We start from the raw sequence: 144,179 nt of genomic DNA on the forward strand, positions 1-144,179 counted from the left end.
CTCTTTACTGGTTGGGGTGGTAGTTTCTCCCATTCATCCGTTGATTGGAGTACAGGGCCAATGCCTAATTGTGACTATAGGAACATTGACTGGAGCATGAATGCATCACCAACTACCTTGCGGGGGGTTTCAAGCAGATTGAACTCTCTAGCGTTGCAAGAGAAAGGCAGCTACTTTTGGAACACGGATGATGAGAGGGGCTACCATACTGGATTGGGTTCTGCGAGCTACACATTGGATTCAACACAAGGGCACGCGACTTGGAAGGTAGGCAATTCTGGACCTGTACCGCAAGAAAGTATTTCATTGGAGTCAGGAAGCACAACAGCACATGAATGGACGTCACCGTTTGCTGGCAAGGATCTGTTTAATCTTCCCCAAGCAGTTCCTTCGCCTTCATTGTAAGAAGGTTCATTGGCTGGTTCAGGCCCTCTGTTTTAGTGGGAGCACTCTGCAATGTAAACATTTCACCCTTGCATCTGGCATTTATTGGTGGTTATAGAAATAAGCAGTGTTTCTGATGTTTTCAGTGCGGGCCTTCAATGTTAAGTGTGTTTGCTTGTGTGGATGTTGCGTAGGGTGTTTTGTTGGTTAATTTGTGCATCTAGTCGTAAATAACACGAGCTTTTAACTTTGAAGATGACACTGTGATGGTTGAACTTGTGTGCTTGAGCTCATTCAAAACCAGCTGATTGGTTTCAACATAACATATGAAATGTGCAGATGAGCAGAGGACTAGAGGCTATTAAGGACATTAGTTTCCGGTGCAGTAGTCTTCGAGAAACTATCATGTTGATTCTGTTGTAAAATTGTCAGCGCTGTAATGTCGGACGTCTTTGCATGTGGAGTTTTTTCATGGACTCATTGGTCTTGGTCGGTGAAGCTATCACTTCTACTGATTGGTTCCAGTTTGTCAATGTGTTGCATGTAGTAGTTGGTGCAAGTGCTCTCCTTTTGTGTGAATGCAGTATATTTGGCGCTTCTATTGTGAGGGATTGTTTCTCCTTTTTAGTTAAAAAGATGGTTGACGATGGCATTGGCCGCGACAGTGTTTCTAACTTTTTGTAATAGCATTGTTGCAATGCTGGATTGGAAGGATTAGAAATCTGTTATAGCCAAGTGAACAAGAGAGATTTTGTTGTGGCATGGACATGTAGAATGGGATGGGTGTCAAATGCGTGTGTTAACTATCAAGCTTAAATATTTTTGGCATGCCTAGCCCCTCCTCTTCTTTTCTCTAAATGCTCTCCCTCTCTCTTGCATACACTTGCACACAACAGGCACCAGGCGCACCCTTCTAGTTTCATAAGTTCTTGACCTTGTTCAAAACGTGAGTGGGATGCATGTTTCTATTACATTTCTAGGCTCCTGTGTTTTTCTACCTCTCTGCAAGCAGCCGGGTTGGTTCTTTATAGAAAGAGCAAGGTACACAGATACTTTGCATTCAAGAACCTATGCTTAGGGGCAAACTTTTCAATCTTGTACTCTCCTTTTACTGAGCTTAATGTCTACATTAATTGTTACTTCTCAACTTTGTCTTCGTGAACTGTGGAAACTGATTGTAGTAGTCAAGTACTGAGGTAGTCTTTACCTTTTAGAAATGGAAACACAGATATTCATTACTGTATTGTAGTTTCGTGGCAGAAATTGATAGTGTGTTGTTGGTAACCAAAGTGTTCGTTCCTTTAGGCTGGGTTCAGACGAGGAGCTACCTCCTGTGGACAGTTTTTATTGGTTGCACTAAAACCATCCATTGCCAGGGCCAGGTCCACCACTTCTTTGGAGACCCCCTCCCGAAGAGAATTTCCTGTGCAAAAGGAGGTTTATCGTGCCTGTAGATGCAGCATCGAAGTTGGAACTTATAATGCGATGGTGTTGAGCTGTTGATTCCATTGCTAGCGGTGTCAGTTCTAGCAGCTTTTACAAGCCACATAAACAAGTTGGTGCATAACTAGGGGATGGAAAAGGCCTTGATGAGAAGCAATGTTCCATAGCCATGCTGTCTGAACCCGGCCTTAGAAAACAAGTAGCTATCCACTTAGTCGCACAACGTGATCCTTAACAAAATAAATTTTGACTTGTCTTAGGCTAAAAGCTCATAGGCTAAAAGCACATTGACCTTGCATGTTACTTATGCTTGTTATTAGTTTTATGCTTACGAATTGGGCACACGCTAAACTTTTTGCAAATCAAATTGAAGCTTTTAGATCCATGTTCCTTGCTTCGAGAGCTTCCAAGTCATATACAGATTCTAATATGATAAAAGACATATTTACAATACATCCCATCGTCAAACCCAATTAGCATCTCTCAATTATATGTTGACTTAACATTGTCCATGGACATGCTTTCACCCAATAAGATGCTTGGGCAATGCTGATAGATTCCTTTTGGTGAATTAAGGAATAGGAATTTTCTTCCAAGAAATTAATCACCAATGCTATGTATGCAAGTAGGGTCTTTCTATCTATGCCTAGTAAAGACTGCTTAAAGGCAAGGTGAATATTCTATGTAGAAATTGATAGCCATAACCAAGGTTGTAACCTAAGCCGTATGTATTTTACACTTCATACCATAGGATCCAAGAGTCCGAGTCCATGCCTTCAAATCAAAGCCTAACTTTTGAACATAATATTTAAAGGCAATAGCTACACATTCAAGGAATGTCTACTAAGCTTATAACGTATCTCCAACTTTTATCCAAAATATACTCGCAAGTTAGAAGGCATACATCACAAAAGAAACCTTAGCAAAGAAAAGTCACACAAAATAACATACAGCATTGTCATACACTATTTGTTGGCAAGGGGGAATCCTATTTAAATAGGGCTCTACTGCCAACTCTGTGAGTAAAATGAGTTTGCATGCCTGGTTTGTGACAATAGAGCGAAAAAAGCATCATTTCCACCAAAATCTGATGCCTCTCCAGACTGAGAAAAATTTGCGGTGTAAGATTCGGCCTCGAGTTTCACTAAACTTCACAATCTGTAGAAAGCAACTTGCCCACGGCATATTGTGTGTGTGTGAGAGAGAGAGAGAGAGAGAGAGAGAGAGAGCTTCATTAGCATCTTCTAGAGGGCTGAACTACACCTATAAGGCAAACGATGTACATGGGTGTCTATAAAATAAAGCAAGCTGAGAGGGGGTGTAGTACATATATGTGTGCAGGTGTTGAATCGATGGATGTGAAGCTGTATGCTTAGGAGGACAATCTTCATATGCCTATATCTAGCTAGCTCCATCTAGTATCGAATTGAGGGTGTAGTGAGTAGGTAAGGAGTGAATCCAATGAAGAGGGGTACACAAATTCCTAATCCCTGATTGGATTGCGCACGCAACCAAACAAGATTTTCTTAAATTACCAGTTTAAAGAACTCTGAAATTAGCAGCGTGTCTGCATGTTCAGTACTTTCATAGTCCATCTAGGGCACAAGACTATTGTTACTTAGATATGCGGACAAAATTTTCCGTAGATTACCTTCTGGAGAACTCTCTCAAGTTAGCAGCATGTTTGCATCTGCAATGCTTTCTTACTTTAATGAAGCTTTTTGCCAGAATGCATGCTCATGGGTCAACAAGGGTGCATTTATAAGAAGAAAATATGCCACATTTGAATGGACAGTAGAGAAGGCAGTAGAGCTTCACTTCAACAAAAAAAAAAGGGTTTAGAATGCGTTCAGAAACTTCAAAAACACTGCAACTACGTGGAATGCTATCAGAAACTTCGAAAACACTGCAACCACGTGGAATGCGTTCAGAAACTTCAAAAACACTGCAACTACGTGGAAGCCTCGTTCCATTATTGAGATAATTTCCTCACTGCCCCCTCAACAGAAAAAAAACGAAATATGGGTGCCACATATCCATGTGTCGATATACACTTAATGCTCTAGAAGTGCTCAAGACATTTACCAGAACTTGCCAAAGCTTCTCAAAAGAGGTCACAAAAGGGGACACAATATTGCACAATGAACAATATATGTTGTCTCCCAACTAAGACTCTAACCGATTCTCCTAGAATCAATTTTGCAGACCCGCAATGTGACCGCACTGCAGTGATGTTGTTGGATTTTGAAGGTAATAATCCGGTGATGTAATGGGAACTCTGGTGTATGACCAGTCCACTAAGGTATACCAATGCCAATACTCGATGTCGAATGAATTTGCAAAGCTTGCTCTGGGTAATAAACATCTGAAAAGCCAAACGGATATGGGGAATTATCAGAATTCAAAAACTTTGTACCAAGATTGCAACAATCAATAATTGAGGCAATCACAATACCTAACGTGATTGGCTACACAAACCCACAGATCTCCATAGAGCTAGACATACTGATAAAGTGCTATGGCCACCCAAGTCAAAAGTTTAAAATAACATAACTAGAATGACCTACAGCTAAATGGGACTCAAGGGGTAGAAATACAAGACTTGATGCACCGATGTGACAACCCTCCAAAGAGACTAACAAAAAGACAAGACATACAAACCTAAACCTAACTGGCAAAATCAAAGGAGGTGTTAGGCATAAAGAGAGATGCATGGACCCAGGCTGTTATAGTGTCTTCTTTGGTTACTACTGGCTGATTGTGTGTAAGATGATACTATGTTTCTATCAATCCAAGAAACTCCAGCGTACCTCGGTCTTTTGTCGAAATGTGCAGTGTATCTAGTGTGATAATACCATCTGTTAGTGGCAGGAGTTCACATCTGATAGCTGTTGTTGATTGAGGAGGTACATAACTGCAAAATCACATAACAATTGGAGCTATGGTTGCAAAATATGCCCAATGTTTGAAAAATGCAGTTGCAAACACCATACCCTAAAGGAATGATGCTCTGAAGCCATAAATGTGTTCGAGCCGAGCTGTTTTCTGCAGCAATGTCGGCTGCAGATATTGCTCTTTCCTTGACCACCCTGGGAGTAATTCCCATAATGCTTTCGATGGGTTTTGCTGGGGGTAAAGACAATGAACGTTGCAATGAACTTGGACGCCCACTAGGTGAGACTTCTGAATTTCCTTTGTCCTGGTCCAAAACATTCTCTTTATTCTTGGCAATCGGCCACTCTTTCTTCTCATGGAAACTCATAAAACTGCTTATGCGTGGTAACCCTGAGATGTTGGCGGCAGGGAGCGGTAGGGAAGACCCAGAGTATTTTGAGCTTGGAGCCAGTAACGTGAGGTGCAAAGAATCTGAGGTTAGGTTGGTTGCTTGAATTGTTACCACCTGTTTAGCATGGATTACCATTTTAGTACTGAACAAACCATAGCTGTGTCAAATAAACATGTCGTCACAGTGGTTTACCTTGGGCACGAAGGTAGGCAATGAGCCAGTTGTTGATAGCTCAGGTTTAGATACCGATTCCAAAGAAACTGACAGTAGAAGATCTCGAGGAGTGCGTGGCTGCCACTTTATAGGATGTTTGAAATGTAGTCTTGACTCTGCAAAAAGTGTATGTTCTCAGCCAAGGGAAAGCGTTGTTGATACAAGCACTCAAAGGAGAGTGGACTACCTGTATGACTGCATCTACAGGATACCACAACAACGTAATTGCCAGCATCCTGAAAAGATCCCAATCCGTGGTCCTTGCCCTTCTGCTTTACACTCCCTTGGAATGAAGTGGTTGATGGCTGCACGTCATGCAAAGAACTTATTGAAGCTGCTTTAACCTTGTCCTTGGCTGATGGACGTGATGAAGAGTTTGAAGGCTTCAAAATAAATGAGTGCTGCTCTCCAGGCCTGTTTAAAACTTAACTTAATCAAATTCATAGAGACCAAACCTCCAGAATCAGATTTTGAATGATAAAGACCATGAAAAATCAAGGAAATTTTTCCATTAAATTTTCACAAAAAAAAACCCAGCAAAGAAACGCTGCATAACTGAAGTAATAAAATTCTCTGCATTCTAATTGAAGAACCTTTCTAATTTCTTTCTTTTTACTCTCACAAGGCAGAGTTTACTTATTGTGAAATCTGCAGGCAAGGCGCCCCCCTCCCAGCCTCGCCGCTTAAAGAGCATCTATAATTTTTGGGGAGAAGTCTATACAAGCATATGAACCAAGAGGTGAGGCACGATTCCCATGCTCTATTCTGATATCATATCTCGATGGCGTCTGAAGCCTTTGCTACCATATCTCAAGGTAAAACCCTAACCTCAGAACGTCTGTTCCTCGACAGCCAATGTTCTATAACTCTAGAGAGCAATGTCCAATCTTAGAGCACCACAACCCTATAGTTCTACCATTCTACCTTGGACATGAAATCCCTCCTTGGAAATCTCTATTCCTTGATCTCAATGTATGGAACCCAACCTCCCAATCTCAATGTATGGAACCCTTTGGGCTGATCATGCTCTGTTCCTTATAGCAGTTTTCTTGAGTAGAGGCCCTCCCCTTCCCCTGGTCCTGCTCCCTCTTGCACTTTAAAACCCTGCAAAAATTTAATACGGAACAAATCCTTAGCGATACTCTGTTTAGTCACCCATCCCATGACGCATCAGAATTGTTCGTTCTGGATGGTTGGATACCCCTTCTCGATACTCTTATGTCACCCTTCCGACGTGACGTATCAAAGTACTCATCTCAGGTGGTCCAGCAGATATTCCTTTTCCTAGTGCTCTAGCCATTCCGCTGGAATGACGCACTAAGAATATCCGTTCTATGATGGTCCTAGGGTTATTACGTCTCCGATGCTCTGGTCACCCTCTTATGATGCATTCAAAATATACCCTCTCACTATGAATCCAGTTATTCCGAAATTTTTTAGTTCTTAAGCTATGAATGATTACCAACACTCACTTCGTGTGCTTTTGGCCTTAATGTCGTCACTTTCAAGGTGAGCACATTCCTATGACTTACAGAGATTGTCCTTTGCTTATACTTTGTGAGCATATTTGTTTGAACTCATCTTATTCTGCCTTATATCGAGGAGTATCTGCCTGCAAGTGCAGCATTCAGCGTACTTTGAACATGCCATTCTTGAAAAGTCTGCAAATCTTGACCTTAAATGACTTTTGTAATTGTAGAATAAAAACTGATGAGAGAAAGTTGATTTAGAGGTAGGAAGCTACGCGTTCAACTTATCCTTATTGTTGCTTCATGGAACCATGGCCTCAAACACAGAATGCAAAGCCTGACTTTCCATAACTTGCCTTTCTATAGGAGGGTATTGAGTGTGAGTCTCTAAAATAATGATGTGGACCCCTTGATTATTGGCTTACCAACAAGAAATCGCACCTCGATACAAAATTAACCATTGCACATCAAGTCAACAAAAGAGGAAAAAAAGATTTACTCTTCAAGCTGAATAAAGCACAAGTCACAACCTGAGGGACAGCCCTGGAAGTTTATGATCTTCTCCCACTTCCACACAAGCAAGAGGTACCGCTGATGCAATACTGCTCGACCGAGGAGTTTGACAGACAATGCTAATTGAATCAATGACTACAGAAATTTCTGGAAAATGATTTGGAACAATGTTCTGTTTTAAAAACAAAAACTGTCAATCAGCATGTGCATTTAGGAATGGAAAGAAACCTGCGTGTGATAAACAGCTTACCAAGTAGCAATAACAGAAAACAAAGCAAGTGCACAATAGGTCTCAGGCAAAAATTGCACCGCAATATTACCCACCTCAACAGTCACACATATTAGGTCTTTTGTATTGCAATCAGCAATATAGGATTCGATCGCAACTGGCTCCACAATATCAAGCTTTCTCCTCCATCGCCATCCTGGAACGTAAAGACCTTCCAGACCAAAATGTACAGAAAATCTCTGAGGCTCTAGCTGAGCACCCCTGAAAGACAAAAGACCCTCCTTCCCCATTGAATGTCCCTTTGCAGACCTTTGCGAGGCAGGGCGGTCCCATTCCTCTAGCCCATATGTTGAAGTCAGCTGTGATGTAGCCATGCTTGATAACTGGGCACTGTGCGAAGATGAACCTGAAGAGTAGGTGCGTATATTTGCGAAGGAAAAGAGAGAGGATCCAGATGAACCTGTTAGAGAGGGCCTTTGTGGTGAGCTATTTACAAATGAGGTCGATGTAGCGGCCACGCCAGACAAAGGTGGTGATGGAGGGTTATCCAATGGAAGAAGCCACTGTAGAAGTTGGTCTGATGAGTTACTGAAGCCTTGATGAGCTTGAGTCCTTTCCATCTGATTTCCATGATGAGAAACTGTTCCAACTTGTCCTGGCTGCTGAAACTGAAGTACCTCGAGAACAACCTCACCCTTCAGATCAGTTGCGACAGAGATTTGAAGCACCACCTGCGCTCTGTCATTTACACATCAGAAGACGAATATAGCACTACTTGAGGCACAATTGCGGGCTGGAATTAATACTAACCAAGCACACCTTGTACGAAAGAAATATCATGCCAAGAATGTTGCTGCCGATGCTTGTCTATAATCCTTGACAATGACAACTAACAGCAGACATGAACTGACAATGAATACATGGACGACGTGGGCCCACAGAGACATGCACATGGATATAGGGACAGACATGTGACATGGACAGATTGTCCACGTTTAGCCCATATGTCTATGCTTGATTTTGTTTGAGGAACATTAAATATGGGGGGGGGGGGGGGGGGGGGGGGGGGGGGAGAGAGAGAGAGAGAGAGAGAGAGAGAGAGAGAGAGAAATGAAATGAAATGAAATGTTATATTAACGTCTTCAAAAGGCCATAATGACCTATGAGACCCGAAAGTTACAAAGTGGTGGATTTGATACAAAGTCAGAGTAACAAAAGAACCTAACAACAGTACAAAACAAAGATATATACTATGGGGTCCTAAGTTGATCGATGTGAACCAAGCAAAAGACTAAGCAAAAAATGGGCGGCTTGTTGGGATAGCTGAATCACAAGAGATCTAGCATCGTTCGTTGGCGAATCTCATCAATTTCCTCCATGGTTAGTAGTTTGACCGGGCGTTGTGCATGCCTGGCCAGCGTGCTCCGAATTTTCTGTCGTAGCCTCCGTCGATGCTGTGTAGTTCTTCGCAGTCGCGGGCGCCTAGATTTCCCCAGTTCAATCGCTCGGTCAATCAGTGTGCCTCTGGTGTGAGACGAGGGGGAGCTCTACTGTGGGAGTGGCTCTTGCGGCTGTCTCGTGTCTGCTCTGAAGAAGTCTGTGATCTGTCTTTGAGACTGGCTAGCCTCGCCATTCATTAGGCTATCTCTGTGTCTGCGCAGCTCGAGCAAGAACAAACCCAGACATCTCTGATCTTCGTATCCCATGACTCTTGAGAGTGGTCCAAAACCTTCTCTGAACAAGCAATGGAAGCGGCCTCGTATCTCGTAGTAGACGGGGCAGCGACATGTATAGTGTAGCTCTGTCTCAAGTTCCATGTTACACAAGGGGCATGTCCTGTCCTCTGCTGGTACTCCGCTGTATCTCCTAGTCTCAATCCGCAACTGGTGAGAAGATGTGTGTAATTGGCCAATAGCACATCGTATCCCATGAGACAAGTGAGTATCCATGTATCTGGGTCTCGCCACAAAACCATCTTCCGTAAGCTGGAGAAGGTGGTCTTTGTAAAAAGCCATCTTCGTGCCCAATTCCTGTGCTGGTTGTATCCATGTCCTTCTGGTGTCTAGCTGGGTCAGGTCTTGGCATATGCGCTTGGTGATCTCTGACTGTGTAAGGGTGAGAGATGGTGCATCCAATGAGTAATGGAATGGTGGCAGCCGGTCTATGCTGAACCCATGTGCCTGAAACCATGATGTCATCTCCCCATACCAGCATGTTGTATCTCCTCGTATGGCTAACTGTCGAGAGGATTCAAGTGCTATGCAAGCATATCTGTCTCTAGGAAGTGCCCATGTGCGGTTTATGAAGGAGACCGATCTGGTGAGCGCCAACGACTGATGCCACAAAACCATCTTCCGTAAGCTGGAGAAGGTGGTCTTTGTAAAAAGCCATCTTCATGCCCAATTCCTGTGCTGGTTGTATCCATGTCCTTCTGGTGTCTAGCTGGGTCAGGTCTTGGCGTATGAGCTTGGTGATCTCTGACTGTGTAAGGGTGAGAGATGGTGCATCCAATGAGTAATGGAATGGTGGCAGTCGGTCTATGCTGAACCCATGTGCCTGAAACCATGATGTCATCTCCCCATACCAGCATGTTGTATCTCCTTGTATGGCTAACTGTCGGGAGGGCTCAAGTGCAATGCGGGCATATCTGTCTCTGGGAAGTTCCCATGTGCGGGTTATGAAGGAGACTGATCTGGTGAGCGCCTCCACCACTAGTGGGGGGGCCGCTAGCTCTGCTCGGATAATGGCCCGTGGTACTGATGCCTTGGCCCTAATGAGCCGCGAGATCATAGAGACGAGAGGTTTCTCCATGTTCCCCCATACGTCTGAGCGACCCGTCCTCCCGTGGTGATCCAGTGAAGGTCCCCATATCTCGGTTCCATAGAGCAATGCTGAAGCCACCAAGGTGTCAAAGAGCCAAAGCTTCGTACGGGGCTCCTGAAACTGAACCTGCGAACACATCCTCTCCAATCTACCCAATGCTGCGTGGGCTCTAGTAAGTCTGGTTTCTACTGCTCTTCTAAGTGAGAATGTAGGTCCGCTAAAAACCACTCCAAGGTAAGTGTAAGCGTCTGTGTACTCCACAGTCTCCTGGCTGTATGTGAGTGTAGGTGCTGACCTCTTGATCCACTGTGGGGTGGTATTAAACACCATAACCTTGGTTTTACCCAGGTTGATAGACAAACCACTTTCGTAGGCAAACGTATGCAAAGCATCCAATTGACGTTGCATTCCCTCTGGGGATTCGGAGATCAACACTATGTCATCAGCATATAACAAAAGTGGAATCCATGTCCCTGCCAACTGAGCACCTTTATCCCCATCGCTGTCAATGTAGTCAAAAATCTCATCCACATACATACCGAAAAGAGTGGGAGAGAGCGGGCAGCCCTACTTCACCCCAATAGTGGAGTGAACTGGTGTAGAAAGTCCCTCCGGGGTGCGTACATGCCCTACTACTGATCTGTACAATGCCATGATCCCCGAAATGAGTTCTGTGGGTACTCCCATTTCCTATAATCTACGCATCAGTCTAGCTCTGGGTACCGTGTCGAAAGCTTTGCGGAAGTCCACAAAGCTACAATAGATCCGTCTCCCATGAGATCTGCCTTCCTCGATGATGGCCCTGAGTGTTAGGATATGGTCAACAGTAGAGAAGCCTCTCATGAATCCTGCCTGCCCAGTTGCACGTATTCCTTCCCTCTCTGCCCATCTACTCAGTTGTTGCTCAAGAATGGATGCATACAACCGTGCCAGTGTGTGCCCAATCATAATAGTGCGATAATTCCCAGGCTCCATGGGGTCTCCTTATTTGAAGATAGGTACGATTGTAGATAGGCTCCAAGTGTCCGGTAGGCCCTCACACATGGCACGGTTAAACATAACTGCTAGAAGCTCTGCTAGTAGGTCTTTGGCATGCATGAAATGCTCAGCTACTAGGCCCTCATGATCATATGCTCTCCCAGTCTTCATCCTGTCAATGGCTTTCTTCACCATCTCAGCAGTGAAAAAGACACATGTATGTGGGCATGGGTCGGGGGGGTTGGGGAGGGGCCGCTGTCCAAGTACCGTGTACAAAGATGATGCGTACTGACCCCAGGTCTCTGTGGAGGAAATAGAAGGGGGGGGGGGGGACTGCTCATGAAAGAGCCGCCACGCCTCACGTGAGTCTTGACTCAAGAATAGCTGATATAGATCCTGCTCGAGTCTAGCCAAAAATGCCCTCTTCTTTCGCCGCACCAGGCGTCGGAAGTCCATCTGTGACTGTCTGTGAGTGACGTCCCCCAACAGCACCTCCCTCTGAAGTCTGGTTCTAGTCTGGCGGCACTCCTCATCGTACCAGCTGTTCTGAGGCATTTTCCCAAATCGGCGGCTCTGCTCAGGCTGGGTGGGTGGGTATGCTTCTGCTGCTGCCTCATGTAATGTCTGTGTCAGTATAGTAGTTAGCTCCTCCAGAGGTCGCCCCAGGTCCTCAGTGCATAGGCGTCTGTAGATTCCGTCCATGTATACAGAGTCCGTCTCCCTTGTGAATGTGTAGCGAGTAGGGGCTGCTACTCGTGGCCTGTGTGCTGCACTGAACTGGAAGGAGATGGTCATTGACACCAGAGCATGATCCACTGCCACCTCGACCGGTCTGGGCCCAACTGTGAGATCCTCGATACTAGAGATGAGATTCGGTTCTGCCATGACATAGTCCACCGTGCTGGCTCCATGTCTGTGTGGGAAGCATGTAAAGCCTCCCGCAGCAGGAAATCTCTGTAGGCCGTTCAAGATGGCCAACCTATGTGCAGTGCCCATGTCTATTAGGTGTCGCCCATACTCAGTATATTCCATATCGTGTGATAGTCTGGAAAGGCCCGTCTCTGCCACATCTATCTCTCTTAGCATCTCCTCTGAAGTATCATAAAACACTGCCTAGTGATGGGCAATCCTAGCATTGAAGTCCCCGAGGATGATAATGTCACCGTCCCTAGAGAACTCCCATATGTCATCATCCAAAATAGAGAAGGGGGACTGTCCTCTGGGTGGTGCATAAACTGATGTACTCGGGGGAAAGTAGCAAATAGCAATGTAGAGATATCTGCCTGTCTCTCCTTTCAATCTCACCCACATGTACCTAACCTGCTCATCACCGGGGCTATATGTATCAATGGCTGCAAATCCTCTCTAAATAACACTGCCACTCTTCTTGAGCCCCGTCCTCTGTGCTCTGAGCGCGTCTCCTGTTTGTAAGCTGTCTCCCATCTATCCATTGATGTGAGGCATGGATTGTCGAGGGTCCTGATGTGTCTCAGAGTAAAAGAGAGATGTCTCTTCCAATAAAACTATCCTCAAAAGCACCCACATCAAGACGCATAGATCCATTACAGTTCCAGGCCGCCACTTTGAGTGTGGTCCCATAAGTCTCGCACCGTCATGTGGAGCGTCGCTCCAGTATTAGCACTCTTCCATCTCGGTAAAAGGCAATCTTGCCTTTTCCCCTTGCCGCTCTAATCTCCGGCATTACCTCTTGCATATGAGCGATCTGCGAGAGGGTAAGATCATCCCCGAGAAAGATGCCCGTCTCTTTAAGAGTTAACCTTTTCTTCAAGAAGCACTTCTTCGCTTCCATGGAGGGAAAACGGAGGATGAGTGCCCTTTCTTTTCAGGTTTCCCCACTGCTACCATTTTTCTTTATGTTGCCCACTCTCCAGGCTCTTGTGAGCATCGGCTCATGAACCCCCATCAAGGCCATGAGTTCTTTTACCTCTTCGTCCACATTGTCTTTGTCTTTAAGACCGCAAATTCTCACATGTAAAGCGCGCACCCTTCTCCTCTGCTTCTCCTCTAGTGTCTGGTTAATGATGTTGTTGGGTGTGGATGTGGGCGTTATCTCCTTGTCTTTTCCTTTCTTGGCCACCTTGATCCATTTCTCGGCTTTGTCCGCCGTCTGTTGGGTTTTGGTAAGAACATCCACCCAAGAAGTCGTCATTTCTTTGTGTTGTTCTTCTCCCTCTTTGATGGCCCGTACTTGTTCCTTGATCGTGTTGATTTCTTCAATTACTGAGGGTTGCAATTCTCCCTCTTCCAATGTGTTTCTTGATCGGGCTTCAGCGAGTTCTTTCTTGAGTGACGTGATCTCTTCCTCTTGGGTCGTCACTCGGTCTTCCAGCGTGCTTATCTTGCTCTCTTGGATCAGCACACGTCCTTCGAGAATGTTTATTGTGCCCCAGAGACTGCGGTTCATCTTGGTGATGGTCTCCGTCATTTCCTCTTTGCATTTTCGAATGGCATCCTCTAGGGGGTTGGCTTTTTCGTTCGTCTTCCTCATGTTTGATCGCCGTCCGCAAGGGGGTTAGATGCGCGTGTGCACCCACCCTAGTAGCGGGCGCGGCACTGGATGTACGTGTCCACCCACACTAGCGGCGATTGCGATGAGTGACGGAGCGCGAGGCGGTGTGGCCAGGTGCCCTCAATATGTTCAGCTGTGTGTGTGTGCGCGCGCGCGTCTCGAAAACAAAGGTGAAGGAGGGGGGGGGGGGTAAAGGTTGGTAGAAATGAAATGAAATGTTTTATTAAAGTCCTCAAAAGGCCATAATGACCTATGGGGCCCGAGAGTTACAAAGTGGTGGGGGCGGGGGCGAGGTTCAAAAAATAATAAAAAAATTAAAATAAAATAAAATAAATAAAATTTACTTCCTACGCGGAGAAGAAGGGGGGGACATCCTACGCGTTAAATTTTGGGGGGGGGGGGGGGGGGGGGGGGGGGAACGCGTAGAGGAAGGGGGGGGGGTCATCCTACCCGTAGCATGTGGGGAGGGGGGGGGGGGGGGGGGGGGGAACGCGTAGAGGAAGGGTGGGGGGTCATCCTACCCGTAGCATGTGGGGAGGGGGGGGGGGGGCGGGTTTGCAGAGGCAACGCGAGGAGGGGGAGGCAGTAGGAGTTCCACTGCGCGCGGGGCTGCAGGCGGGCAGGGTTTGCAAGCGGGCACAACAGCGAGCGGGGTCAGCGAGCAAGGCGAGGGGTCAGCGAGGGAGCAGAGCGAGCGAGCAGGGCAGCGGGGGGGCACAGAGAGAGAGAGAGAGAGAGAGAGAGAGAGAGAGAGAGAGAGAGAGAGAGAGAGAGAGAGAGAAATGAACTGAAATGAACTGAAATGAAATGTTATATTAACGTCTTCAAAAGGCCAAAATGACCGATGAGACCAAACTGATACAAAAGTGGTGAATCTGTTACAATGTCTCAGTACCTTAATACTAAAGTACTAAGTGTGAAAAGTGTGAAAGTGTGAAAATAAATGTGAATGTGAAAAACTAAATACAAAGTATTGAATAAACTTCTTAGGAGCATTCTGCGTGTCAGGCTAGAATGCTTCTAATCCTTTGTTGTAGTCTCCTCCGGTGAAGTGTGCTTCTGCATCTCGGTCGTGGTCGTCTCGATTTCCTAAGCTCAATCGCCCTGTCATCAATGAGGGTGCCTTTGGTATGAATGTGGGTACGCCTTTGTGTTGGCTGCTGGCCTCTTCCTTCTCCTTCCACTCCTGCTTCTCTCGATCCGAAGAAATCTATGATCTGCCTCTGAGGCTGTAGTGCTCTTTGTCTTCTCATTAGATTATCCCTGTGCCGATGTAGTTCCAGTAGGTACAAGCCTAAGCATCTTTGATCTTGGTATTGCATGACTCTATCTAGAGGTCCAAAGCCTTCTTTAAATAGGCAATGGAAACGCCCACGTATCTCATAGTATACGGTGCAATGGCATATGTAGTGTAATTCTGTCTCCGGCTCCATTCCGCATAACTTGCAAATTCTGCTCTCAGGTGGGATTCCCCTAAATCTGCCAAATTCAATTTCCAGCTGGTGTGAGGATGTACGAATCTGACCAATAGCACATCTCAAACCATGAGATAGGTGGGTATCCATGTAGCTCGGGCGAATCACAAATCCATCTTCAGATAGCTGTAGGAAGTTTTCTTTGTAGTCCGCCATCTTCGTGCCCAATTCTTGTGTAGGGTCTACCCATTTCCTCTTAGTATCCAACTGTATAAGATCCTGACAGATGATTTTATTAATCTCCGTTCGTGTAATTGCCAGTGATGGAGCCTCAAGAGAGTATTGGAAGGGGGGTAATCTTTCCATACTGAACCCGTGTCTCTGAAACCACGAGGACAGTTGCGCATACCAGCATGATGTATCCCCTTTCATTGCTAATTGTCGAGAGGATTCAAGGGCCAGTCTAGTATATCGGCAATTATTTGTATCCCACAAACCATGTATAAAGGACACTGATCTGGGAAGAGCTTCAATTTCTATCGGATCTGATACAAAGTCAAGAGTAATAAAATAACAACATAACGAAACAAAAAATACTGTGGGATCCTAGACTAAGCAAAATGGGCAGCTTGCTGGGATAGCTAAATAACAAGAGATCTAGCATCGATCGTTGGCGGATCTCATCAATCTCCTCCATAATCAGTAGTCTGACCGGGCGTCATGCATGCCTGGCAAAGTGCTCCGAATCTTCTGATGTAGCCTCCGTCGATGCTGTGTAGTCCTCCGCAGTCGTGGGCGCCTGGATTTCCCCAGCTCGATCGCTCGATCGATCAGCGTGCCTCTGTTGTGAGACGAAAGGGAGCTCTGCTATGGGGGTGGCTCCTGCGGCTGCTGTCCCGTGTTTGCTCTAAAAAAATCTGTGATCCATCTCTGAGACTGGCTAGCCTCTCCACTCATCAGGCTATCTTTGTGTCTGCGCAGCTCGAGCAAGAACAAACCCAGGCATCTCTGATCCTCCTATCCCATGACTCTGGCGAGTCGTCCAAAACCCTCTCTGAACAAGCAATGGAAGCGGCCTCGTATCTTGTAGTAGACGGGGCAGTAGCATGTGTAGTGCAACTCTGTCTCAGGCTCCATGTCACACAAGGGGCATGTCCTAGCCTCTGCTGGTACTCCGCTGTATCTCCCAGTCTCAATCCGTAGCTGGTGAGAAGATGTGTGTAATTGGCCAATAGCACATCTTATCCCATGAGACAAGTGGGTGTCCATGTATCTGGGTCTCGTCACAAAACCATCCTCCATAAGCTGGAGAAGATGCTCTCGTAGAAAGCCATCTTCGTGCCCAGCTCTTGCGCTGGCTGTATCCATGTCCTCCTGGTGTCTAGCTAGGTCAGGTCTTGGCGGATGAGCCTGGTGATCTCGGACTGTGTAAGAGTGGGAGATGGTGCATCCAATGAGTATTGGAAGGGTGGCAACCTGTCTATGCTGAACCCATGCGCCTGAAACCATGATGTCATCTCCCCATACCAGCATGCTGTATCTCCCTGCATGGCTAACTGTCAAGAGGACTCAAGTGCAATGCGAGCATATGTCTCTAGGAAGTTCCCACATGCCGTGTATGAAGGAGACTGATCTGGTGAGCGCCTCAACCACTAGTGGGGGGGCCGCTAGCTCTACTCGGATAATGGCACGTGGTACTGATGCCTTGGCTCTAATGAGCCGCAAGATCATAGAGACGAGAGGTTTCTCCATGTTCCCCCATCCATCAGTGCGACCCGACCTTCCGTGGTGATCCAGTGAAGGTCCCCGTATCTTAGCTCCATAGAGCAATGCAGAAGCCACCAAAGTGTCAAAGAGCCAGAGCTTCGTCTGAGGCTCCTGAAACTGAACCTGCGAACACATCCTCTCCAATCTACCCAATGCTGCATGGGCTCTAGTCAATCTGGCCTCTGCTGCTCTCCTGAGTGAGAATGCAGGTCCGCTAAAAACCACTCCAAGGTAAGTGTAAGCATCTGTGTATTCCACAGTCTCCTGGCCGTATGTGAATGTAGGTGCTGACCTCCTGATCCACTGTGGGGTGGTATTAAACACCATAACCTTGGTTTTACCAAGGTTAACAGACAGACCACTTTCGTGGGCAAATCTATGCAAAGCATCCAAGTGACGTTGCATCCCCTCCGGAGATTTGGAGATCAACACAATATCATCAGCATATAACAAAAGTGGAATCCATGTCCGTGCTAGCTGCGCACTTCTATCACCATCGCTCTCAATGTAGTCAGAAACCTCATCCACATACATACCGAATAGAGTAGGAGAGAGCGGGCAGCCCTGCTTCACCCCAATAGTGGAGTGAACCGGTGTAGAAAGTCCCTCCGGGGTGCGTACATGCCCTACTACTGATCTGTACAATGCCATGATCCCCCAAATGAGCTCTGTAGGTACTCCCATCTCCTGTAATCTGCGCATCAATCTAGCTCTGGGTACTGTGTCAAAGGCTTTGCGGAAGTCCATAAAGCTACAATAGATCCATCTCCCATGAGATCTACCCTCCTCGATGATGGCCCTGAGTGTCAAGATATGGTCAAGAGTAGAGAAGCCTCTCCTGAACCCAGCCTGCCCAGCTGCACGCATTCCTTCCCTCTCTGCCCATCTACTCAACTGCTGCTCAAGAATGGATGCATACAACTGTCATAGGACGGGCACCACGTGCCAATAGAAAAGAACAGACTGAACAAACTTTTAGCACTTCAATAAGAACTGAACCGAGAGAGAGAGCGACGACACGCGACACGGAGTGGCGGAATTCCACCCCAGAGAGTATTGGCCCCAAACCTTGGCGCCCCTTTCGGTATTTCTTTATATTACTGCTGATTCACAAAGTACAACAGCCGAGGAGCACCTGCTCTGCAATCTGTGCGCTAAAAAGTGCCAGAGAGGCCCCCAAGGCTCATATTTAAAGGCCCAAAGCCTAAAAGCATCAAATATGAAAAGCTGACCCCAAAAAATCACTTTCCTAAAATTTCGGGATTTCCCTAAAAATCCGCCGCGAATTCCGGGACGTCCGTACATGTGCCACATCATCATATTTTGATGTGCAAAGTCTTTTGACTGTGTTTTGCTTTATTTTTAATGCCTTTATGTCACTTGTAGCCCCATCGGACGGGGTCCCCATAAGTTGGTAGGACTTCTTCTTCTGTTGCTTGTTCTTCTTAGGGTTTCTAGAATTAGGGTTTGCAGGTTTTAGGGTTAGGGTTTCCAGAATTAGGGTTTCAACAGTTAGGGTTTTTGCTCTCGGGCAGCCACATCATCTGTAAGTTGGCTCCATTCTTTAGGCTTTGACTCGTCAACAGTTTGTTACAACAACCGTGCCAGTGTGTGTCCAATCATGATAGTGCGATAATTCCCAGGCTCCATAGGGTCTCCTGACTTGAAGATAGGTACAATCGTAGATAGGCTCCAAGTATCCAGCAGGCCCTCACACATGGCACGGTTAAACATAACTGCTAGAAGCTCTGCTAGTAGATCTTTGGCATGCATGAAATGCTCAGCCACTAAGCCATCATGATCATGCTCTCCCAGTCCTCATCCTGTCAATGGCTTTCTTCACCATCTCAGCGGTGAAGAAAGTACACGTGTGTGGGCATGGATTGGGGGGGTCGGGAAGGGGCGGCTGTCCAGGTACTGTGTACAAAGATGATGCGTACTGACCCCAGGTCTCTGTGGAGGTAACGGCAGAGGGGGGGGGGGGGGGGGGATTGCTCATGAAAGAGCCGCCACGCCTCACGCGAGTCCTGACTCAAGAATAGCTGGTATAGATCCTGTTGTAGTCCACCCAAAAATGCCCTCTTCTTCCGCCGCACCAGGCGTTGAAAGTCAATCTGTGTCTGTCTGTGAGTGACGTCCCCCAAAAGCACAAGTCTAGCTCTAGTCTGGCGGCACTCCTCATCATACCAACTGTTCTGAGGCATGCTCCCTGATCGGCGTATCTGCTCAGGTTGGGTGTGTGGGTATGACTCTACTGCTACATCATGTAATGTCTGTGTCAGTATAGTAGTAAGCTCCTCCAGAGGTCGCCCTGGTTCCTCAGTGCATAGGCGTCTGTAGATCCCGTCTATGTATACAGAATCCGTCTCCCGTGTGAAGGTGTAGCGAGTAGGGGCTGCTAACCGTGGCCTGTGTGCTACACTGAATTGGAAGGAGATGTCATCGACACAAGAGCATGATCCGCTGCCACCCCAACCGATCTTGGCCCAACTGTGAGATCCTGGATACTAGAGATGAGATTCGGCTGTGCCATGACATAGTCCACTGTGCTGGCTCCATGTCTGTGTGGGAAGCATGTGAAACCTCCCGCAACAGGAAGCCTCTGTAGGCCATTCAAGATGGCCAGTCCATGTGCAGTGCCCATGTCTATCAGGTGTCGGCCATACTCAGTATATTCCACATCGTGTGATAGTCTAGACAGGCCCGTCTTTACAACATCTAGCTCTCTCAGCATCTCCTCTGAAGTATCATAAAACACTGTCTGGTGATGGGCAATCCGAGCATTGAAGTCCCCTAGAATGATAATGTCACCATCTCTAGAGAACTCCCATATGTCATCATCCAAAATAGAAAAGGGGGACTGTCCTCTGGGTGGCGCATAGACTGACGTACTCGGGGGAAAGTAGCAAATAGCAATGTAGAGATATCTGCCCGTCTCTCCTTTCAATCTCACCCACATGTACCTAACCTGCTCATCACCGCGGGCTATATGTATCAATGGCTGCAAATCCTCTCTAAATAACACTGCCACTCTTCTTGAGCCCCGTCCTCTGTGCTCTGAGAGCGTCTCCTGTCTGTAAGCTGTCTCCCATCTATATCCATTGATGTGAGGCATGGATTGTCGAGGGTCCTGATGTGTCTCAGAGTAAAAGAGAGATGTCTCTTCCAATAAAACTATCCTCAAAAGCACCCACATCAAGACGCATAGATCCATTACAGTTCCAGGCCGCCACTTTGAGTGTGGTCCCATAAGTCTCGCACCGTCATGTGGAGCGTCGCTCCAGTATTAGCACTCTTCCATCTCGGTAAAAGGCAATCTTGCCTTTTCCCCTTGCCGCTCTAATCTCCGGCATTACCTCTTGCATATGAGCGATCTGCGAGAGGGTAAGATCATCCCCGAGAAAGATGCCCGTCTCTTTAAGAGTTAGCCTTTTCTTCAAGAAGCACTTCTTCGCTTCCATGGAGGGAAAACGGAGGATGAGTGCCCTTTCTTTTCAAGTTTCCCCACTGCTACCATTTTTCTTTATGTTGCCCACTCTCCAGGCTCTTGTGAGCATCGGCTCATGAACCCCCATCAAGGCCATGAGTTCTTTTACCTCTTCGTCCACATTGTCTTTGTCTTTAAGACCGCAAATTCTCACATGTAAAGCGTGCACACGTCTTCTTTGCTCCTCCTCTAGTGTTAGATTAATGATAATGGGCGTGGACCTGGACGTTATTTCCTTGCCTTTTCCTTTCTTGGCCACCTCGATCCATTTCTCGGCTTCATCCGCCTTCTGTTGAGGTTTTGTAAGAACATCCACCCAATAAGTCGTCATCTCTTTGTGTTGCTCTTCTCCCTCTTTGATGGCCCGTACTTGCTCCTTGATCGTGTTGATTTCTTTGATTACTGAGGGTTGCAATTCGCCCTCTTCCAGTGTGTTTCTTCATCATGCTTTGGCGAGATCTTTCTTGAGTGACGCAATCTCTTCATCCTGAGTCGTCACCCGATCTTCCAATGCATTGATCTTGCTTTGTTGGATCAACACGCGTCCTTCAAGCATTTTTATTGTGCCCAATAGATTGCGGTTCATCTTGGTAATAGTCTCCGTCATTTCCTCTTTGCACTTTTGAATGGCATCCTATAGGGGGTCGGCTTTATCATTCAGCTTCCTCATGCTTAATCGCCGTCCGGAGAACGAGAGCCACTAAGTGCACATATGCATCCACACTATGCATACATTGTCCCCCGCATCAAGCATACATTTTGTGTACCCTTGCAATTTTTGCAGAATTTGCCAAAAAAATCCCTTGGGTTTTTTGTATTTTTGAAATTCTTCTGCAGATTTCTGAAAATTTCCTAAAAATCCCTACAAGTTCTCTGCTGCTGGTGGAAAATTGTTGGACCTGTACCAGAAAAATTCCCTGCTGTTGGAATGCAAGGCAAAAACAGGAAATGAAGATTCAACGGGACTGGCTGCAGAAAAGGCAGGTCGTAGTGGGGGAGCGCGAGGATGGTATGGCAGGGGAGGGGCAGCGTGTGGGGCGAGGCTGGGCAAGCGGGACAGTGCGAGGGGCATGGGCAGCTGGGAGAGCGCGAGCAGAGGGCAGCGCGTGGGGCGGGGCTGAGAGAGAGAGAGAGAGAGAGAGAGAGAGAGAGAGAGAGAGAGAGATGAAATGAAATGTTATATTAACGTCTTTAATAGGCTAAAATGACCTATGAGACCAATCTGTTACAAAATAGTGAATCTGATACCATGTCTGGGTACAAAAGAGCTAGAACAAAGATACTATTACTAGAATCCATCCTCAATAGCACTCTCGATGTTGAGAGAGTATGGCCCGAATCCTCTGCTGTAGTCTCTGTCCATGGTGTGTAGTCCCTCTCCTCAATCGTGGCCGTCTGGATCTCCGTAGCTCCAGTGCTCGGTTGATGAGAGTGTCGGTAGTGGTCGAACGAGTGTGGGCCAAGCTCTGCAGTGATGGCTGCTCCTCTGGCTGTCCCATATCTATTGAAAAGAAACCTGTAATTTGTCTCTGGGACTGTCTCTCTCTATCTCTCCCAAGTTAAGTGCCTCTATATCTGTGTAACTCAAGTAGATATAGCCCAAGACATCTCCGATCCTCATACTCATGACCCTTAAGAAAGGACCGAAACCCTCTCTAAATAAGCAATGGAAACGGCCCCGTATCTCATAGTACATTGTGCAATGACATATGTAACGTAGCTCTGTCTTTGGCTCTAGCTGGCATAAGCGGCATATCCTGCTGTCTGCTGGTTTCCCTCTGAATATACCAATCTCAATCTCCAGCTGATGTGAGGATGTGCGTATCTGACCAATGACACACCGCAAACCATGAGACATGTGTGTCCATGTAGCTGGGTGGAATCACAAACCCATCTTCTGTGAGGTGGAGAAGATGCTCTCTATAGAAAGCCATCTTCGTGCCCAACTCCTGTGGTGGCTCTATCCATGTCCTCCTGGTATCCAACTGGATCAGGTCTTGACGAATGAGTCTAGTAACCTCCACCTGTGTAAGAGACATCGAGGGTGCCTGAAAAGAGTATCGGAAAGGGGGCAGCCTTCCATGGTGAAGCCATGCGTCTGAAACCATGATGTCACCTGTGCATACCAGCATGAAGTGTCCCCTTGAAGAGCTAACTGTCTGGAAAGACTCGAGGGCTAGTTTAGCATATTTGTCTCTAGTAGTATCCCACAAGCTGTGCACAAAGGAGGCTCATATGGTAAGCGCCTCAATCTCCATAAGAGGGACAACTAGCTCTGCTCGAATGGTAGCGTGGAGTATGGAGGCCTTGGCTCTGATCAGTTGAGTGATCATAGATACCAAGGGCCTCTCCATATGTCTCCAACCATCTTGGCCTACAGAAGGTCCCCATATCTGCACCCCATACAACATATCTGAGGCTACCAAAGTATCAAAGAGCCATAACTTTGTCCGAGGTTCTTGGAACTGAACCTGCGAACACATCCTCTCCAAGCCTCCCAAGGCCGCAAAAGCTCTAGTCAGTCTAGTCTCTGCTGCTCTCCCCAAAGAAAACCTCGGCCTAGTGAAAACAACCCCAAGGTAAGTGTATGCATCTGTATACTCTACAATCTCCTGACCATATGTGAAAGTTGGTGCTTATCTCCTGATTCCACTAAGGTGTGGTGTTAAACACCATATTCTTGGTTTTACCAAGGTTTACAGACAATCCACTATCCTCTACAAAACTCTGTAATGCATCCAAATGTCACTGCATACCCTCTGGTGTGTCAGAGATCAACACAATATTATCAGCATATAACAACAATGGGATCCACGTCCTTGCCAGCTGGGAACCTCTATCACCCTCTCTATCAATGTAATCAAACACCTCATCAACATCCATACCAAATATAGTAGGAGACAATGGGCAACCCTGTTTCACCCCAATGGTGGAGTGAACTAAATCAGATATCCCCTCTGGGGTGCATACATGTCCCATCATTGATGTGTATAGAGCCATAATCCCCCAAATCAACACTATGGACACTCCCATCTCCTGCAGTCTACGCATCAATCGAGCTTTCGGTACCATGACAAATGCTTTGCGGAAATCCACAAAGCTACAATAAATCCGTCTCCCATGTGACCTGCCCTCCTCAATGATGGCTCTGAGAGAGAGCATGCGTGCGCGTGTCCTGTTAACTAAAGTTGTCTAAGTGTGTAGGAGCTCTTGAACTTGCTTCTTCAAAAGATGAAATGCTCCCAAATTTCTTAGACAAAAAAAATTGAAGGAGCCATCTTCACTCCATCATCCATGCATCTTTTGTCTTCCTATATTGTTAGGTTGTGTCCACTCTGGCAACGATAGCCATTGTCCATGTACATGATGAGGAGTACACCGAGTACGGGAGATATTTGATGGAAATGGCGGCCTCGCATGGATTGGCAATACTTAATGGTCTACAATAATTTCCCACAGCAGCTGGGTTTACTTGCTTCCCACATAGGCATGGGGCCAACATAGTGGACTATGTCATGGCACAGCCGAGCTTCATCCCCTGCATTCATGTTTTCACAGTAGGACCCAGACCAATGGGTGTAGAAGTGGATCATGCTCTTTTGACACTTTTAGTCTCCTTTCAGTATAGTAAAGCTCAGGTGTTAGGAAGGACACATACCCGCTATACATTACACCAGAGACTGACCCTGTCTATCATAATAGAAACTACCATACTATTATGATGGGACACACATTGGCACGGTTGTATGCATCTATCCTCTAGCAACAGTTGAGCAGATGGGCAGAGAGTGGGGGCGTATGGGCAACAAGACAAGCCGGTTTCAAAAGAGGCTTCTCCACTCTTGACCACATTCTGACACTTAGAGCCATCATCGAGGAGGGTAGGGCACATGGGTCTCCTCTGTATAGATATTGGGTTAAAGGCCTGAATAACCCCTTTTGTACATTTGTTATACTTTGTCCAGGTTCACATTTGTGAACCTTGACACATTTTTTAAAGTCACTTATATTAAAAGTAGGAAAGCCCACAAACTCATTAAGTGAGTTTTTCCCAAATCGTGCGAGCTCTTTCCCTCTCTCTGCTTTCGATCCCTAACGCTTCTACTCTGCTGCACTTGTGCCTCGTTCTACCCCGCCCAATCCTGCACTCCTTCACCTCGTGCATCCACCTGTAGCCTCTCCTTTGCGCTTTCAACTGGTATCAGAGCCCTAGGGTCCAAAAAAGGCCCTGCGCATGTTATTGGACAGTAAGATATATTGCTCTCCCACGACCAATTTCGCTTCCATCGCAAAGCCCCTTGCTTCCGGGGTCAAGAAGGTCACCGAAACTGCCAAAACATGCTGTCTTTAGGTCAAAACAGGTGATTTTACAAGTTAAAACAGCAATACGCAGGTGTACCAAATTTGTGGGATCACATGTATTGATGTTTTGTGTAAGAATTTGAGTAAAAAACTGAGTACAGGTGATTTAAATCACATATTTAGCTGAAAATTCAGATGTGGACAGTTTCATGTAAAGAAATTGTGGTCTATCATATGCAAAGTCTTGTGGGATCACATGTATTGATGTTTTGTGTAAGAATTTGAGTAAAAAACTGAGTACAGGTGATTTAAATCACATATTTAGCTGAAAATTCAGATGTGGACAGTTTCATGTAAAGAAATTGTGGTCTATCATATGCAAAGTCTTGTGGTTGCTCCTATTTGTTGAAATTTTCATCCTATTGCATCTCTCTTGTATACACACTTGTGGTTGAGTTAAGATGGCTTCTACCTCTTCCGCATCTAACACTAAAAGTTTGATGGAAATCAAACGGTTCGATGGTCAAGGCTTCAACCTTTGGCAAGAACGCATGCAAGGTATCCTTTTCTTAAAGGTTTGTGAAGATGCATTGGAAGAGAATAAGCCGCAAGGTTTGTCTAACTTAGAGTGGGCCAGGTTGAATAAGAAGGCCATGGCCTACATCAAAATGGCTATAAATGATGACATTTTGACGGACATCAAGTGTTTGGACTCTACTGATGCAATATGGCAAAAGCTAAAGTCCAATTATGAGAACACCACGCCTGTGAACCAGGTGCATTTGATGCGAAAGTTGGTGAATATGCAGCTTGATGACTCGAAGTCAGCTTCTGAGCATTTGAGTGCTTTTACAGGTGTGTTGAGTCAGTTGCAGGACAATGGGCTTCAGCAATTTGATGATAAGCTGAAAGCTATTTTCTTGCTTATGACATTGCCAGATACTTGGGAAACATTGGTTGTCTCCTTAAGTAACAGTCCCAGTCTCATGTATGACGGTGTGAGAGGGTCTATTCTCAATGAAGAGATTAGACGTAAGTCTAGTGAAGAAGGTGGCAGCTCTGCCTACAATGCAAGAGGTAGAAATCAAAAGCGTGATGTGGGCAACAGGACTCAAAATAGAAGTAAGAACAAGACAAAGGATAAGGATGTCACTTGCTATCAATGTGGCAGAAAGGGTCACAAGAAACCCGATTGCCGTATTTCAAGAAAGAGCAGGATAGGAAGAAGGAAGCGCAAGAGAAGAAGAAGAAAGATAAGAAGAAAGGGAAAAAATTAGCAGGTGATTCCTCCAAGGATGTTGAAAATGCAAATGTATCCTCTAGTGTAGGTATTGAGGAGTTGTCAGACATTGAGGAAATTTTGGTGGCGGCTTCATACCCCTCAAATTTGGTGATAGCTAATGCAAAAGACATGCTCATCTCGAAGAAAGATGTCATTGATGCATTGCTTAGTGCTAATGATGGCCTATCCCATCTGGATAGTAGACTTTGGTGCTTCTTTCCATGTGACTCCATCTTTGGAGTGTTTTGCTACATATGCTGCAGGCAATTATGACAAGGTGTACCTTGGTGATAATTTTGCTTGCAATATTGAGGGAATGGGTACCATGCGTTTGGCTCTTAACAATGGTCAAGAGCTTCTATTGAATGATGTCAGGTTTGTACCAGGCATTAAGAAAAGTTTGCTATCTGTTGGCCAGTTAGATGCATAGGGTTTAACCACCATCTTTGCTGGGGATTCATGGAAGTTGCTTAAGGGCTCTATGCTTGTTGCAAAAGGGTTTAAAAGAGATACTTTGTACTATCTTCGATGTAAAGCTTTGCCTGGTAAGTTTCTTGCTGTTGCTGAAGTTGCTTCACATACAGAATTGTGGCATAAGAGACTTGGCCATATGAGCCAAAGGGGTATTGATGTGCTTTCCTCTTTGAAGAGAGTTGATGTAAAAGGCACAAACTTGGATTTTTGTAACGATTGTCTTTATGGAAAGCAAAAGAAATCTTCTTATTACTCTAGTGTCTCTCGCAAAGCTAATCCTCTTGATCTTATTCACTCCGATGTATGCACTATGCCTGTTAAGTCTTTTGGTGGTGCATTGTATTTTGTTACATTCATTGATGACTGTACTAGGAAAGGATGGGTGCATTTGTTGAAAAATAAGAGTGAGGCTTTTAATGCTTTTAAGAAGTTTCATGCTTTTGTCACTACTCAAAAGAGTGCTAAGCTTAAATGTCTCATGTCAGACAATGGAGGAAAATGAAACCGGCCCGTGGGGCGGTAGGCTTTGGCTTTCACGCGAAATTCTTTACTTTAGACACACACAAAGAGAACGGACAAAGGAAATCTGTGACGGGAATCAACACTTAAGTACACACACGGCTCGGAAGCTAGAATGCTCCGAGCAGACGCCGACAACCTGTAGATCCCAAAATTGGCGCCCCTTTCAGTATTTCTTTATTCTTTAACAGAGGGAATAAAACCTGTGATTTCCTACGAGCTGCCCCACATAATCCGGGCTAAAATCCACCTGTTCTGGCCCGATTTCGGCAACATAATTGTAGTAGGACGCTTCACAGTCAGTATCCCCATGCAATAGATGACTTTCCCGACGCATACGGACACTTTGCAAAACCTGGCGAGAATCTGCAGCACGCTGAATTCTCTGTTTTCTACCCCGAAAATGCGCCAGATCACCTCTACGGCCGTCCCCTCGCGTCCCCGAACCTCCTGGGGGTATTAGGGACCGTTTAGGGCTGAAACCCTACACCTGCAAAAATACACAGCAGGCTGTAATTCCCTGTTTTGGGCTCCGATTCGCATGCCGGTCACATCCGTAGCAAGTCCTCGAGCTCCCGCACCTGTAGGGCTACTTGCCCTTTGAATCGGACGAGATTTCTCACGTGAAACCTCTCCGAATTCACCTGTACCTGCGGGGGATTAGCCACTAGCTAATCCAGTACCTGTGCAACAGGCTCTTGCCTCGGCAATTGCGCATGAACCCACACAACTGTACATCAGTCAAATGAAAAGCCCTCTTGTTGGGCATCACATAACTGCACGTAGGAGAGAGGGAGAGAGAGAGAGAGAGAGAGAGAGAGAGAGAGCAGTGCGTAGTGTGCAGGTCATCACTCCTAGCACCACACTGTACATAGAGGGAAAGGAAGCATTCCATAGCTCTTAACCTGTGACAAGAAACTCAAAAATGAACCTCCCAGCTATATATTCAGCACTACCTCTTTGCATTGGAAAGTTCACTAAAATGCGCCACTTGGCACGATTACATGCATTTTCCCATTTCGGGGTTGCCGCCTAAAAATCTCCCAACAGGTTGCTCAGTTGACTTCGCGGCAGAGTTGTAAAATGTTCCCCTAATCATACCGGAGGTAATGACGCGAACACATTTCACGGCCCAAAATAGCAGTTCCCTAAATTTTAGGAGATGCTTCCGTTGGGCTCCCATTGGTCTTCTCACCATCTATCCTCATTGGAACTGCATCAAAAAGTGCCAGGTGGCCCAACTGTCAGATACTTTCTGTTAGTAGTCCCAAAATCAAGCATAGACGTATGGGCTAAACATAGACAATGCACACACACACGCTGTCTATTCCTGTACCTTTAAAATCGTAACAGCTAATTGCACAAAGAACTGTCATATGATGACTCTGGAGGTAATTTTTGTCTCTTGTGATAGAGTTAATCCTTTTGATCCTACAATGGATAACTGGTGTTGACAAGTGGACACTCACTAGAAGAAACATGACTAGATGAGTAGACTAGTTAATTGAATCTTGTGACTTTTTTCTTCTCTGATTTCAGGCAGTAACCTGTAGAAACAGGTCTGCTTACTTTGTCATGATGTACTACATGCAGAAACGAAATGTGGTACACAGTCTGCCTGAGAAATACACCCTCAGGCTTATGCGTTACCTTGTGTTGCTATAGCAAGAGATGAACTCACTTTTTCTTGGCAGGTGTTACTGTGTGTTTGTTTTGCATCTCATTTCTAAACACAAGCACACAACAACTAGCAATACAGAAAAAACAAAGAAACACCTGCCAAGAAAACAAGACCAGCGAACAAGAAGACAAAAAGAAAAATGCCCCAAGAAACAACAAAGAAAATCAAGCTCCACACACACACAACTCAAACACACAAGAGCAGGTCACAACCAAGCACTCACGCAAAAACAAACATGCACACGCAGAGTGCGCAAAGTTAATGTGTGTGTGTGTGTGTGAGAGAGAGAGAGAGAGAGAGAGAGAGAGAGAGAGAGAGAGAGAGAGAGAGAGAGAGAGATGATGAAATGAAATGTTATATTAACGTCACCTATGAAACCACAAAGTTACAATGTGGTGGATCTAATACAAAGTCTGAGTAACAAAATAAAAATACTATGGAATCCTAAGCTGCTAGATGTGAACTAAGCAACTAGCTGAGATTGTGTAGGATATGAACCATGATGTCATCTCCCCATACTAGCATGCTGTATCTCCCTGCATGGCTAACTGTCGAGAGGACTCAAGTGCTAGGCGGGCATATCTGTCTCTAGGAAGTTGCGATAGGCGGTGTATGAAGGAGACTGATCTGGTGAGCGCCTCAACCACTGATGGGGGGGCAGCTAGCTCTGCTTGGATAATGTCACGTGGTACTGAAGCCTTGGCTCTAATAAGCCGCAAGATCATAGAGACTAGAGACTTCTCCATGTCCCCCCATCCATCAGTGCAACCCGACCTCCCATGATGATCCAATGAGGGTCCCCAAATCTCAGCTGCATAGAGCAATGCAGAAGCCACCAGAGTGTCGAGCTAGAGCTTCATCCGAGGCTCCTGAAACTGAACCTATGAACACATCCTCTCCAATCTACCCAATGCTGCATGGGCTTTGGTGAGTCTAGTCTCTACTTCTCTCCTCAATGAAAATACTGATCCACTAAAGACCGCCCCAAGGTAAGTGTAAGCATCTGTATACTCCACTGTCTCCTGTATACTCCACTGTCTCCTGGCCGTATGGTATTAAACACCATCACCTTGGTTTTACCAAGGTTGACAGACAAACCACTCTCATAGGCAAACCTATGCAAAGCATCCAAGTGGCGTTGCATCCCCTCCGGAGAGTCGGAGATCAACACAACATCAGCAGCATATAACAATAGTGGAATCCATGTCCCTGCTAGCTGTGCACCTCTATCACAATCTCTTCCAATATAGTCAGAAACCTCATCCACATACATACCATATAGAGTAGGAGAGAGCGGGCGGCCCTGCTTCACCCCAATAGTGGGGTGAACCAGTGTAGAGAGACCCACTGAGGTGCGTACATGCCCCACTACTGACCTGTATAATGCCATGATCCCCCCAAATGAGCTTTGTGGGTACTCCCATCTCGTGTAGTCTGCGCATCAGTCTAGCTCTGGATACTGTGTCAAATGCTTTGCAGAAGTCCACAAAGCTACAATAGATCCGTCTCCCATGTGATTTGCCCTCCTCAATAATGGCTCTGAGTGTCATGATATGGTCAAGAGTAGAAAAACCTCTGCTAAACCCTGCCTGCGCGGCTGCGCGTATCCCCTTCCTCTCTGCCCATCTACTCAATTGCAGCTCAAGAATGGATGCATACAACCATGCCAATGTGCGTCCAATCATGATAGTGCGATGATTCCCAGGCTCCATAGGGTCTCCTGACTTGAAGATAGGTACGATAGTAGATAAGCTCCAAATATCAGGCAAGCCCTCACACATGGCATGGTTGAACATAACTGCTAGAAGCTCTGCTAGTAGATCTCTGGCATGCATAAAATGCTCAGCCACTAAGCCATCATGATCATATGCTCTCCCAGTCCTCATCCCGTCAATGGCCCTCTCTCCACCCCCCGATCCATGCTCCCACACGTGATTTTTTCACCATTGAGATGGTAAAAGAGAGAGAGAGAGAGAGAGAGAGAGAGAGAGAGAGAGAGAGAGAGAGAGAGAGAGAGAGAGAGAGAGAGAGAGATGAAATGCTATATTAACGTCTTCAAAAGGCCAAAATGACCTATGAGATCAAAAAGTTACGTGGTGAATCTGATACAATGTCTGAGTACCAAAAATAAAAAGGTACTAAAAAAAGGGGTACTATAGAATCCTAACTGCTAGATGTGAACTAAGCACCTAGCTAGAATTGTGTAGGATATGAGTAGGGGGATGAAAGTAGTGAATGAGGGTTAATACAACACATTGTGAGAGCTGATACAAAGACTGACACAAAGGTTGGTACAAGCTGAGAAGGGTGTACAATCCTCAAAAGAGCTACATCACAGGAGATCCATCATCAGTCACTGCCGGATCTCATCAATATTCTCCATGGGGTCAGTAGTTTGACCGAGCGTCGTGCATGTTGGGCCAAAGTGATCCAAATCCTCTGATGCAGCCTTCGTCGATGTTGTGTAGTCCTCCGCAATCATGGGCATCCCACAATCGTGGGCATCTGCATCGCCCTAGCTCGGTCGCTCGATCAATCAGCATGCCTCTAGTGTGAGGAGAATGTGAGTTCTGTTGTGATAGTTGCTCCTCCAACTGCCTAGTGTCCGCTCTAAGGAAGTCTATGATCCGTCTCTAAGACGCCCTAGACTCTCCTCTTATCAGGCTCTCTCTGTGACTGTGCAGCTCGAGCAAAAAAAGTAGCAAACATCTTTGGTCCTCATACCCATGACTCTAGAAACAAGTCCAAAGCCCTCTCTGAACAGGGACTGAAAGCGGTCTCGAATCTCATAGTAAATTGGGCAATGGCATGTGTACTACAACTCTGTCTTAGGCTCCATGTGACATAGGGGACATGCCTGGCCTCTGCCGGTACTCCGCTGTATCTACTAGTCTCAACCCAAAGCTAGTGTGAAGATGTGCGTATTTGGCCAATAGCACATCGTATCCCATGAGATAAGTGGGTGTCCATGTATCAGGGCCTCGTCACAAAACCATCCTCAGTAAGCTGGAGTTGATGCTCTCTATAGAAAGCCATCTTTGTGCCAGCTCCATGTGCCGGTTGTATCCAAGTCCTCCTGGTATATAGCTAAGTCAGGTCCTGACGAATGAGCCTGGTGATCTCGGACTGTGTAAGAGTAAGAGAGGATGCATCCAACGAGTACTAGAAGGGGGGAAATCTGTCCATGCTGAACCCATGTACCTGAAACCATGATGTCATCTCCCCATACCAGCATGCTGTATCTCCCTGCATAGCGAACTGTCGAGAGGACTCAAGTGCTAGGCAGGCATATCTATCTCTGGGGAGGTCCCATAAGCGGTGTAACAAGGAGACTGATCTAGTGAGTGCCTCAACCACTAGTGGGGGGGCAGTAGCTCTTTTCGAATAATGTCATGTGATACTGAAGCCTTGGCTCTAATAAGCCGCGAGATCATAGAGACCACAAGCTTCTCCATGTCTCCCCATCCATAAGTGCGACCCGACCTCCCATGATGGTCCAATGAAGGCCCCCATATATGAACTCCATAGAGCAATGCAGAAGCCAAAAAGCTAGAGCTTCGTACGAGGCTCCTAAAACTGAATCTGTGAACACATCCTCTCCAATCCACCCAATGCTGCATAAGCTTTGATCGGTCTAGTCTCTCTTGTTCTCCTCAATGCAAAAGCCGGTCCACTAAAGACCAAGGTGTAAACATCTATATATCTCACTGTCCCATGGCCATGTGTGAATGCAGGTGTTGATCTCCTGATCCACTGTGGGGTAGTGTTAAACACCATAACCTGACAAACCATTGTCATGGGCAAACCTATGTAAAGCATCCAAGTGACGGTGCATCCCCTCTGGAGACTCGGAGATAAACACAATATCATCAGCATATAACAATAGTGGAATCCATGTCCCTGCCAGCTGTGCACCTCTATCACCATCTCTCTCTATATAGTCAGAAACCTCATCCACATACATACCAAATAGAGTAGGAGAGAGCGGGCAGCCTTGCCTGCTTCACCCCAATAGCGGAGTGAACTAATGTAGATAGCCCCACTAGAGTGCGTACATGCCCCACTACTGACCTGTATAATGTCATGATCCCCAAAATCAGCTCTGTGGGTACTCCCATCTCCTGTAGTCTGCGCATCAATCTAGCTCTGGGCACTGTGTCAAATGCTTTGGGGAAGCCCACGAAGCTACAACAGATCCGTCTGCGATCTGCCCTCCTCAATAATGACTCTCAGTGTCAGAATGCGGTCAAGAGTAGAAAAAACTCTCCTGAACCCTACCTACCCAAATGCGCATATACCCTCCCTCTCTGCCCATCTACTCAGCTGCTGCTCAAGACTGGATGCGTTATAAAATATTTTGAACATGGCTTTTAACTGCACACACACAAAAACTCACACGCAGCAAGAGACCCATAGCATTCACGATACTAATTGAGGTGAAGTAGACCATAAAGAGAAATATATGCTCCTACAGCCAAACCCTATTGCATACTCATAACATAAACCAACAAATGTATGAGCCTTGAATGATTAGCGTCTTACCGCGATATCACCATTGTCAAAAGAATAGCATCTTGCATTGCGAGCAACTCCACCTGCATATCTTGGATCAAAGTCTGCCCCTTCGAGGACAATCGGAACAGGTTCAGCTACTTCTGCAAGCTTCTTGTGTTCTGATGAGCTCGTTGAAACTGTCCCATCATCCAGCTCTTCAGCCGACTGTCCAAAGAACTTCTCTCCTTTTGAAACTTGCTCTTCTGCTCCTACTAATCTTGTAAAAAAGTGACAGTTTTGAAACATATGCAACAATGCTGCACTTCTATTTTTGTGCTCCTCAATCATTAAGACCTTTTCTGCAGCTGATGACCTGTCCTTGAGTGAAGATAACGCCACCTTTCCAGCTGCTAGTTGCTCTTTGTCTTCATCTAAGCTTGCCTCCGAGCTATCTCCAGAGACAGATAAACTGCCTTTTTCAGTGCTCTCCTTTTCCTTCAAATTTACTTTCTCCAACATAGCAGCAACTCGAAAAGGTGATATAATTTGCGGCATTGACAGATCATGAGAAGATACATAAACTACAATGCTCACACATTCACCTGAAGGTTCAGACACAGACAAAGGCTCCTTTTAATCATTCATCAGCTCTACTCTATGACGAACTTTCCGAGGATGCATTGAGCTTTCAGGTTTGAACCACCTATCTCTGGAAAATGATGTTGAAACCTCATGCTTACCTGGAAAGACAAAGTCACGGCCCATACTCAAAATTGAATTCATATCTGCATGCACATGCCAAGAAGTTGGAAGCTGTCCTGAAGCCCAAATCAAACAAAAGAAATGTTAATGATTGCACTTTTAAGTACGGAATCATAAAGTGTGTGCTACTGCTTTTTTTTTTTGAAAAACATGGTCTTTTTCAAACTGAATCCTCTAGATACTGCTACACATTAAGAATCATCTACAACCAGGCAAGGTACCCCGAATCACTTCTAGAATGCCACTCTATGAAACACTTAACCAATCACATTCCCACTCACTTAGCGAAAGACCAAATAAATTCAAGCAATGCAAGACAAAAGCAAGATTAATAGACCAAGTGACTTACAGAGGGGATTTTGTTGCATGTTAATACTGCCAATCTGTATGATGTTACCATATGCCGTGAGAATGGCCATATCTCTCGTAAAGTCCACTCGAAATGATATTTACCACTCAAACCACGTTGTACCCCTCCTCGAGTCACAGCCATCGATGTCAAACTGGAATGAAAGGTACCCCATAAATCTCATACCCAAAAGAAATGATCAAGCCAAAGTCGAGGATACCACAAGCTGTAACAGTCACCAATAGACTGCACGGACCACTATCGGATAATTCCTGTCAACGGGTAACCGAAGAAGCAAAAGAAGCAAACTTTGAGCCTGTTGTCCCCCCAAAACACGCCTACAAGGGGCTGAAACTGCAGCTGTCAAGCCAAAATCAGTGCACTCGCTCGCTCCTAAACCATACTGAAGCGTAGAAAAGGTCCCAATAGAGGAGATCTATGTGTGCACAACTGTGTGAAGACTGAAAACAGAGAGAAATAATACAAAGCTTGAAAGCAATCACCGATATACCGGCTTTGTCATTGAACCGAATGTAGATGTGGTGTACACGGATGTCCAAAGGCTAGATCCAATGCTGATCTGCCACAAAAAAATGGATCCAAAAGAGACTCCAAACCTGCAAAGGGTTGACCCATACCTCGCACGAGGTGGTCGCTCCGGACATCACAACACTAGGGATTGACTGACCGCATGGGGAATCTAGAATCTGGAAGTCGAATTTGATGTAGCAGATGCCAATGGCAATGGCCAAGGCGCCCCGAAGGAGGGCTGCCAGCATCAAAAGACACTGCCCACATGAAAGAAAAAACGCAGCCCAAGGTCTCACCTGCTTTTTTTGTTTAAAAAAAACGATGGCTATTAGGTGGGAGCCCAAGCATTTTCACAAAATGTTGGTGCAGAGGTGGAATCAGAGGGGATGCCAACTTGCCAAGATCTGAATCTGGAAGGGGAGAAGAGGTTGCCAAGGCTGGGCTCTAATACCATGCCGGAGTGGTTTACTACTGCCGCCGAGGAGGTTGAAGCTTCTCCAACTCGCTTTGGGCACTTCCTCCAATAATGTCCTTTCTCACCACAATTATTGCAATGCCGCTCCGCCTTCAAGGCGTCACCCTTGGCATCACTCTTCTTGTCTTTGGTGTTGGTGCTTTTCTTCTTACCCTTCTGCTTCTTGTTGTTGTTGTTGGAAGAGCCGGCCAAGGCTTCGGAGCTTGACTTATTCCCCTTTAGGGACCGCTCCTCTTGGTTTAAAACAATTGGAACTAGCTCCTCCCTTGTGATAGTATTCAGACGTCCATTGGTACTCAAGGAAGAGTAGAAGTTGGTGTACCCGGGAGGCAATTGAGCCAAAAGCTGAATGGTCATGTCCTTCGAACTGATAAGCTTTCCCATATGAAGTATCTCCTCCTGAAGTTCTTGCATCTTGTTGATATGATCCTGCATGGAAGTGTTCTTCGCATCCAAGGTTCTCAACTGCACCTCGAGGGCTATCCGCTTCATTGGAGAGACTCGATCATATAGAGAAGAAAGCCGATCCCACATCAACTTCGCATCTTGCATTAGCTTGATGTGGCCAATCACTGCGGGTGGACTATTGAGGATAATAAAAGACCAGATCCGGGCATTTACTCGTTCCCATAACTTCGCTCCCTTAGAGTCCTTTGGCTTTTGAAAGTTGCTTGAGAGTCAAAGACCGCCTTCATGATTGCTTTCCAAATGGCATAATTGTCTCCACTCCATCGCCGATCCGAGGGAAAGGTAGAAAGTGTAGGTATCTTGATTGGTTGATCACCTACTCCGGAATAGAACTGGGAACAATCTCCCCATTCGTCATTGACGGTGTGGTCACCGCCGCCGATCCCATCCTCTTGGTGTCCGTCATCACCATGGGCTGAAAATGTGTCAGAATCACTGATCCAATTCAATAGCACGTGGTGGCTCTGATACCGTGTCAAAGGTGCAACAAAAAGAAGGTGAATCGGATGAGGAAATGTTTGCAACTACGATCAAGACACCTCTTTGTGACGGGCAGCCAATAGATCTCGAATCTATCGTGATGGATCTCCTCGTCGTGTAGGCACAAGCGCGCGTACCGTCCACCGAACGGGCACTGGATCTTGCCGAGGATGCACAACCTCTAAGGAGCGGTGGTAACAGGCCAGAAAGGGAAGCGCTAGGGCTAGAGATATGGCTGATATCGCCTCCTGCAGAAAACGCTAGAGAGAGAGAGAGTGTGTGTGCAAAATGCTAGAGAGAGAGTGAGCCCAAACGCTGGTAATCTACATTCAACAACTTGCCAAAAGTACAAGGGGGGGAGTTGCTTATATAGTACAAGCTCCAGTTTGCCCTACTCAGCTAGAAAACCCCACGATTCTGAAAATTGGCTACAATGGCTAATAAATATGTAAACTCATTGAAAGTGACCTGGAACACATATTTAATGGCCTAAGTGCAGATGACTAGAGACTTTGACCCCGGGAAACCCTAGCAACAGGGGTCCTGCCTCATGCCAACCTATCGAGTGAGCAATACCATGGTGTGCACTGCCGAGAATAGGTACGTATACCTCTAGTACGGCCGGGCACAGCCACAAAACAGCCCTCACTCCCTAATCTACTCCTAGGAGATATCAGAGCTACCACCCGACAGGAAGATGAACTCTAACAGGAAGGGGGGGATGTTGGTGACATCCATCATTCGCTTGCTTCTTCCTAAACCTTCCTCTCTGACCTCTTAACCTCCTAATCTTAGGGAATGTAGATATATATAGCCCTATTCCAAAACCACAAAAAAAAGAGTAAAAGAGCATAGCTACCAAACAAAGAGCTTGCAACCAACAAAATCTCGTCCAGAACCGAAAACTCTTAATGACAATTCAACAGTGACACAACCCTAATGATCTTTGCAAACTGACCAAGATCTATCTGTATGTACAGATATGGCTAGTACGCTAGAGTTATCCACTCCTACCTTGAGTGAGAGGTGTCCTCTTTACTTTTCTTAAGTGTTTCACATGGTCTACCTTGTGCTTACTTCTGAATGGGATTTGGTAGATACACTAACGGGTGAGAAAAATTTTGAATGGCTAATACGTCTCTTGACCACGATTGATCCCTACTCAATAGAGAACGTCACTCCGATTGCACAAGCTTATCATTTTGAGCAAGATAAATATCCAAGTCTAGTGACCTTCTTAGGAAACCTTTGTGCATCTGATGATGAGGAAGATTTACATGATTTCATGGATGGGACACATGGTTTCACTGAGAATGACTTTATTTATCTTGACGATGATGAGGATAGAGGTTTAAACTTAGGACTATCAGCCCATCTATACAATATCCTATTTCCTTGACCCTATAAGAAGGTGATAGGTTAGGGCTGTTCAATAAGGGTCGGTACCTCTTCCCACTGATGTACCCCTAGAGGTATTTCCTAGTGTTTTCTAGTGTGTACATGAACGCATTACAGTAGCTAGGCTTTCGAATATCAAGCAATCTTTTTTCATCCCACTCATCGAATGGAGCACGATGGCCATTACAAACGGGTGCTTCTTGTCTATTATCATTGCTTGTCGTCTTTTCTAACATCCATTTTGTCTGCTTTAATCGTGATTGGTACCAAAATGTTCAACACATTTGCTTAGTATTAGACATTAGATTCAATAAAGCTTTATGTCATGGTCCCTTGTCTAGGTTTATTAATCAAGAAGTCTAGCTAAGCTAGTTTGACCAAGGTAGGGCGTTCGAGATCTTCTCTTAGTACCATAGAATTGCCTTCCTGATTTTCAATTGTTACCTTAAGCTCTTAATCCGATATTATGAAGCATGGCGTGCGGTGTGTCGGTGCTTTCTAGTGGGCTTAATTCCTCCCGACCTTTAGCTTAAGTATTATAATGGCAGTTTGACTATTGTGATGAGCCTCGGAAGGGTAAGATTGTCAAAATGACTCCCCAAAGTTACAAAATAGAAATGCAATGAAAGAAAAATGACCAAAAAATAAAAGAAAAATGACCAAAAAACAAAAAGCAAAAGTGCCAACAATGTAAAACCTTAAGCTGGAAAAGAAATCCCGGTTTAATTTGATACTTCACTCACATGTATTGCCTATGGTACTAGAGCCCTAGAGGTTCCCAATGTGGACGCTTTTCCTTGAGAAGCAAAACATACAAAATAAGCACTTACGTCAAAATGACTTTGAATCAATGTGAACCAAAGAGAGCCCCAAAGATCAATTAAGGCTCTATGTGGAAACAAAAGATCTATCATAAACACTTTGGGGGGTCAAACAAAGGGAACCATTCAGACGATGATTTCATGTGCAATTTTCTTTATTGTATCTTAACTAGACGGTCTTCTAGGTATAGCCTCTCGTCAGCCCTAGGCCATGAAACACTCTACCCTCGCGATTAAACAACTTAATTGACCATAGAGAATCGAGAAGCTTTCCCATGGCGTTAATAGTTGACCTTTAGTGCCTATTGGCAGTTAAACTAGCGACCCTAGACCCTTTGATTCGTTGACCTTTACAAGTACTTATGTGTTTGATTCTATTGCATTTCTGCTCAACAAATTGTTTAATATTATGTTACCAATCACTCTATGTGTTTGTTCACTGCATATGATTTTAAATATCTGTGTTCTTATGAGAATGCAGTTACGGTGCCATTTTTGGTTGATTTTGCAGTATTCGAATGAAGCCAAAAAGTCGAGCTCTTACACAGTGCACCCTCTTGTCGTATTAAACTTCTTGATTGAGAGCACGTCCATGGGCCACTACTCTCATCAAGATGTTTAACTACTACGAGACCCATCCGCGTGGACCCACCAAGTTCCTACTTTTGAACACACCTTCCTAAATTCTGAGATCAGAATTTACATCAGGAAGGGAGGCATGTTAACTTTGGTCATCCTCGTTATTATTATTGAGCTATGGGCCGAGCTTGTTGGCTCCACACACTCTATTCATGGGTGATCGCCAATGATAGGCGTACGCTAGATTTAGGGGGGAGAGAGAGAGAGAGAGAGAGAGAGAGAGAGAGAGAGAGAGAGAGAGAGAGAGAGAGAGAGAGAGAGAGAGAGAGCATACTAACTGTCAGCCAAGTGTGGTTGGGACGACTCACATAAGGAATTGTAACCCTAACTCTTATCTCATTCTTGAATGTATGGTTTGCTTGTTGCCACGTGCCAATAAAAAAGAACAAACTGAAAAACTTTAAGCACTTCAAATAACAACTGAACTGAAAAAGATGCATGATACGAGACGGGGAGTGGCGAAGTTCTACTCCAAGAGAGCACTGGCTCCAAATGCTGGCGTCCTGATGCACTAAAATTACATACCCAAAAAATCTCATCCAATTAGGAATATTCAATGGTTGGCACATCACAATGCAACACAAATACTCACATATACATGTTACAAGACACAAAGAACAGCGCCAATCTTCCACGGGTGTCTTGATACACTAAAATTACAGACCCAAGCAATCTCATCCAATTAGGAATATTCAGTGGTCGGCACATCACAATGCAACACAAATGCTCACATATGCATGTTACAAGACACAACGAACAGCGCCGTTGAGCACTTCCCCGAGACAAACGGTCTGCGTGTGAAGCTACTCAACGACTACCTCGTCACTCCCCCCGCAAATAACCTAAAAAGGTCCGGGCCATGAGCTCAGAGGACTGTACAACCAAATGCTCCCCAGACCGCAGTCTGCGTCGCTTGGAGGTTCAAGCATACAACCAAACGCTCCCTGGACATCGGTCTGCGTCGCTCAGAGGTTTTCTAGCATACAACGGAACACTCCCCAAACATCGGTCTGCGTCGTTCCGAGGTTTTTAAACATAAAACGAAATGCTCCCCAGGCATCAGCCTGCGTCGTTCTAAGGCTTACAAACATACAACGAAACGCTCCCCAAATATCGGCCAGCATCGTTTCGAGGTTCAAACAATACCAAAAGTTCTAGAGTTACCCCAAACGCGGAATAGGAATGGCGACAGGGACCCTCGTGGAACGGGGGAACGGCCAGGGGTCCGGAACAGGAACGGCGTGGAACGAGAGGCATAAAAAACACCCAAATGATGCAATTTTTAGCTCTACATATTTGAAATTTGAATACAAGTAGTATCAGAGTCTTTGACTCTAATACTCACAGAAAACTCGATTTGAAGACCCTTGGGCCATGGATGATGCAAGAGGGAAAGAGGGAGGGAGAGGGAGAGAGAGAGAGAGGGAGAGAGCTTAAGAGAGAGAGAGAGAGAGAGAGAGAGAGAGAGGGAGAGAGATTGTCACAAAGTGATGACGTGTCTGCCCGAGAGCATGCGAGAAACCCTAGCCCTGACTGCTGCTGAAAACCCTAATTCTGCAAACTCTAACCCTAAAACCTGCAAACCCTAAAATCTGTCAAAAACCCTAACCCTAACCCTAAAACCTGTCCTAAACCCTAACCCTAAAAGCAGCAGATGATTTCCGGATAATGCGCTAGAATGTTGACGTGGCACCGTATGGAAAATGCAGGATTTACGGCGCTGAAAAATCAGCTTTTGTTGATGCAATTTGCCAATGAGAGAGAGAGAGAGAGAGAGAGAGAGAGTTCCATTGCTTTATTTTAATGGAAAGCCCTCAAGAGGGCTTGTGAGAGAAACACTTTGCTTTTGATTTGGAAGCTTTTGGGGCTCTGCTTTTGGGCATCCCTTGTAAACTTTAAATTAGCGGTTTGGGCTCACTCTGGAGAGCATCTGGACGCAGAGTCTGAGAGTGAAACCCTAACCGCTCTCTAGTACTTTGAACATTGATTAATACATAAAGAAATACCGAAAGGGGCGCCAGTCTTTGGGGCCAATATCTCTAGGCACGTAACTCCGCCGGGCCAATGCAAATCTATTGTGATCTGTGAATTGTTTTGAAGTGGTTATTTGGTGCTGTCGTGATTGATTCTTGACTTGGAGTGTTCAAGTCTGTTACAGTGGTATCAAAGCACGGCCGTGTCACGTGACACATCCAACCCTATGTGTCCGTGGACAAGCTACAGCATGATCAAGGTTCGGTCAGTCCATTCAAGTCTAGATTAGAAGTGATCTGGCACTTTTGTGAGTCTATTCGTCGACCGTGCATGCTCAGTCACTTAGCATAGATGTATATCCTCTGGTTGCACACAGCTTGATCATCAGTATTCCCATCAAAATCCATTAGAATCAAGTCGGGGAATTTTCCAGTGATTTTAGCCTATTTTCCCTATTTTTGATATTTTTCACTTATTATTTTTAAGTGACTTCCCAACAAAAAGTAGGTAGGGCAATTTTGCTAAGTTAATATATAAGCAAACCCAAGTTAGCACTAAATGGAAGAAGAGGCAACAGGAGCTCCCACTCAACAGGCACCTTCTCAGCAAGAACCCCATCAGAACCCTGGTGTTTTGGTTTTCCCTCATCGCCCACACCCTCATTTGCCTAGCGTTTTCTGTCCCTAGCAGATCTCCACCGCAAGCCGACATCAAGCCTAGCGTTTTGCTTCATTTGCATCACCCCTAGCCCCGGCGTGTCAGTCCCTTCATCGCCAGCACCCCCAAGAAGGCCAGCGTTTTACTAACGCTACAACAGCCCTCAGCGTTTTTGGTTTTCAGCCCTTGTTGCAACAGATGCAGCAGCGTTTTCAGCTATGAAGACGATAGCAGATTCAGCCCTAGCCACATGAAGAAGATCCCCATTTTCAGCCTCTAGAAACGCAGCCAAAACAGTCATTTTCAGCCACCCAAAACAGCCCCAAGATTTTTGCAGATTTCAGCAGATAGAAGACTACAGATTTCAGCCCTAAAGTCGTCGTCGTCACCGACATAGTCCCAGGTTGCATCAGTCCATTGCATCGTCATTGTACCACTTTGTGCAATCAATAAGTAGACCACTCTCGCCGACGAGAGTGGCGCCTTCGGAGGAGGGTTTTACGTCTCTGGTGTCGTATCTCTCTTCTCTCTCTATCTCTGAGTCTCATACACTTGCACACACAGTGTCCATTCACTTTGTTGTGATCATAGCACCTTCCATTAAGAACGGAAGGCTCTCCCTTCCATAAGAACTAAAAGGAACCTTGAGCATAGTTCGGAGCATTCATCTTGAGCAAAGCGCAAACAATCATTCTGCTGCACCTAACAAGCCGATTTCTCTTCTATGGGAAATCCGATTCCCAATTATTTTTTTCCGCGGCACCTATGGCTTCACACAAGGATCGGTCCACTCCCTCTGCATCTGGAGATGCGGGCAAGGATCACAACGAAGATTCCGGCAGAGAGTATGGCTGCCTCGGCCTACTCATGCGGAGCAACAAGAGATGAAGCGTCGTCAATGGGATCGGCGATGCAACAAAGATGATGGTTAGTTTTGCGAAGGATCCGAAAATGGCAAAATATATGAGCGAGACTTCTTTTCAGGAAGTGCATGCGCAATGGCAAAAAACCACTACACCACCCCCGAAACCTGCTCTCAAGAAACCTTCTGATCACAAGCAATATTCACAGAAGGAATTAGAAGAGGTGGTTGATGCACGGATTGCTCAGCTTTTTGACGCGCAAAAGAAAGCCAAAAAGCACGGCAAAAAGCAGAAGAAAGGCACTGACTTCCCGGGTTATTTGGGTCGTCGGTCGACATTTGACAAAGCAAAGAAACAGAAGAAGCGTGTTCACTTTGAAGGAGTGCCCAGTTCTTCTTCTTCTTCTTCTTCTGACAGTTCTTCTAGCTCTTCAGATTTGAGCGAAGAAAACAGAAAAGGCAAAAAGCGAAGCAATAAACAACGCTTCGGAAAGGGCAAGAAAAAGGCAAAGAAGTCTAAATCTCGCCCAGTGACTGACAGTTCTACAAAGGACTCGTCTACAGACAGTTCAGACTCCGATGACGGAAAATTTTATGCGAACAAGAAGAATTTTTATAAAGCCAACCAGTATGACTTTCTGGAAGATAAAAGCAAGAAAGTCCGAGAGTTTAAGGAAGGTGGACAGTCGATCAAATTTGACACTTTTTCAAGATACTCAAATGATTCGAAGGCTTTGTCTTTTATAAAGCAGTTTGACATCGCTTTCGCGGGAGGACGCTACTCAGAGCACTCCAAGATTCGGAGAGTTGCCTCTTACTTTAAGGGGAATGCTCGAACTTGGTGGTCCACGCTTCTTTTAAACAAGACTGCGCTAGTTAAATGGCTGAAATTTAAGAAGCCTTTTATTTCTTCTTGGTTGACGCAAGAGTATGAACACGATATACGAGCTGCTTGGAACCATCTTCAAATGACCAAGAGAGATACAATAAATGCTTACTATGAGAGACTCTGGAGCTCTTTTCTACCCACCTCTTCATTCAAGAAGATCTCATTCAGAGAACAGATTGAGCGGTTCACCTTGGGTCTACCTACAGAGATCCGAGATCACTGCTTGGAACAGAAGTCAGCTTCTATTTAGAAGTTGATGAGTCATGCGAAGTGGGACTTTGCCATTCATTTTGGCAGTCTGACCTACCCCACCGATGAGGCCATGACACAACGAGCCGAACAGGCTTCAGTGAATGAAGGTAGAAAGAGAAAGAGCAACCCAAAAAAGAAGGATGCACGACCCAAGCTTACTCCTCAGGAGCGAGCTCGCTTCATCAAGGAGGGGAAGTGCTTTGGATGCGGGGAACATCGACATATCTCCGCGAAGTGCCCTAAAAAGGCACAGAAAGAACAGAATGATAAGAACGAGGGCTGAGAGTTCGAGAGCAGCTGAGGAACGTGGTAGAAAAGGCAAGATGAAAACAGGACTGGTTCCACATTGTGTGGGTACCGATCCCAACACCATGGACGAGAGTACAGAACTTTGCCGAGCTTGGGGCAAAGTGAAAGATCAAGAGGCCCTGATCTTCTTTGATAAAGGAGCCAAGGCCAACTTCATTTCACCGGAATTGGCGGCGTGGCTCAAGATCACTCCCGATCGGATGGGACCACTTGCAGAGGCAGTTCTAGCGGCACCCAGCAGGGACGTAGCCATTACAACTGTCATTGGCAAACTTCGGTTGCATTGTCAGGGGTATTTGGGGCATGAGGACTTTTTCATAATGCCTTTGGAGGGTTGTGACGTGTTCTCTTAGGGATTCCCTGGTACCACAAGAACAATGCCGTGGTCGATTATCGGGCGAGGAAAGCGACTTTGACTACAGAGAAGGGCAGAACTATTGTACTTCATATTAGACTGAAGGGCGAGTCTGCCCCTATTGTATCGGCTTCGGCCATTTCTAAATTAATAAAATCCAGTCTGTTTGTTTACTCGATCCTTATGAAAGAATTGAGCGATAAGGATAGGACAAATATGTCTAAACTTGATAAAGAACGCCAAGATTTTCTCCACTCTCACGCCGATTGCTTCTCAGAGGGCCTACCAGGCGAGTTACCACCTGCTCGTCCTGAAGATCATACCATTGATCTGATACCTGGAAGCACACCACCGAACCGGCCACCTTACCGTGTGAGCCGAGCACAAAATGAAGAGATTATGAACCAAGTGAAAGACCTCTTGGAAAAGGGTCTTGTCCAGCCTAGTACTTCACCGTATTGCTCTCCAGTGTTGTTGGTTTTGAAGAAAGACGGATCTTGGAGAATGTGCATGGATTATAGAGCTCTCAACAAAATCACCATCAAGAACAGATTTCTGATTCCTAGGATCGATGATATACTCGACAAATTACAGGGATCCTCGTGCTTCAGCAGGATTGATATGAAGAGTGGATATTATTAGATCAGAATCGCGCCGGGAGACGTCTACAAGACAGCTTTTCGAACGACTTTTGAGTTATTTGAGTTTTTGGTGATGCCTTTTGGCTTAACCAATGCTCCTGCGACATTTAACCGGATGATGGACAGGATTTTTCGAGAATGCAGGCTATTTGTTGGCACTTTCTTTGAAGACATCATTGTTTTCTCCAAGAATGAAGCAGAACACAGAGATCATCTGCTTCAGGTCTTTCAGGCATTATGAGATCACAAGTTAGTGATTAATGCAAAGAATAGTGAATTTTTCCTACCAGAGATACACTTTTTGGGACACATTTTCTCAGCAGCAGGAGTGCAAATGGATCCGGCCAAGATAGAGACTATCCATCATCCGTGATTGGCCTGATTTGAAGAAGATCCATGAAGTTAGAAGCTTCTTGGGACTGTGTTCGTACTACAGGCGGTTCATTCGAAAGTTTGATGAGGTTGCTTTCCCTTTGCATATCTTGGCACAGAAAGGAGTCCCTTTCTCGTGAGGATCCACAGAGGTGACTGCCTTTCAGACCTTGAAAGAGAAATTGACTACAGGACTAGTTTGACTTTGCCGGACTTGCAGAAGTCATTTGAAGTATATTGTGATGCTTGTGGTCGTAGTCTGGGTGTGGTCTTAATGCAAGAAGGCCATGTCATTGCTTACGAGAGCTGATTGTTCTCAAGGCCGGAAATGACAGCACAGATTTATGAGAAAGAGATTTTGGCGGTTATCCATACTCTTACTCAGTGGCGGCATTACCTACTCGGAGCAGATTTTACTGTCTTTACAGACCATCAATGTTTGCGCTACTTCTTGTCACAAAAGCAGCTTTCGGAAAAGCAGATGCGGTGGGCGAACATCTTGTCACAGTTTCACTTCCAGATTGTCCATGTTCAGGGACAGGAGAATGTGGTGGCAGATGCTTTGTCTTGAAGCCGTTGGTTCTACCTATTTCCGCAATACATCATAGGAGCTTCGAGGATATGGTCGACCAGTATGCCACAGATACAAATTTTGTAGACGTTTTCACACGGGTACGGGATGGGGAGACAATAGCGGGATAGTCCATTCGGAAAGGCTACTTGATGAGAAAAACCATGTTGTGCGTTACACAGCTATTGAGGGAAAAGGTTATGACTGAATGCCACTGTCCACCTTTTATGGGTCACCGCAGCATTGCTACCACCATGAAAGGGGTAGAGAGATACTTCTTTTGGCCGAGACTCAAAAAGGATGTGGAAGAGTTTATGCGCAGTTGCTTAGTATGCTAGAAGGTCAAGTTTGACAGGCATAAAGCACAAGGATTGTTACAGCCTTTACCCATACCCACCCGCCCTTGGGAAAGTATTGCAATGGATTTCATTTTCGATCTCCCGAGAACACAGAGTGGTCACGATGGTATCTGGACTATTATTGACAGATTTAGCAAACAGGCTCATTTCATTCCAGTGAAGAAGACAGTCAAGCCGGATCACTTAGCGAGACTGTTTGTGGCCCAGATCTTCAGATCACATGGCATGCCTGAGACGATTGTCTCCGATAGAGACCCAAGATTTACGAGTTTGTTTCGGAAGGCAATTTGGGAGAACATTGATATGCGGTTGAAGTTCTCGTCATCGTTCCACCCGCAGACTGATGGGCAATCTGAGATTGCAAATTCAGTGGTTCTAGATTTATTGAAGTCTTATATCCTCATATCAAAAGACTCAATGGGAAAAGACCTACCGACCTACCTTTGGTGGAATTTGCCTACAATAACACGATACACTCTTCGACGGGGAAGGCGCCATTTGAGATTGTTGAAGGTGCTGCTAAGGTTCCACCCTTCCTAAGCACGAAAGATAAGATTTTTGAAGCCGATGAATATACGCGAGACTTAGATACGGCTATTGCCAAGGTTCGCGAGACTTTGCAAAAGTCTCAAGAACAACAGAAAAAGACAGTGGATCACCATCGTCACGACTTGAAATTGAAGGAGGATGATTGGGTGATCTTACGTTTTGAGAAGGCACGCCTGAGAAAGAAAAAGGGAAAGGAGAGGCTTTTTCCAAAGCTTAGTATGCGATACTATGCACCTTTCCAAATCACTGAAAAGATAAATGATGTCTCCTTCCGACTGAAACTGCCTGATACTTGGAGGATTCACAATGCATTTCATGTGAGTCTCTTGAAACCTTTTAAAGGTGATGTGCCTGATGATGGGGAGCCTGATGAGCAACCCAAAGTGGAAGAAAACGAGGAGATCCTTGTTCCCGAACAGATTTTGGCACATAAGGATACGAAGAATAAAGGTAAAGTCCGAAGGCGGTTCTTGATTAAGTTCAAGAACTATCCTGCATTGGATGCGAAGTGGATGGAGGAGGAGGACCTAACAGATACTCCTCGGATTGTGAAACTTTACCTCGATGCTTTTGGTTTAGCATAGTCTACTCCAAATGGAACCTAGAATTCACCTTGGCCGGAGATCTGGTGCAGTGGAATGCACAAGAGAGGAGTCACTCCGCTCCTTTGTCAACAGATACCTTGATTTAGATACTAGAGTCACTGATGTCTCTTTGAGCTTCAGGGATATTGAAAGCTGACATTATTCTGCTGTATGACTTTATGAAATGGCATTCCTGATTATGATATTGATTTGTTCTTGACTTCTTTTAAGTGCACGAACTGATAGACGAAATGATTGCAGCATTTTGGTCTAATTGATCTCGAATAGACATGGTTGCAATAGGGGTTAGTCAATCGGACATCGATGAGGTCCCGATTGGATCTAGATACGATTGCTAGCTACACTGCCGATAAATCATGGTCTAAGATCCGAATGAATGTTGAATGTCATGTGATGTCATATGATGTGACTGTCAATTAGTACATGTGCTAGATATGTGTTCCTGATACGTAGGTACTAACAGTCAGTGCCTGCTAAGACGGTTTATGGCTTCTGTCTGTTTTGCAGGCGTAATCGAGGGCGATTACAATGTTTTCAAGAGGGGGGTATGTCACAAAGTGATGACGTGTGCCCGAGAGCATGCGGGAAACCCTAGCCCTGACTGCTGCTGAAAACCCTAATTCTGCAAACCTTAACCCTAAAATCTGCAAATCCTAAAATCTGCCAAAAAACCCTAAACCTAACCCTAAAACCTGCTAAACCCTAACCCTAAAAGCAGCAGATGATTTCCGGATAATGCGCTAGAATGCTGACGTAGCACCGTACGGAAAAAGCGGGATTTACGGCGCTGAAAAATCAGCTTTTGGAGATGCAATTTGCCAATGAGAGAGAGAGAGAGAGAGAGAGAGAGAGAGAGAGAGAGAGAGAGAGAGAGTTCCATTGCTTTATTTTAATGGAAAGCCCTCAAGAGGGCTTGTGAGAGAAACACTTTGCTTTTGATTTGGAAGCTTTTGGGGCTCTGATTTTGGGCATCCCTTGTAAACTTTAAATTAGCGGTGTGGGCTCACTCTGGAGAGCATATGGACGCAGAGCCTAATAGTGAAACCCTAACCGCTCTCTTGTACTTTGAACATTGATTAATACATAAAGAAATACCAAAAGGGGCGCCAGCCTTTGGGGCCAATATCTCTAGGCACGGAACTCCGCCGGGCCAATGCAAATCTATTGTGATCTGTGAATTGTTTTGAAGTGGTTATTTGGTGCTGTCGTGATTGATTCTTGACTTGGAGTGTCCAGGAGCTTGAGAGGGTGAGAGGGAGAGACCTTGAGACTTGAGAGTCGAGAGAGCTTAAGGCTTAAGCCTTAGACCTTCAGGGCATGTGGATTTGCTTCAGAAGGGAATGGGTGTGAGGGGATGCATTTTGAGTCCTTGCATACTTTAAAAAACTCCTAATGTTCACTACAAATTTGCAAAAAACTGCCCATCTCCCCATTTTCGAGAGCTGGCTTCCGAGCCGTTCCGGTATTAGGTGGTCACTCGGAACAACAAAACGTTCCGAGATGTTCCGGCCTGGTAGGGGTGGAGGGAGCGGCGTTCCGACGTTCCAGGGCCTAGGGAACACGTTCCCCGGTAACTATGACCAACACAACATTTCTCACTTCTCCACCCAGGAGTACAATCACCAATCAATGAAACCAGTATTAAACAAGAGTCAAACAATTCGAATCGGCACCAAGACAGGCTCAAAACAAATACCGTCCATTTCAAACAAATTTCAAACACGATCACCAAACAAGTTCTCGAACAGAACTCAAACCTAAAAAGCAATCTCGACATAAGTCAAGCTCAAAAAGTCGACTAACTTTCCATCCAGAAACCTGCACCAAAAATTAGGGTTAGGTTTCTTAAATAAAGTCGTAGCCGACCACAACATGGTCCATCAGCTCTTGGACAGATAGAGTTCCTTTAACGGCGATGGTAGTCCAAAGACATAGCAATCACACCGGACCTCCAAGGTTATCAGCTTGAGAAGAGACACTTGGTGAGAGATGTCAAAAAACTTCAAGTCGTATTCTGCTAGGGTTTCCGTGGCAAGCATTTCAAGATACCCCACTCTGCCAAAAGTTGCACTCCAAAGGAAAATGTCAGCAACCATATAACTTTGGGCAAAAAAATTTCTTAAAAGCTTGCCAAGTCCTTGGAGTGTTCGGCTTGGTAGCTATAGACATCAACATCTGCATGGCACTGCTTTTGAGAAAATAGTGAGTCAAAAAAAATTTTGGATCCCTCTCTTGTAAGTGATCTTTTTGGCTTATGCCCTGTAAGACATGAGCGATAAAGACGGGAGCACACCCGATTGCGCGATGAAATAAGGGTGGGAGTGCCTAATATGTAAGGAGCAGTGGAAGTGAATGTTGAACTTTGCTAAAGATGAATGCTCCGAACTGTGCTCAAGGGTTCCTTTTACTTACGGAAGGGAGAGCCTTCCGTGCCTTTAGTGAGAGAGTGCAATGGACACAAACAAAGTGGTGAACACAGTGAATGAAGGTGCTGAGACTGAGAGATAGAGAGAGAAGAATACGACACCACAATGTTGTCAAACCCTCCTCCGAAGGCCCCACTCTCTGTCACAAAAAATACGGAAGCGTAAACTGACGTTTAATTGCACTTCAAATACTCAAGAGAATTAGAGGGAGCGAGAAAACTTGACACTTCATTGGGGACCAGAAGATGGGTTGGTTCCCCCCCCCCCATAAAGAGAATATCTTTATTACTAAGGGAGAATCTTTACAAGCACAGGAACGGGGCATACGCCCGTCCTCTATTCTTTCTTCTGTTCTATTCCGACTACTGACTGAGAAAGTGTTTCCACTTTCTTACTGCTTAGGGGATTTCCCCTCTTCTGTGAGACTGGTTGGAAGCTCTCGAAAAGAGAGTATCTTCCGAAACAGCTCATCGGAAGCTCTCACAGAGGAGAGGCCATCTTCCGTTATGTGTTGCCTTCATGCTCATTCATTCATGCATCGAACACAAAAGAGAAACAAGCAAAATGCACACGCACATGCTTGCTGTAATTTTCTGCACATAACCTGAAATTCTTACTTGTGCACACCCCTACGCCGAAACAGAGGTCTTCTTCGCGATGGAATCGCGCCAAACTTTATGTAGACTTAGGATAAGGAGAGAGAAGAGAATTTCTATGGCTGATCTGCTGAAAACAGCCCTAACCGAGGTGATTAGGGGCTGAAAACAGAGAATTACAGCAGCCGCACTCTGCTAAGAGAGCGTCTACGGCAGCTTCTCGCGATGAAACGTCACAAGAAGGTGTCTATGACTGTGAGATCCCTTGTTCTTGACAATGGGAGCACAAGGCTACCACATATGTCGCAAGGGGCTGCTCTCAAGCTTCAATGCAGGGCTCCACCGCGTAGAGCACACTCACATTAGGGGGGGTAGGTACACTGCCAGCCCTGAAAATGGGGGAGGGGGGCTCCTAAATAGCCATCAGGGAGAGGGGGCGCTAGGAAGAGAGAGAGGGTGAGAGTGAGAGTGAGAGAGAGTTAGTTTGCATTGGTAAGTGTGCCACTTGGCACACTTACTTTAAAAACTTAAAAACCATTCAACTTTTGACTTTAAAAACTTCTAGCTCATTAATTAAAAAAATGTACAACTACCTAACAACTGCTACCAATGATTCTTTTATGAGAACACCAAAGGTCTGCCGGCACAATGCTGCACTGGCACTGCACCGCCTTTACCTGTTCACACTTGTCCGGCCGCCTGCCCGGGCACGGACCGTTAAATTTAATTTAACGAAACTTACCCTAAGGCTTTATTAACTTTATTAGCCTTAGGGTCACTGTTCTAAGGACCCCATCTCATTCATGTGCTTGTACTGACGCGCGTATTTTTCCTGAGCCTAAAATCTGAGGCTACTGCTTACCCCTTTCTGAAGACCCGATTTCCCAATCACTAGGGCTTCAGGGTAATTTCTACTAAGGTCCCTCTGAGGTGTTGTGGCCCGCATTTAGGCTCACCTAAGGCCTTAGAACTGCTAGGTCTATTCTGGTGTGCACACAACTAATTAGATAATTCTTTTCTCGTAAATAAATTAATTATTTACAAAGTCTGACTTAGTTACATCCCTCTTGGTTCTAAACAGTTGACCTCAACTGTAGAGCGTCAACATAACTGTGCAAGATGTCAGGGTAGTCCTTGAGATCGGACTCAGTCATCCACTTTGCATCTAAAGGAGTGTAATTCTTGAACTTGACTAAATACTTTCGATGTAGACTCCCCGACTTGAGTTGTCTCTCCGAGTGGTGGATTATTTGTTCAGGTTGAAGGATTTCCTCAGTCTCTTCGAGGATCTTCTTGTACGGGCGCCACTGGAGGAGGTCCAACATAGGGTCGGAGGAGACTGACATGAAAAGCATTATGGATTCGCCAATTATAAGGTAAATCCAATCTGAAAGTCACATCATTGACTTTATCTGTAATTTCGAAAGGGCCGTAGAATCTATGGGAAAGTTTGACAACTTTCCCTTTGCCGACCCGCTTTTTCAATCTAGCTTTCTCAAACCGAAGCAGGACATATTGTCCTTTTTCAAGATTGAGATTCCTTCTGTGCTTGTCTGCTTTTCTCTTCTGTTGCTCTTGAGTACGAAGAATCGCTTGCTTTACTTGTTGATGGGCAATATCAATATTGCGCACAAATTCATCTGCGGCGAAGATGTTTTCTTTGGTCACCATAATAGGAAGTAAGAGTGGCTTCCCGTAAATAATTTCGAAGGGGGCTTTACCAGTTGAGGAATGTATGGTATTATTATACGCAAACTCAACTATTGGTAAGTACTGTTCCCATTCAGATTGTCGTTCCGAAACATAGCACTTGAGGAGATCTAAAACAGTGGCATTAGCGATTTCGCTTTGACCATCTGTTTGAGGATGATAAGCTGATGAAAAATCAAGCTTAGTTCCCAAGTTTTCAAACAATGCCTGCCAAAATAGACTAGTCATGCGGGGATCTCTATCGCTGACAATAGTCTTTGGCAATCCATGGTGTTTAAAAATCTGAGCTAGAAATATTCTAGCCAGGTGATCAGCTTTGATCGTCTTTTTTACTGGAAGAAAATGTGCTTGCTTACTGAACCTGTCTACTATAGTCCAGATTGCATCATTTCCATTCTTGGATCTAGGAAGATCCGTAATAAAATCCATGGCAATACTTTCCCATGGCGTGTTAGGCACAGGGAGCGGTTGAAGCTTGCCATAAACTTTATGTCTGTCATATTTCACTTTTTGGCATACTAAACACTCACGTACATGTTTTTCAATGTCCGCACGGAGTGTTGGCCAAAAGAAATACCTTTCGAGGGCACTAGTGGTGGAAGCAATTCCCCGATGCCCGGCATAAGGAGAATTATGTGCTTCATCCATCACCTTTTGTCGTAAGGGCTGAGCTATGCATATTGCTTGTTGACGATAGAGTGTATTATCCCTGATACAATAAGGTGGCTTTGAATGACCAGCTTGAAGATCTGCCCAAATTGTGGCGAAGTCTGGATCTTGAGGATACATCTCGCTGAGAGATTCTAGTTCCTCATGATAAATTGTTGTTAGTGCATTGATCTTTGGACGCCTGGAGAGAGCATCTGCAACTGCATTCTTCGTTCCAGAAGTGTGTAAAATCTGAAAATGAAACATTGAAAGAAAGTTGGCCCATCTCATCTGCTTTTCTGATAACTTTCTTTGTGTTAGGAAGTAGCGAAGACTTTGATGATCTGTCTTGATAATAAAATCAGCTCCTAATAGATAGTGTTTCCAAATGGAAAGAGCATGAATTACTGCCATTAGCTCTTTCTCGTATATAGAGACATGCAACTCTGCATCTTTAAGGCGCCGACTTTCATAGGCTATCGCGTGACCCTCTTGGTTCAAAACTGCTCCTACACAATCTCCAGATGCATCGCAGTATACCTCGAAAGGTTTGCGAAGATCAGGGACGGTGAGAACAGATCCGTGACTGAGTAGATACTTAAGCTTTTCGAAAGCTTGTTTTTGTCCAGACCCCCAATGGAATGGAATCCGCTTCTTTGTCAGGTCATGGAGGGGACCTGCTATCGCGGCAAAAGCTCGAATGAAACGCCGATAATAAGAACAGAGGCCGAGGAAACTTTGTACATCATGTACTGTAGTTGGCGTAGGCCATTCTACAACTGCTTGAATCTTATCAGGGTCCATTCTCACCTGATTGTGAGACACTATATGGCCCAAATAGTGGATTTCTTTTAAAAAGAATTCACTCTTCTTAGCATTCACAAATAATTTGTGTTTGCGTAATTCTTCAAACACTAAGGCGAGATGCTTATAGTGTTCGTCTTCCGACTCTGAGAAGATTAAGACGTCATCAAAGAAAACGCCTGTAAAACTTCTATATGAGTGGAAGATTCTATCCATCATTCTGTTGAATGTAGCTGGTGCATTAGTGAGTCCAAAAGGCATCACTAAGAATTCATACAACCCGAAGGTTGTTCTAAATGAAGTCTTATGCACATCCTGAGGAGCTATGCGGATTTGATGATAACCGCTCTTCAAGTCTATACGACTAAAGACACTGGCTCCTTGTAACTTATCAAGAATGTCGTCAATCCGAGGGATTGGAAATCGATTCTTGATTGTGATCTTGTTTAGAGATCTATAGTCTATGCACATGCGGAATGTGCCATCCTTTTTCTGTACTAGCAAGACGGGTGAACAATATGGAGAAGTACCAGGCCTTATTAAGCCCTTCTCCAAAAGTTCGTTAACCTGCTTGAGAATTTCCTCTTGCTGCATTAGACTAACTCGATACGGGGGCTGATTTGGAGGAGAACTTCCTGGGATCAAATCAATTGTATGATCCTCAGGTCGCGAAGGTGGGAGATCATTTGGAAGTTCATCTGCAAGGCAATCTTTATAACTTTCTAATAACTTAAGTCTTTTTTGCTCTAAAGAGGAAGAAAGTTGAGAAACAGACACATCTCTCTCTCTCTTGCAAAAATCAAGTACGCTGAAACACACTTTTTCATTTCTTTCTTGATGGCAATGTGATTGGCGATAGGAATACGCCAATCACCTGCATCTGCAAGTACAAGATACTCCTTTCCTTTATGAGCAAAAGATAAGGTTTTCTGAACATAGTCAGGAATGGGATGCATCTTGTAGTGCCAAGGCATTCCCAAGATAACATCGCATCCTTCAAGTGAAGCTAGTAAGAAAGACTCTTGATCCTTGTAGTCGTCGACCTTTAGATTCAACTTTCCTATGATTAGAGTAGAGTTTGAGTTCTGCCCTTTGAAAGCAGATTGCGCTTGAATAGAGACTCCAAAACGATTGGGCTGCAAGTTCAGGTCGTCAGCTAGCTTGGTAGAGATGAAGTTGTCTGTACTACCAGGGTCAAACAAAATAAGAGCCCGCTGGTTGTTGATACTACCCCATGCTTTGAGAAGAGCTCTTTCTTTTCCATCCTTGGTTGTATTTCCCTGTACATCTGGGACTGCATTGGAAGAGGGTGGTTGTGGAGGTTTGGTTGGACAGTCACCCTTCATATGACCAACTTGTCCGCACTTGAAGCATCTTCCTTCACTAATGTAGGTTCGCAACTCAGCAGGAGAGAGATATCTCCCTTTCTTGGGCTGATTTGGCTTTGCTTCTGCTTCGGAGGCGGTTCTCTTCTTCTCTTGAGAAGAAGTAGAAGAGGTAGGTTGCTCATGGAGAGCCTTCTGCTTGGCATGGTAAGTGCCTTGCTCCATCTTCCTGGGAGTACCCTTGTCATGTATTCCATCAGCTATGCGGGCTGATTCCATAAGTATCTGCAAGTTACCTCGAGGGTAAAGCTTCATAGCCTTTTGCAAGGCTTCATGCAAACCTGCTTCAAACTTGCGCATCTTCTCCGAATCGTCAATCTTCTTGAAAGGAGTGACTTTCAAGAGAACGTCCCAAAACCTATCCACATAGAGTGGAACAGTTTCGTTCTCTGACTGTGAAAGTCGATCCCATAGTTTCTTTACCTCTTCCTCATAGTCTGGAGGAAGGAACTGTGCGTAGAACTCCTTCTTGAAAGCGGTCCAATCTTGGGGTTTGCGATCTTCCAGGATAAGGGTTAACCACCAATTGCTGGCGGTGCCTTTCAGGTACAAACTAACATGGCGAAGCTTGGATCTTTCTTTAAAATTCCCTTCAGCAAATGCAACTTCAAATTGGCAGATGAAAGCCAAAGCTTTGTCATTATCACGCCGTCCATTGTAGGTGTCGAATTTCACATCTTTATCTCCCGACTTGAATGTTTTCTGCCTGTGGTGCTTCTTCTTATGGTGCTCCTTCTTTCGATGCTTAGACTCCATGGGGACAGGAGTCCTTTCCCTTGAATGTACTTCTTGCTATGACGGATCGTCGAGAAACATGTCTTCCGGAGAAACTATGTCTTCCAGATCCTTCATGAAAGAGAACTGAGGGGAATCAGGGGGATCCTGCTCTTGAACTTTTGGATTAAACCGCACATGACGTTCTGGAGGTTTCTTCTGCCTCTCGTGCATGCAGGAGGTTCCAATCAAAGGATCTTTCCTTGGTTGTGGAGCCTTTGGGTTCTGCGGGATTTCTCCCGACCCCATCGGCATTTTCTCCTTCCCTTTTTCAAGAGTATGGAGAATCTTTTGGACTTCTGGATGGGAGAGAGCTTTCTCCAACTCTTCCACCTGCTGTTGAAGGAGAGAGAACTCTATCTCGCGTCCTCCCATTTCTGCAGTCTGCCAAGAGTCGTCAATCCCTTCAGGAAGAGAGAGAGGACCTTGCTCTGATACCACTGTCACAAAAAATACGGAAGCGTAAACTGACGTTTAATTGCACTTCAAATACTCAAGAGAATTAGAGGGAGCGAGAAAACTTGACACTTCATTGGGGACCAGAAGATGGGCTGGTTCCCCCCCCCCCCATAAAGAGGATATCTTTATTACTAAGGGAGAATCTTTACAAGCACAGGAACGGGGCATACGCCCGTCCTCTATTCTTTCTTCTGTTCTATTCTGACTACTGACTGAGAAAGTGTTTCCACTTTCTTACTGCTTAGGGGATTTCCCCTCTTCTGCGAGACTGGTTGGAAGCTCTCGAAAAGAGAGTCTATCTTCCGAAACAGCTCATCGGAAGCTCTCACAGAGGAGAGTCCATCTTCCGTTATGTGTTGCCTTCATGCTCATTCATTCATGCATCGAACACAAAAGAGAAACAAGCAAAATGCACACGCACATGCTTGCTGTAATTTTCTGCACATAACCTGAAATTCTTACCTGTGCACACCCCTACGCCAAAACAGAGGTCTTCTTCGCGATGGAATCGCGCCAAACTTTATGTAGACTTAGGATAAGGAGAGAGAAGAGAATTTCTATGGCTGATCTGCTGAAAACAGCCCTAATCGAGGTGATTAGGGGCTGAAAACAGAGAATTACAAAAGCCGCACTCTGCTAAGAGAGCGTCTACGGTAGCTTCTCGCGATGAAACTTCACCAGAAGGTGTCTATGACTGAGATCCCTTGTTCTTGACAATGGGAGCACAAGGCTACCACATATGTCGCAAGGGGCTGCTCTCAAGCTTCAATGGAGGGCTCCACCGCGTAGAGCACGCTCACATTAGGGGGGTAGGTACACTGCCAGCCCTAAAAATGGGGGAGAGGGGCTCCTAAATAGCCATCAGGGAGAGGGGGCGCTAGGAAGAGAGAGAGGGTGAGAGTGAGAGTGAGAGAGTTAGTTTGCATTGGTAAGTGTGCCACTTGGCACACTTACTTTAAAAACTTAAAAACCATTCAACTTTTGACTTTAAAAACTTCTAGCTCATTAATTAAAAAAATGTGCAACTAACTAACAACTGCTACCAATGATTCTTTTATGAGAACACCAAAGGTCTGCCGGCGCAATGCCGCACTGGCACTGCAACGCCTTTACCTGTTCACACTTGTCCGCCGCCTGCCCGGGCACGGACCGTTAAATTTAATTTAACGAAACTTACCCTAAGACTTTATTAACTTTATTAGCCTTAGGGTCACTGTTCTAAGGACCCCATCTCATTCATGTGCTTGTACTGACGCGCGTATTTTTCCTGAGCCTAAAATCTGAGGCTACTGCTTACCCCTTCCTGAAGACCCGATTTCCCAATCACTAGGGCTTCAGGGTAATTTCTGCTAAGGTCCCTCTGAGGTGTTGTGGCCCGCATTTAGGCTCACCTGAGGCCTTAGAACTGCTAGGTCTATTCTGGTGTGCACACAACTAATTAGATAATTCTTTTCTCGTAAATAAATTAATTATTTACAAAGTCTGACTTAGTTACACTCTCTATGGCAAGAGCGGTCTACTTATGATTGCACAAATCTCTACAATGCTTGGACTTGCCGACGATGTCGACGACGATGAGGACGATGACGAGACGGGCTGAAAACTGAAATCGCTAAGGGCTGAAATCTGCAAATCTTTATCTGCTGAATTTTGACTCTATATGGGTGATGATGTCGATGGCGACGATGCGACGACGACGTGCGGAAAACGCAGATGCTGAAATCTGTGTTTTCCGGGCTGAATCTGTAAACCTCGCAAAATCTGACCATGCGACGAGGAACTGCTGCGGGAAGGTGAGATCAGCGAGGTTTGGGGGTTCTACTCTGGAGTCTGACTGCTGAAAACTGAAAACGCTGATCTCGTGGAGGTTCCGTCGCGAAGATCTGCAAAAACGCTGAAGTGCCTTGCAGATGCAAAAACGCTAGGGCTGAAAATGGTTAGGCTGTGGAGAAGCAGGCATTGCAGACCTTTATGAAGTTCAAGTATCGCACGACCCACTGGAATCTGATGGTCATGTTGTGTGCAACCAAAGGATATGCATCTAATCTAAGTGTCTGGTCATGCACGGTCTGCGAACAAACTCACAAAAGTGCTAGATCACTTCCTATTCTAGACTGACTTGACTGAACTGAACCCTGGTCATGTTGTAGCTTGTCCACGGACACATAGGGTTGGATGTGTCACGTGACATCCCCTCCTTTTCAAAGTGAGGTACTGGTACCAAACTGTATGGTGTCGAGGGAGATCGCCAATAGCATCCGGAATCCTGGAAAGGATCCTTTGCCGGCCTACTCTGATGTGTGGGTCGTGCGATACTTGAACTTCATAAAGGTCTGCAATGCCTGCTTCTTTGGGCCGCGCCGAAAGCGACACAAAGTCAGTTGTGGTTCCTTCAATGCTTCAGCTTCGTCTAGAGTCATGCGCCTACCTTCTTCAAGAATCTCCGAGGCTGAAAATTCTTGAAACCACTTCCAGTAGAAAAACATGAACATACCTATTCCATGTAAAGTGACTGGAAAAAATTTTGTCTTCCTCAAAGACTGTGCATGCAATGTAGATGAACAAAGAATCGGAGTGCCAAACCGTTCACCACACACACGCAAACAATGAGATTGAATCTTGTCTTGGTGATCTAAATCAATCAATTGTGGCAAATCACAACGGAAATGCCCATGCTTGGTGCTCATATCTTTCTACAACTGTCATGCCAAGGGAGAGACATGGAATGTGACTTCCTTGAATGCATACTTTTCAGCTTTTCATGAATAATCCGCATACATCCGTGCTCATTCATGAGTGAAACGTGCTCAACGTACAATATGTCATGCCTAGGAAAAGGGATCACATAAAGACGCTGACTAAAATACAGGAAACGATCACGAATGAAACACTCGTATAATGCGAGCTGACTAATCATACGAACACATAATACTTCCTGTGAGGGTTCTTTGGACCTAAGCTCGAGAGCCAAGATCGGTTCTTCCTGAGAGGGTTCTATGGACCTTGACTCGAGAGCCAAGATCGGTTCTTCGTGATTGATCGAATCTACAATGAGGTTAGCTTCACTAGAGAAAGCATCAACTAAACCATCATCCTTGTGAACAATCACGTCTTGATCATACAAATGAGCATGCTTGTGAGTAATCACATCTTGATCATGCAAATCATCATGCTTGTCATTGTCATTCAAATCATCAGGCTTATTATCATGTAAATCATGTGTATCATGCTTTGGAGAAGACAAGACCGAGAGAGTCTCCTTCTCCTGAATCCGTTTAATCTTCGCCTGCACATTAGAAATGAGAGATGGAGAAACTTGCTCTCCACAAATAACAATGGGAGAGTCACTTTTGGCATTGAAAGTCACCGTATTTTCCGCCCAATCAATGAGAGAGTTATGCTTACGAAACCATCGAATGCCCAAAATCATATCACATCCGGAAAGAGGAGAGACTAAAAAATTTCTACGGAAAGCAGCTTGTCGAACTGTAAACAACACATCAAAACACTCCTTCGTGATGAGAGAATCCATACCGGGAGCGAAGCCAGAGACCTCAACAAGAGATTTCTGACTAACCTCTAGGCGAGCTCTCTCAACAAGAGAGGAACTAATCACATCGTGCATAACTGGCATATGATTTTGCTTAAGACCGCGCCAATCGTCCTTTAATCGTGCGAGGTACTGAGGTGGCATAAACCGCGCCTTGAGCTTGTTTTGGAAATCAGCCCAATTGAAGGAAAGGGGCGTGAATTCGTCGGCTTCCACTAGGTGCACGGCTAGCTGTGCCTCTTGCCATGCGTGGTACCAATTTATGGCATCACCAGCAAGGTACATGGCTGCCGTCAAAACTTTGCTACTGCATGTCTTCTTAGTTGTCGCAAAATAAGCATTAAATTGATGTAACCAAGAATGAATAACCGTAGCATGTCACAAAGTGATGACGTGGCGGACAGCAGAAACCCTAAAATTCCTGCAAACCCTAATTTCTGCCAAAAACCCTAATTTCCGAAAATCGCGGAGGTTGAAAAAAAATAAATAATTAAAAAAATTAAAAAAATTGAATGATGAGCGACGCGAATTTCGCTTTTGAAGAGAATGTTTTTTTTTAACAAAAAAAAAGGAGAACTTGAGAGAGAAGAGCTTTTGAACTCTTATGCTTTTTATTTTAAAAGCTTTTGGGGCTCTGCTTTTGGGCATCCCTTGTACCTTTAAATATGTGGAGAGGGCATCACTTCTCAGAGCATCTGGACGCAGAGTCTGAGAGTGAAACCCTAGGCACTCTCTTGTACTTTGATTTGATTAATATAAAAAGAAATACCGAAAGGGGCGCCAGTCTTTGGGGCCAATATCTCTAGGCACGGAACTCCGCCAGGCCAGTGCAAATCTATTGTGATCTGTGAATTGTTTTGAAGTGATTATTTGGTGCTATCGCGGTTGATTCTTGACTTGGAGTGTCCAAGTCTGTTACAATGGTATCAGAGCACGGCCGATTTCTCTTCTACGGGAAATCCGATCCCCGAATTTTTTTTCCGCGGCACCTATGGCTTCACGCAAGGATTAGTCGACTCCCTCTGCATCTGGAGATGCGGGCTGGGATCACAACGAAGATTCTGGGAGAGAGTATGGCCCGCCTTGGCCTACTCAGGCGGAGCAAAGAGAGATGACGCGTCGTCAATTGATCGGCGATGCAACAAAGATGATGCTCAATTTTGCCAAGGACCCGAAGATGGCAAAATATGTGACCCAGACCTCTTTGGAAGAGGTACAGATGGAGTGGCAGAGAACCACAACACTCCCGAAACCCGCTCTCAAGAAACCTTTTGCCTCCAAGGAATATACGGAGAAGGAACTGGAGAACGTGGTTGATGCACGGAGTGCTCAGCTTTTCGACGTGCAAAAGAAGGACAAAAAGCACGGCAAAAAGCAGAAGAAAGGCACTGACTGCCCGGGATATTTGGGTCGTCGGTCGACATTTGACAAGACAAAGAAACAGAAGAAGCATGTTCGATTTGAAGGAGTACCCAATTCTTCTTCTTCTTCTTCTTCTGACAGTTCTTCTAGCTCTTCAGATTCGAGCGAAGAAGTCAGAAAAGGTAAAAAGCGAAGCAAGAAACAAAGCTTCGGAAAGGGCAAGAAGAAGGCTACATCTCGCCCAGAGACTGACAGTTCTACTGAGGACTCGTCTACAGACAGCTCAAATTCCGATGACGGAAAGTTTTATGCAAACAAGAAGAATTTTTACAAAGACAACCAGTATGACTTTCTCGAAGATAAAAGCAAGAAAGTCCGAGAGTTTAAGGAAGGTGGCCACTCAATCAAGTTTGATACTTTTCAGGATACTCAGATGCTTCAAAGGCTTTGTCTTTTATACAGCAGTTTGACATCGCTTTCGCGGGAGGACGCTATTCAGAGCACTCCAAGATTCGGAGAGCTACCTCTTACCTTAAGGGGAATGCTCGTACTTGGTGGTCCACGCTTCTTTAAACAAGAGTGCGCCAGTTAAATGGCTGAAATTTAAGAAGCTTCTTTATTTCTTCTTGGTTGACTCAAGAGTTTGAGCGAGATATATGAGCTGCTTGGAACCATCTCCGGATGACCAAGAGCGATACAGTGAATTCTTATTGTGAAAGATTCTGGAGCTCTTTTCTACCCGCCTCTTCATTCAAGAAGATCTCGTTCAGAGAACAGATTGAGCGGTTTACCTTGGGTCTACCTACAGAGATCCGAGATCACTGCTTGGAACAGAAGTCAGCTTCTATTCAGGAGTTGATGAGTCATGCGAAGCGGGGCTTTGCCATTCACTCTGGCAGTCAGACCTACCCCACAGATGAGGCCATGACACAACGAGCCGAACAGACTTTTGGGAATGAAAGTAGAAAGAAAAAGAGCAACCCAGAGAAAAAGGATGCACGACCCAAGCTTACTCCTGGAAGAGAGCTCGCTTCATCAGAGAGGGGAAGTGCTTTGGATGCGGGGAACATGGACATATCTCCGCGAAGTGTCCTAAAAAGGCACAGAATGAACAGAATGATAAAGACGACGACAGGCCTGAGAGTTCGAGAGCAGCTGAGGAATGTGGCAGAAAAGGCAGATAGAAAAGCAGAACTGGTACCACATGGCGTGGGACTTGCACCGAATCAAATGAATGAAGTACAAACTTTGCCGCTTTTTGGGGCAAAGTGAAGGATCAGGAAGCTCTTTTGAAGGAGCCAAGGCCAACTTCTTTTCACTTGGAATTGGCAGCTCGATTTGGAAATTACGCCCAACAGACTGACGCCACAGGCGGAGGTAGTTCGACTGGCACCCGGATGAGATGTTGCCATTACACCGAGCATTGGCAAACTTTGTTTGCAATGATAGGGGTGTTCAAGGCACGCGAGTGACGTTCTACTCAGGATCCCTTGGTACCACAAGAACTACGCCGTGGTTGACTACCGGGCCGAGAAAGCGACTTTGATAAATGAAGGGCTTAGAGATTGTACTTGATGAACTTCAGTTTCTTACTCATTCTTTTGGGAGAGAACTGAACGCTGGAAAAAGGTTGAATATGTTTTGACCTGATCAAAAGAACGCCAAGATTTTTTATCCACACTCATGCCGATTGCTTTTAAGAGGGCCTGAAGATCAAACCATTGGTCTGGTACCTGGAAGCACGCCACCGAATCGGCCACCTTATCGTGTGAGCCGAGTACAGAATGAAAAGATTATGAACCCAGTGAAAGACCTCTTGGAAAAGGGTCTTGTCCAGCCTAGTACTTCACCGTATTGCTCTCCAGTGTTGTTTGGTTTTTGAAGAAAGACGGATCTTGGAGAATGTGCATCGATTATAGCGCTCTCAACAAAATCACCATCAAGAACACATTTCCGATTCCTAGGATCGATGATATAGTTGACAGGTTACAGGGATCCTCGTGCTTTAGCAAGATTGACTTGAAGAGTGGATATCATCAGATCAGGATAGCGCCAGGAGATGTCTACAAGACAGCTTTTCGGACGACTTTTGGGTTATTTGAGTTTTTGGTGATACCTTTTGGCTTAACCAATGCTCCTGCGACATTTAACCGGATGATGGACAAGATTTTTCGAGAGTACAGGCTATTTGTTGGCACTTTCTTTGACGACATCATTGTTTTCTCCAAGAATGAGGCAGAAAACAGAGATCATCTGCTTCAAGTCTTCCAGGCATTACGAGATCACAAGTTAGTGATTAATGCAAAGAAAAGTGAATTTTTCCTACCAAAGATACACTTTTTGGGACACAGTTGTGTCAGCAGCAGGAGTGCAAATGGACCCGGCCAAGATAGAGACTATCCATGATTGGCCCGATTTGAGGAATGTCCATGAAGTTAGAAGCTTCTTGGGACTGTGTTCGTACTATAGGCGGTTCATACGAAAGTTTGCAGAGGTTGCTTCCCCTTTGCATATCTTGACACAGAAAGGAGTACCTTTTTCGTGGGGACCCACAGAGGTGACTGCCTTTCAGACATTGAAAGAGAAATTGACTACAGGACCTATTTTGACTTTGCCGAACTTGCAAAAGTCATTCGAAGTATATTGTGATGCTTGTGGTCGTAGTCTGGGTGCAGTCTTGATGCAAGAAGGCCATGTCATAGCTTACGAGAGCCGTTTGTTCTCTAGGCCGGAGATGACAGCACAGATTTATGAGAAAGAGCTTTTGGCGGTTATCCATGCTCTTACTCACTGGCGGCATTACCTACTCGGAGCGGATTTCACTGTCTTTACAAACCATCAGAGTTTGCGCTACTTCTTGTCACAGAAGCAGCTTTCGGAAAAGCAGATGCGGTGGGCAAACATCTTGTCACAGTTCCACTTCCAGATTGTCCATGTGCAGGGACAGAAGAATGTGGTGGCAAATGCTTTGTCTCGGAAACCGTTGGTTCTGGCTATTTCCGCGATACATCATAGGAGCTTCGAGGATATGGTCGATCAGTATGCCACAGATACAGATTTTGCAGATTTTTTCCCACGCCTACGGGATGGGGAGACAGTAGCTCGATACTCCGTTCGGGAAGGCTACTTGATGAAAAAGACTATGTTGTGCGTTACACAGCCGTTGAGGGATAAGGTTATGACTAAATGCCACTGTCCACCTTTTACGGGTCACCGCGGCATTGCTACCACCATGAAAGGGGTAGAGAGATATTTCTTTTGGCTGAGACTCAAGAAAGATGTGGAAGAGTTTGTGCGCAGTTGCTTGGTATGCCAGAAGGTCAAGTTTGACAGGCATAAAGCATAGGGATTGTTACAGCCTTTACCCATATCCACCCGCCCCTGGAAAAGTATTGAAATGCATTTCATTTTGATCTCCCGAGAACACAGAATGATCACGATGATTTTCCGATTACATGGCAGTCTGAGACGATTGTCTCTGACAGAGACCCCAGATTTATGAGTTTGTTTTGGAAGGCAATTTGGGAGAACATTGGCACGCGGTTGCAGTTCTCGTCATCGTTCCACTTGCAGACTGACTGGCAATTTGAGATTGCCAATTCAATGATTTTAGATTTATTGAAGTCTTCTATCTCGGATCAGAAGACTCAATGGGAAAAGAACCTATCTTTGGTGGAATTTGCCTACAGTAACACGATACACTCTTCGACGGGGAAGACGCCATGTGAGATTGTTGAAAGTGCTGCGAAGGTTCCATCCTTCCTGAGCACGAAAGATTAGATATTGGAAGCGGATGAATATTCGCGAGATTTGGATACGGCTTTTGCCGAGGTTCGCGAGACTTTGCAGGAGTCTCAAGAACGACAGAAAAAGGCAGCGGATCGCCATCGTCGCGACTTGAAATTGAAGGAGGATGATTGGGTGCTCTTACTTTTGAGAAGGCACGCCTACGAAAGAAAAAGGGAAAGGAGAGGCTTTTTCCAAAGCTTAGTATGCGATACTACGGACCTTTCCAGATTACTGAAAAGATAAATGATGTCTCCTTCCCATTGAAACTGCCAGATACTTGGAGGATTCATAATGCATTGCATGTGAGTCTCTTGAAACCTGTTAAGGGTGATGTGCCTGATGATGGGGAGCCTGATGAGCAACCCGAAGTGAAAGAAAACGAGGAGACCCTTGTTCCTGAACAGATTTTGGCACATACTGATACGAAGAAAGGTAAAGTTCGAAGGCGGTTCTTGGTTTAGTTCAAGAACTTTCCTACATTGGATGCGAAGTGGATGGAGGAGGAGGACCTAGCAGATACTCCTCGGATTGTGAAACTTTACCTCGATGTTTTGGTTTAGCATAGTCTACTCCAAACGGAACCCAGAATTCAGCTTGGCCGAAGATCTGGTGCAGTGGGATGCACAAGAGGGGAGTCGCTCCACTCCTTTGTCAACAGATGCCTTGATTTTGATACTAAAGTCATTGATGTCTCTTTGAGCTTCAGGGATACTGAGAGCTGACAGTATTCTGCTGGATGACTTTATGAAATGGGATTCCTGATAACGATACTGATTTGTTCTTGACTTCTTGTGAGTGCAGGAACTGATAGACGAAATGACTACAGCATTTTGGTCTACTTGATCTCGAATAGACATGGTTGCAATAGGGGTTCATCAATCGGACATCGATGAGGTCCCGATTGGACCTAGATGTGATTGCTAGCTACATTGCCGATAAATCATGGTCTAAGATCCGAATGAATGTTGAATGTCATGTGATGTCCTGTGATGTCGTGTGATGTGACTGTCGATTTTATACATGTGCTAGATGTGTGTTCCTGGTACGTAGGTACTAATAGTCAGTGTCTGCTAAGACGGTTTATGGCTTTTGTCGGTTTTGCAGGCGTAATCGCGGTCGATTACAATGCTTTCAAGAGGGGGGAATGTCACAAAGTGATGACGTGGCGGATAGCAGAAACCCTAATTTCTGCCAAAAACCCTAATTTTCGAAAATCGCGGAGGTTGGAAAAAAAAAATAAAAAATGAATGATGAGCGACGCGAATTTCGCTTTTGAAGAGAATGCTTTTTTTTAACAAAAAAAAAGGAGAACTTGAGAGAGAAGAGCTTTTGAACTCTTATGCTTTTTATTTTAAAAGCTTTTGGGGCTCTGCTTTTGGGCATCCCTTGTACCTTTAAATATGTGGAGAGGGCTTCACTTCTCAGAGCATCTGGACGCAGAGTCTAAGAGTGAAACCCTAGCCACTCTCTTGTACTTTGATTTGATTAATATAAAAAGAAATACCAAAAGGGGCACCAGTCTTTGGGGCCAATATCTCTAGACACAGAACTCCGCCGGGCCAGTGCAAATCTATTGTGATCTGTGAATTGTTTTGAAGTGGTTATTTGGTGCTGTCGCAGTTGATTCTTGACTTGGAGTGTCCAAGTCTGTTACATAGCATCCATCGTACCATCAAACTTACTGAATTGGATCTTCTCTGCGAGACAGGGTTGTTGGAGTCCGAATCTCGGCTTGCGCCACTTGATGAACTACCAACATCTTTGGCTGGCTCGGACTTCGAGGTGAGAACATGTTGGACCAACTCTTGCATGCTTCGTTCGCTCTGTGCCGCACGCTCTGCCTGTCTTTCCTTGGCCGCCAAACGATTCACTTCTTGTTGTGCCATCATGTCCAACATTGTCTTGACCAAAGCCTCCATAGGATTTGGTACAATCCGTGGCGTAGATGGAAAAGGGGGAGGGTCGGAAAAACCTCTTGGTGGGGAAACCTCTTCTTCGCCAATCCCATGCTCACCACCTCCATGCGAAATATCCATTCCGCTTTGGGTGATGACCGTACACTGTGATCTTGGTTCTTAAGTTCTCGAGGAACTTGGGTTCTTGTGGGTCTTGGGTTCTTGGGGGTCTTGAGTTCTTGAGGTTCTTGAGGTTCTTCTTTCGCTTGCAATCTTTGTTAGAGAAGGATCTTCTCTTCACCCGAGTTCTGCTCTTTTCCGCCGGCGCACCCCTTGGCGGACTTGCGCTCACACCAAGGTTGCTTTTCCCACCTCACGTCGATTGGCCGGCCGCTAAGTACACGGTCCGCTCTCAATAAGTGAAAAAAGGCACAAGGGGAGGCTGGACAAGCCCTTCTTTCTTGGGTTTCCTGTCACTCTTCAAAACACAATTAGAAATCGACACGTCCAAGTGGACTTGGGTTACGTGCGACCGCAACAAGCAAAAAAAATTCTCTGGTTCTTGTGGTTCTTTCCTTGAGTGATATAGAACACTGCCAAAGCTCTGATACCAATGTAAGGTGCAACGGAAGTGAATGTTGAACTTTGCTAAAGATAAGTGCTCCGAACTGTGCTCAAGGGTTCCTTTTACTTATGGAAGGGAGAGCCTTCCGTGCCTTTAGTAAGAGAGTGCAATGGACACAAACAAAGTGGTGAACACTGTGAATGAAGGTGCTGAGACAGAGATAGATAGAGAAGAAGACGACACCAGAATGTTGTCAAACCCTCCTCCGAAGGCCCCACTCTCTATGGCGAGAGCAGTCTACTTATGATTGCACAAATCTCTACAATACTTGGACTTGCCGACAATGAGGACGACGATGAGATGGGCTAAAAACTGAAATCGCTAAGGGCTGAAATCTGCAAATCTTTATCTGCTGAATTCTGACTCTATGTCGGTGACGATGTCGATGGTGACGATGCGACGACGACGCACTGAAAACGCAGATGCTAAAATCTGTGTTTTCCGGGCTGAATCTGTAAACCTCGCGGAATCTGACTGTGCGACGAGGAACTGCCGCGGGAAGGTGAGATCTGCTAGGTTTGGGGGTTCTACTGTGGAGTCTAACTGCTGAAAACTGAAAACGCTGATGCTTGTGGAGGTTCCGTCGCGAAGATCTGCAAAAACGCTGAAGTGCCTTGCAGATGCAAAAATGCTAGGGCTGAAAATGGTCAAGCTGTGGAGAATATGCTAACACTGGGGTTTCTGCTTGGTCTGCTATCGCCAAGAATCTGCAAGAGCAAAAACGCTGGCTGATCTGGTCCAAAAACGCTAGCCTTCTGCTGTGATGCAAAAACGCTAGGCCTCTTGGGGGTTCTGTTGAGAAGTTGCCCGTTGAGCGAGTGCTCTTGCTGCCTCTTCTGCCAGAAAGTGCTAGCGCTAGGTTTGCTTATATAGAAACTTAGCAAAATTGCCCTACCTACTTTCCAACAAAAATCACTTAAAAATAATAAGTGAAAAATGTCAAAAATAGGGAAAATAGGTCTATGCACTGTAAAAATGCTACTGATGGGATCTGACTGGAATCTGATGGTCATGATGTGTGCAACCAGAGGATATACATCTAATCTAAGTGTCTGGTCATGCACGGTCTGCGAACAGACTCACAAAAGTGCCAGATCACTTCCTATTCTAGACTGACTTGACTAAACTGAACCCTGGTCATGCTGTAGCTTGTCCACGGACACATAGGGTTGGATGTGTCACGTGACATAATAAGTTCGGGGTTGAAACACTAAGATTCTTCAATACAATTTCTACAAGCACCACCTTGCTCTATCTACTCTTTGGTAGGACCGGTATGCTTTCAAAAAAGCACACGCCTGATGCTCTGATACCACTGTCACAAGACGGGCACCACGTGCCAATAGAAAAGAGCAGACTCAACAACTTTAAGCACTTCAAATAACAACTGAACTAAAAAAGATGCATGATACAAGACGGGGAGTGGCGAAGTTCCACCCCAAGAGAGCACTGGCCCCAAATGTTGGTGTCCCTTTCGGTATTTCTTTATTAGTGCTGAGTCACAAAGTACAACACCCGGGGAGCACCTCCTCTACAATCTGCGCGCTGAAAGAGTGCCAGAGAAGGCCCCCAAGGCTCATATTTAAAGGCCCAAAGCCTGAAAGCATCAAATATGAAAAGCTGACCCCCAAAAAACACTTGCCTAAATTTGGAGATTTTCTTTAAAATCCACCGCGAATTGCGAAACGTCCGTACAGGTGCCACATCATCATATTTTGTAGTGCATAGTCTTCTGAGTGTGTTTTGCTTTATTTTTAATGTCTTTATGTCACTTCGACCCCATCGGATGGAATCCCGTAAGTTCATGGAAACTCTTCTTTAAAAATAGGCCACTCCTCAAGACTTTGTAAGTCTATAAAACTTCTTCTTCTTCTTTTGCTGCTTTTTGGGGTTTTGGCCCCTTGGCCGGGATCTGGAGTTGGCTCCATTCTTCAGTGGCTTGACACATAGCAGTTTGTGACATCCCTCCTTCTTGAAAGAAAGTAATCGTCCGCGATTACAGCATATCTGCAAAACAACTCAAGTTAGCTCAAAAATTTCCGAAGGACATTCCGAGGGACAATCAGTTTGCTCTTTTTTTTTAAAGGAGTTGGCCTCTCCTTTCAGCTCTTTTGATCAAGGAGTTGGCTTCTCCTTTCGGCTCTTTTGATCAAGGAGTTAGCTTCTCCTTTCATCGAGATCGAAACTCTTAATATTTCGGCGTAGTAAAATTAGCTATTATACCCACAACGCGCTGATCTTCCACGGATATCTTGATGCACTAAAATTACATACCCATGCAATCTCATCCAATTAGTAATATTCAGTGGTTGGCACATCACAATGCAACACAAATGCTCACATATGCATGTTACAAGACACAACGAACAGCACCGCTAGGCACTCGCCCGAGACAAACGGTCTGCGGTATGAAGCTACTCAACGACAACCTCGTCACTCCCCCCGCAAATAACCTAAAAAGGTCCAAGCCATGAGCCCAGAGGACTGTACAACCAAACGCTCCCCAGACCGCAGTATGCGTCACTTGGAGGTTCAAGCATACAACCAAACGCTCCCCAGACATCGGTATGCTTCGCTCAGAGTTTTCTAGCATACAACGGAACGCTCCCGAGACATCGGTCTACGTTGTTCCGAGGTTTTCAAACATACAACAAAACGCTCCCCAGACATCGGCCTGCGTCGTTATGAGGTTTTCAAACATACAACGAAACACTCTCCAGATATCGACCTGCGGCGTTTCAAGGTTCAAACAATACCAAAACAGTATTTCTCACTTCTCCACCCGGGAGTACAATTACCAATCAATGAAACCAGTCTTAAAACCAAGACAAACTCAAAACAGATACCATCCATTTCAAACAGGATCACCAAACAAGTTCTCAAACAGAACTCAAACTTAAAAAGCAATCTCAACATCAGTCGAGCTCGAAAAGTCGACTAACTTTCTATCCACAAACCTGTACCAAAAATTAGGGTTAGGTTCCTTCCATAAGGTCATAACCGACCACAACATGGTCATCAGTGTAAGGTGCAGCGGATGTGAACGTTGAACTTTGCTCAAGATGAGTGCTCTGAACTGTGCTCAAGGTTTCCTTTTACTTACGGAAGGGAGAGCCTTCCGCTCTTTTAGTGAGAGAGTGCAAATGGTCACAAACAAAGTGGTGAACACTGTGAATGAAGGTGTTGAGACTAAGAGATAGAGAGAGAAGAATACGACACCAAAATGTTGTCAAACCCTCCTCCGAAGGCCCCACTCTCTATGGCGAGAGCGGTCCGAGAGCGGTCTATGCTATTGATTGCACAAATCTCGTACGGAGGTCTAAATGCAATGGACTTGCCGATGATGTTGACGACGATGAGGACGGCGACGAGACGGGCTGAAATCTGAAAACGCTAAGGGCTGAAATCTGCAAATCTTGTATCTGCTGAATTTTCACTCTATGTTGTCACACGGTCGTGATGACGACGCAACGACGATGCATTGAAAACGCAAATGCTGAAATCTGCGAATAGCGGGCTGAATCTGCAAACTCTGGCTGATCCGACCGTGCGGCGACGATCTGCTGCGGGAAGGGGAGATCTGCGAAGTTTGGGGGTTGCGGTACGGAGGCTAACTGCTAAAAATGCAAAACGCTGGTGCAATGATGCTAAACTGTCGCCGGAAATTGCAAATGCTAGGGCTGGTCTACTGTTCCCAAAACGCTAGGGCTGAAAATGTATCTACTGTAGAAAACTCTAGGAGATCTACTGTCGCCAGGCTGTTCTGCAAGTTGCAAACGTTGGGGCTGATTTGCACTCGAAGAAAAACGCTCGTCCTTGGTGGCTGAAAACGCTAGGTTGCCTGCCAGGGGGTCTTGCTGAGAAGGTGCACTGTCAGACTTGTGGTCTCTGCTGCTGCCTCTTCTGCCAAAAAGTGCTAGCGCTAGGTTTTCTTATATATGTCCTTGGCCAATTTGCCCTACCCAGTTTCCCAACAAAGTCACTTATTAATAATAAGTGAAAAATGGCTAAAATAGGGAAAATAGGTATGTGCACTGTAAAAATGCTCGTGATGGGTTCTGATGGTAATCTGATGATCATGCTGTGTGCAACCAGAGGATATGCATCTACTCTAAGTGCCTGGACATGCACGGTCTGCGAACAGACTCACAAAAGTGCCAGAACACTTCCTAAGCTAACTGAACCCTTGTTATGAAGTAGCTTGTCCACGTACACATAGGGTTAGATGTGCACGTGACATCCCCTCCTTTTTGAAGTGAGGTATTGGTACCGAACTGTATGGCATCGAGGGAGATCGCCAACAATGTCTGGAATCCTATGAAGGACTCTCCGCCGGCCCACACTGATGCGTGGGTCATACGATACTTAAACTTCATAAAGGTGTGCAACGCTTGCTTCTTTGGGCCGCGCCGAAAGCGACACAAAATCATCTAAGACTCCTTCAATGCTTCAACTTCGTCTATAGTCATGCGTCTACCTTCTTCAAGAATCTTCGAGGATGAAGATTCCTGAAACCACTTCCAACACAAAAACATGAGCGTCCTCATTCCATGTAAAGTGACTGGAAAAATTTTAGTCTTCTTTAAAGACTATGCATGCAATGTAGATGAACATATAGACGGAGTGCCAAACCGTTCATCAAACACACGCAAACAATGGAATCGAAACTTGTCTTCCTGATCTAAATCTATCAACTGTGGCAAATCACAATGGAAATGCCGATGCTTGATGCTCAATCCTTCTTGTGCTCTTTTGGATACTGTGTCATGCCAAGGAAGAGACACGGAATGTGAATTCCTTGGGTGCAAACATTTCATCTTTTCATGAGAAATCCGCATACAAAAGCCATCACGAATGAAACACTCGAATAATGCGTGCCTAATCATACGAACACAGAATACTTCCTGAGACGGTTCTTTGGACCTTGATGCGAGAGCCAAGATCGGTTCTGCGTGATTGATCGAATCTGCAATGAGATTAGCTTCACTAGAAAAAGCATCAACTAAACCATCATCCTTGTGAACAATCACATCTTTATCATGCAAATCATCATGTTTGTAAATAATCACATCTTGATCATGCAAATCATGTGTGTCGTGCTTTGGAGAAGACAAGACTGAGAGAGTCTCCTTCTCCTGATTCTTTTCAATCTTCGCCTGTACATTAGAAAGGAGAGATGAAGAATGAACAACTTGCTCCCCACAAATGACAATGGGAGAGTCACTTTTAGCATTGAAAGTAAAAGTATTAGCTGCCTAATCAATGAGAGGGTTATGCTCACTAAACCATCGAATGCCTAAAAGCATATCACATCCTGAAAGAGGAGAGACTAATAAATTTTGTGTGGAAGGAAGCTTGTTGAACAGTGAACAAAACATCAAGGCACTCTTGCATTATGAGAGAGTCCATACCGGGAGCGAAACATGACACCTTGAAAGGAGATATCTTGCTAACCTCCAAGCGGGCTCTTTTGACAAGAGAGTCACTTATCACATCATGCATACTACCAGAATCAAGCAAGACCACCATGTGTTGACCATTCACATGACCATAACACTTCATGAGAGACTCATCAATGGGAGGATCGTGAGAAACTTGGGACACACAAATGTTCTTATTTATGGCATTAACAGAGCATGTGGGTTCTGGGGTTCTTTAGATTCCTTAGATTCAATCTTAGGACATGTTTTCTTTATATGACCCTTGATGTGACAATGATAACATCGACCTTTCTTAGAATAAATGCTTTGTTCTTCCGATGTGATGTATCCTCCTAAAATTCCTTGTTCTGCCTTTTCATATGGAGTGAGCTTAGGTTTAGCAATTGTCTTTGCTTTACCCTTGGGTTCATTTAGAGAGTTCTTTTTTGAGAGACTAGAGGAAGATTGGTTGGAAGAGTTACCATTCTTACCATTCTGAGGGTTCTGAGAAGGCTGAGTGGTACCTTGAGAAGTCTTGTTCTCCTGGGCTTTCCCTTATTGTGTTTCATCTCCTGTGCGAAAGCAATCGCTACCACCTTGTTGAGATCGATTGGATCGAGTACCTCGACATCAAACTTGATATACTCGTCCAATCCATAAAGGAATGCCTCCTTGCGCTCATCATCCGATTTGCGTAATTGGGTGCCGAGCTGCAAAACACGATTAGAGAAAGACATAACTAGCATACCATTTTGCTTGAGACCGCACCAATGGTCTTTCAACCGTGGTAGATATTGTGGTGGCATAAACCGTGCCTTGATCTTGTCTTGGAAGTCGGCCCAACTCAAGGAAAGGGGTACGTCTTCGTCGGCTTCCTCTAGGTGCGCAACCAACTGTGTCTCTTGCCATGTGTGGTACCAATTAATGGCATCATCGGCAAGGTACATGGCTGCCGTTAAAACCTTGCTATTTCCTCTCTTCTTAGTTGTCGCAAAAGAAGCATTAAATTGATGCAACCAAGAATGAATAACACTAGCATCCATCTTACCGTCATACTTATTGAACGTGATCTTCTCTGTGACAAGGTTGTTGGAGTCCGAATCTCGGCTTGCGCCACTTGATGAAGCACCAACATCTTTGGCTGGCTCTGGTTTCAAGGTGAGTACCTGTAGAACCAACTCTTGCATGCGTTGGTCTCTCTGCACCTCCCGCTCTAACTCCAAGGCCGCTCGTCTATCTTCGGCCGTTAAGCGCGCTTGCTCGCGCTCACGCTCCAAGGCTAACCATCGTTCTTCGCGCTGGCAATCCAATTCTGCCTTTCTTTCTTTGCGCTCGTGATCCAATTCTGCTTTTCTTTCGTCGCGCTCGCGATCCAAAATTGCCTTTCTTTCTTCGCGCTCGCACTCCAAGGTGGCGCATTGCGCTTCTTGTTGTAACACCATGTCCATCATCGTCTTGACCAAAGCCTCCATAGGATTTGGTACAATCCTTGGCATAGATGGGGAAGGGGAAGGGTCGAAAAAACCTCCTGGTGGGGAAAATTCTTCTTCGCCACTTCCATGCTCATCACCTCCATGCGAAGTATCCATTCCGCTTCGGGTGACGACCATACACTGAAGTCTTGGGTTCTTAAGTTCACGAGAAACTTGGGTTCTTGTGGTTCTTGGGTTCTTGAGGTTTTTTCTTTAGCTTGCAATCTGTGTTAGAGAAGGATCTTCTCTTACCCGAGCTCTTCTCTTTCTCGTGGGCGCACCCTCTGGCGGCCTTGGGCTCACACCAAGGTTGCTTTTTCCCACCTCACGTCAACTGGCCGGCGGCTAAGTGCACGGTCCGCTCTCAATGAGTGAAAAGAGAAACAAGGGGAGGCTGGACAAGCCCTTCTTTCTTGGGTTTCCTGTCACTCTTCAAAAACACGAATAGGAATCGACACGCCCAAGTGGACTTGGGTTACGTGCGATCGCAACAAGCATTAAAAATTCTTGTGGTTCTTTCCTTGAGTTATACAGAACACTGCCAAAGCTCTGATACCAAATTCCAATGTAAGGTGCAGCGGATGTGAATGTTGAACTTTGCTCAAGATGAGTGCTCTGAACTGCGCTCAAGGGTTCCTTTTACTTACGGAAGGGAGAGCCTTCTATTCTTTTAGTGAGAGAGTGCAAATGGTCACAAACAAAGTGGTAAACACTGTGAAAGAAGGTGTTGAGACTGAGAGATAGAGAGAGAAGAATACGACACCAAAATGTTGTCAAACCCTCCTCCAAAGGCCCCACTCTCTATGGCAAGAGCGGTCTATGCTATTGATTGCACAAATCACGTACAATGGACTTGCCGACAATGAGGATGGCGACCAGACGGGCTGAAATCTGAAAACGCTACGGGCTGAAATCTGCAAATCTTGTATTTGCTGAATTTTGACTCTATGTCGGTGACGACGGCGATGATGACGACGCGACGACGATGTGCTGAAAACGCAGATGCTGAAATCTGCAAATAGCAGGCTGAATCTGCAAACTCTGGCTGATCTAACTGTGCGGCGAGGATCCACTGCGGGAAGGGGAGATCTGCAAGGTTTGGGGGTTGCGGTACAGAGGCTAACTGCTGAAAATGCAAAACGCTGGTGCAATGATGCTGAACTGTCGCCGGAAACTGCAAACGCTAGGGCTGGTCTGCTATTCCCAAAACGCTAGGGCTGAAAATGTGTCTGCTGCAGAAAACGCTAGGAGATCTGCTGTCACCAGGCTGATCTGCAAGTTACGAACGTTGGGGCTGATTTGCACTTGAAGAAAAACGCTCATCCTTGGTGGCTGAAAATGCTAGGTTGCCTGCCGGGGGGGTCTTGCTGAGAAGGTGCACTGTCAGACTTGTGGTCTCTGTTGCCTCTTCTGCCAGAAAGTGCTAGCGCTAGGTTTTCTTACATATATCCTTGGCCAATTTGCCCTACCCAGTTTCCCAACAAAGTCACTTATTAATAAAAAGTGAAAAATGGCTAAAATAGGGAACATATGTTTGTGCACTGTAAAAATGCTCCTGATGGGTTCTGATGGTAATCTAACGATCATGCTATGTGCAACCAGAGGATATGCATCTACTCTAAGTGCCTGGGCATGCACGGTCTGCGAACAAACTCACAAAAGTGCCAGAACACTTCCTAAGCTAACTGAACCCTTGTTATGAAGTAGCTTGTCCACGTACACAGAGTTAAATGTGCACGTGACAATCAGCTCTTGGACAAATAGTGTTCCTTTGGCGGCGATGGTAGTCCGAAGACATAGCAATCACACCGGACCTCCAAGGTTATCAGCTTGAGAAGAGACACCTGGTGAGAGATGTCCAAAAACTTCAAGTCGTATTCTACTAAGGTTTTCGTGGCACTCATTTCAAGATACCCCACTCTGCCGGAAGTTGCACTCCGAAGGAGGATGTCAAAAACCATATAACTTCGGGCAAAAAAAAAATTCTTGAAAGCTTGCCAAGTCCTTGGATTGTTTGGCTTGGTAGCTATAGACATCAACATCTGCATGGCACTGCTTTTGAGAAAAACAGTGACTCAAAACAAATCTTGGATCCTTCGCTCGCAAGTGATCTTTTTGGCTTATGCCCTGTAAGACATGAGCGATGAAGATGGGAGGGCGCCCGATGCGCGATGAAGTAAGGGTGGGAGTGCCTAATAAGTCCGGGGTCGGAAAACTAAGATTCTTCAATACAATTTTTGGAAGCGCCACCTTGCTTTGTCTGCTCTTTGGTAGGACCGGTATGCTTTCAGAAAAGCACACGCCTGATGCTCTGATACCGCTGTCACAAGACGGGCACCATGTGTCAATAGAAAAGGCCAGACTGAACAACTTTAAGCACTTCAAATAACAATTGAACTGAAAAAGAGGCATGTTACGAGATGGGGAATGGTGAAGTTCCACTTCAAGAGAGCACTCGCCCCAAATGCTGGCGCCCCTTTCGGTATTTCTTTATTATTATTGATTCGCGCAGTATAACAGCCGGGGAGCACCTCCTCTGCAATCTAGGCGTTGAAGAGTGCAAGAGAGGACCCCCGAGGCTCATATTTAAAGGCCCAAAGCCTAAAATCATCAAATATGAAAAGTTGGTCCGAAAAACACACTTTCCTAAAATTTTGGGATTTTCCTAAAAATCCATCGCGAATTGTGGAACGTCCGTACAGGTGTCACGTCATCATATTTTGTTGTGCAAAGTCTTCTGAGTGTGTTTTGCTTTATTTTTAATGCCTTTATGTCACTTGGGCCCCATCGGACAAGGTCCTGTAAGTTGGTGAGAACTCTTCTTTAAAAATAGGCCACTCCTCAAGACTTTGTAAGTCTGTGAAACTTCTTCTTCTTCTTCTGCTGCTTCTACTTAGGGTTTTGGCCCCTTGGCCGCGATCTGAAGGTTGGCTCCGTTCTTCAGTGGCTTGATACGACAGCAGTTTGTGACATCCCCCCTTCTTGAAAGAAAGTAATCATCCGCGATTACAGCATTATCTGCAAAACAACTCAAGTTAGCTCAAAAATTTCTGAGGGACAATCAGTTTGCTCTTTTTTTGGTTAAGGAGTTGGCTTCTCCTCTCAGCTCTTTTGATCAAGGAGTTGGCTTCTCCTTTCGGCTCTTTTGATCAAGGAGTTGGCTTCTCCTTTCGTCCACATCGAAACTCTTGATATTATGGCGTAGTAAAATTAGCCATTATACCCAGAACACACTGATCTTCCATGGGTGTCTTGATGCACTAAAATTACGTACCCAAGCAATCTCATCCAATTAGGAATATTCAGTGGTTGGCACATCACAATGCAGCACAAATGCCCACATATGCATGTTACAGAGCACTCCCCCGAGACAAACGGTCTGCGGTATGAAGCTACTCAACGACTACCTCGTCACCCCCCCCACAAATAACCTAAAAAGGTCCAGGCCATGAGCTCAAAGGACTGTACAATCAAACGCTCCCTAGACCGCAGTCTGCGTCGCTTGGAGGTTCAAGCATACAACCAAACGCTCCCTAGACATCGGTCTACGTCGCTCGCAGGTTTTCTAGCATACAACGGAACGCTCCCCAGACATTGGTCTACATCGTTCTGAGGATTTCAAACATACAACGAAACGCTGCCAAGACATCGGTCTGCATCATTCCGAGGTTTTCAAACATGCAACGAAACGCTCCCTAGACATCGGCCTGCGTCGTTTCGAGGTTCAAACAATACCAAAACAGTATTTCTCACTTCTCCAACCGGGAGTGCAATCACCAATCAATGAAACCGGTAATAAAACCACAGTCAAGCAATTCAAATCGGCACCAAGACAAGCTCAAAACAAATACCATCCATTTCAAACAAATTTCAAACACGATCACCAAACAAGTTCTCAAACAGAACTCAAACTTAAAAAGTAATCTCGACATCAGTCCAGCTCAAAAAATCGACTGACTTTCCATCTTGAAACCTGTACCAAAAATTAGGGTTAGGTTCCGTCCATAAGGTCGTAGCCGACCACAACATGGTCCATCAGCTCTAGGACAAACAGTGTTCCTTTGGCGGCGATGGTAGTCGGAAGACATAGCAATCACATTGGACCTCCAAGGTTATCAGCTTGAGAAGAGACACCTGGTGAGAGATGTCCAAAAACTTCAAGTCGTATTCTACTAAGGTTTTCGTGGCACTCATTTCAAGATACCCCACTCTGCCGGAAGTTGCACTCCGAAGGAAGATGTCAGAAACCATATAACTTTGGGCAAAAAAATTTCTTGAAAGCTTGCCAAGTCCTTGGAGTGTTCGGCTTTGTAGCTATAGACATCAACATCTACATGGCACAGCTTTTGAGAAATACAGTGACTTGAAACAAATCTTGGATCCTTCTCTTGCAAGTGATCTTTTTGGCTTATGCCCTGTAAGACATGAGCGATGAAGACGGAAGCGCGCCCGATGCGCGATGAAGTAAGGGTGGGAGTGCCTAATAAGTCCAGGGTCGGGACACTAAGATTCTTCAGTACAATTTCTGGAAGCACCACCTTGATCTGTCTCCTCTTTGGTAGGACCGGTATGCTTTCAGAATAGCACGCCCGATGCTCTTATACCACTATCACAAGACGGGCACCACGTGCCAATAGAAAAGAACACACTCAACAACTTTAAGCACTACAAATAACAACTGAACTGAAAAAAATGCATGATACGAGACATGGAGCGGCGAAGTTCCACCCCAAGAGAGCACTGGCCCAAAATGTTGGCGTCCCTTTCGGTATTTCTTTATTATTGCTGATTCGCAAAGTGCAACAGTCGAGGAGCACCTCCTCTGCAATTTGCGCGTTGAAGTGTGCCAGAGAGGGTCTTCAAGGCTCATATTTAAAGGCCCCAAGCCTAAAAGCATCAAATATGAAAAGCTGGCCCCAAAAAAACGCTTTCCTAAAATTTTGAGATTTTCCTGAAAATCCACCGCGAATTGCGAAACGTCCGTACAGGTGTCACATCATCATATTTTGTTGTGCACAGTCTTCTAAGTGTGTTTTGATTTATCTTTGATGCCTTTATGTCGCTTGGGCCCCATCGGATGGGATCCCATAAGTTGGTGGGAACTCTTCTTTAAAAATAGGCGACTCGTCAAGACTTTGTAAGTCTGTAAAACTTCTTCTTCTTCTTTTGATGCTCCTTTTTAGGGTTTTGGCCCCTTGGCCGGGATCTGAAGGTTAGCTCCGTTCTTCAGTGGCTTGACACGTCAGCAGTTTGACACTTGCTCTCTTTCTCTGCAGCTTGAACTCCTGTTGGGTGTGAGTGTTGAGAGTGTGTGTGTGTGTGTGTGTGAGCGAGGGACCTTACGGCAACGGCCAGGCGGTTGAGCAGCGGCGACGGCGGGCTCCCTCTTCACGGTGGCACGAGATTCCTGCAACGACAAAAAAACAGAGGTGAGTGACACACTGTTTGCGTTCGTGGGCTTCCCCGCACACGGGTTGTGTGTTTGTAGCTTTAGTGGCTTACATAGCGCAAAGCAAGTCCCTTGCGACACGACAGCTTCACATATTTCGGCTTTAGGGAGTAATGCATTGATCTTTTCACACACGTGTCAATCTACAATTGACGTTTGTACTCCACTCTATCAAACTTCCTTTCCGAAAATTTGCCAATTCTTCATTCTTTTCTTCAGTTCCCCTGCCGGGTTTCAACTTTTCTTCACCTAAAGGCCGAGAGGTGTTATCTTTGTCAGATTCTCTTCGAGAACCCAATGCCCATGTGTGGTCTTGGGTTCTTTATGGCTTATGCCCTTTAAGACAGAGCGATGAAGACGGGAGAGCCCCCGATGCGCGATGGACTCAAGGTGGGAGTGGCTAGTAAGTCTGGGGCAAGGACACGAAGATTCTTTGACAAATAAAAGTTCGAGGCAAGGTCACGAAGATTCTTTGACAAACAAAATCTTAACTGTTCTGTCATATTCTCGTCGAGAACCTATGTGTGTTGCAGAAGGGATCGGATCTGCACTAGCCCAGAGACTTGCGCCGCTTTCAGTATTTCTTTATTGTTATGTTCGCAACAAAGGGTCCTTTGCTCTCAGACTCTGCGTCCAGATGCTCTACAAAGTGAGGCCCCAAGGGCTCCTTATAAACACTAAAAGGGTTGCCTAAAAGCATAGCCCCAAAAGCACTTCACCCAAAAGCATCTAATCCCAAAAGCTCCCAAGACAGCCAGTAAAAATCGTGAAAATTTGTACGGACTTCCACGTGGCACAGCCAGTGCAAAACGCGAAAAAATCCGTACAGCCATGCGACGTCAGCATCCGTACAATTTGCTACGTCAACATGTCAACGCGTTTTACAAAAATCAACTTCAGGGGCCTGCTCATAAGTTCTTTCAATCGTTAGCCATCTTCTAGGTTCAATTCCTCTTGTCCACTCGGCCATTCCCCTTCTAGTAGGGCATGCCATGTCACTAGGTACACAAAGGCCGGCATGAAACAATTCCAAAACCATAGTAGCTCGATGTGTAAGAGTGCTTTGGAATCGCCTCTCTATGTTGCTTCCCACAAATGCACGAAGTGCATTGTCCTTGCTTACATCCAACATCGCGTAAGCCTATCATTTAACATGTCAAAACAACTTGGAACTACCTACAAGGACGAATTTAATAAATGGGCACAAACTTGGGCATTCACTTGAGATGCATAACCTTTAAAACAACAAAAGTTTTAAGATTTCCATTAAAGCATGCCTCTAGATCTATAGCATTTGCATTATAACGTAGCATGAGGGACAGATCTTAAAAGTTGTTGTGTCCCTGTACTGCTGCAATTAGCATCACATACTCTTACGTCCTATTACAGGTTGTGCTGGTCAGTAGTATCACTTCCATGAAATTCAGCCGAAAAAATGTATAATGATCGATCTCTCTCTCTCTCTCTCTCTCTCTCTCTCTCTCTCTCTCATATGCAGTGTGCACACAAACAATAGGAACACGTACTGGAGGGGATCAAAATGCCGCCACCATCCTTTGGCACATCCATGTGACCCTCGATAGCTATGCGATTCCTTGTGCGAAGAGAATCAACAGCAGATGCTGAAGGAATGGGAGCAGCGCGTCCATCCTCTCCATCGGAATCAAAGGAGGAAGTGGGCTGGGCAGCATGTGCAGGTGGGAGAGCAGCAGCTGCTGCTTGCAGCGAAGCATCCCGATCTCGTTCTGAATGGGTCGCAGTGAAGTGTTGCTGAGGTGGGTTGCTGTTGGGCTCCGATATGCTCGAGAAAGATTGCCTCAGAAAATTCATTCCAGCGACCCTGACTCCAAGCAGTTCAACTTAGCCGTAGCCAGCGTGAGAGAGAGAGAGAGTCGCGACTCGCAAGCTTCAAGACTTGGCTGCATTAACGAGACACAAACACTTCAGCCAACCAGAGCTGCTGCTATGTACCCAATGCCCATGTCTTCCGCTCTTAAATTGTTGCATCTAAAACATGGCCTCAATGTGTGTTTTTTACCTAGCGTGAATCACATCAGTCCTGCTCCTGCTCTTTATTTACTAAGGCACCGTCTGGGGGGCAGGGGGGAATTGGATAGGACAATTTTAACAAAGTGGCATTTATCCCCGCAATGGAAGCATACGTTAGGGGGATACTATCACCCATTGGAGGAGTCAGATGTAATAGAGGTGTCACTTGTAATTTTGCCTTCCTTCTCATGTTAATATAAAATTCTCTGCTTTGCTAAAAAATGTGTGTGTGTGTGTTTTACTACATGAGGTTGTAGTAAAGCGATTCGGACCATCGGATAAAACTAGTTGAGTGAAGCATGGTTGAGTACAACATGGCAAAGCTAATGATAAAACATTTTCTTCTTCTTTTCTTTTCATGGCCACCATTTTGAATAATAAATTGACACTTGTGTCATGGTGGGTATAGGTAAAATCTCTCTCTTTGGTTGTGAATGTAGTTGTCATCTTGATGATGCCTTTGAATAGCCTCCTGGTAGCAAGCTAGATCTCCGCAGTCAATGACTAATATGAGACTAATATATAGTCTAACCCTAGCTGAAAACGCTCAGGTGCATGAGAGTCTCGTAGATCTCTTCACTGGTTGGTGACTACTGTAATCCGCTCTCTCTGGAGCACTACTAGTGGTAGGAACTTCACTAATAGAATGACTTGTCGGTCTAATCGCAATTGAGTCTACATCTTCGAATCTAACTTTTTTATATTCCACCTCTTTGATAGGTTTCATGTGCATCTTTGAATCATTGAAGATAACATGCATGCTCTGAAATACTTGTCGAAATTTTGGATGCCACAGACGGTATCCCCTTTTTCCATTAACACCATAACCAATGAAGATGCATTTGTGTGATTTTGGGGTCTAGCTTTCTGTGTAATCTTTAGGCACATGTGAGAATGTGTCACACCTAAATATACAAAAGCTATCATAGTTTGGCTTCTGGCCAATCCACATCTCCTCTGAAATCTTGATATTCAATGTTGTCCTATGGTGAGATCTATTGATAATGTAAACCGTTGTAAGAATAGTCTCTCCTCCCTAAAACTTTGTGGGTAATTTTTCCATAGATAGCATTTTTGTGACTCTTTCTTGTATGTTTTTGTTCGTAGCTCTACTTCACCATTTTAAACAGGTGTTTATGTTGCAATATACTATTGCCTAATGCCTCATTTTCTATAGAAATCCTTAAACTTTGAGTCTGTGGAAACATATTCTCCTCCATTGTCAGTGCGCAAAGCCTTAACCTTCTTGCCTAATCGGTTCTCAACCAACGCAAGGAATTTTGGAACGTAACAAAGACTTTGTCTTGCCTCGTCAAGAGATAGACCCACACCTTCCTAGTAGAATCATCTATAAAGTTATGAAATATAGTGCTCCCCCTAGAAACTTATGCGGCATAGGCACACATAGATCACTATGTACCAAGTCTATAGGGTGGTTCCCTAACCCTTTATTTATTAATGGCAAAGAAGTTAGCCTAGTTTATTGCCATATATACAATGCTCACATAAGATAAAATCAAAATAACTTAACACAAATAAGTAGCCCAAACGTTAAATTTGTTTCTTTTTTTTTTTACTCATATGACCAAGCCAGCTATGTAACAACTCGGTAGAAGAAAACTCGGCAACATAAATGGAATTCTCTTTCATGGAAGAGATATACAAAGAATACAATGAGCTACACTTTTGGCCTTTCAAGATAACCAGGTTCCCTTTGCAAATTAGCCAAGATCCATTTCCAAAGACATTGTGTAGCCCAAGTCATCAAGTTGTCCGGTTGACACCAAACTTTTAGTCAATTTTGGCATATGTCTGCTGACACCTCAAAGCATAAACTCAATGTCGTTATGTATATACATAGTTTTACATCTCCAATGGCACAAATTTCAAGTTGATAGGAATCACCAAGCTTGACCAAACCATGTGTAGGAGCATAACTCAAGAACCTCTCTCTATGCGGAGTAACATGAAAACAAACACTTGAGTCAATGATCAGGTTTTGTGCATAACACTCATCTATAGCCAGCAATGGATTTGGACTCAAATCAGTAGTAAAAATCATCACATATGATGGTTGTGGCATGTCACGAACAACCTCAACTCTAGTGAAGACTCAACTACATCGAGTTTCTCAATCTTCACATTGCTCTTTGGAGGATCATACTTCACAATGGATTTCCCTTTCTAACGCATTAAAGTACGACAATAATTTTAAAAAAAAATTGGCCTACTTGTGGCAATGTTAGCATTCCCCATTATGCATGTCACGTCCACGGCTCTTGCTACGACCATTCTTGCAATCTTTAGGATGACCATGGCTATGACTACGACCCCTTTGTTTGTGATAACCACCACTAGCCATACACGCATCTCCATGCCCACTAGAATCAAGAGATTGACGTCATATCTCTTTGGTGAGCATGCCCACTAGAATCAAGAGATTGACGTCATATCTCTTTGGTGAGCAAAGTGCTAGTAACATCACTGAACGTAAGTTTCTCATTAGTTGCAGAGTTACTAATGGTTGTGTTAAATGTATCCCATGACAATGGCAAAGAAAATAGCAACAATATGGATTTCATTTCATCATTGAGTGCCTTTGAAGTAAGTTGTGTAAACAAGCTTGAGCTCATTCAAATGTGAACTACCACTGCTACCCTCTTTCATGTTTAAATACGTAAGTTTCTTCTAAAAAAACACTTTGTTTGAAGCACTTTTACCATCCCATGTTGAGCATAAAGACACCCATAAATCCTTTGCATTGGTCTTGTCCATAATAGTAAAGAAGTTAGATTCACCAAGCTGCAAGCAAATAGTCAGCCTAGCACGAGCATCAAGCTCCTCCCACTGATTATCAATGTATGCATTCTCTTTGTGCACTTTCAACGACACTACAAGAGCCTTATTGATCAACACATCTAACATGCATTGTTTCCAAAGCGTAAAGTTTGTGCCATCAAACGTCTTGATATAATCATCATCTTTCTCAAAAGAGCCAGCCATAGCTGCCAAGAGCATTTAGAGGATCAAACTTTGGATTTATGAAAAAAAATGTGCAGTGTCTCCTTTGCACGAAGAACAGAATATCTAAAAAAACTCAGCAATATATCAAGCAAAACAACGTGAACTGGGCATAAACTATCAAATCGCATTGACAAGTGACTGCCAACATGGCATCAAAGCACCTATAATCCTCTATACATAGCTTACGGTGATGATACTAAAATAGGGAACTCCAACAACTTATATCATCGAAGGTATCTCAACATTTGAGAGTACCCCAACTCAATAAAACCTCAAGCAAGACCCTCCAAAAGGCTAAGCAGACACGAGACACTAGTCACAATCTCAAAAAGGGCTTTTCTGGTTTGATTCTAAAAAACGGTTAGGAAACTGCATCAAAACGCCAAAAAATGGCTCCATGTGGTATACAATAGCAGTGTCCGCAACTCAACGTACATAAGAAAAATAATTGTGAGCACAAATAGCAATGAATTTTACAAAGTAACTAGTCCCCCCCTAAATAGTTACTTGGCATAGAACCACATGTCATTGTGAACAAGTTTGAGAGACTCCAATATCCACCCCACAAATTTTATTTTATTTTTTTCTCACACTAGATGTTTTTGAGATAGATTTTGAGGAACTATTCTATTTTCTAGGTGAACAAAGAGAGCACAAAATCCCAAAGAAAATTTTCTACTCTTTGCATTTTTAGGTAGGTATTGAGAGATTGAGAGGTTGATGGATGAGGCAATATGTTTTGTTTGAAAAAAAAAGTTTTGAGTATAAATAACAATTATTTTAAATATTTTAGGCTAGATACCTAAGTGGGAATTCCTTTTAGCCTATTGACAACAAAAACAATATCATTCGAGAAAAATAATCCATCAAGACAAATCATCGATATTGAGATTTGATTACGAACACAAATGATCAAATCAATTGTTTTGATAATTCAAGTTTGCAATTTTGTTATCTTTTTTAAAAACTTCTTGCTTAAGAGCATCATTAACTTCACGACAATAAAAGCTCAACTTAAATTTGAACATGAGAACATTCCTTCACTAGCGATGGCTTTTCTTCTTATAGCTAGCTGATCTTAAAAACTTCTTCATTTGTTGCAAGCATACTCAACTACCACTATTTCTACAACTCTAAGGAGAGCTACTCTTAGCTAGAAAAATAGCTTGGCTTTGAAGCCCCTTTAGATGAGACAAAGAGTTTCCTTACAACATAGAAAGTTGCAATTCGAGTATGTGGAGCTTAGAACTCCGATCGGATGGGATGTTTTTTTGTTGTTGAAGCTTGTAAGAAGAGCTTCTAAGACCTTCAAAATAAAATAAAACACACGGGGAGAGGCCTAGAACTCTTGCAAATACTCTTTGACAATTGGATCATTGCTCAAAATTCCACTTATTACTCAAGGTTTGGTTGTGTTAGTGTCCTTGTATAAGCTTGGGGCATGGTGGTTGTAGATGATGGCACACGAGTGGTAGTTGAAGTACTTGTTGTCTCCACCACGACTTGATGTCTTGTTGCTTGTTGTTGTATCCTTAAAGCTTTGTGTGCCCTAAAGTGGGGCTAGTAATTGTGCAATGTTGATGTGGATTTCTTGATAGCACATCAACAATCTTGATGGTGATCTTAACAAAACATTGGAGCTTCACATTGCGTGCAAGTTTGCTAAATGTGACGAGTAACATTTGAGGTGGAAGATGAGCGCAAACTCATAATAAGCACACACGTATTTGTGTGTAAGATAAAACTCATATTTTGGTAATGCTCACAATACAAAAAGGAAAAGTGGATGAGATATAGGAAATGGGGAGAGAAAAAAATAAAGAGGGGGGGGTATCAGGCACAAACTGCCATACAACATCAAGACTATGAGAGTGGTATGACCAAAGATGCCAATACGGCAATAAGTCCATGTTCTTACACATGGTAGTGTAAGGTTGCAGTCTGTTACATAGTTGTGTGTGCATGTTTGTATGTGTGTGTGCATATAAAAGATAAATAAATATTTATGTGTGTGTGCATATATGTATACACACATATGTGTGTGTTTGTGTGCTTAATGTATGTGAGATTTATTTTGATAGAATTTTGGTCTTCTCGAAGATATTTCCTTTTGAATTTTAGGACCATTATTAAGTGCATTAATGATTGGGGCTCTCTCCAAAACAAATGGTTTTGAAATTGGACATTGTATGTAAGAGCTATGTTACTTTTATCTTTTAGTCTTTGGGAGCCCCCGCTTTTAGGAAAGTGAGCATTGAATATTTTTTGTGGCCTTTGAAATACCATAATAAAAGAACTCAAAAAATAAAGGTAAGCTAGACAAAGAGCCAAATGTATAAGCCAAGAATAACACACCTCAAAGGTCTATATAAAAGGGTAGAGGATGAGTGCAAAAGAGAAAATGAGAGAACCTTGTAATAAAGCTTCACTGCCATGACGATGAGAGCACCTCGAGGTTGCAATTGTCCCACCATCTCCTCAATGACTCCCTCCGAGAATAACACACCTCAAAGGTCTATATAAAAGGGTAGAGGATGAGTGGAAAAGAGAAAATGAGAGAACCTTGTAATAAAGCTTCACCGCAGTGACAATGAGAGCACATCGAGGTTGCAATTGTGCCACCATCTCCCCAATGACTCCCTCTAAGGCAACCAACCAATGCATAGTCCTTGGTAGTATGGCTATATCCATTCACTCAAATTCAAAACTTCTGAAGACACGCGTAGTGTTTTGGTTTGAGCATGCTTAACTATAACCGCAATGTAGCTGAGTATTGTGTTAAACCTCTTTGTTGTAAAAGTAGTTAAGTACACATGTAGGTGGGTGTGTTAGGATGCATGCATTAGCAATTGGAAGATAGAAATCCTTTACTTTTTTGTGATTTTATCTTAATTGCCTCTCCATGTTTTTATTATTCCTTCCTCATTTCGCCTTTCTTAATCACATGCAAGTGGTGTGTGAAGGGTGATTTTTTTCCACTAACACATTGCGCATGCAATGGGAGGTATTCATACATGGATAGATGCATAATCCCATACATTAGGATCATATCCTTACCTCTTTTCCTATTCGTTAATTTGTATGCTCCGTGTCTTGTGACTATCATCCAAGTGATTTTGATTGATTCTAGTTACCATTGACTATCCTCAATCACAAGCCGTTGCTACACCCGCACTTGTCTCAAAAAATTAGATTATCACTTTATGCATTTTTAATACACAAAGACTTTAGAATGAGAAACATAGGATGTCCCAAAAACAATCAAGAAATATGATTCTCATTATGAGAGACAAGCATGTGTATTCTAATTCAAGTTGAAAGGTTTGTTTGATGAAAGCATTGTTTGATTTTCAAGTAGACTTGTCCGAACAATTGAAAGACATCTCTTAAGAACAAAGTGGATGATAAGGCATCTTCTTTCCAGATGGAGCTCGCAGTTGGAGAAATAATCCTGTTGCTAACAAGGAAGTATTCTCGCTAGTAGAGATTAAGCAGTGTTGGTAGCTCTTATATCTTATCCCTAGCGTTTGGCAAAAGGGGAATATCTTTTTGGCTTCATAGTCAACAAATAAGAGAACCTTTGTGAAGGCTCCATTGGTTAGCCAAAGAAAGTTCGTATGTAAGAGCAAACTTATAATAGTGGATATTCATTTTGTTAAAAAGGCCCCATTGGAGAAAGAATTTTTTGAGTGATGTTTAAAGGGTTGTATGAATGAAATTGTGGCAAAAATTAAAAATGAAATGTGACTATGTATGAAAAAAATGTGGTAGTAATTAAATAACTAGAGGAATAGGTGAGTGCAGCGCAAAATGTGGGAGAGTAGTACCCAATTGGAGCTATGTCAACAAACAGGCAAACCCATTTGTCAAGTGCTTTTTACAAGACTAGTCATTAGTTGAGGATAGGTCTCTTACCATCCCTAGGGATTTATAGTTGGCAGTCGTGTCTTTTGATTGTGGGTAAAAGCCATCATCTATAGACCCTAGGCATGTTTAGTTTATATGTTGTGAGATATTAGCTCCCACATACCCTTGGTTATCGACTTGGTTTGTGGTGCAAGACTCTTACATCCACGTCCACGAAGGATAGAGGCCTTCCTTACTTTGTTACTTGTATCCCTACTTCTCTAAGTAAGGTGTCATCAATGGAGCTCAATAACTAAGGAAAGTGCATTTGTAAGCGTGCACACACACACACACACACACACACACACACACACACACACACACACACACACATGTATGAAACCTCAATTAGATTTAGCTTGCTTTAGGCGTAGACTCACCTTAGCATAGGTTACATTTTTGGGTGCATAACCAAGTATCATTTTCGCATACATATTCAAACTAACACGCTTATAACAAAATGAAAGAGAAAATTATTAACTTGAGACGACACAAGATTGAGGGCCGGATTTTATAAGGCCAACCCTCTCTTAAAAGGATTTTCATTACTCATGCTCTTGGAGCTCTTTGCAACAAAGAGAAGCTTGAGTATACATAGGACGATGGAGGCTAAGATCTCCATGACCCAAGTAACTTAGTGTCTTTTTTGTGTTGGGGTAAAGGCCCATGGCCACCCGACTTCACTAATCTTAACCCGAGCCACTCGCTCCGAACATGGAGCTAGCGATGTAAATGAAGGGGGTGGGGAAGTAAATTCACCATTCATGACCAATGTAGACCCCATGCTCCTGGAGAGTGTGCATGTGAATACTCCATTCACTACACTCCTTGACTCTTCAGAGCTATTCCCCTACAAAGTTATATTACCTAATGGTAGAAGCCTTGCCGAAGTGCAAGAGGTTGAGAAATATATCCTTGCAGCTAGGGAAAAGGAAATCAAAAGCTTACGCAAGGTAGAGCAACGGAGAGAGCTAAAGGCGAAGGCCCCTATGTAAACATCCATGCTAGTCAAGCAATCAAGTGCTCCTCAAACCATAGAGATCCACATTGCATCTAGTTCAATGGACATCCCTAGCACCTCAATCTTAGATGGAGTCTTTCTAGATAAAAATTGGGAGTATGAAATACAAACGGAGACTTTAACCGACCTATACACAGGTCACACCTATCAAGTGGGTTGGTTAGATGTCCTACAATCTACATCGGGTTCTATTAGTGTAGAGGAGCAACTATAAAGAGTTTGTGATGTCATACATGGGGTTATTGAGCTGGAGAGGGAGAATAGAGGGATCCACATGCCTTCAATAGGTTTCATGAGATTCTTGGATACAGGGAAGTCTAAGCAACCAACTTTATCACAAATGGAGACTCCCTCGATAAGCCTGATGGATCCTCTATATGTTGTTTCGCCAAGAGCCTCAGTACAATCTGAGCCCACAAACAATAACTTTACCTTTCCAAGTTTAAGCTCATCTTTCTCTTGATGACACCACGGCTACCATGCCTACCCCAGTGATGGGCATCACAAAAAACACTCCATGGACATTGTAATGAAAATGGCCTATGAAATTTGAGAGTAGTGGAATTAGGAAAATTAGAGAAATAATTTGTGAGATTACTTTGTGAGCATATAGGTGAACTTAAGTGATGGTAGCAACATAAACATAGGACTTAGTTAACTTGACATGAACAATACTTTTGCAAGAGAGAGAGTTTAGAGAACAATAGGTGAGGACCGGATTTATGTGGAGCCGGTCCCCCCTCCAATAGGCATTTGTATTATAGATTCTCCCATCAAGAGAGACTTGGTACAATACAATATTTGTGTTCCTTGTGACTTAGGTGATGCAATGAAGATGGAAAGCTTCATGCATCACGAGCATAACATAAACTTTGCAAAAGTCATTAACTATCCCAAGCCTCAGTCCCAAGGCCTCAAATACCTTTGAAGGTGGAGAGAGCTAGCGGGGAATGAGGGTAGGAAAGAGGGAGAAGAAACATTCCATAGGAGAAAGAAATAGTTCCTCACTTATCATCACTCTTCGTGCTAGCATACCTAATAGTATAGTAATGAAGACGGAGACGATGGCAAGCTTAAGCATTGAAGCATGGCTCTTGGTTGGATTTGCATTCCATAGCCAAGAGTGTTGGTGTAGGCTCTCAACTTCCCTACTAGCTTGGAGAAGGAGATGGAGCTCTTGCACTTTGCACTTCACACAATGAGAGTGTATGTGAGTGTGTAGAGGAGAGTATACCCCCCAAGCAGCCCCCCTTCTTGCTTTGGTCGACCCCCCCTTGTAGCTCATGCTTGAAGCTCATTGGACCCTTCCAAGCCTAGCCAATCACATGCGAGAGGCATATCAAGCAACAAGGGTAGCCTTCGGACAAGTGTCCCCCTTTCCCCTTCGAGATAGAGGACTTGATAAATGAAAAAACAATTAATTAAATTAACTAATTTATCATTGGACCCCTTGGGAGGCCAACCAATAGGCTTTAGTTACACCATGAGGGCAACATGGGTAGGGGCTTGACATGTGTCCTTGATGCCTCTTGGCCATCCTTGTGTGCGTGTGTGTGTGTGTGTGTTCTCTCTCATCCCCCTAGCTTTAGGGCTCGCTCCCTCTTGAGTAGGTATTGTATTTGACTTTTTGAACACCTTACCCTCAAGCACCTTAGTCAACAAGCATGACAAATCACCTGAAGCTTGGGTAGTGTTCTCACAAGCACCTCAAGCTCCCTAGTCGGCAAGCACGACAAGCACCTCAAGCATCTTAGTTAGCAAGCATGACAAGCACCTCAAGCACCTTAGTCAGCAAGCATGACAAATGACCTCAAGCTTGGGTAGTGTTCCCCCAAGCACCTCAAGCTCCCTAGTTGGCAAGCACGACAAGCACCTTAAGCATCTTAGTTAGCAAGAACGACAAGCAACTCAAGCACCTTAGTCAGCAAGCATGACAAATCACCTCAAGCTTGGGTAGTGTTCCCACAAGCTCCCTAGTCGGAAACCATGACAACACCTCAAGCTCCCTAGTCGGCAACCATGACAACACCTCAAGCATCTTAGTCAGCACGACAAGCACCTCAAGAACCTTAGTCATCAAGCACGACAAGCACCTCACGCTGGGGCTGGGTTTGCAACTCAAGCTCAGCCCTAGCTTACCTAAGGTCAAAAGAATTTTAATACTAACCTTTAGAGTTCTTTAATGAAGCTAACCCTAAGGTCTTTTAAGCTCCATTGGCTAGCCTTGCTCTTTGATAGACCATCTCTCATTTGGTCCCCTTTACCATTGGTCGTGTCTTGAGATAGATCTGTAAGCACATGTCTATATTCTAACCCTTGTTCTCGTTTATTCTCCCACATTAAATGATCAGTTTAATATGAGAAAATCATTTGGGTTAGTTAGATATTAGATGTTATGACATTACCTCTCTCTTGAAATCATAGTCGTCCTCAACTAGGAGGTAGAAGAGATAAAGCCTTAGTCATTAGTCAATTTTGCTTAACGGGTAGAGGATCCCTTTTTACCCTATGACATCTTTCCAAGATGGATGACTAATCCATTTGGTGCTTGGGAGACATAGCTGCCATAAGCATGTATGCTCTTTAGTCCATTTCATTCTCCCAAGTAGAGTGACAAATTCTACTTGGTGTTTAAGAGACTCGTCATCACAAACATGATTCTAAGTATGCATACAACTTAAATTTGTGTACAATAAAAAGAGAACTAGTCTTATGAGACAAAAACATTGGTCATTCAAAAGAAATTTGTACATTTGCTTACTCTAATGTAGCATTGTAAGCATTGACAAGGTTCATATTATCCTTAATCTGTATTCGTTGCATCCATCTAGCATCTTCAAAATGATAATTTTTGAACTTGATAAAATACCATCGGATAATCTTACCATGTCGTAGTACCTTATCTTCATGCCGAAGGATAGCTTCGGGTTGTAGCACCTCTTCTTGGTCTTCGATTTTGATAGGGTCTTCAATAATTGGTTCACTTGGTGGCTTTCCTTTGTAGGGCTTAAGTAGGCTCACATGAAAAGCAATGTGTATGAGCCAATGGTTGGGCAACTTGAGTTTATAAGTCATCTCATTGATTGGCCTCAAGATTTGAAAAGGACCATAGTATTTTTTTGCTAATTTAGCATAATACTTTTGATAGCCCGTAGGATTTTTGCCTGTCGTTTGCCTCAATCAAGCCTTGGGAAACTTAAGTAAGACCCAATCATTTTCTTTGAATGTTAAGGCCCTGATGTGCTTGTCAGCAGCAGCTTTTTGCCTTTGCTGAGAGCTGGATATAGCCTCCTTGATCTTTTGAAATGATTCTTGTAGGTCACGACTATACTCATCGGCAGAGAAGATCTTCCCATGTACTTTAAGTAGCAAGGAACTTTTAGGTCTTTCCTCAATGATTTCAAAAGTTGCTTTTCCCGCAGAAGTATGTACATTATCATTGTATGCATACTCTCCAAGAAGTAAGTACTTTCCGCATTGTGAGTGTTGATCTACTTTTGTGACAGAAGTCTTTAGAAGATCGAGTATCGTAAGATTGGATATCTCACTTTGGCCATCCGTTTATGGGTGATAGGCCGAAGAGAAATTCAATCTTGTACCTAGATTTTCAAAGAGACCTTTCCAAAAATTATTGGCCATTTTAGAATCTCTATCTGACACGATGGATGTTGGCAATCCACCGTGTCAGATGGATTGCAATCCATGGTGTTTGAAAATCTGAGACATAATAGAGCTGCCATTTGGTGTGCCTTAATAGTATTTTTGACAAGAATAAAGTGTGCTTGCTTGCTAAACTTGTCGATTATTGTCCATATTCCCATATTCCCATGGATAGACTTGGGTAATCCAAAGATAAAATCCATCGATATACTCTTCCATGGTGAATTTGGGATAGGCAATGGCTAGAGTAATCCAGGTTGCTTCCCTTTATCATACTTGGTCTTTTGGCATACCACACATTTTGAAACATATTCTTGTATGTCCACTTTCATGGTAGGCCAATAGAAGTACATCTCTACTTCTCGGAGAGTAGGTTGAATGCCTCTATGCCCCGCATAGGGAGGAGCATGAGATTCATACATAACTTTCTCACGAAAGGAGTGGGTAACACATAGCCTATTGCCATGGATAATATAACCATCCTGCAAGGTGAATGGTCCCTCTTTCTTTCCCAAAGCAAGGGTTGACATTATGTCTTTAATATTGTGGTCAATAGCATACTCATCTATCATAGAAGATATATCATTGTGAGTTGCTATAGACACCGCATTAACTTTTGGTCATCGTGAAGTGCATCGGCGACTTGAGACTTTGGTGGTCGGTTTGTAGAATAAATGGAGTCCCCAATAGTGCTTCCATGTTCTCAGGGCATGTAGAACATCTAAAATCTCTTTCTCATAAATGCCTAAGACCCGTTCATCCGTATTGAGCCTTCGGCTCTCATATACTATGGCATGGCCTTCTTGAAGTAAAACTGCTCCAAGGCAATCACCACAAGCATCACATTGGACCTCAAATGGCTTTTAGAGATCCGGAAGCATGAGAACTAGTTAGGAGGCAAGCTTCTCTTTCAGCTTGTCAAAAGTATTTTTCTCCTTAGCAGTCCATGAATACTTAACGTTCTTCTTTGTTAAGTCATGTAATGGTCTTGCTATTTGAGAAAATTTTGCTATGAAGCATCTATAGTATGCACACATACAAATAAAGCTTCATAGCTCGTGCAGATTCCTTGGATTAGGCCATGCTTTTATTACCTCCAATTTTGATGGATCCATTTGGATACCATCTTGGGAGATAATATGACCTAAGTATTGAATCTCTTGAAGGAAAAATTCGCTTCTCTTTTGATTGAGAAAAAGCTTGTTCTCCCTTAGTGCTTGAAAAATCTCTTGGATATGTTGCTTGTGTTCCTCCAAGGACTCGGAGTAGATGATGATATCATCAAAGAACACTCCAGTGAATTTACGGTATGGTCCAAAGATTTTCTCCATTAATCAATTGAACGTGGCTGGTGCATTAGTCAAGCCAAAAGGCATGACTAGATATTCATAAAGGCCAAACGTTGTACGAAACACGGTCTTAAGGATATCTTCATCCACTATCCTTATTTGATGATAGTCACTTTTAAGGCCATTCCTAATGAAGTAGCTAGAGCCTTGTAGTTTATCAAACAGATATTCTATTGGAGGCACAGGAAATCTGTTTTTGATGGTGATATGGCTTAGTGCTTGATAATCCACACACATAGAGTATGTACCATCTTTCTTTTGCACTAAAAGGACTGGAAAACAAAAGGGAGAGGAGCTAGGTCTCACCATCCCTTTGTCTACCAATTCTTGTACTTGCCTCGTGATCTCCTCTTGTTGAGCTTGGGAAACTCGATAAGGAGGCTTGTTAGGCGGTGAGCTTCCTGGTAGGGGCTCAATTCAATGGTCATTATCCCCTCGTTTTGGAGGTAAGTCCATAGGGATATCATCAATCAACACATCTTGGGATCCTTTTAATAAATTAGACAAGTCTAGCTCCTTTTTATTCCTAGCATTTACATTTGATGAAACATTAGGACCTTTTAGGGACTCTTTGACAAAAATCATGTACGCAAAAATTGAGCTCTTCATTGATTTATCAAAAGCAGGTGAAGTTACAAGGTATAGTACGACCAGACTAACTAGCATCTATATACATGCTCTTTCCCCGGTAGGTGAAATAGATTCTCCTTTAAGGGAACTTCATGTTGGAAGCCATGCGGTTGAACCATGGTGCCCCTAGGATAGCATCCTCATGTTGGAGAGGATATATGAAAAGTCTTCTTTGTCAACATAGCTTTGGACATGAAGCCTCAACTTCCCAATCAAGGGAGTAACGGAAGCTTGTTGTCCCTTGAAAGCTGTGTCAACTGTTACAATATCTCCCATCTTGAAAGCTTGAATGCCCAACTTGGTGGCCAACTTCATTGATATGAAGTTGTGAGTAGTCAAACAAGATGAAGGCATCATGCTCCCTTACCTTTCCCCAAGCATGAGAGAGAGGTGATCCTTTGCAATGAGCATCCTCTTTTGTAGCTTCGATGGTGGAAGCTCGAGGAGTCTCATTGCGAGCATTTCTCTTGGAGCAAGAACGATAGCTATGTCCTTGCTCTCCACACTTAAAAACACATATGGTCCTTGTGAAGAGCTTCAAGCTCTTTAGGAGAGAGTTTGTTTCTACCTTTGTAAACTCCCTTCTCCTTGGACCGATTGTTGTTGTTATTGGAATTGCCTTGGGAAGAGTTATGGGCATTGATTTTACCCTTTGCATCACTCATCTTTTTTTTCCATGGGCTTGACCTTCCGTATAGCCCCTTGTTGGAAATCGATGCGCGAAGCAACCATGGTGTGGTGGATTACTTCGGTGATAGAACCAGGCCGTTGAGAGTTGACGTACTCGGCCATCTGTTTAGGCAATCCCGCACAAAATTGTTGCTTTTGCTCAGCGAAGTCTATCTTTTGAAAGAAAGTAGCCTTGAGCTATAAATCCCAAAACTTGTCTACATATTTGTGGATAGACTCATGAGAGAGAAGCTTCAAACTACGCCATCCGGTAAGCGCTTTGTCCTTTGCATTGCTTGCAAGGAATTGCTTCATGATGGAAACTCGCAGAGTTTTCCATGTCTTTGGGGTTTCGCCGTTGCCACAGAGGCTAGCCCACCATTGATGAGCTAATTTCTGGAAGTGCATACCTACATGGCATAGCTTGGAGGACTTTGTGAAGCCCTCTCCTCCAAAGTCCGCATCAAATTTCTGGATGAAGGCCAATACTTTGTCGGTAGCACCAACGGTGCCATCATAGGTGAGAAAAGAGATACTCTTTCCTCCCGCTTTGAACTTCTTGAGTTTTTGTGACCTTCACCATGCATGGTATGATTTGTGATGTCCTCCCCTCTTGTATTCTCTAGGAGAATAGCCATAGCTTTTTCGTCAAAACAGGAGGAATGTGAAGATGAAGGAGAAGAGGGTGACCTCTTTCTTGCCTTTTCTTCCTTTGTTCCTCTCTTCCCTTTTGGAGTGACGAGGAGAAGGACTGTGAGTTGATCGTTTCCTCTTGGGAGGAGCTGGAGATCTTCTAAACCGCCGTCTTTGTGGAGCCACATCTTTAGGGGAACTTAAAGATTCATTACTTTCTTGCTCTTTGGATTCCTCCTCTTGTATGGGAAAGAGTCTTCTTTTGGGGGTCTCTTCAAGAGGCCTCCTAAGCTCTCTCTCCTCTTGGAAAGGAAGGGAAACCCCATAAGCAGTAACTTTGGCTTGCAAAGTAGGGTTTCCCATAGCTTGCTGCAACCTAGTAACAAGATAATTGACATACATGGGGGCATCATCATTAGCACCTTCATGTGCAAAATCAAAGTTATCATTGTTCATTCTACTCTCTTGGTTATTGTTAGCCATGTTAACACGATTTGTGTACTTACTTAGTGTATTCTTTGGAAATTCAAAACCTTAGTTGCTACTCCTCTTAGCCTTTGAAAATCAACACTTAAGTATCTACACCCACGGCTTGAATTTGTTAATTATAGAGAGTAGTGGAGTGGGTCTAATATTGCAGATTTGCCAACGGATAGCTCCTTTCAGACTTCTAATGGCTCAATAATGGTAAAGCCGTAGGCAAGTCTAAAAAGACTCCATTATTAAGACCAAAGCTCCGAAGGTGTGCACCATATCCCACATAGTGGGCTCAACAAAACCAATAATAGATCCGAGTCCCACTTACCCTAATATAATTAACAAAATCAACCATTAATAGGCTACTTAAGGACCTCTCTTCTTAAGCAAGAAAAGAGAAACCAAATGCTCTGATACCAATCCAATGGAAATGGCCTATAAACTTTGAGAGTAGCGAAATTAGGAAAATTAGAGAAAGCATTTTTGTGAGATTACTTTGTGAGCATAGAGGTGAACTTAATTGATGGTAGCAACATAAACATAGAGATTAGTTAACTTGGCATGAACAATACTTTTTAAAAAGAGAGAGAGTTTAGAGAACATGACAATAGGTGAGGACCGGATTAACATGGAGCCGGTCCCCCCTCCAATAGGCATTTGTATTATAGATTCTCCCATCAAGAGAGACTTGGTACAATATAATCTTTGTGTTCCTTGTGACCTAGGTGATGCAATGAAGATGGAAAGCTTCATGCATCACGAGCATAACATAAACTTTGCAAAAATCATTAACTATCTCAAGCCTCATTCCCAAGGCCTCAAACACCTTCGAAGGTGGAGAGAGCTAGCGGGGAATGAGGGTAGGGAAGAGGAAGAAGAAACATTCCATAGGAAAAAGAAATAGTTCCTCACTTATCATTACTCTTCTTGCTAGCATACATAATAGCATAGTAATGAAGATGAAGAAGATGGCAAGCTTAAGCATTGAAGCATGGCTCTTGGTTGGATTGGCATTCCATAGCCAAGAGCGTTGGTGTAGGCTCTCAACTTCCCTACTAGCTTGGAGAAGGAGATGGAGCTCTTGCACTTTGCATTTCACACAATGAGAGTGTGTGTGAGTGTGTGTGGGAGAGTATACCCCCTAAGTAGCCCCCCTTCTTGCTTTGGTAGACCCCCCCTTGTAGCTCATGCTTGAAGCTCATTGGACCCTTCCAAGCCTAGCCAATCACATGTGAGAGGCATATCTAGCCCTTGTTTCTATTTATTCTCCCACATTAAATGATCAGTTTAATATGAGAAAATCATTTGGATTAGTTAGATATTAGATTTTATGACAAACCTCATTTATTAGTAAAGCATCACCACATTGTCGCCCAATGCCTACAACAGTACCTACAAGTTCATATCAATCATATGCACCTATGGGCCCTCATGCTCATGTAGCTCCTACCCCTCCCATTGTTTCAACAACTTATGCTCCATAACCACAACATCCAAGCCCTTGTTTCAATGGGACCATACCAACTAGCATGAGCATGTCACATCCCATGTCTGCTATGCCTAGGGCCACATATATGAACTTTGGGCCACCACATGGCACAACGTCGTACCCAGCTGGGGACCCGAGGATCACTCGTATGCCTAACCCGATGCCAACCCACATTCCAGATGCAGCCCCGAGAGCGCTTTTCCCCACTATACCTACTCACTTGGATGACGTTGTGAGCGGGATGGAAACACACAGAACGCCTCTATAACTACCCGACACACACTCTTGGGAAGATACACACACACACACTAGGGGCACCACTCGGCTTACACAACACACCTGGCCGAGACAGGGAACACACCGATGGAGTGCGAGGAGAGAGACTATCCACTTGCCCACTCCACACAGACAGACACACACACACACACACACACACACACACACACACACACACACACACACACACACACCCAAAAAACTCAGCTCAAAAGAGGAGAACTTCTGATAATTAGATACAACCGAGCTTGGGCCAACACCAATGGGGCAAATAGCTCACACAATATGGGTAAAATAAGCCAGATACAATCACAAACTAGAGCAGAAACTTCGCTCATAGGAGAGACTTACACAGAAAAACAATGAGTAATTTGGCAAAATGGACATCGCCATTGCGTCCGGAACGGCCCAAAACCCTAGTCTGCAATGTCAAAGTGCTCAAATCCGACCTCGGATTAGCAGTTTACGGCCAAAACAGGCTCCAAAAATCCCAAAAACACATCTGCGGCTGTTCCTCCTCTCTTCTCCACGTTTTTTCTGATCTTCTCTCTGTTTTTTCAGTTCCCACAATTAGCTTTATTAGTTGGGCACCCTTGGCCTTTTAGATGACCTAAAACGGACCCCGAACACGCCAAAAACTGACCTCGCAGTGCATAGTTGTCACCTTTTTGCATCCATACGCACACTTGGCACTCGACTTGTTTCAATAATGCATCCCGCCACCACGTGAAGTGGCTCCAAAATATGGTCCTCATGATGACCTTTTTGCATAATTATCACAAGAAAACATCCACGTCGTGTCTGTACTCATCCATGTGCAAATATTGACCCCATTCGACCTCCTAACGCCACTAGATGCCATCTGACGCACCTGCTTACCTCATGTCGTCGGCCCGCGGATAGCTTCCTCGAGAAGTTTTAAGCACTACCAACTCCTCATTATTGTAGAAAAAACACACTGGTACTGGTAACGATGAAAATTGATGCACTATGTACACCCTGTCCTACTTGTACACATGTGGGCCCCACGTAACCACCTGGCTATGGAAAATGGGCAATCCTTTATTCAATGCACCATGCATGGATATGTACATATGTGCAATTCCTTGCTCCAAAAAAATCCTGACATAATTTGCCCACCCCCTAGCCTGCTAGAGCATTTATGCTCAGCAGCAGCACTAGTAGATGCTCATTCCACCTGGATCAAAAGGCCAAAGGCATATCGCCTGATTCACAAGAAGCATCATAACACCACACCTACATTTGTCAACAATCAACCAAAATGCACCATAGGCATATCCAACTAACACATCCGCCCTGTCTAGAGTTCCAAAAGCATAAATATTGCATGCCACATTCAACCCAACCGATAGAGACAACTCAAGTGACTCATCACCTGGCATCTTGGCTTCACTAGCCATAGCAACAACCTGCAAATCATGCACCCAAGTAGCTAAAAGCATTGTGTGAAGGTAAAGTTGTTGATATCCAAAGCACAAAAGTATCCCCGCGGCACACATATCCCTAGCATAGGCATCCACATAGTTGAGATTGGACTCATATATGCCAAACCCCTTCTCATCATCATAAGCATACTCATCATCACACATAACTTTATCCACATCATAATCATGGCTAGCACCACTATCCATATCTTCTAGCATGGGTTCATCAGTTTCCAAGGATACAGATCCCTGCTCTAAACCACAATCATGCTCACAAATCGGTTCAATCACTGCACATGCATCAAAATATGGCTTCAAAACAGGCTCCACATCCAACAAATCCACAGAATGGCTCTCAACCTTGCCCTCTTCCCTAACTTCCAAGGAACTAGTATCCAAAGATACGTGCTCATCATCAATAACCTCAACCTCACACTCACACCCAGAATCACAAGGTACACAAGTAGCCAATGCATCCTCTTCAAGACTTTTCAATCCTGTATCCAAAGCATTACTCACCTCTTTAGGCTCTTCCATAAACCTGTCAACCTGCAAGACCTCTTTACGCTTCACAATAGACCTTGGGAAGAAACGAGAAACATCATAGGATAGGCTACTTTTCACCTGCTTAGGCTTAACTTCATCTTCCATGCCAAATCCATCTTGCACATGCATACCTGTACTGATACCATGTTCCTCAAGACGCTTAAATTTCCATTCCTTGTGCTTTGCAATGCATACCGCATCTTCAAAAGACTCGGGCCTCTTCAACTCAACTTCGAACCGCAACCAAGGTGACAAACCATCAACAAAAGAACTTTTCTTCAATGAACAAGGGGGGGTCTCATCCTGAAGAGCAACACACCAACGAGTCCATAAATCTGTAAAACCTTGTACATAGGCATCAACACCTTGACAAGAACCTTGCTTAAGAGCATTGAGCTCATTCCATACTGCATTTGCATCTTCAAAAACCTGGAAACGCTCTAAAAAAGCTTCTATAAACTTGTCAAGACTCAAACCATAAGAAGAAGCCACTGCTTCTTTAGCTTCCAAATCCATGAACCAAACACGGGCCTCATCTTTCAAAAGCAATCCAAATAGCCTCAAAATCTTGTCCTCATCACACATATTGTTGCTTATGCATGCCACCTCAACTTGTTCCAGAAAGTCTTTCGCATCTTCACCACTTCTTCCATGAAATTCCGGATAAGAGAAAGCCATGGCTACCCAAGTTACAATGCTTTGAGAACCCCTTCGAACACACGTGCAAGAACCCAAGACTTTTGACTACCCAATCCCTAGAAACTTCAATGGATCTCAGCTTTAGATAAGGACAAACACATGCACATCAAATGAGTTTTCATAGTTGATCATCGGAATTACAACAGGCAAAGGACATTCCAGGATCTCTCGTAATCTTCTTGGCCCGAACATAAAGACTATGCGCTACTGGAAAAAAATCTTCCTGGACACATGAACATTTATCTGGATTCTCTGAGTTAAATGAAAAGGAGTGAATTGAGGTCCATTTTGATCATCCATTAAAGCCAACCATGAAGATCCCAAGAAAGCACACCTGTCTTATCCTCTGATTTTGCCAGAATTTCAGTAGCATAACAACATAAATGGCTCAAAAGACCAAAAAATCAGCCATCATAACTTGGAAAAATTTTGGCAGAGTTTCCCTAGAAGTAGAGCAGTAGGAACCCAAAATATAGACTGTATATGTATGCATCAACTGTCAACAATAGAACCCGAGCATCAAATAGGACTCACTAGTACATAGCCTATGGCGAGGTCACGAAAAGGGTGCTCCAGCTACCTGTATCGCCGAAAGGATCTCCACATTTGAGAATCCCCCAGCTCAATAAAACCTCACACTATCGACCCTCACACGAAGGCTAATGCAAATCGCGTATAGTCAAGTCTCAGAAATGACTATCTTCCAGACCAAGTCTCAGAAATGGCTGGGACTGCCAAATAAAACCAAATATGGCTCCACAAAGGCGTACAATGGTAGTTTCCACAAGTAACATACAATCCAACAGACAATGCGCTCAAACAGGCGCCAAGTGATGCATACCCACAACAACTGCAAGTGACATCACTGCTAGTATATCACTGTACTCCAGCTACCTGTACCTGTGTGAATCACCTGTACCTGTACCTGTAACCTGTAACCTGTAATCTGCAACCTGCAACCTGCAACCTGTAATCCCGAAGCTCGAAGCTCGAAGCTCGAAGCAGAAGGTACTCGAAGAAGATCCTCCGTGGGGACGCCAAAAGAATGTGAGCGGGATGGAAACACACACAACACCTCTATAACGACCCGACACACACTCTTGGGAAGATACACACACACACTATGGGGCACCACTCGGCTTACACAACACACCTGGCCGAGACAGGGAACACACCAATGGAGTGCGAGGAGAGAGACTCTCCACTTGCCCACTCCACACAGAGACACACACACACACACACACACACACACACACCCCCAAAAAACTCAGCTCAAAAGAGGAGAAATTCTGATAATTAGATACAACTGAGCTTGGGCCAACACCAATGGGGCAAATAGCTCACACAATATGGGTAAAATAAGCCAGATACAATCACAAACTAGAGAAGAAACTTCGCTCATAGGAGAGACTTACACAGAAAAACAACAGAAAAAAAGTGAGGAATTTGGCAAAATGGACATCGCCATCGCGTCCGGAACGGCCCAAAACCCTAGTCTACAATGTCAAAGTACTCAAATCCGACCTCGAATGAGCAGTTTACGGCCAAAACAGGCTCCAAAAATCCCAAAAACACACCTGCGGCTGTTCCTCCTCTCTTCTCCATGGTTTTTCTGGTCTTCTCTCTGTTTTTTCAGTTCCCACAATTAGCTTTGTTAGTTGGGCACCCTTGGCCTTTTAGATGACCTAAAATGGACCCCGAACACGCCAAAAACTGACCTCGCAGTGCATAGTTGTCACCTTTTTGCATCCATACGCACACCTGGCACTCGACTTGTTTCAATAATGCATCCCGCCACCACGTGAAGTGGCCCCAAAATATGGTCCTCATGATGACCTTTTTGCATAATTATCACAAGAAAACATCCACGTCGTGTCTGTACTCATCCATGTGCAAATATTGACCCCATTCGATGTCCTGACGCCACTAGATGCCATCTGACGCACCTGCTTACCTCATGTCGTCGGCCCGCGGATAGCTTCCTCGAGAAGTTTTAAGCACTACCAACTCCTCATTATTGTAGAAAAAACACACTGGTACTGGTAACGATGAAAATCGATGCACTATGTATACCCTGTCCTACCTGTACACATGTGGGCCCCACGTAACCACCTGGCTATGGAAAATGGGCAATCCTTTATTCGATGCACCATGCATGGATATGTATATATGCGCAATTCCTTGCTCCAAAAAACTCCTGACAACGTGGCAACATTTTCTCAAGCTACTGGCCGATCTATTGCTGAAAATATACGTAACACGCCTAATAGAGAGCCTAGAAGTAAGGCATTATGAATAGCCAAGCTCACACAAAAATTTAGTGGAGACGGGGATGTGAGAAATCATATCAAAATATTTGCACAAATATACGATTCCCTATGAGAACACAATGATCTGCATAAGAGTAATGCTTTAAGCCTAACCTTGAGTGGGAAGGCTGGGGATTGGTATATGACCCTAAGGGTGGAAGAGAAAACGATTTACCCTACTCTCAGGAGACTGTTCTTGAAAGATACATACGAGAGGGAGTGCTTTGGGTGTAGCCTCTCAGCTCCAAAAAGCCCAACAAGAGGAAGGGGAGTCCGTGAGAGACTTTATTAAGCGCTTGAAGCATTTGAATTCTCGTTGTAATCCAAATGAGTGCTTCAATAATAACCAATTGCTCGATAGATTCATTAGGGGACTACGACATGAGGATAACTACAATGGCCTAGTCATTAGAGATATGACCACATGGGAAGCAGTCACCAGCAATGCAATCCAATTGGAGGACAATTTAATGATTCAAGGAGAAAGAGTGTCTGTTGAGCCTAAATCTACTAGCTCGCAAGCATCGGGGCATGAGCCAATGACCATAAAACCTATTGTAAAGAGCCAAAGATATTTGAGATGACTTTAGAAGATCTCACCAAGGCCATTCAAGAAAGTCTTAGAGACAATCATGCTCCACAAAACAATCATATGTATCCCAAAAGGGAGCAACAATGGTGCTCTGTTTGATTTGGTCCACATAGTACCAGTGAATGCCCTACGTTTAGAGTAAAATTTAATGGGAATTGCAATGCATGTGGGAGGTATGGTCATCAAGCCAAGGATTTCATAATATTTAGACATGCTATGGCCAATAGACCAACCTTAGAATGGACAGACACACCTCAAGTCCCTGCTTTGATGCCAGCCCTTCCTCTTGAACAACCGTCACAACACATGGTCCCTAGGGCCCAAAATGTTGTTCAACCAACACCATTACCACCTCGAGTGTTAGTACCGCAACCCCCACATTCGAGAATCACTTCTGTGAATCAAGTGGGTTGTGAGTCCTCTATTATTTGTGTGGATTGCGAGGATGAGTTAGACCCTAATATTGCCTATGGGATTGATGCACTTGAAGAAAGTCCACAATACTACATAAAGGACTATTGGAGAAAAGTCAAACATGTCTATCAAGTAGCTGCTCTTGCGGCAAGAGGCCAAAATATCAATTTCACTGCCAAGAGACCACCTCTTCAATGCTACAAGTGTGGGGGTCCACTTCGTGTAGCCCAGTGTCCTATTATACTACAAAATAATGCCACACTAATGCAAACCAATCAAGCGAGTACAACTACAATGCCAATACTCATGTGTAATCGATCTGGCATAGATCGCTTGATTGCCCAATGTTCTAATAATCCAAATGCACCAAAGATCATGCCATTGAACGTAATTGAGATTACTGAGGAGCCATCACAAAGTACACATGTGGTACTAGTAAATGTATACACACGATTGATGCTCCAAAACCAAAATTATATTCTTGAAGAAAGAGACACAACATCAATTCCCAATCTTAGAAGAAGAAGAAAACATGAAGGAAGAGATTGCAAAAAGGAACAAAGTCAGGCCCCAGTTCAAAGACCAACATAGGGACTGGTGATGACCCCGTGTATATGAACAATGCTGAAGAGGATTTTGATTCCAATGAGCCACAATGGCCAGGACCCAAGGAACCCAAGAAGAAGATAAGAACTTACCCAAACCCTATAGAGGAGATCGAGAGAATCAAGCAATTAATGAGTTTGCTAGAAGAAACCCAAAGGGATCTAGAGCCAACACCTAGGCAGATCCAGACTACAGACACAATGTTCCCTACACAAAATCAACCTCACAAAGACCATAGACCACTAGCCATACCTAGTGTCATCCAAGAAGAAAGCGACTTTAAGTCATTGGGAAGTGGGCGTACTCCCTTCTTCTTGGAGAGAATGTTTACATAGCGATTGCCTGACCCTATCAAAGAAATGGAGATCCCGTCTTCTCCATGTCAAGGGACTGAAGGCCAAAAGGTGCCGTTAGATATTGCCAAATTGATGGATTTCATGGTTTCAGAAGTCAGAAGCACCATCATGTCTAAACTATATGGAGACCCCGAGCTATCCTTAGCTCTTCAAGATTTCCTCAATGGAGAACTGAAAGTTGGGCTACCACCATATGCACAAATGGATGGAGCTAGGGAGGTGCCAATAGAGGAGGAACATTCAGATCCACAACCCAACCTAGATGAGAACTCTGTTGTTGAAATACCCGTTAACAAGTTGGGACAATACTTTGAAGGCGATGAATCCAATGCCACCATACCAAGGGATTAACTTTGAATGGAATCCTTGACCATGGCGCTGGGGTTAGCATTGTAACTAAAAATTGCTGGGAATCTATGGGAAGACCTCACATTGGGACTACAAACATAGTGGTAAATATGGCCAATGGGACTATTGTTAAACCTATTGGGATGCTAGAAGATCTCAAGGTCAAGGTCCTTGGACACAAATAAGGCATACTTTCATTGTTATGGATTTTTCCAAGCACACTATGTCATCTGAGATGATATTGGGACGTCCTGAGGGAAGCAAAAATGGTGCATGACTGGTTTAAAAACCATGTCTACTTGCAGTTCCAAGACTCTACCATTCGAGTTGATCTTGTAATTGGTCGAGTACATCCTCTAGGAAACAAATTTATAATTGATCATAGATCTAACATCACAATTCACTCGGACCCATTGCAATATTGTTACACATGTAAAAAGGAAACCGATGTTGGGGAAGATTCCCCTTATACCTGGGATGACTTAGTCTGACAATGTGGATTGGATCCACCTAGCAGCAACCATAGATACTTGGAGAAATATGGGGACGATGTGGGTAACACATGAGGGGGATAAAATGCCACAACTCGTACCTTTAAATATGATAGGAGCAATGCATATAGCTTTTGATGACCTACAAGATGAAGGCTTGACTGACATTGAAACCAGTAGCGTCTCAAAAGACTATTACCCACACTTTTCAGGGTCGGAATGATCAATTGAAATTGATTATGAGGACAAAGATTCTAAGTTAAATCTTGGTGCAAATGTGGGGACAAACCATTCAAGGACCAGTGGTACCCTATATGACAATTTATCCTGGAGAGGAGAAGACACAAGTAGCGATGTATTTAGCGACTCTGCACTAGAGATTGGCCATAATAAAAAATTAGACAATAAAAGTAAGCAATATAAGAGGCGATGATATCGAGCCAATGTACGTGCTACGATAAATGAAAAGAGCTCTACCGCAGAATGGCTCAGTTATATGGGGGCATGTGATGCTCATCGAAAGTTGGTAAATAATTGGGGTGATTACCTTCAAAGCGTCATGTGGTGCAGTCCACAACCCATTGACATTGCACAACTAGAAGCTTCAAAAGAAGCCAAAGTTGAGCCATACTGAAGGAGACGACAAAATCGAGAGCTACCTCAACAACAAAAGGAAGCGGAAGAGAAATCACAATCCACATAACAACAAGACCTCACATATTTACATCCTGCACTTGAGCATTTCCAATCCTACACCACGAAGGAGCGTAAGGTTGTGTATACAAAGGCCCAAAGAACACCTATCAATGGAAGTAATGGAGTCTATGATGGTCCAATGATAGTTAAGGAAATAGAGTTAGCAGACCCAGGTGAGGAGTCCAAACCTGTTTTCATTGCCCAAGATCTGACAGAGACCGAGGAATATGTACTTAAAGAGCTTCTCAAGGAATTCAAGGATATATTTTCTTGAACATATCATGATATGAAAGGTGTTCCACCTTTTGTGGTGTAACACACAATTCCCATGAATAGCATGGCTAAACCACTCCAGCAAGGACCCTACCCAATGAATCCTAAGTATGCAAAGATTGTTCAAGGAGAGATTGAAAATATTTTCAAATGCGGGTTCATATACCCTATTATGCACTCAGAATGGGTGTCTCCAAGAGTTATTGTGCCAAGAAAGACTTGGAAAATCAGAGTGTGCATGGATCTCAAGAAGGTCAATGCCGCCACTAGGAGAGACCATTACCCCTTGCCATGTTTGAAACATGTGCTTGAAAGAGTTCCAGGGAAGGAAGCTTATAGCTTTTTATATGGGTACTCTGGCTACAATCAAATCACAATTGCACTAGAGGACCAAGCTAAAACTGCTTTTATGACCAAATTTGGAGTGTTTGCATTTTGTGTTATGGGTTTTGGCTTAACCAATGTCCCTGCTACCTTCCAAAGATTGATAAACACTGCTTTTAGGGAATATTTGGGGGAGTTTTGCGAATCTTTCTTGGATTACCTTTGTGTTTATTCCTCTTAAAAAGAACATCTATCATGTTTACGGAAAGTGTTTGAAAAGTGCAGATTGTATCACATCTCATTAAACCCTTTCAAATGCTAACTTTGGGTTAAACATGGAGTCATTTTAAGGCATATAGTGTCCAAAAATGGATTTCCACATATGAGAGCAAAATTAAATCCATTTCCAATTTTCCACCACCTATAAACTATAAAGGAGTTCAAATGTTCATGGGCCATGTTGGTTATTACCGACGGTTTATTTTAAACTTGTTGAGATAGCTCGCCCATTGTACAAGCTTTTTATTGAGTTCCAGTGGACTGTGGAGTGTGACCATGCTTATGAGTAATTATAAAAGGCCTTGACAAGTGCTTCCATCCTAGGAGTGTCCGATTGGAATACAATTTTCCATGTGCATATTGATGCATCAAACTTTGCTATTGGATGCGTTCTAGCTCAACCAAAAAAACATAAATTGGACTACCCCATTAGCTTTGCAAGTCGTCAAGTAAATGATGCTAAGAGGAACTACACCACTACAAAGCGGGAAGGTTTAGCTATGATTTACGCAGTAAAGAAATTTCGCTACTACCTTCTAGCCAACAAGTTTGTTTTCTATGTGGATCATCAAGCATTGTTGTATCTAGTAAATAACTTTGTTCCACGGAAATAATTACACGATGGTTGTTAATTCTTCTTGAGTTTGATTTTACTGTTGTGGCGAGACCCGGTAAAAGACATGACACTCCTATTTGGATGTGTGGAGCTTCAGAAAATGGAAGCTTAAGACAAGAAGAATGTATTCTAGAATGGGACTGCACAGACGAAGCCTACGTACCTGAACCCTTTCCAGAGCATTTATTTGAGCCATTCGAGTGGACTCAAATTTTAGCGACAATGGATGTATGTGTGAATACGTCTATGCCTACTCAATTTTGCAATGAGGATGGCTACGACATAATTTCCATCCAGATGATGTCAGTCCTCAACATTGAAAACGAAGATGAGGAATCCAAGGCATGTTGAAAGCTCAACAAGTCTTTTCAAATCTTTATTATGATGCAATTGATGAGTTAGATGAACACTCAGCTACCTCAAAAGATCTGGGTCAGAAAAAGAGCATACGAGAGCTAAGTTACTCTTAAAGGGAGAGGAGGAAAAGTTTTTTGACTTTCCAAACCAGAAATCAAGAATACAAAAATGGTATAGACAAAAGAGAGACATCAATATCATGAAAACACGGCCTATGCCATCAGTCTCCAGTAAAACACAATTCTTGATGCAGATAGATGCTAATAATTATGTCAAGGACAAAATAACTGGCAGATATCCTTCAAACAAAAACTTAGAAATGTCTCAAACATCGAGAAAAACAAGGAAGGGTACTCAAGAAAAATCTTAGGAAAAAAACCACTCATGACCAGAGTCGAGCGGAAAACGAAATATCAAGAGTTGAAAAAAGCTATAAAGGAGATATTCACAACCGAAATGGAAACCACGGAAGAGGATGGTAAGGATGTAATGCATGTTCCATCCCATTACAAAAAGTATACTCTCCAAGATCGAAAAATCATAATTGAACAACCTGTTAGGAAACTATGGAAACAAGGCAAATCTTACGAAGCGCCTGAAAATACTAAAAGGGTAGACTTGGCTGAACCAGGAGAAGACTAGACCTGCTTACATTGCAAATGACCTAATAGAAGAAGAAGAAAAGCTTTTGCTGAGCTTGTTAAAGGAATACCGAGATATCTTCGCTTGGCCTTATAAAGATCTCAAGGGTGTTGATCCAGAAATCTGTCAACATACTATACCTATGAGAGATGATGCGAAATCAAGTAGACAGAGACCATATACTTATAACGAAACATTTGCCAGGAAGATCAAAGAAGAAATTGAAAAACTAAAGGAAGCTAAATTCATTTACGAAATTGAATACACAGATTGGGTATCTCCAATTGTGGTAGTACCTAAGAAAAATAAGAAATTACGAGTGTGTGTTAATCTCAAAAAGGTGAATGCGGCTACCATTAGAGATAACTTTTCTCTTCCAATAGCTGAGCATGTTTTAGAACGAGTGGCAGGAAAAGAAGCTTACACCTTCTTAGATGGATTTTCGGGATACAATCAACTTTTGGTTGACCGAAAAGATCAGCATAAAACTGCTTTTGTAACAGAATGGGGTATATTTGCCTATCGGGTTATGCCATTTGGGTTAACTAATGCTTCAGCCACGTTTCAAAGGTTGATGAGCCATGCTTTCAAAGAGTATCTTCGCAAATTATTAGAAGTATATATGGATGATCTATGCGTACATTCGTCAATTCGGGCTGATCATTTTGAACACCTCAAAAAGGTATTCGAAAAATGTAGACTTTACAGGATTTGCTTAAATCCTGAAAAGTGCACATTCATGGGAAGACAAGGAAAAATTCTTGGACATATAGTGTCTAAAAATGGCACAACTACTAATATTGACAAGATTCATGTCATTGCTGATTTTCATAGACCAACAACAGTCAAGGGGATACAAGCCTTCATGGGACATTGTGGATATGACCGACGGTTCATCTACGTGTATGCTATAATTGCAAAACCCATGTATAGCTTGATTACGCACTTTGAATCGACCAAGGCATGTGAAGAATCCTTCATGAAGCTTAAGCAAGCTCTCACCTCAGCTCCAATATTGAAAGTACCAGATTGGAATAAGGTATTCCACGTACATGTAGATGCTTCAAACTTTGCTATTGGTTGTATACTAGCTCAACCAGGAGATGGAAAAATTGACTTTCCTATTTCTTATGCTAGCCGACAATTGAACATGGCAGAAAAGAATTACAGCACCACCAAAAGAGAAGGACTAGGAATGATCTATGCCGTTAAAAAGTATAGACATTACCTATTAGCCAACAAGTTTTTGTTCTTTATGGACCACCAAGCTTTGTTGTATTTGGTCAAAAAGCCATGCAACACAAGGAGAATAGTGAGATGGTTCATCATTCTTCTCGAATTTGATTTCACTATGGTTGTAAAAAAAGGCACTACACATCAAGGAGCAGATCATTTGTCAAGGATTGTTTCAGGGGAATCACCTAAAGGGGTAGATGATGATCTGCCAGATGCCTATTTGTTCTCCGTGGAAATCATACCTAGATGGTCGGAAAACATTGTGTCATTGATGACAATAGCTCAAGTGGATTCACAAATACCACTTCCTTTCACAATCGATTTAATTGAGCAATCGGCTATGTATCAATTACTAGCTGGAAGGCTATACAAAAGAAATCGGGATGGGATATTGCTTTTATGCATTAACCCTGAAGAAAAAGAACAATACCTAAGTCAAGCACATGTTACCTTAGTAGGACTTCACTTTGTGGAAGACCAACTATGCAACGAATCTTGAGACTTGGAGTATTTTGGCCGACTATGAGGAGAGATGTTAGATCTTTTGTAAAAGATTGCCCTCAATGTAAAAAACAAAAACCCATTCCTCATGTAACATTGTTTCAAATGTCACTTGTTCCTAAGTGGAGTAATTATCTGGTTACTTACTTATCGAGCCGAACATTTCCTGAGGATATGAGTAAATGCCGTCAAAGAGCAATTGAAACTGAAGCAAGAGACTATGCTCTTATTGGGAACCAATTGTATCAGAGAGGTAAAGATCAACAATTGCGTCTTTGTGCAAATGAAAACGAGTATATTCCTATTATAGAACAAGCACATGCTGGATTAGCTAGAGGTCACTTTTCTAGTGAGATCACCGCAAGAGCAATATTGATGGCAGGCATATGGTGGCCAACACTTTTTGCAGATGCTAAAGAATACGTTCGAAGGTGTGATGCTTGTCAACGAGCAAAAATGCCAACACGAGTAGACAACATGCCATTAAGACCAACGATGGGGGCTAGAGTCTTCGCAAAATGGGGTATAGATTTTGTTGGACCGATACAGTCACCTGCTTATAAAACCCAAGCTCAATATATCATTGTAGCTACGGACTATTTGACCAAGTGGGCCGAGGCTAAAGCGACTCAAAAGAATGATGCCAGAACCACTACTGCATTCTTATATAAGTATGTATTCACGAGATATGAACTGCCAATAGAGATTGTCAGTGATCGGGGAACTCATTTCCTCAATGAGATAATCGAGTATTTGCTTAATGATTTTATGGTCATCTATAACAAATCAGCTCCCTATCACTCACAAGCAAACGGACAAGCTGAGCATACAAATAAAATTCTTAGCTCGGTGTTGACTAAAGTGGTTAGTTCAGGAAGGACAGACTAGGAAATGAATCTCCATGCTTCTCTATGGGCTTATTGAGTTTCATTCAAAACAGCTCTAAATGCTACACCCTTTAACCTTGTTTATGGTCTTGATGCCATACTGCCAATAGAATTTCTATTGCCGACATTAAGGGTAGCACAGAATCTTGAGTGGACTAGACATGAATTGTCAGAAAGACTTGAAGATTTGGAAAAGCTAGACGAGCAAAGGCTAACTGCTGTAGCTCATATCTATGTACAAAAGCAGAAATAAAAACAATTTTTTGATTCCCACTTAATCACAAAAATCTTCAAGAAAGGGGACTTAGTTCTAGTCTATTCCCTTAAGCAACACATTCCCAAGTTTAAGAAAAAGGAAAACGGACCATTTATCATTGAAGATGTATCTCCAAGTGGAGCAGTAAAATTGTCCACCCTAGATGGTGAACCAATGGCTAATTGGATTAGTGGATGTCGTTTAAAGAAATACAATTTGTCACTAACCAATGAATTGCTAGAGAGAATGCATGCAGCCAAACAAAGGAAGATCAAGCGACAGTAGGTTATTGATGAAGCCCAAGAGGAAGCTAGACTTCGGGTACTCAAGCGTAAAGCTGCTCTCAAGAATCAACAGATACCGATTCCCATTAACATTGTGAAAATAGATGATCGACAATGGGAATTACCTAAAGACGCAGTTTCAACAGATGACGACTGGTTAGATGGAATGGATCTGCGCATCAAAGTACAGCTCAACAATCATAGCACCAATGCTTTAGTCGACACAGGAGCTAGAGTGAATGTAGTCAGTTATTCCACATACAAGAAGGAAACAAGTCAAGCATTGACAACAGGAATAGCGACAATCAAAGGATGCAACAAGAATCCAACTCCAACATTGGGAGTAGTCAACTTGAACGTGGTAGTACATGGATGTTCATGTCCTCATTAGTTTGTATGCTTGCTAGATGAACACATGAATGAGATGATGATTCTTGGAATTCCTTGGATGTGTACATACAAAGCAATACCAGATTGGGATACAAATCAACTAAAGCTATCACCTAAAGGAGGGCAACTCATTGTTCCAATTGCACCAAGCAAGGAGGAATGGAAAAGAAGGAATTAGCAGACCAATCCACGAAGCCAATCTTCTCCATCCCCTCGACAATCAAATGCTACATGTAGCATGCAAGGAGTCAGAAAAATTTGGGTACCAAAAGCACAGCTTACGGATAAACCGAATCAGATGTGGGTGCCTAAAACTTCACCGACAAAACAAAAGAAGGTTCCAAGGGTTCGAACACAGAATTGAGCATCTCCGAGTAAGGAACCTAACATGAAAAGGGTTTGGAAGAAAAAGAAGCACTTATCTTATCCACAAACCGCGAAACCAATCAAGCAATGGCGAGTTAAGTCTCAACAGACTCCACCACACCATGCAGCACCAAGCCGATCGAGCTACCAATGGAGAGAAAAAACTCGACTACAATCGAAAGTGCTACCAACAGCTCAAGCACTCAGAGTGCTAAAGCACCCTGATGGTACAATCAAACAGAGAGCACAAAAGATACAAGATTTGATCTTTGAAAGACATCAGCAGCAAACCTCGATATCGAAAACCCTTGAGTTAATTACTCAAGACCCAGCTCTTGCATAGCATATTGGTTTGAATTGCATTGATCTTCATATTATGGTAGAGCCAATCATGGCTATGCATAGACACAGTTGTTCAACCCATGTACACAGTCGTCCCGGAGTATGCCATCTAAGAGGGGTGGAAGGGCACTAAGTACTAAGTAATTAAGGGCAATGTTGAAGAGGGAGGAAAAGTTTGATGTTAACGTGTGATGTTTTGAAAAATTACCTAATAATACCCTTATAATTTATCATTAAGGAAAAATTCACTGATAATATCTTCCCGATGAATGTAAGTAGTGTATATACTATCAGAAAATCATAAAAAATAGTCATTTTTTGGTTATTTTTCATCATTTTTGTTGATAAGGAGGCTTAAAAATGGAGAAATCCAACAAAAACCAATAAAGCTGTGTTTTTCAAGGGATTTTCTTAATTATTCGATTTTTACTTTACTTTTCTAGAGCATTTTGCTATTTTCTTTGATTTTTTCAAATAAACATGTCAAAATTAATAATAAATAGCAGAGAATCTCAGATGGAAAAATGGAAGACACGATGGTGATCAAAAAGACAAGGTGAACAAGCACAAAAGTTTTCAATGAAATCAAAAGATGGAAGCAGGGAGCCTAAATTAGATGGCCAGACCTACTTTTGCAAAATTCTTGCAGAATGAGCGACAGGAATTCGATTAATTTTTTTTTTGAGTCTAACATAGATTTTACGGCTTAGTAGGACTAAGAGAGAAATCTGGGGAAATTTGGTTCGGGAAGTCAAGGTATAGATATTCATGGTAGGCTAAAACCACCTCATTTCCACTTGGAGCCTTTGCAGAGAGAGATTTTGGTCTCTTTCGTGCGACAGTTCCGGAGCCCACAATTGACCATTTTCAGCGTCGTCTCACACGAACCATGAGGGGTAAGTTCTTTACTCGATAATGATCCATTTTGTACGGCCGGTAGCTAGTCTAAAGCTTTAGAAAAAACCCTAGAAACCGAGCAGTGCACGAAGACCTACAACCTAAAATTGACCATAGCGACCTACCAACTTGACCAAATCGGATGGGATTTGAACCATAGCATGCCCTAACATAATAGAACCTTTCAATAGCATCAGATGACCATTCGGCTGGGGTCAAGGGAGTCCCCATTAGAAAAATTAGGTTTTTGGCAAATGCCAGAATTTCGACCTGAATCTACAGATGGCTTGCTAATGAGGTCCATATACAATGTATATGATTGGTTTGGTGAAATCCATCAAGTAAAGCCCTCGAAAAGCAGAAAACGGTTCGAAGGTTTCAAAGCGTCAAATTCGACATACGAGGCCAAACTGACTCCAAATGAGCCAAAATTGGACAGGTGGCTTCACAAATATGTTACGGACAACTCCAAAGCCTCAAAGTTGATCGACCAACCCAACAGACAGAGTGATCACAAAAAATGGTGATTTCAGAGTCGATAGAGAACAAAGTGATGCCGGCATGACAAAACTTGACCAAATTCAATTTAGGACTTGTATTAGGTGTATGAAACATGTCTATGTCAAAATTTGTGGGTTTTGCAAAGTTTTTGTCATTAAAGTTAATAATCACGATTATTTACTTTTGCATCAGTTTTGCTTGAAAGTTGTCAAATCACTTCACCTATCATGTGTACACACCTATTACATGCCAAAAATCAAGTATGAGCCAAAATGACCACCCATTACTTGTAAAATTGCCAAAAAACGCAAAGAAGTCTTTGCAAGCCAAAATTTGGGTTATGAACAACTTTTCTTGATCCAAATCACCTCATATCTCATACCCAAGTTCTATACCATGCCTAGAACCAATTTGTACAAAAAAATGTCAATTTTGGAAGAAAAGTTAATAATCGCGATTATTTACTTTTTGGTCAAAATGGGAGAATTTTGATATTTTGCCATCATACATCCAAAGTACATGTTGTGATAAGCCCACTAGCCAACTTTGAATCAATTTGGAGTTCAAAATCTCAAATTTCCTTTATATCTACTGTTTCAGAGACCTAAAGCCAAAATCTGGTACCTTTTTCACCATGTGCATCCAAATGAGCCTATATTTCACTCAAAGCATGTATTTGGTATATACTATAAAGCCAAGTTTGCAAAAAGTTGAAATTTTTTCTTAGCTGTAAATAATCGCAATTATTTACTTTGGTTGCAAACTTTTTTTTTGACCATAAAGTTTTGTTCCTTGCATGATTTTATGCATCTTTGCTTGTTCAAAAATTGAACTGAAGCAATTTGGACCAAATTGTCAGCATTTCAATCTAAAAGGACATTCCAGAGAAAAATCCGACAAATCTACTAACCTTGCACTCTATTCACTGAACATGAGCAATGTAAGCAGCGGAGAGGGCCAAGAAGAAGCTAAACCAGAAAGAGAAACTACAAGAACTGCCTGCGTATCAGCTAGACCCCGAATCGGTCAAAGCAGCAAAGGCATCTTACCTTTCTAGAGAACAGCTGGAAGAACACCACACCACGGTTTTCACTGGCAGGTTCAAGAGTGAAGAAGGGTATTAGGTGAAGTTGCAACTCCTGCCCAAAGAGGTCTATGATGTAGCTGCCAAGCCAGAGACCAAAGAGACTAACCGCAGGTTGGGACTCAGGCATTTCTACGGACAAGAGCCTTGCAGAGTGGACTTTCAGAAAGCTTACGAGCTTCTATCCACCATCAAAGAGGACGGAACCGCACAAATATCCGACACTCAAGGAAACAAGGTTGAGGTACTAATCACAAAAGAGATAGTGGCAGAGGCACTCAGATTGCCCACTGAAGGAATGACCATGCGGGTAAGAGACAGGAAAACCACATGCACATTTACCAAGGAGATAGTTGCGGATACATTCGCCGATCTTACCCACAAACAGGTGGAAGAGCCAGCCCATTTGTACCATCAACACTTCCATTTTCTGGCAAAAAGGCCACCAAGGTACACTACACCAAATCACGCCGTGGCCACCACCTTCGTGATGCAATGAAGATGGAAAGCTTTATGCACCACGAGCATAACATAAACTTTGTCGAAAGCATTAACTATCCCAAGCCTCAGTCCCAAGACCTCAAACACCTTCAAAGGTGGAGAGAGCTAGCATGGACTGAGGGTAGAGAAGAGGAAGAAGAAACATTTCATAGGAGAAATAATTAATTCCTCACTTATCATCACTCTTCTTGCTAGCATACATAATAGCATAGTAATGAAGATGGAGAAGAAGACAAGCTTAAGCATTGAAGCATGGCTCTTGGTTGGATTTGCATTCCATAGCCAAGAGTGTTGGTGTAGGCTCTCAACTTCTCTACTAGCTTGGAGAAGGAGATGGAGCTCTTGCACTTTGGACTTCACACAATGAGAGTGTGTGTGAGTGTGTGTGGGAGAGTATACCCCTCAAGAAAACCCCCTAGCTTGCTTTGGTCGACCCCCCCTTGTAGCTCATGATTGAAGATCATTGGACCTCTCCAGGCCTAGCCAATCACATGCAGGAGCATATCAAGCAACAAGGGTAGCCTTGGGACAAGTGTCCCCCTTTCCTTTTTGAGAAAGAGGAAATGCTCAAACAGTTAGTTAAATTAACTAATTTATCATTGGACCCCTTGGGAGGCCAACCAATAGGCTTTAGACACACCATGAGGGCGACATGAGAAGGAGCTTGACAAGTGTCCCTTTTTCTTTCTTTGTACCAAGCTTGCCTTGTGTGAGGGTGTGTGTGTTCTCTCTCTACCCCCCTCTTGTAGGGCTCGCCCCCTCCTTGTAGGGGATAGTTCTTGACTTTTGCACACCTTACCCTCAAGCACCTTAGTCAGCAAGCATGACAAAGCACCTCAAGCCTGGGTAGTGTTCCCACAAGCACCTCAGGCTCCCTAGTCGGCAAGCACAACAAGCACCTCAAGCATCTTAATCATCAAGCACGACAAGCACCTCAAGCACCTTAGTTAGCAAGCACGACAAGCACCTCAAGCTGGGGATGGGTTCCCACCTCAAGCTCAGTCCTAGCTTACCTAAGGTCAAAGGACTTTTTAACACTAACCTTTGGAGGTCTTTAATGAAGCTAACCCTAAGGTCTTTAAGCTCCATTAGCTAGCCTTGCTCTTTAACCGACTATCTCTCATTTGGATCCCTTTACCATTGGCCCCATGTTGAGATTTATCAAAAAGCACATGTCTATATGCTAACCCTTGTTCCCGTTTATTCTCCCACATTAAATGATCAGTTTATTATGAGAAAATCATTTGGGTTGGTTAGATATTAGAGTTTGACAGAGCACATGTTGAGGATTGAAAGCCTAAGATTAAGAATATTGATACTAAAATATTTGTTAAACTTGCTCCTTACTTTTATGAACCTTCTCGTATTTCAAAGGTCATTACTTAGGAGTCTTTTAGGCTAGATTTGTTCTCTAACTAGATTTGTCCTTACTTGTAAGAACCTTCTTGTATTTCAAAGGTCATTATTTAGGAGTCTTTTAGACTAGATTTGTTCTCTAAATATAAAATGTGTAACGCTTTCCACATTAGCCTTTTTAGATTCATTAAAGATCCCTAAGACCACAACTACTCGAATAGGAAAAGTGTATAATATATGTTTTTTGATATCCAAAGGCCACCCACGAGAAGGCATCTGTTGGATGTCTAAGAAATTCTTTCAAAATTTTCTTGATATTCTCTCCACCTTTCATCACTTATTGGCCAGTTGATATCTCCATTGAGCAACTAAGGATAGTTGTTATCCATCGAGAGATATATGTTATGATCTTACCAGCCCTTTGTACTTATAAGGGATGTGTTTAGCACCCATGTGTTTTAAAGGATAGTTGGACTTAGCATGGCGAGAAGTATGTTTTGATCTTATCAATCTTTCGTTACATGTGGTTTAGCTTCAACATGTGTTTAAGAGATAGCTAGACTTATAATGTATTACTTGATTGTTGTCCTCATAACTAGTGGTTTAACTAATATGTGAGTTTGATGATTGTGTAAAATGAAGCTCATGAAGGAGGCTTGGAATTCAATTCAACTCTCAAATAATTAACTGTTATGGCTGCTTCTTAATAAAGTAAGAATGTCATAGTATTGACTAGCAATAAACTACAGAATGGAAACCTTCCCTTAGCTCTTATAAATGAGTTGCACATGCAAATAATTACTTGTAAAAGAGGGGCTTTTATTTTTGCACACGCTTTTAATAGAACATCGAATACTAAAGTGCACAAGTGTGTTGTGCACTTGGGGCCTCAAGTTTGAGGCCAATAGTGTGTAAAGTTCTTTTATCTTCTCTTATGCTATCTCTATTTTGTATGTCCATGGACTTTGATCTTAAAGTCTCTTCCCTTCCATGTCTCTATCTTGTATTGGATCAGAGAGACGGGGGGGGGGGGGGGGGGATTGTGCATGATTGAATTGTGAAAGGTATGTATTAAATTTGAGAGTGATGATGGTGAGTGCACGTGTGTGTAGGCAAAGATAGAATAAGGGAGGTTCCTACCTTCCCCTCTGTCGAAGTTTTTTCAGTCAAAAGGGGTTCTCTAATTTATCTTGTCCACCATAAAATGTGTATTTAAGAGGTTGTGGCTATTTGTATAGCAAGAGTTGGGTGGTGGGTTCAATGTCGAAGTCTTGGAGACATCTAAGGCAGTGCAAAGTTTTTATGATCAACTAGCCATTGATGAAGGAGGCTAAGAGGGCTACTTCACACTTTAGACCCTTGTTTGTCAAACGCTCAATCTGCTTCGCGGCCAATGAGTAAAGCCAAGCTCCATTATTATTAGTGCTAAACCATTCAACAGTTTTTTGGCGTTGTATTTATTAGTCACCTTGGTCTGAGGACTCATATTTTGTATTTTTGCTCTCTTTAATATAATATATCTTGCGCCTTGTTATGGTTAAAAATAATAATAATAATAATTGGCTCAAAACCCTTTTAGCCCAAGCTAGCTTCTTACTATAAGACCTTCATACACCCAAAAGAGCTTCCTCAAAAAATCTTCATAGCATGAGTTGCATGATAAACAATAGAAGTTCAATTTATAGGTGCACAAAGCTAGAAGTTATCAATCTTCTTGATAGTTGCTTCACTAACTTCACCAAAAAAAGGTAAGGAAGCATGCATGCAATAACTTCAGCAAACATTTTGGTACTCTGTTAAAACAATTAACCTACTATTTCATGTTTGGCCTTTCATGAACATCCAAAAAACAAAACAAACAAAAGAAAAGGCTCACACACACACATTATATTAGTGTCCTTTAGAGGCCAACTTGACCTATAGGACAGATCAAATACATTTCGGTCACATCTTCCGGGCATCCATGCCATAAATGCAATTTTAGAATTTTTAAAAATGAGAGAGAGAGAGAGAGAGAGAGAGAGAGAGAGAGAGAGAGAGAGAGAGAGAGAGAGAGAGAGAAGTTCTACCGTCATAGGAACAATCCCAACAAACCTCAAAGATCAACTTAACACCTGTTCTGCCAAAGGGAAATGGGATAACCAATCTAGCACGAGAGAGAGAGAGAGAGAGAGAGAGAGAGAGAGAGAGAGAGAGAGAGAGAGCCCACCTTTGAGAGCCAAGCAAATATAGGAAGATGTACAAAAGAACTAGAGCTCTGGTTTGAACCCATTGTGGCATGACATAACATAAAGATCAATGCTTGTATGTCTATCCTCTATCTCACACAATTAGCCCTGCACAGATTTCAACTTTAATTGCCTCCCTTTACATAAAAAAACCTCAAATGTTATCTAGAATTCTTTCTTCTGCCTGTACTTGGCAATTATTTCATTCCTGTCAATAAAATGATCAAGAACATCATCCTTTGGTAAAATGCAACTCTTGGCTCGACCAAACCATTTGTACCGCCGGCTTGCAACAAAATCATAAACCGCATCTCTTAAGGGAGTTGGGATCACCAGTAGGGCACCGAGTAGAGGGTAAGGAAAAGGCAAGTAGAGGGCCACTCTAAGTGCAGCTGCACACAATTTCATAAAAGATGGTCATTCATGAACAAACTTTTGGTTGAGTTATGTATTTCTTTTGATGTGTTAGGGAACACCCATTTTCTCAACCATATACACAATTCCTATTTATGATTTTACATACAGCAAAAAAATTGAAAATTTGACCTAATTTTTACTATTTTAACGCTGTGTATAACAGAATTTTCCTTTTCCTCTTGTTCTCAACCGGCATTTTTCAATCTTAAATTGTAGGCCGAGACACGCCTTTCCCAAACATTGCTTCCTGTAGAGAATACAACTACACCCACAAAGTTTGAATTCCATGCTACAATCTCTAATTAAGCCAGGCTACTACCCAAAAGGGGAACACATGTTGGCAGAAGAATTCAGATGCAAACAAATGCATATTTAAACACCGAAGCATCAGACTACATTACCACACAAGCCTTTCTTCCTCCACATGCATTGCCATATGAAGGGAAAACTTTCAGCTTACCCGTAGAGGCCTGTGAAAATTGCCCTGGTCCTTCCACAAATAGAAATCTTTTTAGTACGTCCTCACGTGTTAAGCCGCACAACAGAAGGTAAGGCTCAGCTACTTCGGACTGCACAGAACAAAAGCTTACCCTTTTTCCTTTATCAGCCTTTATCACCCAATTGACTCCTAGCTCATAAAAAAAAGGAGATTCAGTCAACATGGCATGTGCATGGAAATAAAGCAACAAACAGCAAGTGAACAGACTACCTGCATTACAGAGATGGCAAACTCCATCATACAGGACTACTTGAGGTTTGAGAAATATGTTCGACGACTGAAGGCAGTTGAGTGGCAGGTCAGCTTTGTCGTCAGCGATGAAATCCACCGTCTTCAGCCTGCCTAAATCTACTAAATCTTTTGAGCAATCTAAAACATTGAGCTTGCCCAGACTAATCACATCCTCTGAACAAAGCTGGGAAACACTGTAAGGGCCCCATCCTAACCATGAAAATAGCAGGAATCTCAGCTTAACCATAAGAATCAATTATCCACAGACATGCACAAGACAGCCCAAGGAAAATTATTTAAACAAACAAATAGGTCATCAAGTGCCACCAGCAATGCCCTGCCTATTGTTAGAATAGCTTCAGTGTGTCTGACTAATGTCTAGGCAAGCTACTTTTTATGATTTATTTGCCCTCCTAATGTTCCGCGCTGCACTGTCAGAGCAATACTATTCGTAATCTCCAAAATGCAAACACTAGCAGGAAAGACCCTGATCTGGTGAAATAATTCCAGCATCCTTCTACTCAAACGCACTGGGGTCCAGCACAAAGCAGGGCATGTATTCATATGAAAAATAGCCTGAAGGACCAATACCAGTCAGGAATTACCAGCCTCATGGTAACTGCAAATTAACAGCTATTGCATATACGAGCCTTGTTGCTAATTGGACTATTTTCTTATTTTTAATGACTAATTTCTTTTTCTAGGATATTTTATTGTGTACACTAAGAACTGTTAAAAGATTGTAGCTACAGAAAAAGCCATCAAGAACGGACAACTCTGATGTGTCATTTGATGGGTGACGAGACGATAAACATCGCGAAGGAGTTTCCGTAAGTCGGTGGAAAGGGCCGGGTTACGAGTGCCCCTGATGCGTCACATGATGGGTGACGGGTGCATCAGAAAGGGGGCATTCCGTAGGCTGAGGAGGGAATCCGAACTGAGTAAGAAAATACACGTAAGAACGCAAGCACAAGAATAAAGATGGGTTCAAAGAAGCTTTTTACGAAAAGCAGGAACATTCGCGGGAGGGCAAATGCTTTCCCGCGAGGAATTTATGTCTGCATTGCATCTGTGCCGTGTTCCGCACCCGGGGACGCCTGGAATGTGTTCGTGTAGCATTGTTTTCACTAACTGAGTGAGTTTTTAAAAGTTTGAACAGGTTCGCAGTTTATTTTAAAAGTGGCCGGCCACTTTTAAGTGACGAGTCCCTTTTATTAATAAAATAAAGCAGCCCCAAATCCTTACGTAAAAAGCCTACGCAAGCTGTACGGATGGCTGAATTCAGCGATCTCTCTCTCTCCTCTCGCTAGGGGCGCCAGGCTTTTGCTTTTCGGCTCCTATTCCCGCCAGGTGCAAGGGCCTATAAAAGGGCAGTTAGCGTTCCAGTTTTACACACGCCAGGAGAACCAGGAGGAGTTAGCGCTGAGAATTTGGAGCAGTCATTGCGAAGGAAATTCAGCAAGTGTTCGTGTGACGACTGAGTACGGAGGTCGCTTTTCCGAGCAAGGAGCTACAGGTATAATTTGTTGATACGCATTGCGAGCTATTGCTTTGTGTGGTTGTTTTGCAGGAATCCTCCCTCACGGGAAGTACGACCTTTGCGTCTAAGTCCCTCTCGGGAAGTACGGCTTCGTCCCTTACGGGAAAGTGCGGCCTCGTGCCTAAGTCCTTCACGGGAAAAGAACGACCTTCGGGTCTAAGATTACCGAACGGAGGGGTTTCCTCGGATTCTTGTGCTTGTATATGAACTCTCCCTCAATAAAGAATACTCTTGACGGGGGGGGGACCAGCCCATCTTCTGGTCCCCAATACTGTGTCGATCTTCTCCCTTCTCTCACATTTGCAAAGTATTTTATTTTTCAGATTTCTAAGTGCTCGTGTACGCTCCCGTTTTGTGACAGTGGTATCAAAGCTCACACTCCTCTCTTTCTCTGCAAAGAAGGACGATTCTGGGAAGAACGGGAAGAACCATGTCGAGCCAAGGGAGAAGCGTTAAAGAGGAGCTTCAACAAGTGCGAGCTCAGCTTGCGGATTTGCTACAAATCTTACTATTGCCAAATGTCCAAAAGCTCTTGGACGGAATGAAGAGAACGAATGAAACCGATGCAACCGGGCATCCAGACCACACTATTGGCGTGAGACCATACGAGGAAAGAGAAGAAGAACATGCCGAGGTGCACAAAGGATCTTCGGATCGGAATGAACGGCCTACTCCAAGGAAAGGCCAGGAAAAAGCACTCTCTTTGCTAGACGAGAGCAAGGACATCTCTATCTCATCTCCATCTTACTCTCCTGATTATACTTCTACTTCTCAATCTTCTCGCCAGAAGAAGGAAGCCGCTACTACTACTACCCTACATCAACCTAAAGATAAGCCTCGATTTAAGAAGCATGGTCGCAAGTCTCATCATCGCATGAGAGTCTTCAAATCCGGCGACAAGGACATCAAGTTCGAAACCTACAACGGACGGAGAGATATCTCCAAAGCACTGTCCTTCATCAGACAGTTTGAAGTCGCCTTTACCAATGGGCACTTCACAGAAAGATCCAAATTGCGCCATGTGGGGATGCACCTCAAGGAAACGGCAAGTAATTGGTGGTTAGCCAAGATTCTGGAAGGTTCTCAGGCCAGAACTTGGGAGAGATTCAAATCTGAATTTTATGAACAGTTTCTTCCACCCGACTTCGAGCAGGACATACGGAAGGAATGGGACTGGCTCGCCCAGAAGGAACATGAGAGAGTCACGACCTATGTGGACAAGTATTGGTCGGTTCTTCTGAAGGTCACTCCCTTCATGAAGATTGCCGACGAGGAAAAGAAACGACAGTTCGAAGCGGGTCTCCAACCGCAGCTTCGAAAGAGTATGAAAGTGTATCCGCATGACACTCTTCAGAGGATGATGGAGTCAGCAATCATTGATGAGGATTTGCACTCAACTGGACGCCCAGAAAAATGGAGCATAGCACTTACCGTGCGAGACAAAGAGGGGTCTACGATGACCAAGGGGGCCAAGGAAGAAAACGTCCTCCATCTAGGGACTATGATCATTCTAAGAAGCCAGAGGGCAATGGCAAGCGAACTGAGTATCTTTCTCCTACTCAACTTCAAACCTTCAGAGAGGAAGGAAGATGCTTCTACTGTGGCGAGAAAGGACATATGAAACCGGATTGCCTGCTAAAGTAGTAACGGCAAGAACACGCCCCTACGAGGCAAGATAAAGCAAGGAAGGAACCCGCTCCACCAAGCTCGAACTCAATTCCAGATGTTCAAGGAAACACAGAAACGGAGAAAGGGAAGCGTCAACTTCTGAAGGGCCGGGGGTCTTTGAACAACCAGCGAGTACTGATTCTTTATGATCCAGGATCCACGGATAACTTCATCTCCCTGGATACTGCGGAACGTTTGTGCCTCGCACCGGCTCAGCTTGGCACACCGGTTACATCCGGATTGGCATTCGAGGGGTTGACAACCAATGCAACTCCCGTGCAAGGATAGCTCAATCTTCGGATTGGCGAGTACAAGGACCGCGAATCATTTTTGATGGCACCCATCGAGGGATGTGATATCATCTTGGGTATGCCATGGCACTTCCACATGACACTTGTCCCCCATTATAGACCCTCACTTTTGATCATGGGGGTAAGAAAATAAAGATTCATGCTGATGTAGGAGATTGGCAGTTCCCAATTGTAAGTCATATCTCCATTAAGAAAGAAATGAAGAAGTGTGTTTCTGCTTACTTGATTTTTGCACGTGAGAAGGATAAAACTAGTGGGGATTCACTCTCTAGTCTGGAAATTAAGCGTTTTCAATTTATTGAAAAGTACAAAGATTGTTTCACGGAAACACTCCCTCATGAACTACCTCCGGTACCCCCGGAAGATCACCGCAGAGATCTCATACCGGGTAGCTCGCCTCCCAATCAACCCCCTTATCGGGTGAGTCTTGCTCAGCAAGAGGAAATTTTGAAGCAAGTCAACGAGCTTCTAGAGAAAGGGTTAGTACGGCCAAGTGCTTCACCCTACTGCTCTCCAGTTCTACTTGTGCAGAAGAAAGATGGCACGTTTCGAATGTGCATAGACTAAAGGTTTTTAAACAAGATCACAGTCAAGAATCGCTTTCCGATCCCTCGGATTGATGATATACTTGATAAGTTGCAGGGTGCAAGTGTCTTTAGTCGCATAGACTTAAAGAGTGGATATCATCAGATACGGATCGCCCCTGAGGATGTCCATAAGACTGCTTTCCGCACAACCTTTGGACTATATGAATTTTTGGTAATGCCTTTCTGCTTGACCAATGCTCCTACGACGTTCAATCGCATGATGGACCGCATTTTCAGCTCGTATCGAGCTTTTACGAGAGTATTCTTTGACGACATACTCATCTTCTCTAAGTCAGAAGAGGAACATCGGAAGCACTTGGACCTAGTGTTTCAAGAATTGCGAAAGCATGAGTTGCATGTGAATGCAAAGAAGAGCGAGTTCTTTCTCTCAGAGATACACTATCTCGGCCATATAGTCTCTCACAATCAAGTGAGTATGGATCCTGCCAAGATCCGAGTGGTAGAAGATTGGCCTATTCCCACTACGATACATGATGTACTTAGCTTCCTGGGATTATGTTCGTATTATCGAAGGTTTGTCCGAGGATTTGCCCATGTAGCAGGACCACTTCATGATTTGACAAAGAAGAAGATTCCTTTCAGATGGGGATCGAGACAACAAGGAGCTTTTGAACGGCTCAAGTACTTGCTAAGCCATGGACCTATTTTGATAGTGCTTGACTTAAGGAAACCATTTGAGGTTCACTGCGATGCTTCAGGCGATTGCATCGGAGCAGTGTTAAACCAAGAAGGCCATGCAGTGGCCTACGAAAGCAGACGGCTTAAGGATGCAGAGTTGCATGCATCAATCTACGAAAAGGAACTCACGGCTGTGATTCACGCCTTATCCAACTGGAAGCACTATCTTCTAGGAGCGGATTTTGTGATCAAGACTGATCACCAGAGTTTGCGGTATTTTCTTACGTAAAGGAAACTATCTGAGAAGCAGATGAGATGGGCAAACTTTTTGTCTATGTTTCACTTCCAGATCCTTCACACGGCTGGGAGTAAGAATGTGGTCGCGGACGCATTGTCTAGGCGGCCAAGGGTGAACGCTATCACTTCGGTGTATCACCAAGAATTAGAAGCACTACCGGATTTGTATCCGAATGATCTAGACTTCTCCACCGTTTGGGGAAAGCTACATCGTGGAGAGAATGAGTTTCCCTATTCCATTCGGGACGGTTATCTCTACCACCATCAGGCCATATGTGTGGCGGAACCATTAAGAAAGAAGATCATGGATGAAGCACATGCTTCGCCTCATGCGGGTCATCGGGGTATTCTCCCTACGACCTTAGCAATAGAAAGATATTTCTTTTGGCCTAGCCTTAAAGCAGACATTGATAAGTATGTCACGGAATGCTTGGTTTGCCAAAAAGTGAAGTATGATCGGCATAAGACGCCTGGGTTGCTACAACCATTGGCTGTGCCTAATGAACCTTGGGAAAGTATTGCCATGGACTTCATCATGGACCTCCCTAGAACTCAGATTTGGAAATGACGCGATCTGGACCATTGTGGACAGGTTTAGCAAGCAGGCACACTTTATACCAGTCAAGAAAACGATCAAAGCAGATCATATGGCTAGGGTCTTTCTGGCACAGATCTTTAAGCATCATGGAATGCCTAAGTCTATTGTGAGTGATCGAGATCCTCGCATGACAGGAAATTTTTGGCATGCCTTGATAGATAATCTTGGTACGAAGTTGAATTTTTCATCTGCCTACCATCCTAAAACGGACGGGCAAAGTGAGATAGCCAATTCCACAGTATTCGATATGTTAAAAGCTTATGTGTCAGACCGGCAATCTGACTGGGAGAAATATTTGCCCCTTGTTGAGTATGCGTATGTATAACAATACCATACACTCATCGACGGGGAAAGCACCTTTTGAGATTCTCTATGGTAAGCCTTTGCTTCCACCGATCCTTTTAACTAAGGATAAGATCTTTGCAGCAGATGAATTTGTCCGGGATTTGGACACAGCCTACGGGCAAGTTAGGAGAGCTATTCTACGCTCTCGGGAAAAGCATAAGAAAGCTGCAGACAAGCACAGGAGGAATCTAGACTTAACAGTCGGACAGTTAGTCTTACTCAAGTTTGAGAAGGCAAGACTTAAGAAACAAGCGTCATTATGGGCCGTTTAAGATCACTAAGCAAGTGAATGATGTCACGTTCTGATTAGAGCTACCGCCTAATTGGAGGATCCATAATGCTTTCCATGTCAGTTTACTCCGGCCGTATGTGGGACCGCCTCCGAGTCAGCCTACGCATTGCGAGCTATTGCTTTGTGTGGTTTTTTGCAGGAATCCTCCCTCACGGGAAGTCCCTCACGGGAAGTACGACCTTTGCGTCTAAGTCCCTCTCGGGAAGTACGGCTTCGTCCCTTACGGGAAAGTACGGCCTCGTGCCTAAGTCCTTCACGGGAAAAGAACGACCTTCGGGTCTAAGATTACCGAACGGAGGGGTTTCCTCGGATTCTTGTGCTTGTATATGAACTCTCCCTGAATAAAGAATACTCTTGACAGGGGGGGGGGACCAGCCCATCTTCTGGTCCCCAATACTGTGTCGATCTTCTCCCTTCTCTCACATTTGCAAAGTATTTTATTTTTCAGATTTCTAAGTGCTCGTGTACGCTCCCGTTTTGTGACAAGCCTCCCAGGAAAGATAAGTAGGAGAATTTGCAAGGATCCATACGAGGCACATGCCGCACAAGCACATCACTTCTTTGGTCCAAAAAAGAAATCGTCAAAACATGGAGTGACACAATCTCCAACACATCTTCAACACTTAGGTGGACCGATGGAGAGCGGGAAGCCTTGAAAGCCCAGTGACATTGCAATCATTGTGGCGAGAAGGGTCATTATTGGACGGAATGTCCTTTGCAAAAAGGGGAGTCTTTAGAAGAAACTTATAGGAGTGTGTAGCGGAAGGAGAAAGCAAAGAGACAAGGGCACGAGAGAGAGGAAGAAGAAAGACACACAGACAGAAGGCTGGCAAGCCCAATAACTTCAGATAGTAAACTCTGATAATGATACAAGACAAAGGATAGAGAGCCCCCTAGGCCAAATATAAAAGGTCAGGCAAATCTTTGTCAAATACCACAACCAAAAAACCAATCAATTCACATAAAAAAGCTGATGGAATGGCCAACTACAAAACAAGTTGCTCAAAAGTTAGAGGAAGAGACAAAAAACAAGCATCGAATAGCTCATCCGTGACAATCACCACTATTGTAACAGACTTGGGCACCCCAAGTCGAGAATCTGGCACGACACACGAGAGAGAATCACTTTAAAATAATTCACACTTAAATCACAATTTAATTTAGTCGACACGGCCCGGCGTAGTTCCGTGCCCAGAGAGATTGGCCCCAAAGACTGGCGCCTCTTTCTATATTTCTTTTTGTATTAATGCTTGAGCAAAGTACAGTTGCCTGCGGGTCCTCTCTGCTGGGAGGCTCGGAGGCACTTCTGAGGCAGAGAGTGGCTTGGGGTCTTATTTGAAGGCCCTTGGCCATGGAAAAGCAGTTAGATGAAAAGCCTTCAAACTCAAAAGCAATGGCTCCCAAAAGCTGGCGCCCAAATCAGCCAATGGAATTTACGGAAATCCGTATGCTGCCACGTCAGCACAGCCTACGCAAAATCCAGAATCCCGTACGTCCTGTCAACGCGAATTGCGGATATCCATACAGCCAGCCAACACCTTTTTTTATTATTTCTAGCGTCCTAGGGCCCCATCGGACGGGACCCTATAAGTTGGAACAACTTATAAGTTTGGTATTTGGTCTTTGTCAGTTAGGGATGCCACGTCATCAGTTTGTGACAAATGTGGTAGAAACACCCAATGTCACAGCATGAAATGGGGCAAGATGGGACCCCCGAGCCCCCTTTAGAGGAACAATTTGGCCAAAAAAAAAAAAGCAAGTTGACTGCCAAGGTGGAGAGATGGCAACAAGTCCAACTCGAGAAGTCTTCGAAATAGGAGGAAGGGAGTCGTCTCGAGGAAACATAAGCTACAAAATGACCTGCCCTTCCAAGACACAAAATATTGGACACAACTTAAGTGTAACAAGAAACCTTTGGTGTGTTTCGTCGTTTCAAGATGCTTCGTTTCATTTCGAAAATGCCGTATGTTTCTAGTGGTTATAGGAACCCTAATATTAGGAGTCTAGTAGGTTGATACATCCTATATACATGGTCATACAAGTGGTAAAATATGTTGCACATCATACACTATATAGCTAATTTTGAATTTAAAAAATCATACCTTTCTTTTTTGAACCTAATTCATCACCATGTTTTGAGCATTTTTTTGTTCCGTTTCGTTTTGAAGGGACAAACACATTTTCATGTGACACTACACAGTAGTCAAAGAAGATTCTAGCTATGTCTACCTATGAAAGCACAACCACCACGAGGTCGAGACCAAATATCCGTGAGAGATCCTACTTTAGAGTTTCGCATCTCTGTCGTTTCATCCAGTTAGTCCGAGTGTCTCCCAAAGACAGGTGATAGGGGGAGGGGGCTGTTTTGTGATTGTGCCCACTGCCCGGCCAGAGTGGGGGAATTTTCTCATATCGGGATATTTCTAGTCATGTGTAGTCTGGGATTTGGCTCTCTCTCTGGCCATTTAGGCACCTGCTAGCTGGGGACTATTTTTCCCCAGCCTTGGCCTATTTCTCCCTGAGCCCTAGATGGGTGCCCTATTTTCCCCATTTCATACTTTAGCCCTTATTTTCCATGTCCAGCTTGTGTGCATCGGGCAGCATTCTTGGAGTTATATATATGACAGGGTAGAGGAGGCCTCTAGGGTGCAGAGTGCTCAGCGTGCAAGGCACACCTCTTGAGACAGCCCTAGTGTGAGGGCTGTGGGCAGTGTATTGGCAAAGCATCCCCCAACGTTTCTGGGGTGCAGCCCATCCCCAAAGTTTTTGGGCAGCCAGGTAGTCTTTTCCGGTTATGGCTTTGGAGCATCATCTGATTGGCGACTTCAGCCAAGAGGCTTGCCACATCACATCACTTCTTCTTCAGGCAGCCCACACTTGGGCGTTGGAGATCAGAGATCTCCATTGCCTCTAGAGGGCTCCAATACCAGGGCAGCCTTGAGGCATGTAACCTCTCTCTCCAGATCCATCTTGTTGCCAAGAGGAGGTGCAATTTGTATTCCACTGCTTATTCTAACATGGTATCAGAGCCTTGTTGTCTCGGCTACCTTGGATGCCCGGAGTAGGTTGATCCGGTGTCATATTGGACTTGATTGAGAGAGAAGAAGCTTGCTTGTTTTTCTTGCATTTTCTCTAGTTTGGGGCTGATTTGGGTCTGCCGTCTTCTATTGTCACAAACTGTTGACGTGTCAAGTCAGTGAAGAGCAAAGCCAACTTGCAGATCTCTGGCCGAGGGGCCTAAATCCTAAGAAGAACAAGCAACAAAAGGAGAAGAAGTCCTACCAACTTACAAGACCCCGTCTGATGGGGCCCCAGTGACATAAAGGAATTAAAAAGCAGGACCCACACACACACACCAAGAATTACGCAAAAGCTGATGACATGGCAGCTATACGAACGCTCCGGATTTTCTGCTGACATGATGACGTGGCACTGTACGGATTTCTGCGTTTTGCGTTGACTGTTGACGTGGCAATTGTATGGAATTCTGTGATTTACGTTGGCACCTTTTGGGCATGGCTTTTGGACCAGATGCTTTTGAGTTTGAAGGCTTTTCATGTAAAACAGCTTTTGGGGCCTAGGGCCTTTAAATATGAGGCCATGGGCTCATTCTCTGGCATGGTTCCTGGAGAAGGTGCAAAGTCTGGAGTACCGGCAAATGAAGCCAGTCGGGGTCGATAACTGCAAATGAGGCCTTGGCCTCCCTTTTATAATAATGGCCGGCCACACTGGCCGTGTTCACACTACGTCCGCCCAAACACTGGACGCCCATCCCGACGGCATCTCGACTAGATCCCCTCTCTTGTGAGCGGGACATAACATACTTCCCCCCTTAAGAACCATTGATGTCCTCATCAATGAAGTGGGGATACTAAGCCCTCAAAGCTCTAACAGGTTCCCAAGTAGCAAACCTTTTAGATTGACCCTTCCATTTAATTAAGTACTCGTCATAAGCCTTTTGACGTGAATGACGAGTACGATGATCTAAAACTGCTTCTGGTTCTCGAGGAATATACTCAGTTTGCATATCTTGCCATACATTTTCCTCGATAGGCACAACAACGTCGGCCTCGCCCAATTTCACTTTAAGGCGGCTGACATGAAACACTGGATGTACACTAACATCCGAAGGAAGAGCTAGTTTGTAGGCAACTTGGCCAATTTTCTTTGTGATCAAGAACGGACCACAATATCTAGCTAAAAGCTTATAATGCTTTCCCGTTCGCATAGTCTTGGAATCCTTGGGTATCTTCAGATAGACCCATTGTCCCACATCTAGAGTCCTTGGAGATCTCTTTTGATTAGCATAAGTAGTGACTCGATCACGAGCCGTCCTTATACTATCCTTAGCCAATTCGAGCATTTCTTGCATGTCATACAGGAAATCACGAGCTTTGCGTTCCTTGACTTTCTCTAAGCCAATAGCAATTGGGGATAGGCTCAAATCCATACATCAGCATGAATGGGCTAAATCCAGTAGCAGAATGCTTGCTACTATTATAGGCAAACTCTAACTGTGGAAGATACCTTTCCCAATCAGACTGCCTATGAGAGACATAGGCTCTCAACATGTCCTCTAACGTCTGATTCATCCTCTCAGTTTGTCCCTCAACTCAGGATGGTCAGAAGACGACATACTCAACTTCGTCTGAAGATGAGCGAACACATCTCACCAAAATCTGCCAGTGAACTTAGTATCTCGATCACTGACAATATCTTCTAGGAAACCATACAGCTTATACAGCTGATTGACAAATAAAACTGTCGACTTCGTTGGTATAAACTTCGCCATTTTTGTGAGTCTATCGACCACAACCCAAATAGCGTCATTGCCCCGACTGGTATTTGGCAAACCAACGATAAAGTCCATGGAAATACTCTGCCACTTGGCATCTGGGATTTCCAATGGATGTAGCAAGCCATCTTTCCTAAGGCGCTCTACCTTATTGACCTGACACTGAGTGTATCTCTTCACATAGCTCTCTAAGTAAGAGCGAATTCTTGGCCAATAGAAATATCGTTTGGCCAAAGCCAAAGTTCTCTGGATACCTGGGTGCCCAGGGCTAGGAACATCGTTGCATTCACACAAAATCCTTTGTCGAATCTCATTGATTTCCGACACGCGAACTTTACCATTTCTGAACAATAGTCCACCTCTAATGGAATATTGTCGCTGTCTCGTCTCTCCAGCACGACTCACTTGGGTCTCCGGACCACCCAAGCCTGTATACGAGTCATGCCCCGCTTCGACCTCGTTCCATATCTTGCCAAAATGGCCATCAGAACGACATAGCCCTCGGAGAGAGAGATAGAAATCTGTCGAGATTTCAGCCATAGACAAGGCATTGACCTCGAGAATCCTGCTAAGCGCATCGGCAACTCGTCAAACTCTTGCATAAGCTCAACCCATCTAGCCTTCCGGCCTCTAAGATCACCCTAATCACAGATATAGCGCAAGGAGTGATGATCTGTCCATGCAACAAACTAGAGCCATACAAGTAGTGCCGCCATTTCCTCAGGGCGTGGACTACGGCGTAAAGCTCCTTCTCATACGTTGGATAACGCATCTTAGCGTCAGAAAGTTTCTTACTGTCAAACGCAACAAGACGTCCATCCTGGTATAATGCCGCACCAATAGCATAATCACTAGCATCCGTTTCAACCACAAACGGTTTGCTAAGATCCACAATGTGTAATATTGGCACAGTAGTCACCAAGTGCTTTAGTGTCCGAAAGCTCTTGTCGAGACGCTCATTCCAGACAACAGGGGGATTACCTTTACGATGAGGACCCGAAGTCTTCGGCCCTTTCACCCCTCCTTTTAAAAGTCGTGTAAGCGGAGCAGCAACTTTAGAGTAATCCTTGATAAACTTGCAAAAGAATCCAGTAAAGCCTAAAAAGGACTTGGCGTACATTCTTCAAAATGGGCCAATTTCGCACTTTATCCAATTTTCACGGTCAACGCGAATTCCATCGCAAGTAATGATGTGACCCAAGTACAGAAGCTCTTTCTTAAAGAATTCACACTTAGAAGCCTTAACGTAAAGCTTCTCAGTTCTCAGTACTTCCAGAATAGCGCGTATGTGCGCTAAGTGCTCAGACAAGCTTCTGCAGTAGATCAAGATATCATCATACAACAATGAAGTTGCCTAAAAATGGTCTCAGCACATCATTCATCATTTGCTGAAACGTAGCTAGAGCATTGGTCAAACCAAAAGGCAAGACCAAAAACTCGTAGTGACCATAACGCGTATGGAAGCCTATCTTAGGAATATCTTCCAGTTTGATCCGTATTTGATGATAGCCTGATCGCAGGTCTATCTTTGTAAATTACAACGCTCCATGGAGCCGATCTATCAGATCGTCCATGTGCGGGAGCAGATACTTGTTCTTAACAGTGAGCTTATTCAGCCCCTTGTAATCAACGCAGAAGCGCATTGGGTTATCCTTCTTTCGAGAAAGTAACACTGGCGCTCCCCACGGGGATTTACTAGGCCGAACAAAACCTCTTTCAAGATAATCCTTCAGCTGCCCGCTGAATCTCATCCTCTTCGGTTTTACTAAACCGATAAGGTTGCTTTGAGAAGGGCTGACTACCAGCCACCAACTCAATGCCATGATCTACTCCTCTCGAAGGCGGCAAGCCAGGAGGTAGATCACCAGGAAAAACATCCTCGAAATCAGCCATGATTTCTCGGATAAGGTTGGATTCGTCGGAATCCCCAAGTTTAACAGAAGAACATGAAACATTTTTACGAAATTCAGTGACAGAAGTACTAAGCACTAATGAATCAAACCAAGCAGATGGTACACATTGATAAAAGTCAACATCAGAAGACTTTATTTCTTTATACATTTCCAAAGCAGTAACAATTGGTATTGCAAAACCATTATTTACAGACTTCTGATTACAAAGCGACACAGATACATGAGGCATGTTCTGCTTAACAAAAACAAGAGTGATGTACATAGTCTATATACAATGAGTCTTGTTTATCGTAAAACCATGGAATTCCTAAAATAACATTTGCTCTGTCCAGGCGCATGATGTGGAAATCCAGGTTCTCTTTGTAATCAGCTAGCTCGAGCGACAAGTCTGGAACCATCCAATTCCATACATCCGTATCCACGCCACGAGCCATCTTCACGTGATACTCATGGTCACTGTCTCGCATCCACAGGCTCAGTTTCTGCACCAATTTTGCATCCACAAAATTGTGTGAGCTTCCATTATCAAGGAGTACGGTCACGTCGTGACCATTGATCTTCATGGGGAAACGGAGAAGATCGTGCTTATCAAACACTTTGGTGCTAAAAGTACAATTAGTGCATGAACTGTGCGCTAAATGATGGATTTCAACTTGAACAACATCAGAGTTACTTGAGATCTCGTGAATCTGAACCAAAGGACGACCTTGCGGTTTCGGTGTCGTCTTCTTCTTGGGGCAATCCTTGATTTGGTGACCCGTCTAGCCACATCCGAAGCAAGCCCCCTTCTTCACTGCATCAGCAACTGAAGCATTTCTGGCTTTCTTCTTCTCCTAAGAAGATATCGGCGGTGATTTGGACTTATGCTGGAATCGAGGTCGCTTCCTGGAAGCACCCTCACCGGATTCATGGTCTGCAGTTCTGTTCTTCTCATAATTCGCTCCATTTATCAAATGGAACGTCCTGGCCTTTGCCACTGTATCCTCGACGTCAGTCGGGGCTTTATCCTTAATTAAGGCCCAACGGTAGTCCTCATGCAATCCCAACAGATACATGTGCACAACGTGCATAGAATCCACCTTGCAGAAGGTGAGCGCCTCTTTGAAAGCTATCGTATATTTATCAAAAGACGGAGTTTTCATCGAAAGACTCTGCAGTTTGGCATAAGCTTTCAAAGGGTCCATTTTAGCGAAATCCCTCTTGAATTTCACAAAAAAATCAGCCCACGTCGTAGGCTTCTCTGTCATGTCGTGCCACCAGGTAAGCGCCTTACTGTGCAGATAGAGAGGAATCGTCTGAATCCTCCGTTCATCATGCTCCCCATGGAGATCAAAGTACGTGGTCCACTGGTGCAGCCAATTATTTACGGCCAGTTCCGTACACTCCTTCTCTTCCCCTGAGAAATTTGTAGTTTTGTACGTAATTGTGGCAGTCGGACCACCCCGTGAATGCCCAAAAGCAGCAATCTGCGTCCGCAATTGCTGGAGATGGGTTTCGCCCTCGGAAATACGCGCAGTCGATCGACTGAGCCATATTTTCGAGAGTAGAGAGTCGGGAACTGAGTCCCTGCACGAGCCCTTCGAGAGAGGCAAAGCGAAGGTTCGTCTGAACGTTCGCGGAAACACGCTGGTCGAAACTCCAGAAAGTACTTGTAATCTATGTGTAGAGAGCACGCGTGAATGTAATTTGGATGTTACCTGGCGCGTCGTCACGCTGCACATCTGAGCTGGAGGAATCCATGGCGAAGTGTGTGAAAAACTGGAAGTTTCACGCCTTTTCTGCACTTTTCGGTCGTGAAAAGTTGTAGTGCGAGGAGCTCCACGCGTCGGCGTGAGCGTCTGAAGGCGAGCAAGTGATGACGGGAGCACAAGCGGGTGAGAGAGAGGAGAGCTCAGGTGACGAGCAGAGGAGTCAAAAGAGAGATCTCTGCAGACTTTTAAGTCTCTGTAGGTGATTTATTAATAATATGCAGGGTTCACAGTTAACTTAAAAAAAATTAAAGTGTCCAGACCATACATTAATATAAGTGTCCTTGGCCACATAAAATAATGGGTACCCCCTTTAAAAAAAATCAACACAGGCCTTGCAGCGTGAGAAAAAAAAAAGCGTGCGCTGAAGCTGCCGCGTGGAGACCACGAAGGAAAGAATTAGGCGTGTAGGTACCCGTGGCCAGCACGCAAAAGGGGCGCCAGATAGGAGCCAGCGCTGCAAAAGTCATCCACGCTAGCAACTTAGTAGCCATTCCTTCCGTGCAGAGAAACCCACGCTACAGAGAGAGGTATCTGTCTCTCTCTCTCTCTCTCTCTCTCTCTCTCTCTCTCTCTCTCTCTCTCTCTCTGTGTGTGTGTGTGTGTGTGTGTGTGTGTGTGTGTGTGTGTGTATACTGCACACAGAAAGAAGGCAACAGAGAGAGTAAAAAAAAAACAGTATGCTGAAATTGCAGTCCAAAATCAGCAAATCAATAATTAAATGGCTGATTTTCGTTGAAAATCAGTATGGTCGACAAAAATCCTCTGATTTTCATCACTTGCACCTGCTAGATTGCTGAATTTGATAAAAAATCAGCAAGAAGTATATTAAATTTTACCTGCAATCATGCTCATGAGAAGAAAACAATTGATTAAACATTTATATCATAAAAAATGGCATCAAATGGTAATAATCCGACTCTAACCGCGTTGTAGGTGTGCACACAGTCCTTCGTGCAGCCAAGCCGCTCTGATACCATGAAACAAACAAGGAGAACGGATCTCCCGGCCACACAGACTGCCTACAGATACGCGTCAGACGAACCACCCGACCATAGCCACCATCCGACAGCTCCCCCGTGCTGGGGCCAGCGTCCGAGGACATAGGCATGCACCTGTAAGACCGAGCGTCCCATACCACCCAGCCTCACCTCCTCGAGGTGACCTCGCGCACTCCTAGCCTCGCGGGCTAACCACTGGCACTCTGCCAGTGGGGGTCAATAACTGCAAATGAGACCTTGACCTCCCTTTTATAATAATGGCCGGCCACACTGGCCGTGTTCACACTACGTCCGCCCGGACACTGGACGCCCATCCCGACGACATCTGGGCTAGATCCCCTCTCCTGTGAGCGGGACATAACAGAGTTCTAACCTTGTCTTGCTCTTGCACAGGCAAATGTGGAGTTTTGGCCCATCTTCAAAGAGGGGTAGCAAGTTGATAATTCAACGGCACCGTTGTACCAAGTTGCAAATTTTGGATGATAGAAGGGGTACTACTTTCCTCCTAGAAGAAGAGGATTTTCTTTTCCATCTAAGGATGGAAGTTTCAATTCTAACTTCAATTGACTCTTGTTCATCCAATATGCAACAAAGCAAGTGCGTGCTCCGGTGCATGTGTTGAAGTTGGCTTTAACAAGCACAGGGGGATTCTTCTATCTCTAGAAATGTGGCCTCCTGTATGGCTTCTTGTGTGTGTGTGTGTGTGTGTGTGAGAGAGAGAGAGAGAGAGAGAGAGAGAGAGAGAGAGAGAGAGAGAGAGAGAGAGAGATTGCCCTTGGCTGAAAATGGCAAGATATGGCTGAAAATTGGTTGCCTAGGCTGAAGATTCCTATGTGTGGTCGCCTAGTGTACCTGCCTTGCATGAATGTCCACTTGCCTTGAATGTGTCATGAAGTGTCCACTTTCCCTGCATGCTTTACCAATAAGAGGGTCGCCCAGCCTCCTGCAATGCATGAGGCGCCACTGTGTCTCTCTGCTTCTATTTTGAACTGGAGAGCACTTCAAGCTCCTCTCCCCTAAGAGGATTACCCAGCCTCCTGCAATGCATGAGGCGCCACTCTGTCTCTCTATTTCTATTTTGAATTGGAGAGCACTTCAAGCTCCTCTCCCCTAGGCGCCTCTCAGATGTCTTTCGGGGGTAGCGGATGAATGGTATAGAGGCCACGTACTCGACCCCCGAGTTTTGTTGTAGAAACTGGATATTTATAGTCATGTGTAGTCCTATGCCCATTTATGCTCTTGCTGGCTGGAACTTTTTTACCCCAGCCTTGACCTATATTTTCCCGAGCCCTAGGTGGGCTGCTGCCCTAATTTCCCCCTTCTACATATTTTAGCCCTTATTTTCCATGTCGTGGGGCAGCTTGTGTGGATCGGACGGCTTTCCTCGAGTTATATATATCAAAGGGCCCTTATGTCAAAGTCGGCGATGCAAAAGCGTGTAGACCAAGGTGAGAAAGCGCGCGCGAGAGAGAGAGAGAGAGAGAGAGAGAGAGAGAGAGAGAGAGAGAGAGAGAGAGAGAGAGAGAGAGAGAGAGAGAGAGAGATGCATTGAACCAATCAACCAAGGCAATGAGATAACAAATGATAATACAATGGGGGTTGAGGGTTTCTTATATAGAAATCTCAGTAAATTGCCCTACCCAGACTTTGACAAATAAGTGAAATAATTCCCTAAAAGCCAAAATAAATACTGGGTTCACACTAGGCAGTTCACTTGAAATATACCTAGATGAATCCAAGATATACCCAGATTCACCCTTGAAGGAAAGTGCAAGGTATAGACTCATGGTAGTCACCCACGAGACAATATAACCATCAGCTCCATCATGCATAGTATTGACTAAATACCACGACATCCCCACTAACGTCGTCAGTGCCCAATAGTGGGTGTAGAACTAGGTACAAACATATGCTCCCAAACTTTCAAATGCTCCCAAACATATGTTCACTTGAAATGCCTAAACTTTCACACCCTCTTTGTAGCTCATAGTGGACATCAATAGTGAAACCAAGTCGATGAAGAAGCTGCCATGGGCACCCCAGTAGCTACAGACTACTGGATACACCTCGGTGTTGCTCTCCTCAACTTTGTACCTGAAAGAAATGCCATCTTGAGCATTGGTCGCCTCTGGAGAAAATCTGAATTGTAGACAAGACTACGTCCAATAATCCCCATTCGTGAACTGTGAACATATCACGTCCAAAATATAACACTCCAAGATAATGAACATTGGAACACATCCTGTCCATGATCCGACCAACAACAATGAATTGGCGTGCCCATCCATAGTGTCTTTGATATGCCTGATTGGTTCCCTGCCAGATACATGTGCCTTGAACTCCGACCTACAGGTCCAAACACCAATAACTAGAACTCCTACACAAGGGTCCAAATCAATCATAGGGAGTTGTCTACCCCTCTCTGCCACTCACAAGCCTCTCTTTGGCTGAAGCTAGTGGTGACACCTTCACTTTGACTAGAAATCTGATGTCGAGGCCACTGTGACCACCGCCACGTGTGCCATGCGGATCTCCTCTGTCAAATCTTTGATACCGTAACCTCCGTCTAGCTTGCCTTTGACTTTGTCTTCAAGTGAATTCTTGCTTTTGCCTTTGGCTTCCAACTCCCAAGCCAAACAAAGCGTCAAATCACAATCATAAATGTGGTCGTACCTCTCAGGTACCGAGGCAGCTAACTGAGTACTGGTATAGCCCACCGTGTCAAGCTTGCCAATGCCGTTGTCCTCGATCAAACTCGCCCATTTGCCTTTGACTTCAGAATGTTGAGCCAAACAGTTGGGTGGTCTCCTTGAGAACTGTGCCGGTGCATAGGCCGCTAACTCAAAGGTTGATCTCCTCTCCATAGCTTTTAGTTGGTTTTGGTCTCGCCTCTTTTGCTGCTCCCCGACCGCTTCAATAGGCTGCTATCCAGCCTGCAGAAAACACTCCAAACGCGCTCCAAGCGAGGCCGAAAACGTTGGATGATGATCTAGCCAACAAAGGAACTCCTCTTGCTCGAGAAACGCCTCCAAAGAGGCTGCTATCCACGCAGGAAACGTTGCCGTTCAGCGCTGAAAAACACAGCTAAAAACTCAAGGCAGCAGTTGAGTTTCAAAAACGCAGGCTCTGCTAGGGGCAGATCGCTGCGCAGGCGGGCAGAACAGGGCAGCAAGCCTGTGCGTTTCAAAACGCCAAGCAGCAGAGCAAAATGCTGGCAGTTTGGGCAGATTTCCGCGGTAATGCCTGCAAAGAGGAAAAACGCAAGGGAGAATGTAAAACGTAGGCAACCAGTAGGGCAGAATTCACGCTGGGCAGAGGGCAGGGCAAGGCAGTTTGCAAAAACGCCAAGTTGTGCCAAAAACGTCAGCAGCAGAGTAGGGCAGAAATCTGAAAACGCAGTGCAGCCCTTCTTCGTCTTCTCCTCCGGGACGGCTCGCTCCGCCAAGGTCTATGCCGTCTCTTGCTCTGATACCATGTCAAAGTCGGCAATGCGAAAGCGTGTAGACCAAGGTGAGAAAGCACACGAGAGAGAGAGAGAGAGAGAGAGAGAGAGAGAGAGAGAGAGAGAGATGCATTGAACCAATCAACCAAGGCAATGAGATAACAGATGATAATACAACGGGGACTGAGGGTTTCTTATATAGAAATCTCTGTAAATTGCCCTACCCAGACTTTGACAAATAAGTGAAATAAATCCCTAAAAGCCAAAATAAATATCGGGTTCACACTGGGCAGTTCACTTGAGATGCCTAAACTTTAACACCTTAAGGGTGCAAAGTGCTCAGCCTGCAGGGTGCTCCCTGTTGGGAAGCCCTAGTGTGATGGTTGTGGGCAGCCTAGTGGAAGGGCAGCCCCCAACATTTTTGGGGTGTAGCCCATCCCCAATGGTTTTAAGAAGTGAGGCAGTCTTTTCAAATTTCAGCTTTGGGGATGCATCTGATTAGCAACTTCAATCAGGAGACATACCCGCATTACTTCTTCTTCAGGGCAGCCCACACTTGGGCGACCAGTTACAGAGGCAATGCACCTATGGTGCTGGCCTAGGAGACCAGAGAACTCCATTTGCCTGCGGAGGGCTCCCATACTGGGGCAGCCTTGAGGCGTGTATCCCCTCTCTAAAGCCAAGAGGAGGTGTGGTTTGTCTTGCTCCAGTTCATCTTGGGGATGACGTGGTGTACCTAACATAAGGAACTGGCCAAGAGATTTGAACTCAGAAGATGTGGCCAAGAGGGGTTTAAAAACCTAACCTCTACTGACTTGAAGAACTTATGAAACACCGGTTGAGGCGTCTAAAGCTGAAACTGACAAAAGTGTGAAGGTTGCTGCGGATTTCCGTGAATTGCGTTGTTGCTACCAAGTGGCACTGCTGTACGGATTTCCGTAAAACGCACTGGCTGAATCTCGTAGTTTCTGGCACATGCTTTTGGGAGCAAATTCTTTTGGGGTTGAGTGCTTTTGGGGCTCTGCTTTTGGGCATCCTTTGTACTCTTTATAAGTGCCCAGAGGAGACGCAGTGTCTTAGAGAGAGCTGGACCCACACGGAGTTGTACCTTTGTGAAGCAATACTAAAGAAATATCGGAAGAGGCGTTAGTCTTTGGGGCCAGTGCATCTTGGCTCGGAAGTCCATCGTGCCATGTCGACTCTCTCTCTCTCTCTCTCTCTCTCTCTCTCTCTCTCTCTCTCTCAAAATTCAAGTTCAATGATTTTGCAATTTCTGTTCGTGTGTTGCTATTGATTTCTCGCTTGGAGTGTTGGAGCATGCAGCAGTGGTATCGAACTCAAAATAGTTCTTCTTCTACGGAGGATTCGATCCTTTCTACAGCACACATGGGTTCTCGCAGAGAATCCGACAAAGACGACGCCCCTCTGACGAGGCGGAGGAAAAGCAAGAAAAGCACGAAAAGCAATCTAGCAGTTCAGAGGAGGAATTCTCATTCTCTTCTGACAGTTCAGACAGCGAAAAAAGGAACAAGAAGACCAAGGAATCCTCCAACCATTAACTTCCTTGAGATCATGCCATCCAGTTTACAAAAGATGCAAATCTTTATCTCAACCTGACAAAGATTCATCCGACGTAAACTTTTGATTCCTACATTAGCCACTTCCATGTTTACTTACTTCATATGTTTAAATTGAACTAGTGAAGCCGAAGATTGAACAAAAGCTCACCATGACTACTACACCCGTTAGGAATTTTTAGTGAGAAATTCACACATTGGCAAGGAAATGCACAAGCGAATCTGTCTGTGTATCTTTTGAGCTTCAACTCCCAACTAGCCAATAAGCATTTCAGCTAACGGAGAACCATTCCCTAGACATGAGTATGGTTCATGTATATTCCGTATGATACTGCACAATTGTGTGCGAATGTGTGTACATCCAAGTAAGGAACGACGAAAATTCTGCAAAGGCATACTAGAGAGTTTCCTGTTAACCAGGCAAAAAGACTAAATACTTTGTTAGGCTCTCTGAGCGCTTGGAAGGTAGCAGAAAACATGTTGGGCTATTATACTGAAATGCAAGTGCGTGCACCCACGAACCCTTCTCTCTCTCTCTCTCTCTCTCTCTCTCTCTCTCTCTCTCTCTCAGAGACTCACTTGAAGCAACGAGGGGCTTCCGCCAAGCAGACAAGAGTTTGGTGCCGATGACGCGCATTCTCTTTTGTTCGTCGTCTCGACGCTTGAGCTCAACGTAGCTATGCGCATTCTACAAAAGAATGCTTGGGCAGAAAGCAAGCTCATGCCTCACAGTAGATACACGTCGTGTGTGACCGGTAGGATGTTGGCCTGACGCTACCTTTCACGAGGTGTCGGGGGACGCGGGCTGTCCGTCCGTCGGGGCAAACACACGGACTAAGAGGGCCTTCCCACGGAGGGTTTCAAAACTACTCCCAAGCTATGTCTAAAGGAACAACAGAAATGTATCGCATCTTCACACGAACGTCATTTTATATGTAAGTCGCTTCACTTTTTAAAACATAAGTGCAAGCCTTTTTTAAGATGTCACCTACAACTCACGGTCATACTCTTAATGAAGATTGTTCCTTTTCATAAACTTTTGCTAAAATGCAAAAGTTTATGTAAAGGAACACATCCTTCTAGTTTCTAGGTTGCCTGGTCTAAACCCATCATGTGAATGCAAAAATTTGAAAAAATTCTCCTGAATTCCTTTTCGCAACCCACTGTGGGAAAGTCCTATAAGGGTGAGGGGATCGGGATTCGGTAGCCTGGAAGTCCACGCACGACCGAGGCAAGTGTAGCCATAGGTGTCATGTCAAATTAAACCCCCAAAATCTGGGCAGTGCATGTTGGCTCACAATGT

The 144,179-nt window shown here is 44.2% G+C and overlaps 3 protein-coding genes across 3 annotated transcripts in view; 1 reads left to right on the top strand and 2 right to left on the bottom strand.

The window, feature by feature from the left end:
- LOC147433796 (uncharacterized) overlaps positions 1-521 on the top strand; it is a 3,044-nt gene extending 2,523 nt beyond the window's left edge. Inside the window, exon 2 of the mRNA XM_086490403.1 lies at positions 1-521. This exon is cut by the window's left edge and continues 1,692 nt beyond it. Within this exon, the coding sequence (XP_086346529.1) occupies positions 1-405 (405 nt within the window). The 3' untranslated portion in view covers positions 406-521.
- Positions 522-3,701: 3,180 nt separating this feature from the next.
- On the bottom strand, positions 3,702-81,975 carry LOC147433797 (heat-inducible transcription repressor). The gene is made up of 10 exons (XM_086490406.1): positions 81,498-81,975; positions 34,030-34,107; positions 33,338-33,891; positions 7,633-8,268; positions 7,326-7,480; positions 5,514-5,740; positions 5,306-5,442; positions 4,821-5,227; positions 4,638-4,741; positions 3,702-4,192 (listed from the first exon to the last, which is right to left on the bottom strand). The coding sequence occupies exons 1-10, from the start codon at positions 81,799-81,801 to the stop codon at positions 4,125-4,127; spliced, it is 2,670 nt and encodes an 889-aa protein (XP_086346532.1). The 5' UTR covers positions 81,802-81,975; the 3' UTR covers positions 3,702-4,124.
- A 39,012-nt stretch (positions 81,976-120,987) lies between these two features.
- On the bottom strand, positions 120,988-143,641 carry LOC147433798 (Putative thiol-disulfide oxidoreductase DCC). The gene is made up of 4 exons (XM_086489808.1): positions 143,456-143,641; positions 122,103-122,333; positions 121,854-122,021; positions 120,988-121,368 (listed from the first exon to the last, which is right to left on the bottom strand). Exons 1-4 carry the CDS (start codon positions 143,511-143,513, stop codon positions 121,142-121,144), a joined length of 684 nt encoding a protein of 227 aa, XP_086345934.1. The 5' UTR covers positions 143,514-143,641; the 3' UTR covers positions 120,988-121,141.
- Between the last annotated feature and the right edge of the window lie 538 nt (positions 143,642-144,179).

This window comes from Adiantum capillus-veneris, chromosome 19 (assembly GCF_014529385.1).
Source record: "Adiantum capillus-veneris isolate H3 chromosome 19, ASM1452938v2, whole genome shotgun sequence".
NCBI classification, from domain to species: domain Eukaryota; kingdom Viridiplantae; phylum Streptophyta; class Polypodiopsida; order Polypodiales; family Pteridaceae; genus Adiantum; species Adiantum capillus-veneris.

Bases quoted from the DNA above. Each gene is read 5' to 3' on its own strand.
- LOC147433797 (XM_086490406.1), bottom strand. From the start codon at position 81,801: ATGAATTTTCTGAGGCAATCTTTCTCGAGCATATCGGAGCCCAACAGC. The intron at 5,228-5,305 runs GTAAACCACTGT...CATGCTAAACAG, and splicing joins TGCCTACCTTCGTGCCCAAG to GTGGTAACAATTCAAGCAAC. The intron at 4,742-4,820 runs GTATGGTGTTTG...GTGATTTTGCAG, and splicing joins CAGAGCATCATTCCTTTAGG to TTATGTACCTCCTCAATCAA.
- LOC147433798 (XM_086489808.1), bottom strand. From the start codon at position 143,513: ATGCGCGTCATCGGCACCAAACTCTTGTCTGCTTGGCGGAAGCCCCTC. The intron at 122,334-143,455 runs GTGAGTCTCTGA...TTTCATGGTTAG, and splicing joins GAAGCCCCTCGTTGCTTCAA to GATGGGGCCCTTACAGTGTT. The intron at 121,369-121,853 runs GTAAGCTGAAAG...AATTGTGTGCAG, and splicing joins ATTTTCACAGGCCTCTACGG to CTGCACTTAGAGTGGCCCTC.